Source organism: Eublepharis macularius, chromosome 1, assembly GCF_028583425.1.
Source record: "Eublepharis macularius isolate TG4126 chromosome 1, MPM_Emac_v1.0, whole genome shotgun sequence".
NCBI classification, from domain to species: Eukaryota; Metazoa; Chordata; class Lepidosauria; order Squamata; family Eublepharidae; genus Eublepharis; species Eublepharis macularius.
This window is the reverse complement of record NC_072790.1, coordinates 250,760,889-250,875,320: the sequence shown is the minus strand read 5'-3', so window position 1 is coordinate 250,875,320 and position 114,432 is coordinate 250,760,889. Positions and strand designations below refer to the sequence as shown.

General features: G+C 49.6%; 2 protein-coding genes across 3 annotated transcripts; both read left to right on the top strand.

Moving 5' to 3' along the window:
- The first annotated feature begins 6,019 nt into the window (after positions 1-6,019).
- SNX27 (sorting nexin 27) lies at positions 6,020-62,534 on the top strand. Of its 2 annotated transcripts, XM_054997718.1 has the most exons (13): positions 6,020-6,406; positions 28,431-28,662; positions 35,287-35,479; positions 36,603-36,667; positions 46,754-46,858; positions 47,757-47,835; positions 50,497-50,660; positions 52,621-52,710; positions 54,038-54,187; positions 55,743-55,871; positions 56,112-56,171; positions 57,994-58,056; positions 58,184-62,534. In XM_054997718.1, the coding sequence occupies exons 1-13, from the start codon at positions 6,063-6,065 to the stop codon at positions 58,229-58,231; spliced, it is 1,722 nt and encodes a 573-aa protein (XP_054853693.1). In that variant the 5' UTR covers positions 6,020-6,062; the 3' UTR covers positions 58,232-62,534. The 2 variants fall into 2 exon arrangements, with proteins under 2 accessions (XP_054853693.1, XP_054853702.1); XM_054997727.1 differs by lacking the exon at positions 57,994-58,056.
- Positions 62,535-73,632: 11,098 nt separating this feature from the next.
- Positions 73,633-98,117, top strand: LOC129325742 (neuronal acetylcholine receptor subunit alpha-7-like). Its single transcript, XM_054973610.1, has 10 exons — positions 73,633-73,696; positions 80,938-81,077; positions 85,108-85,152; positions 86,187-86,296; positions 89,015-89,094; positions 90,349-90,516; positions 91,730-91,924; positions 94,943-95,029; positions 95,819-95,928; positions 96,645-98,117. Exons 1-10 carry the CDS (start codon positions 73,633-73,635, stop codon positions 97,158-97,160), a joined length of 1,515 nt encoding a protein of 504 aa, XP_054829585.1. The 3' UTR covers positions 97,161-98,117.
- The last annotated feature ends 16,315 nt before the right edge of the window (positions 98,118-114,432 follow it).

Here is a 114,432-nt window from a genome sequence, read left to right as displayed (position 1 = left end):
TTTGCAAACATTGGCCCGGTTCTTCCGCATTAGCCCTGGTGTGTTGACAATAAACACACAAGCTGCCATCGCCCACTTCCTTGGGCCTCTGCAAGTCGGGGAACGAAGCCTCCCGAGTTGGTTTCCTGAGCACAGCGGCCTGGAGAGGAGAGGTAGTTCTCTCAGCGTAGGACTCCAGCATGGACCCCCTGCCACCTCTCTACAGGGCCCAAGCAGGTTTATGCATCTCGTACTGTCCATTCCTTGGCAGCTTTATGCCCTGGTGTGTACAGTAGCACTTATTCCTCAATCTAGTTGTTCAGCACTGCAGTCATTGGGTTAGATCCTAGAGATCTGTTTCTTCAATAATGTCCGCTTGGATCCCAGAGGAAGCTTGCTGTGACACTGAGAGATCTCTGTCTTTCGGTGCTACGCCTCTGAAGATGCCAGCCACAGCTGCTGGCGAAACGTCAGGAACTACAATGCCAAGACCACGGCAATACAGCCCGGAAAACCCACAACAACCATCAAGCTTGCTTAGCCTTGAATGTTAGTGGAACAGATCCACGGCATCCAACCCTTGCACTGGTTCAAGTGTAACGCACACATTCTACTTCACTTGGGTGTGTCCTTGGACTCTGTTGACAGCCTTGATCTGAGTGTTCCGGGTTTCCCAGCTCCTTCGGGCCCGATTCAGATCGGAAGCATGGCATTTGGGAACAAGGGTATGGTGGCCAGCCTCCCGGTGGAAGCTCCCAGAATTACAACTGATCTCCAGGCCAAAGAGATCAGTTCGCCTGGAGAAAATGGTGGTTCTGAAGGGTGAACTCTATGGCGTTATATCCCACTGAGGCCCCTCCCTTCCCCAACCCCCGCCCTCTCCAGGCTCCACCCCCCAAAATCTCCAGGAATTTCCCAACCTAGATCTGGCAAACCTAAACAAGGGCCTTAAGTGCCCCCCTCCTGACTTGAGATGGGCCCAGAGAACCGCTGTCTGCGCGGTTGAAGACACTTTGCATCATTGGTGAGAAGGAATATGGGAGGGGGTGCCCAGCGCTGTCTGTGAATGAGCTGGCAGATTCGGTGAAGGAATTTAGGAATTCTGTGCCACAGGGATGCTCTCGTAACATTTGAATTTTGCTGAACTGCCAAAACATGGCTACATATTTCTGCAAAAATTAAGTCCGTTTTACATACCTAAACTCTTTTATACTGCTGCTTGCCTGTGCTGGCCGTTATTTTTGGAGCTGATGGTAATGATTATGTTTAGAGTGTGTGTGTGTGATGAGCCATCAAGTCGCCCTATAGCAGCCTTATGAATGAAACACCTCCAACATATCCTATCGTTAACAGACTTGCTCAGATCTTACAAACTGGAGGATGTGGCTAACCCTGGTTAGTACTGTGCAGAAGAAGGCAATGGTAAACCACTTCGGATCTCTTACCTTGAAAGCCCTATGATGAGATGATGTATAGGCTAACACATATTCATCCTTTCAACCCCCAACATACAGGGGTAGGAAGGCTGCAATCCTTCCCTGAATTAGATCCAGAGGAGTTAGCAAGAGTCCAGTAGCACCTTTCAGACTAACCAACTTTACTGTAGCATAAGCTTTCGAGAACCACAGTTCTCTTTGTCAGATGCATCTGACGAAGAGAGCTGTGGTTCTCGAAAGCTTATGCTACAGTAAAGTTGGTTAGTCTGAAAGGTGCTACTGGACTCTTTTCTGTTTCCCTGAATTAGGTTACTTAATTAAGCAGGGCCATTTTCCTGTTTTGTGCTTGCCTTATTAGGCTTGTCAACTTTGGCCTGGGAAATTCCTGGAGATTTGGGGTGGAGGGGTGCCTGCAGAGTGGAGGATCTGGGGTGGGATTTCACCTAGATTCTATGGGTGTATATATATAAAGTCTGCCCTCTGATGTTGCCATCGCCTCCAGGGGAGCTGGTTTCTCTTTCAGCTGGAGAGCTGCAGTAATTCTGGGAGAACTCCTACTCCCACCGGGAAGTTGGCAAAACCCGCTTTCTGTAGCCACTGGCCCAACTTTTCCTTTGTATCCTTGCCCTCTGTGTATAGCGAGTAACCTCCTTAAACCTTTAGAGTCTTGCATTTTTATATTTTACTTAAAATACTTGTACCCCCAGATGGGAGCAACCTCCAGTTTTGGCGGTGGTGGGTGGTGGCAGCTGGCAGGCAGCTCACTACATATTGCAAGTTCTGGCCCTTGCTTAGAGGGACGACAGTCTTCCCCCTCCGCATTCAGGCCATATTGAGCTTCCAAGTTCCAGTTATATGCCCTGTGCCCTTTGCCTGCTGGGGCAGAATGGAAGTATCAAGCCAAACTTCAAGGGCCATTACAGACCTGGTGGAGGAGGTGGGTGAGGGAGAGATACACGAAGAAGAATCTCTCGGCTTGTTTTCAAATTGCTGCAAATATGCATTTTTATGCCCTATTACATTGTTTATTGCACGTTCCTGCTGTTGATTGATGTGTGCTATGTATCTGCCTTGAGTCACAGAAAAGCAGACTGTAAATAATGTAAATAAAATATAAATTTCTGGGTGCTGGTGTTGTGTGGTGTGGCAATTGTGGGGCATCTGTTTTGGTTAGATGATGCCCCTTGCTTCCCTTATGTTTGACATCCTGTTTACAACAATCCTATGAGGTAGGTTATATATATGCTGAGTGGTTGCCAGGTTCCAGGTGGTGGCTGGAGATCTCCGGGAATTACAACTGAAAATGTCATGATACGATGTCCCCCCCATGGGTCAGTAATGACTCGGTGCTTGCACAGGGGACTACCTTTACCTTTTACTCCAGGAGACAAATTATCAGTTCACCTTAGGGTTGCCAGCTCCAAGTTGGGAAATTCCTCCAGCCACTACCTGGAGGCTGGCAAGCCTAGTTCACCTGGAGAAATTGGCTGCTTTGGAGGGGTAGACTCGACTCTATGGCATTATATCATTCTGAGGCCCCGCCTCTCCCCAAACCCCGCCCTCTCCATGCTCCACCCCCCCAAATCTCCAGGAATTTCCCAGCCTGCACCTGGCAACCCTATTGGCCCCCATGGGGGACAACGGGATGACCTCTAGGGTACAGTGGAGATTTAAAACTGAGTCTAGTCCAAAATTCTGACCACCACCCCAAAAAGGTTCCATCTAGCCTCGTACTGGTTTAGGCCTCCTATCCTACTCTCGTTGCCCCTAGCAACCCTCTATGGAAACTACAGTCCCCATTACGCCTCGCGCAAAGCGAGAGCTCGTTTCCCATGATGCTGTGCGACTAAGCCGGCTTGAACTCCAAAGTTGCAAATATGAGGGCGGTGTAGACTGCGACCCTTGTTAATAACCGTGACAACAATTCCCATGAGGCCTTGTGGCGGAAGGCGCATGCCCCCTACGGCGGGGCGTCCACTTAACTCGGCACGAGATCTGCGGCTTCTGACTACACTTCCCATGAGGCTACGCGGCCCAGTAGCCTCTCGCTGGACTGCTATTCCCGTCGTGCTTTGCGATGAATTACTTATTTTATTCGTTTACATTATTTATAATTATAAACAAGGAGTAGGGTATACAAATGCAAATTTGCAGCAAACTGTAAATAAGCAGATTGTTCTAGTTTTACACTGATCTGTTTTATTCATTAATATCAGTTTTTCCGTTTGGGTACAATTGATAGAAAAATCAGAAAAACCTAAGTGATTCTATATTATTTTAATTTACGAAACGTTAATTAAATCTGTGAGGAACCTGAGCCCAGGGGGTTGCCAGCCTCCAAGTGGAGCCTAGAGAGCACCCAATATTCATCAGGCATCTGATGAAGAGAACTTGATTCTCGAAAGCTTATGCTATAATAATTAAAATTGGTTAGTCTTAAAGGTGCTACTGGACTCTTTTTGATTTTCCCAATATTACAATTGATCTTCAGACTACAGAGATCAGTTCCCCTGGAAGAAATGACTGCATTGGAGGGTGGACTGACCCTATGACATTATACCCCTATGAGGTCTCTCTCCTCCCTAAACCCCCACCCACCCTAGTCTCCGCTTCCAAATCTCCAGGAATTTCCTGACCATGCCATCCTGTTGAGGCTGTTAGAGGCAGAAGTGGGTGCCACAGGACGTGTCTCGAACTGGTTAAATCGTTTCTCAGAGAATGGGCTCCAAGGGTTGCAACTGGAGACCAGCTTTCTTCAGTGTGGGCAGGGGTCGTTTCTTAGAAAAAGAGCAGGAGGAACTCATTAGCATAACGTATTAACATAGCTCATTAGCATATGCCACGCCCCTTGCCATCACCAGAAATGTGTCATTAGCATAACTGAATTGCCTATGCCACACCCCTTGTCATCACCTATCCTGGCTGTTTTGGACCCAGTCCTGGCCATTCAGGGCTGAAATTGGGCTCAAAATGGCAAAAGGGGGCCTTAAATGACTGAAAGTGGCCATTTTGGGCCCTTTTGGGCCTGGATTGGGGCCAAAACTGCCCAGATTGGGTCAGTGCTGGGCAGGGGAGCGTTCCCCCGCCCAGCACTGATCTGATCCAGGCTGTTTCGGCCCCAATCCAGGCCGAAACTGGACCCAAATAGCTGAAAGTCAGGTGGGTGGGGCCACCTGACATATGACCTCTTTGGGGAACTGCCGGAACTGCGTTCCTGTGCGTTTCCCCTCGAAATGAGCCCTGAGTGTTGGAATTATCTTGTGGGGTTCCATAGGGCATAAACATATCCCCTATATTATTCAACCTTTATGGAAAGCCCTTAGGAGAAATTATTTGTTGTTATGGACTTAAAGGTAAAGGTAGTCCCCCTGTGCAAGCACCGAGTCATTACTGACCCATGGGGGGACGTCACATTCACGACAGCTCACTTTAGAAGTGGTATGTGAAGAACTGAGCTGTGACTCACGAAAGCTCATACCCTACCACCAATTTTGTTAGTCTTATAGGTGCTAGAGTTCAGTTGTAATTCCAGATTTCCAGAAATCTGGAGGTTGGCAAACCTAGCAAGAAAGGTAAGACTATAATTAAATAATAAAAGCTCCTTCTGAGCTACCTATACTCCAGTCTTAAGCCCATTGATTTCAATGGGCTTAGACTGGAGTAACTCTGTTTAGGATAGATCAAGATGGGTAGCTGTGTTAGTCTGTCAGTAGCCGTGGAAAAGAGCAGGAGTCCAGTAGCACCTCTAAAACTAACAAAATTAGTGGTAGGGCATGAGCTTTGAGCTCATACAAAAACTCCACTCAAGACCCAATCTCAGCCGCACAGAGAAGAATGCTATAAGCAGCCTGAGAAACAATCCTGACATTATAATAAAACAAGCTGACAGGAGAGGAGCCACTGTCATAATAGACAAGAGAGATTATGTAGATATCTGAAGTGAGCTGTGGCTCACGAAAGCTCCTACCTAGGGTTGCCAGCTTCAAGATGGAAAATTCCTGGAGATCGGGGTGGGGTGGGGGGGTAAACCTAGAGAAACCTGGAGAAAGTAGGGTTTGGGGAGGGAAAGGACCTTGGCATAGCTTAATTCCATAGAGTCCGCCCCCCAAAGTAGCCATTTTCTCCAGGTGAACTGATCTCTGTGGGCTGGAGACCACAGTTGTAATTCCGGGAGATCTCCAGCCACTACCTGGAGGCTGGCAACCCTATTCCTACCGTACCACCAATTCTATTAGTCTTATAGGTGCTACTGGACTCTTGCTCTGTTTAGGATTGCACTGGAAATCTAGTTAGTGTTTAAGTCGCCACTGAACCCCGATCTTGCCCTTCTGAGATTTCCTTAAGCTTTTTAAAGCAATAAAACTACATTTCCCATGAGCCACCGGCGCAGCGTCGAGGACGTACTCCAGTTCTCTCGAGCCGCCATGTTTCTTCCAACTACATGTCCCAGCAGCCTCTCCAGCGGATCAGGCGGTCGAGGAAAAGACCCGGCGAGCGTGCGCGCAGGCGCAGTGTGCGGAAGGGGGCGCGCGGCAGCGGCGGCGGCTACGGAAGCCGGGCTGGGCGGGAGGGGGCGTGGCCGGTCGCGTGACAGCTCGCCTGCCGTGTGTGAGGGGAAGCGGCGGAGCGGCGTCGGCTCTCGCCAAGATGGCGGACGAGGCGAGCGAGGGGCTGCCTCGCTCGGTCCTGCCGGGCCCCCTACGAGGCGGCGGAGGCGGAGGAGGCGGCGGGGGCTCGTCGTCCTCCTGCTCCTCCTCGGCGGCCGCCGCCTCCTCCTCCTCGGGGGCGGCTCCGGCGGGGCCGCGCGTGGTGCGCATCGTCAAGTCCGAGTCCGGCTACGGGTTCAACGTGCGCGGGCAAGTGAGCGAGGGCGGGCAGCTGCGCAGCATCAACGGGGAGCTCTACGCGCCGCTGCAGCACGTCAGCGCCGTGCTGGGCGGGGGGGCGGCCGAGCGCGCCGGCGTGCGCAAAGGGGACCGCATCCTCGAGGTGTGAGTACGGGGGGCGGGGCGGGGCGGGGGGCTGCCCTTCCCCCACCCTCCTTGGCCCCCCTGTCTCTTTTCTGCGTCTTCCTTGCGGGTTCGGGAAAAAAAGGTGCCCCAAAGGCTTGATTTTCTGTATATCACCTGGTTTTCTCCCAGGATGGTAGTTTAAGGAGTGGGGGGAGGCCCTTTGGGTCTGCAGCAGAAGAACAAGATCCCGGTCCAGTAGCACCTCAAAGATCAACTAGATTTCCAGGGTTTTTAAGGAGCTGGTTTATTGCAGTTAGTTTCAGGGGGGTAGCCGATTTGGTCTGCAGGACCAGATTTGGGTCCAGTGGCACCTTAAAGACCAATTGGATTTTCAAGACTTTTAGGGAGCTAGTTTATTGCAAATAGCTTCAGGAGGGCAGCCCCTTGGATCTGCAGCAGAAGAGCAAGATTCGGGTCCAGTGGCGCCTTAAAGATCAGTTGGATTTCTAAGGTTTTCAAGGAGCTCGTTTATTGTGGATAGTTCCAGGGGGATAGCTGTGTGGGTCTGCTGTAAGAGAGCGAGATTCGGATCCAGTAGCACCTTAAAGACCAACAAGATTGCCAAGGTATGAGGTTTGGCGAATCAGAGCTCCTTTGGTCAGATACCTGACTTACACCCTGGAAATCTTGCTCTTTAATGGGCCTTATAGCTCTAGTAGAGAGCCTAGTTGCCAAAGAGAGAGAATGTATTTTGGGCTACATATTCCATAGGGAGTCAGGCAGAAGTACTGAGGAATTGATCTGTCCTTTCTCCACCTACCTGCATCTGATCATGAGATCAGCAGGATTTGAATCTAGAGGTACCTTAGAGATCTATGAGATTTTCAGGGTATGAGCTTTTGAGAGTCAGAGCACCCTTCTTCAGATATGAGTAGGAATGGAGATCTCTAAGCCTTTATATCTCAGCCAAAAGGCTCAGGGATCTCTGTTCCTTCCCATATCTGAAAATCTAGCTGGTCTTTACGGGGCGACTAGGCTCAAATGTGGCTTTTTCCTGACACTCTACCAGCTTCAGAATAAGTTGGCTCTAGTCCCTGAAAAGCTTCAGAGAAATCTGAAGAAGGAAGCTTTGACACTCAAATGCTTCTACCCAGAAAATCTTGTTGGTCTCTAAGGTGCCACTGGACTCAAATCCTACTGCTCTACTGCAGATTAACGTAACTACCTACCTGAAACTGTCTTCTGCTAGAATAGCATCTTATTAGTCTTTAAAGCCCCCGCTGGACTCCTCTTGGTTTTTGTTGCAGCGCTCTGGCATGCCTGCTCCCTGTGGAATTTAAATAGTTTAAGAAAGGAACCCTTATTGAGGGGCTCCTGTTCATTGCAGCTCTGACATCCTTTTGGGATTGTGGCTAGCCTGAATGAACAGGCCTCTCTCTCTCTGGAGCCTTCTCCTTTGGCCTCTGTCAGTTACTGGTCATGTGTCCTCACTTTCTGCCTCACCCCAGTACACATTTCCCCACCCTATTGTATGTATTTTTACACGTGTCGCCTTTCCCAGTTCTCTTGTTTCTCTCCTCATAGAAGAAAGGTTTCAGAAGGATGCGATCCTCCTCCTGGCAGCGTCCCTCTCCTCCCATAGTTATATATCCATCCCTCTCACCTCTTTCCTTTGAGCTTCCCGTTCCCTCTTTTATTGGCAGTGTAATTGTTGAGTGGAGATCTGAGTGGGGGCAGGGTTGGAGGGTCGTTCCTCCCGAGGAAGACAGGCAGGGCTGGTGAGAAGGGAAGGATTCTTTCTCCTTGCCCTCAGTTATGATGGAGTTACTCCTTCTCCCATTGTTAACTGTGGCTTCTGCCGCTGAACTCCTCAAATCTTGCCTTGCAGTACATGGTTTATTGGGAATAATTAAGGCTTTATGAATTCTGTAGGAAGTGTGAGCCACCATGAGCGTTTGGAGAGGTACAAAATGAGATTTAAAAAGGGGTTTGAAAAAAGAAATGGATGAGAATCTATGTTTTCCTTGTAGTAATCTCTCTCTTACCGTGGATGATCTCTTATCACCCACCCTCCCCTGCCAATCTAGTAGGCTGACAGCCGCTTTCATTTAGATGTAACGCCCCTGTCAGGCAGCTTGTTCGTAAGATATCCTTTGGGGGGAATGAGGATGGGGGTTCAGGTTGGGAAAGGGCATTTGCCCCACAGTGGTGAACTGTTGGGCTGAAACTGATCCTGCTTCTTGAACTGGAACTACCCTTGTAGAGCGTTTCGAAGCTGCAGCTAGACCGCTGGGTGGGGCCAGATACCAGGAGCACGTGACCCCAATATTACAGCGATTACACTGGCTACCAGTCCACTCCCAAGCCCAATTCAAGATGTTGGTTTTGGCTTTTAAAGCCCTACATGGCCTGGGACCAGGGTATCTGAAGGGCTGTCCTGCAGGTTCCTTTGCAGGAATTAATATCACAGGGAGAGGCCCTCCTGATTGTCCTATCAGCTAAAGAAGCCCACCTGGTGGGTACGTGAGAGAGGGCCTTTTTAGTGGCTGTCCCACAGTTATGGAACGGCATTCCCAGGGAGATGCGCCCGGCCCCTTCGCTGTCAATCTTCGGGAGGCAGCTGAAGACGTTTTTTAATTAACTTTCTTATCATGTTGCTGGTAGTCCTAAACTGTTGTTCTTCCGTTTTGTTTTTATCTGTGATTTTATTTAGATTGTAATCCTCCTCGAGCGCCTGTGTGGTAGAAAGGCAACTAACAAATGTTCTGAATAAACTGCCCAGGAAACTTTTCTTGGTATCCTGTAGGGTTAGAGAACTACTTCCTCTGCAAGCCTGGCATGGCGGAAGCGTCGGGGCAGCGGAGGCTGGTGGAAGGGCTTTTGCTGCCTTCTCGCCTGCCAGGTCTCTCCCTGCTGCCTTCCGCTAAAAACGGTTAAGGAAAATATTTCTTTGTTTGCACGGTTCTGGTAACAATCTGTTGACAAGAGAGAAGCACCTCTTTTTGATATGGAAAAAGTCGATAAGGTTTGGATCCCTGTGGTCAGACAGGCATGCTCCATTAATAAAAGTAACTGCTTACATACTGTTCTTCTAGACACTAGTCGTCAGAGCTATGAACAAAGACAGTGTTTTTATTATCCCCAAAATACAGCTGGGGAGCTGGGCTGAGAGGAGTGGCTTCCCCCAAGGCCACCTGCAGACCTGATGGCAGGAGCGGAATTCGAACCAGCAGAGTGCTGGTTTGCAGCTCAACCGCTTAACCACCATGCTACAGCAGCTTTAGGATCCCTTTTTTTTTCTCCTCTGCCCATGCATCTTAAGCAATATTTGGGTGCGTTGGATGACTCGAACCGCACCTACGCAGCCAACATCTCTGTGAGGTCAGTTGTTCTCTGAGCTAAGCAGTGTTTGGAGTTCCTCGGTCCTGTTTGGGGCAGATGAGTGGAAAGAAAAAATGTGTTAAGAAATGTTTTAGTGAGCTGAAGAAAATAGCTGCGACTGGTGTTTTTCCATTTCATGAATTAAATCATAGGGGGTGGCCACCTGGTTTAGCCTGGTAGGGACGGGAGGGGCTGTATGCTTTTGCCTTCTGTGGGCTGATTATTTCATGCACTGTACGAAGGTGGACCATTGTAGTGCCTACTTGGAGTGATGTCAGTTCATTTCTTTTACAAAAGAGGACGAGTCTTTGCAACTGCAGAGGAAGCAACTCTTCTAATGTGTTGGAGCTACTGTGAGGTGCCTCAAGCAGTTCTCTAAATCAATCAATACGGCATAGGATCGCAGTCCAGAACCCCCGGACTCGCAGGAAACAGGAAAAATAATCTTGAGAACTCTAAGCCAAACATTTGGGGGGGGGGTGGCTCTTCTGGCGAGGCAAAACAGCCTGTATAAAGTTTCTCTCTGAGGGTTGGAAAAAGTGGATTGGGCAACTCTTCCATGGATGGAGGATCTCAAACTGGTTACACTTTTTTAGCATAGCGGCAGTTATTTTGGTTTTCGCCATTAGGAATTGTTCCTAGGTAGGCATTTTCAACCCCTGTTTTTTTTTTAAAAAAAAACAACAACTCATCCTTCTGAGCTCATGAAGCTGCTTTCTTTTGAATCGGATCTGTGGTCTACCAAGATCGATATTATCTGCTCTGACTGGCAGCATCTCTCCAGGGTTGCAAACAGAGGTCTTTTGCATCACGTGCTGCTTGATCCTTTCTTTATTTGGAGATGCCAGCTATTGAACCTGGGACCTTGAGTCCGTCTGGCTGAAGTGCATATATTGCTTTAAAGTAAGATATGTTTGCTTTCTCTTTGCTTGTTGTAACTCTAAGGCCTAAAGATAATAAGGTTTTTGGCCTCGCCTGGGTTCCCATCTTGAGTTGTGTCTCTTGAGCGAGTGCCCTTGGCAGTGCTTATCGCTGGGCTGAGAAAAACATGCCCAGCTTTTCAGTGTTGTATTTGTTAGGGATCCAGACACCTGAACCTTTTCCCAGCTACAGATGAGCAGCGAATACTGTGAGGGTTGGTGTAGCAGCACGATGAAGAAGAAGAGCCCTAGTAGAGCGTGTGTTTTGCATGTAAAAGGTCCCGAGTTCAGTTCTGGACATCTCCTGTCGAAGGATCTCTGGTGCTGGGAAAGACCTTTCTTTGCCTGAGACCCTGGAGAACAGCTTGAATAATACTTTGCTTGATGGAGCAGTAACAGCCTACGAGAAACACAGTTGGATCAGTCCATAGAGTCCCATGTCGCCATATCCCACAGTGGCCTCTGAATCTGGAGTTGCTGACTCAATATATGGCTTGGTATACGTTTTAAAAAAATACATACAATTATGAGTATAGGTTGTGGGATGGAAGCGTGCTGCAGAAATCACAGCTCAGCCCCGCTTCATTATCCCTCTGTAACACAGAAATAATAATACCTTTCTGCCTTGCTCAGTTTTGTGGGGGATTACTTGAAGTGCAGCGATCTCCGCAGTTGGAGAGAGGCGCTGTGTAAATAGTGTCGTTCTGCTCATCATTCCAGTACGTTCTGGAACTCGTGGATTCTTGCGAGACGCGGGCGTATTCCTTTTGGAGTTTGTGCAGCAAGGACTTGCGGGAAGGGAAGAGGCAATTTTTTTGAAAACCAGAGTAAGATTAGTGAATTGAAATTAGCATGTTTGGCCCTTAAAACGACTTAGATCAAATCCCTCCAGTGTATCAATGGTATCTGACGAAGGGAGCTCTACTCTCAATAGCTTATACCCTAGAAACTCTTGATGGTCTTTAAGGTGACACTGGACTGGACCTTTGCTCAAGCATTGCTGTTGAGATTCTCAGAACTGCTGGTAGAAGCTTTGATCCGTAACTCTTCATTATCAGAAATAAAACCTTCTGGGGCGCCTGGCTGTTGCGGTTTCGGCACGGGTCACCCCGAGATGTAGACCTGATTTTTTTTTAGCATTTGGTATGAGAGTCCATGTGAAGAGGGACTACTCTCGCTGTGCCGTACCGAGTTCCTTCAGTCTGCGTTGGCTCGGACTGTAGCCATTCATCTTAAGAGTAGCAGGTTTTTTAAACGTTTTGTTGTATATTTTGTTTTGTTTGATTTTTAGTTGGTAATTGGACATCACCTTGGGTGTAGCAGTTGGTGTAGCAGTTGGTGGCATGGCATTCACGAATTTTATAGATCTTTAAAAAAAAGAAAGAAAGAAACCAGGAAGAAATGCTCAAACACTCAAGTTGAAGGATCCTTTGATGGACCTGTGGATGCAACTCAGCATGTTGGCATTAACACCAATGGAACCAATTTTTGTTGTTGTTATCTTTTAGCTAGCTGGAAGGTATTGGCAGCCTATAAAAGGATGTTTATTTTTTTAAAAAACCCAATCACCTTGGGATACCCTGATTATGATAAGATTGACTGTGCCAAATGAAGTAAATAAACGAGTCAGGTATTCTTGGAGGAAAGAGCAGAGACCCCCCCCTCCCCCATTGTGACTTCTGCTGAGCATGTATCAGACCGTTCTTGAGTGATGCTTAGAGTTTGAATAAAATCTTTCTTCTTGATCAACGCCTCCAAAAGTGTACTTTTTAAAGAAAATTTATTTTGGTTGTTGTCGTTTCTTATATTTTAATCCCACCATTCCTCAAAGGATACGATGTCTTTGGTTTTCCCTTCCTTGTTCTATGCTTGCAACAGCCCTGTGAGGAAGGTGATGTCGAAAGAGAGTGACTGTCCCAAGGTGGCCCAGTGAACGGAGCGGAGCACTGATCTTGGGTCTCCCAGATCCTACTTGGTGATTTTAACATCCCTGTATCATGCCGGCAGCGGGGCTGGCGGTGTCTCTTTTGGGCCCCAAGCAGAGCAAGGACTTTCCCAAGAGGCAGTTCCCGGGACAGAACCTTGAACCTTTTGCATGCAAAACATTCTCTACCGTGGGCCGCGGTGGTGAAATACTGGGCAAACCACAATGAATTCCCAAGCCGAGCAAGCTGTAAAAACCACTTGTTGTGGTCATGCAATAGAAAATGCACCCGCAGTGTGTTTTGTATCAGTTGCTGCCTTGTCTCTGTTTCTTCGCAGTTTCATCCCCTGGCTGGTTCCTGTGCCCTCTTTGCCCTCAGGCCACGTGCCTGGTTTTCAAAACAAACTTTGCCTGAAGCTGAGGGTGCCCTTCCAGAAGTTCATCTTCAGGCCTTGGGGGCATGTTGGCTGTGAAATCCAGGGCTGCTCTTTTGTAGGCACTAAGCTGAAGTGCTGTGTAACTGGTGTCTGTCTGTGTGTGTGTGTGGAGGGGGGGATCAGCCTCTCTAGCCCTTTTGGAGACAAAGAGTGTTTCTGCCTATATTGTTGTGATGGATTGGTGCTGGGCCCCCTGTGTGGGTGTTCAGAGAACAGACATTCCTGAAGGAAAGAGATGCTGGTATATATCACAGTGCATGGGAGGTGGTAACTGGGCGTGTTTTGTGGAGAGGTGGCAGGGCGTGCGGGATGGTTGGAAGATTCAAGCATTTCAGGCGTCTCGGGCGACAGTGCCCGCCTCCCTTTCATACTTCCTGGAATGGGCCCGGTAGAGGGACGACAGGGGGGAAATCCCTTTCCCTATTGCTCAAAAGTACTTCTGTTTCTGTTACTTGGGGAGTCCGAAGGCAAGGTTTGGAGTTCTTGAAAAAAGCGGGGAGGGGAGCTGCTGTAGCACAGTGGTTAAATGGTTCAGCTGCGAATCAGCACGCGACTGGTTTGAATCCCACTGAGCCATGAGCGCAGTTGCATAAGCCACTCCTCTCAGCCCCAGCTCCCCAGCCGTATTGTGGGGGATAATAATAACACTAACTTGTTCACCGCTCTGGGTGAGACACTAATCTGTCTAGAAGAGCGGTATATAAGTACAGTTTTATTATTATTGTTGTTCGGAGAGAAGCCAGATGTCTTTGGATTGTGACTCCCTCATACTATATATGTTATGTGGCCTTCAGAGCTCCTAGCTTAAGGGTGGTACTTCCCATGTTTCTTTGAACCCTTTTATAAAGCAGAGGCGCCTGGAGTGTTATCTAGGGCAGCAGTCTCAAGTGGGTCACAGAGCTCCTATAGAGAGCATCCCCCCCCCCCGCTTCTCTGCGCACGTCTACTGAGAGGGGTGGTAGGGCAGCAAGGCAAAGTGTCTCAGTGGTGGAGAGGATTTCTGCCTGTCCGTAGCCCTTGGCTTGTTCCCCTCTAAGGAGCTCCACCTGGTACTCCGTTTGCAGCCTGGCCTTGGCACCCATGAGGTCATAATTCTGGCCCTCCACTTCCTGTCACATGGCTCGGACACCATGTGATTTCCTGGCACATGCTCGAGCTCAGTGAGTTCTGTGCTATAGCCGCTGGGTCATTGATGTGTCCTGGGAAGGGTTAAAGATCACTGGTCTTGGGTGCACAATTTGTTTGCGTGGGGCCTCTAGCGCTATGGTGCTTAGAGACAAAATGCACCCTAGATTCAGCCCTTCTCCACGCTGTGGGGCAAGATCAGTTCAGTCATTTTCCTGGGAAGTTTGCCTGCTGTTTCTGCTCTTCCCTTGGCAGGAGCCACTGATAAGCTGCAGAGGCAGTCAGAGATTCCTCAGTGCGGCCTGAAAATCCCTGCTCTAAAGCACCGCAGAGTGGCCGTGGCGGTCCAGGTGCCTCCCGCCCGTTTCCCATCCAGTAACTTCTGCAGCCTCCCTCTGCAGACTGTCCGTTTCTGAATGGCTCTTGCAGTTCCGGAGCGTGGAACCGGACTCCTTAAAGCCCTTGTTTCTTGTCCTGTCCTTGATAGATGTGGTGAATCACTGGCTCGTACGCCTGCCTGTGCTGTGGAACAATGGCCGAGCTCTTTATCCTGCAGTGCTGAGGCAGGGATCCTTAAAAGGGCGATTTTAAGTGCGCTTTCGCTGCAGGGAGCACGAAAAGCAAATTGATGTGAATTTCGAACGTCTTTGGATGACTCAAAACGGGTCTTTTACGTGCTGTGGAGGAAGAGCCCCATTATTACCTCTCTGCCCCCCCCCATCCAGGTTCATCCTGCCACCTACCCTGTGGCTTCCGTCTTCCTGGAGTGGTGGGAGAAGACGCCATGGTGTAAATGTAAATTGTCTCCTGTCCCCTTTCATCTTGCCTGTTCCATCTTGTTGGGAGGGGGGGGTTCCCTTGGGAAGCACAGGGCACCCGGAGGGTGAGTGTCAAAGCTTCAAGAAGGGGTAGCGTCCTGAAGCAAGGTGATGCAGCCGAGCTGTGGATGGGTTGAACGGTCCCTGGTAGAGGATCCTCAGTGGGACCTCCCTTGGATTTGTGGGGCGTGTGAGTGCGACCGCATTCTCACTGCCACACCCTCTCTCAGTGCAACTTAAGAAGAGCTTAAGAGCTACCACATTTACTCGAAAACAACCCTGAATGTGAGACTTTTAAAAAGTTACGTACACACACATTGTTATTGGACATAACTGTAATTTGTATGTGAATGTAAGACAAACAGCTGGGTTTTTTTGTTATGGTATGTGAGTGTGTTATGTGCCGTCAAGTCGCCTTCAACCTATGGCGACCCTATTAAGGAAAGCCCTCCAAAACATCCTATCGTTAACAGACTTGCTCAGATCCTGCAAACTGGAGGACGTGGCTTCCTTTATTGAGTCCAGCCATCTCGCTTTAGGTCTTCCTCTTTTCCTACTGCCTTCCACTTTTCCTAGCATTATTGACTTTTCCAGAGAATCTTGTCTTCTCATGATGTGACCGAAGTACGATAGCCTCAGTTTTGTCATTTTAACTTCTAGGGAGAATTCAGGCTTCGTTTGATCTAGAACCCAGTTATTTGTGTATTGTGTTTTTGGCTGTCCGTGGTATCCGCCAAAACTCTCCTCCAGCACCACATTTCAAATGAATCAATTTATACCTGGGGGGAAAAACCCCTAGTCTTGCATTCCTTCTAGTTCTGTACCCCATTCTGGCTTGGTGGGGAAGGACAGAGGGTAGATAGAGAAAGGTTTAAAGATTATTTTATGTATAGTCCGCCTTTCTTACTGACAGTGTAAGTCAATATGATTACCAGCTGGGATATTCAATAAACAATACAACAGGGTATGCATCACAGAAATATGTCCAGAAGCAGAAACTGAACTACAAGAATGCAAAAGCACAATTCGAATATAGGAATACAGAGATGAAACATTGTTGAAACAAACACAAGTACTTTAAACCTGAAATATTAAACAAGGCAGAAACTACCCAGTAAGAGCATATCTAATGTCTAATCTCAGGCCCAGAATTACTTATGTTCTGTTCCAGCATTTCTTCAACTCTGTATCGGATTCTTGCTAATGCAAGAATCCGATACAGTCTTTGTAAATTTGTGTTTATTTATCCTTCAAACTGACTATATTAATCTCATACTGTGTCTCAGTGAGAAAGGTGGACTATACATGACATAACTAAAACAAATAAATAAAACAAAATAAATTTTTGTCAATAGACAGTACACAGTATTATAGTCTACAGTCCCAGTCTCTTTACCAAAGCCTCTTTCCTGTAAGGACACCCTTTCCTTACAGCAAAGCCCTGTTGCCTGGGTAAAAAAGCCCTCCTGAGTAATTCAGTTTTGCATAGTTTGTGGAAAGCCAAGGGAGTGGGGAGCCTTTCCAAAATGTAGGGGCTGCAACAGAGAATGGAAAGTTGCTCATCTTGCCCCTTTACAGAAAGCCATTTACAGAAGGCCCTGCTGAGATGAGCGAAGCTATTGTGGTGGAACACATGGGGAGAGGCAGCCTTGGAGATATGAGGGACCCGGGTCATGAAGGGCTTTGTAGGTGATGGTCGGTACCCTGAACTGAACCCAGTAACTGATAGGCAACTGATGGAGCGACTGCAGAATGGAATAATATGCATTCTCCACCTAACTCCTGAAAAGCCCGTTTGGTGTAGTGGTTAAGAGCAGCAGGACTCTAATCTGGAGACCCGGGTTTGATTCCCCACTCCTCTGCTTGAAGCCAGCTGGGTGGCCTTGGGTCAGTCACAGCTCTCTCAGAGCACTCTCAGCCCCACCCACTGCACAGGTGATTGCTGTGGGGATAATAACACACTTTGTAAACTGCTCTGAGTGGGAGTTAAATTGTCCTGAAGGGTGGTATATAAATCGAATATTATTATTTATGTTATTAGAGTTCTTCCCCAAGTCAAGAAGCTTTGGTGAGGGGGAAAGGCCAGTACAGCTGGGAGAGTGACTCTGATCTCGCTCTTCCCCCCTTCCCTGGCTTCTAGTGTTCGCAGGATTAGGCCATGTCTCATTTCTCAACCCTGAGCCAAAGACACTCCTCTGCTTGAAGCCAGGTGGGTGACTTTAGGTCAGTCACAGCTTCTTGGAGCTCTCTCAGCCCCACCCACCTCACAGGGTGATTGTCATGAGGGTAATAATAACACTTTGTAAACCGTTCTGAGTGGGCATTAAGTTGTCCTGAAGGTCGATATATAAATTGAATGTTATATTATGATTATTACTGCTACTGCCACCACCACCACCACCGAACTGTGAAATTCTGCACCAACTGGAGTCTTTGAGTTGACTTTGAGGGGGAGACCTATATCGAATGCATTACAGTAGTCTAGTCTCAGTGTTACTGTGGTATGGATCTGGGTAGCCAGATTGGCTGTGTCAAGGTAGAGGGCCATCTTCCGAACTAGATTAAGTCGGAAGAAGGCCTTCTTTGCGGTTGCATTAACTTCTCTAGCAGCAGAGTCGGCTCCCCCAGTCTTTTAACCGAGTCAGGGTCAGCTGAACCTCATCCGAAGTGGGGAAGCACAGTGTCCTTCAAGATCTCCTCTTTCCCAACCAGCATCGCTTCTGTCTTGTCTGGGTTCAGTTTCAGTTTGTTTTGTAGCGCTGCTGGGCTGGGAAGAATGAGTGTAGGACAGCAGTTTATTATTAACATTGGAACTCAGAACCTTCCTGGTTTAAATTTCACTTCCTGATTAGGCTTGTGAGAAATACTAATAATGCTGTCAACCCTAAATTTTACGTTGCTACTGGAATGGCCCCTCCTCCTCGATCGGGGCGCTTTCAAATTACAATTAAACTTCGCAGCCTCGTCCTGACCAATTTAATTTACTTCCAAATAAGTTTACGGTTGGATTGCAGCCCTAGGTACCTGTTTTCTCCCCAGTCATAATGACTCACAGTGAGGAGACAGCTTTGCGAAATCACAGGCTCACTCCGAAACAACAGGGTGCTCTGTGTGTGTGTGAGAGAGAGGATTTTTCACACTGCTTGCACATGGGGGGAGGTTGCCAGAAAATAATTTACGAAGAAGTGGTCTGCAGTCTGAGTAAGACCAAAGTCTGTCTGCCTTTTTTTAAAATGCTGCTGTGAGATTCAGGTTTGGCGCATGGCGTTGGGCTTGTTTTATTGCCAGGTCTTGTGGGATATATATGTACCTGCTGGCTAGTGCTCTGCAGTGAGCAGAATTGGATTTGAAAAATCAATTTGGATTTGAAAGTGCTGCGAGGGGTTGTGCCAAGCTCTCTCCGTGGGGTCCAGAATTCTGTTTCCGTCAGTAGCCAGGCAAAGGAACTCTGGGAAGCTCATAAGCAGAGTCTGAAGGCAACAGACCTCGCCTGCTCTGCTCTTCCGGACATGGAAGTTCTGCTTATCTATACCCTTAGACCTACCATTCGGGATATTTTTGTCTGTACAGATATGGGGCCTGATCTTAGCCATAAAACTGCTTGGTGCAGCACTGGGGAAAACCAGCTCTGTCATGGCCTCCTTTCTCGATCTGTGAAATGGGCACGAGAGTCTTGTTCATATTGTTACAGGCTGTTCTGAGGGGGCTAGCATTTCATGATGCGGTCCTATGGAGAGTTATTCCAGCCTAAGCCTATCAATTGCCATGGACTTAGACTAGAATAACGGTGCATAGGACTGCGCTGTTAAAGTACTTGACAGTTAAAAGGGCATAAAGAACAACAGATGACAGATGCACACAGGCACAGTTGCTCATGTGGCCCATTTCTCAGAGCTCTTGGCCTGCAAAAACTGCTCTGTGGAAACTCAGGCTGCTCTTTGACTGATTTTGCATAATTCATTCCATCGGCATATATTTTTAGGATGTGGACAGAAGGCAGGAAGAAGGGTTTTTACTGCTCAGAAGAGTTTCACTATTACAGGGAAATAGATTTCAATAGGATGGCCTCGGGCGATGTGGCCAGCTTTCAGGCTGGCATATATTAACCCAAAGACATGCTTTTGAGCCTGTTTTATTTGCCCTGAGCTGATTTGTGTGTGTGCACGCGCATTGCAAACAGGTTCGCAGAGAAGAGGAGGGAAGGGGGCCCAAGGGTCAGTTGATGCAGGAGCTCAGAGTAGCTTGCAGTCCACGGAAGGTCTCTGAAGTTGCGAAAGATTAGTTTAGCTCCTTCCCCTTTATTCAGAGGCAGCTAGAGAGCTTCCCATTTCAGCTTGCTTCCATCAATTGGGGTTTTTAAGAAAAAAAAAATGACTGTAATTCTGCCGGCCAGAAAGTCAGTTGTTGATCTTTTGGTTTGTAAATCTCTACGCAAATGCTTTATTTTAAGGTTTATTTTTTTAAAAAATCTTTTGAAATAAGCCGCTTTGTAGAGGACTAGAAACTTGATAAAAGGGGGGGGGGAGCAAACTAACTGAAGCAGAGGTGATGAGTGAACCGTGTTCTATGTTCTACCACATAGCTGGTTATCCTACAGATTCTTGGAATCAGGGCTAGCAAAAATCCCACAAGGCCACAGTATTCTTCATGCTTGTTCAACTCTCTTCCCCCCCCCCCAAATAATCCAGATATTCCAAGGTCTGGAGTATGTTTTTAGACTTTTTTTTATTAAAAGCTGGAAGCGATGTTCCTGTGTCATCCAATCTTGAGTCAGGCAGAGAATGTCGGAACAGATGAGGCAGGCACTGAATTTTGAATGGAAGCGTCATCAAAAGTGAGAATCTCCCATGTTCTCCCACCCTCGCCCGAGCCGAGACCAGTGTTGAGTTACCAGCTTCCCTTGGGCTGTGGCTTTTATTTTCCTTGCTGCTGAGTGATGAATGTACGCTTCAGGCATCCTTGCTCCTTTGTGGGGTAGAGTTAGCTCAGCAGTTGGGGAGGGGAAGGGGGGGGTGTTGGGCAATGCCTCTGAGATGTCTGGCTAGCTGGCAACTGTTGGAAATGGTGCAGAGTTAGAAGAACTTTTGGTCTGATCTCGCCATAGGCAGCTTCCAAGGGCCTTCAGGTTCTAGGAACTTGAATGTTTCTCCAGACATGTTAAACACCAAAGTACAGTGGGTACGAACAGTTCACATTTGTGTTAAAATATCCTTGAGCTAGATTAATTAATTCCTAAGCCATGAACCTTGAAAGTTTTCAGTACAGAAATTTAGAAGTGCAAGAGTTTCTTCATCCGCCCTTCACCCTTAATCTTCGGTGCCGTTCCTTTCAGGTCCCGTGATCCTCACCGTAGCCACCTTGGGTGGTCAAAGGGGTTTTCCATATTTCATATTTCACCAACAGAAAAGCTGATTGGATCCAGCCCTACATTTTCAAGTTGCATTGTAATGAATTGCTCATTTCTTTTAATACCAATACATAAGTTAATACTGCGTTTGAACCAGTTTTGTATGCGTTTAAAATGCCAACCTCCCTCCTCCTTACCTTCGGTGATGACAGTTTTGGTGAGATCTAGAAACTTACGTTCAGCTACCATGAAAGGACGCAAGGGAATCTAACTTTGTACCCCAACGTAGGGCCTGCCAGGTGTCTGTTGTCTTCACTGGGCTGAAGCCCTTTTTAAAAATGGAGAGGCGCAGCCCGTAGAGAGGAAAGCGAGCCACCGGTTTCTTCCGGCGTTCTGCTGCATTGCTTGGACCTCTTTCAGGCCATAGTTGCAATTGAAGTAGCTGGCAGGATTCAGTCTGCTTTTGAAGAGGCCTTGCCAGAACCGAGTGTTGTTCTGAGGTTTGTTAAATTAAAAACCCCTTTGCGTAGAGAGTTCTGGCTCTGGCTATACCCATGTGAGCGGAGACCAATGGGTTGGGTTTTTGTTGTTGTTTTGTTCAGGAGCACTGTTCTCTCTCTCATTTTCTCTTTGATATAAATGGGATGCTGGCAAGCAAGTGTGCTGGGTAAATAAAAGGAAAGCAGGCACCAGCTGCCTTGGGGAATAAGCGCTTCTTCAGCACCCCGAGTGCATTACAGCTTTTAGCTCATTTTCCTTTCCAACATCCCTGTGGAGTAGGTTAAGGGAAAGAGAAGGATTTTCCTCAAAGGGATTCTCGTTGAGTAGTGGGACCGACTATTAGGGCTGGGCCTGTGGGTAGCCATGGCAAGAAACTGGACTGGGGACGGGGGGAGTCCTCCAACCTGGCACCAGGACTTAAGCCCTGTTGGTCTTAAGCTTGCCACCTTGGCAAACATAACCAAAGGAGAGAGTGGGAGACTAGGCCCAGTTGCCCAAGTGTAACGAGACGGTTGCCCGTGTCTAAAACCAAGTTTCAACTTGCCATGAGAAAGATGGATCTCTCTCTGGGGAAGCCGAAAGCAGTTAGTCTTTAGACCTGTCAAACGGATAAGTTCTTTGAACCAGCTGTTTATCAGTACATTTATTTATATAGGGTTCAATATTGCTTTGCAACTCCCCATCAAACACACAGACACCAATCTAGAGTTTATTTCACTTTATTGAAAATACACCCTAGTTTTTTAATGAAGCAAGTAATCAAAATATAAATGGCTATTAATATGAATCCTATAACAACAGAACATAGAAAGGCAATAAGAAATAAGTTCACTAACATTTCTTATTAAGTCCTAAGTTTAACATTGCTCAAAGTTTCTATGAAATACATAGGTAGAAATAATTTCTCACCTAGATTCTCCCAAGAGATCTCTTCCATCAGTACCCTGCTTATTCTTTCTGTGTTTGCAATTATATACCTAATCATATGCAAATATTTAGGGTCTATTCACATGATAGCACAAACAAATATTGATTGGTTTGACACTTCACTGAATATTCATAATTTCATAGTACAGCCTTCCAATTAGCTAAAAAATTATGTCATTGTCTGCTTTGCAAGAGAATACTATTAATCTCTGACAAGTGTCAGGAAAAGTTAAGTTGGACGATCACCATTGGTTGAATCTCTGATAGAGGAACATCAATCTCGATAGAGTCCACTATTTTAATTAATTGTCAAAGGATGAAAGCACACCTGCTGAATTACCTTACACATAGAAAAAATACACTGAAAGTTCATGCAAAGTTTAAAAGTTCATCTAGAGAGTATAGAAGCTAGGCCTAGTATTGTTCAGTATTGATTATTGGCATATGATTTTAATCTATATTGGCATAACACAAGAGTGGGTCAGGAGATACTCCCTGACCCATTTAAAACATTCCAGGTTGTACTTGCTGGGTCCAACTCCCAGGGCCCCTGCAGAGCTCTCTGAACTCGATGGGGCAGATGGCTGGCACCAAACCTCACCTGGCTAGTCTGGGGCTGCAGCCAAAGGCCCCCATTTCCTTTTGTGCATCAAAGGTGTTGTCCCAGGTAGCTCAGGTCTTGGGCAAAGCAGTTGACCTGCGAAGTCCCAGATCCTCTGACTGCCGTGTTCAGACCTTTCATTCCCACCACACTGGCCCGCTGTGTGCAGGTCCGTCCGTCCATTTTCTGAGCAAGCTTCCCCAGTGTAGCTGGGAACTCGTCTGGACCTGCTCCTGCCCCCAGGCCACCCTCTGGACAGGGCAGTCTGTGGAGGCAACATGGAGTTCATTGTGGGAAGTGACCAGCCTAAGTCTCAGGGCCAGAGGCAGGAAGGAGCATAGAGCTGATCCTTAAACAGTTGGTTCCTGCAGTAAATGCAACAGATTTAGTTAGGCCTCTGGTGATCTCCTCCTCTCTCAACAAGGAACTTCCCATTTTGGCCTCCCCGTAGTGCTGCCTGCGAGGCAGATTTGTTTCTCTGTTGGTTAGGGAAGGCCTGCTTTGAATGAACAGGTTTGCCCCTTTGTGCAGCTGAACAGGCAGCCTTGGGGAGCTGCGCTGGTTCATCCAGGTCTACTTTACAGGGTAGTTGTGAAGCCAAAATGCTGAGGAAAGCTGGGCCAAGATGCAGCAAGTAGGGAGAACTGAGGCACGAAGGGGAAGTCATTCCTTTGCTCTAAGATGCAGGGCTTTGGCCTGACTCACCCCCCCCCCCTCAACCAAAGTGAAATGGTAGCAACACGCACCTGTCTTTGTTCACGCTTATGTTCGTTCTCACATGGCTTTTATTAGTGTAGGTCTATGAACTGTAACCCAGGCAGGGCCCTAAAGGGAATGCCTCTAGAGAGCTGCTGTAGCACAGTGGTTATGTGGTTTGGCTGCGAATCAGCACTCTACTGGTTCGAATCCCACTGAGCCATGAGCTCAGTTGCGTAAACCACTCTGCTCAGCCCCAGCTCCCTAGCTGCATTGTGGGGATAATAATAACACTAACTTGTTCACCGCTCTGGATGAGGCACTAAACTGTCTAGAAGAGTGGTATATAAGCACAGTTGTTGTTGTTGTTGCCTGACGTGGCAGAAGGAGGACTCTGTTGATGGTTTTGGCATTCCAGGACTCAACTTAATAGTTTAAAAGGAGCAGGGACTCTTTGGTGATGGCACCCCCTATTGTGGGATTTTCTGCTTATGCTTTAATGAGCTGCTCGGTTTTTCGGAAATGAGTCGTCCCTCTTAATTTAATGGGGCGCTGGCTGGGTAGCTAAGCTGCTGCTCATATTTGCTGAATTTGGATTTTTAAGAGCTAAAGAATTTAATCTCAGGCATTTTTCTGGGTCTCATTAAGAGGAAGAGCACCGTACTGACTGAACAAATAAAATGGGGAAAGCTGCCGCAGCCCTTCAGAGGAGCCCGGGGGGGGGGGGGGCTTGGTTTGTTATCTTACTCCTTAGTAACGACAGCAGCACCACCCTCCTCCGATGGCTGTATAAACAAGTGGATGTTTCAGATTCCGGGCTCTGGCCTAGGCCCCCCCCCTCCACGATCCCGCTTGTTGAAGATGTGCAGCTAAATTTAGTTTGTATCGGGGAGGAGAGCTGCCGTTTTATCCCCTTGAGAACTGGAAGGGAGCTGTAAGCGGGAGAATGCCCCGTGGGTGTCTGATACTCTGGCATACTTAAGCCTCCGACAATGGACTTTCTGCTGTGGTCAGCGTTTCTGAGGCCACGGTGGGAGTGGGCAGCCCCCCTTTCTCCCAGTCCACCCTCTGGAGAAATGTCTCCTTTAAGGATCTCAGGTGTGGGGTTGTGTTGGCGAAACCAAAGGTCCGACACAAAGTTCAGGCAAGTGGGGGAGGCACCACCGATGTGCTCGTGTTGTCAAGTTATAATGGCTGTGTACGCTTCCTTGAAGATCCCCCCTCCCCCCCTTTTTTTTAATACGGCTATTGAGTCTGTTTTGAAAAACGGCTCCAGAGCTTGCAACACAACTTGCGGAGTTAGTAGCATTTGTTAAGGAGGACCTTAGCCTGTGTACTTCCTTTAAGTTTATAAAAACAGTTATATGACTTCCTTGATCTAAGGCCTTGCAGGGGGGGGGGAGGACTTTAATGACCAACTTGATGAATACCAGGATATTTTTTCTGTGCTTTCTTCCTCCCGGGGCAGAAGATTATTTAGAGGCTTTGTGGCGGTTGCACATTCTTGCCTGCCTTTTCCACGGTTAGGGCCCAGAGATTCCATATACGCCTGCTCAGGAGCTGCTCAGTTGCCTCCTTCCAGGGTCAGGAGCCCCCCTCCCTCCCCCAAGGCACAAGGGGCTGCTGCCGGAAGAGGAGAAACGGGCAGCCCCGTGTGCACATTACGCCTGGCCCTCTTTGGTGCATTATGTCTCAAGTGCTGCTGGACCAAGGAGACGTGTAAATCTTTCCCGTCATTGGCTTTGCCTTAATGCTTCCTGTCATTTTGCTGCTCTTATACCCGGAACGCCCCTCCCCTCGTGTCGGTCAGGCCACCTCCCTCCTTGAGACCATGCACAAAGCGTTTGCTGGCTTTCCCGTTGACCATAGTCTACATCCCTCCCCTGCCTCTGCTACTTCCTCCCCTGCCTCTGCTGCTTTTCAGGGGGGAGCCTTCTGGGGTAGGGGCAACTGCTGGGTTCTGTCCCACACACTCAGCAGAGCACCGATGCTCAATAAAAGCCATCCATGAGAGGATAATGATAGTTTCAGAATTTGCACCCGAGTACAGCAAAGGTCTTGTGAGGTGATGCTGGGGAAAGGTGGCGATGGGGGCTGCTTCTGGGCTGAGATGCTGGCAGGAGGACTCTGCCCCCTGGCTTCCATGCCGTGGTGATCTGCACCTTTGCCCTCCTTGGCTCCTTCCTCTTCCGGCTACTCACCTGGTAACCTGAGCGAGAAAGAAAGTGAGCAGTTCTAGGGCTGACTGCTGGTGGGGTCTGGAGAGCAGAGGCGGGAGAGAAGTCCGTCTAAGCCAGGCCTCCGTGCTTTGAGGCATTGTTCTGCCTGCTTTGAGAAGGAAATTCCTCTCCGGTGGTGGGGGAAGCGTTAGTGTCAGAAAGTGTTCTTTTCTTTTCCCCTGCAGTTGTTTACAAAGTGTTTCCTTTAAAGTCCTTCTGTGATGGATTGGGTGTGTTTTGTATGTGGGTTAAAACACCAGGGCATATGGCACATATTGTTTTTTTTGGGGGGGGGGGGACGTGTAGATTTGACCCAGTGGCTTCCAGTGGAGGATCCCTTCACAGTAGGTTTGTTTCTGGTGACTGATGTGTGGGGTCTTTTTCTTACTGTTTGCCTCTGGGCCAGGTCAGTGCTTTATTTTATTGATTGATTTTATGTCATTTATAGTCCTCCTTTCTCACTGAAACTCAAGGCGGATTACACAGTGTGAGATTAGTACAATCAGTGCCAAGGACAGTTCCATGAAAAATGCCGTAGGGTAAATAAACCCAAGCTTACAAAGACAGATAGCATTAGCAAGAATCCAATACAGAGTTGAAGAGATGCCGAACCAGAACATGAGCAATTCTGGGGCTGACGTTAGACCACATGAAGCACAGGTAGCTCATAGGAGCACATACTTAAAGCGACAGATAGTACGTGAGGCAACTACACTCCAGAGAGGCAGGTGAGGGTTGTGCGGAAGAGGAACTTGCCTAAGACCTGCCTCGTCCAGCAAGCTTTATTATTTATTTATTTATTTGATTCACAGCCTTGCCTCCCTGCAGGCCGGCTCAGGGCGGGTCACAGCAGAATATATAAAATACAGGAAATAAACAGCATTTAAAACACAATAAAATCAGATTATCTACAACGCAAGTTGCAGTTCTGTAGCCCATTCCATTCTCCCCTACCAACCATACACAAAGGGAAAAAACGGGATGCAAGTTGTTATAATCATAGTGTGACTTCACATGTGGGGGGGGGGGCAGATGGTTATATAACTCCTCCCCCCCCCGCCACGGGGACCAGTAAGGAGGCTTATTTGACGGATATAAGGCTGGCCTCAACCATGTGCCATGACTGAGCGCACTCTGTTTATGGTTTGCTTGGGCGAAGGGGCAGATTTTGCTCCAGGGAAGGCAGAATTCTGTAATTTCGCCTAAACGTTGAGGGTTGGCTCATCCATTCTTAGAGCATGTGCTGTTCTGCTACTCGTGGGGAGAGGAAAACGACTTTGCTCAGTAGGCCCTGCCTCAAGTCTTCTGAAACTCCCGAGAAGATTTCCCCTGTCCTTGCCCAGTTGCAAGCAGATGTTGTCTCGCAGTGTGAACACCGGGGCATTGTCAGATGACAGCGGCGGCAAAAGGCTTGTTTGCAAAGATCACACGAAGCACCGTGCTGGAGCTTGCGCTAAATCCAGCATCTTGTTTCCGAAAACGGCCAGCCTGGTGCCTTTGAGAAGCTGCTTCTCCCTGCTTCTTCTACGCCTCTGCTCCCCGAACTTGTCTAATTCTCTTTTAAAGTTCTCCCAGACAACCATCCTCCTTCCATCTGAGTGCAGAGTGTACAGCATTCCCTAGCTTCATAATGGAGAAATACTTTGTTTTTGTCTGTTCTTCATCTGCAGCTCATCGATTTCATTAGCCAGCCCTGAGTTCTAAGGTGTTGGGTTTTGCCCACTTCCTTCAAACTGCAAAGGTGTATAATCCTGTCATGCCTCCCCACCCCCTTTAGAAATCTTTTTTCTAAACAAAAAGGCCTCGCACTTAAGCTTTTCCTCATAGCAGAGGTTCCGCCACTCCTTAATATTTTTTCTGCATGTTTTTTCTAGCTCTCTGAAGTCATTTTAGAGACGTGGAAACCAGAACGGTAGTATCTGTTTATTTAGGATATTTCTCAACTACCTCTCAGTATAATGCTCGTGGTGGCTTACAATGATGTTTGAGTCAATAATTTGCACGAAAGCATGATGATACCAGCTGCTGTGTTTCTGTGATCTTTTCTTAATAATCTCTAACGTGGAAATAGTTTCTGGTAGGTAGCTGGGTTGGTCTGCAATAGAACAGCAGGATTTGAGTCCAGGGGCACCTGAGAGACCGACAAGATTTTCAGAGCGTAAGCTTTCGAGTCACAGCTCTCTGCTGCAGATTCTGAAGACGGGAGCTTTGGCTCTGGAAAGCTTGGAAAAAGCTCGTTGGGTGCCACTGGACTTGACCAGGAGATCTGTTGGATCCTGTAAAAAGGACTGTTGACAGGAGCTGGAGCTCTGACTCTCGAAAGCTTACACCCTGAAAATCTAGTTGGTCTCTAAGGTCCCACAGGACTCAAATTCTGCAGTTTTCATTGATGTATCCACTCTGACCTGAGGGTCTCTCTTTCTGGAACTTCTCAGCCTCCTTGATACGCTTGTGAGGTTGCCAGAAGCAGTGACAGGGTCCCACCTTCATTATGAACAACGAAATCATCACAACGGTAGTGAGTCTTGATGAAGTTGCTCCCTTCCTGCCATGTTTGGGTTTGGCTGTCTGCAATTACTATAAAGCTGGGCTGTTTCTGCACCAGTTTGGTTCATGTGAACCTTATTTACCTGTAATCTCATTTGTCGCATGGATACTGAACATGTGTGTGTGTGTTGGTGGGGAGGGCCTATTGTCACCAACAAGAATCCAGTGTCACTTAGTTTAAAGGGCTGGACAGGGATGTATCTCCTCGGTAGAAGAGGTGTGCTGGTGGGTCCCTTTTAGGAGACCGGTTGTAGAGGCCAAGTACGAATTTTGCTTAAGGAAGCAGGCAGGTTTAAAGAAGTCTGCACAGCTCGGCTGTTAGGGCTGGAGAATGCTGCTGCCTTGGAGAAAAGCACCAGTCAAGGCCTGCGAGACGGGCCTGTATGAAAATAGCCCCTTCTCCTAGCAACAGGGTTAGAGGAGACCTACCCCTTTCCCTTCCCCCCCCCCTTCCTTCCAAGTCGTTCAAAACCTTTGAAGATGTAAAAAGTTCCGGTGCTAGAACAATGAAAATGATTAAACCGCCACCAGTTTTCACTAACGCCAGCTGGATGGGTGGCGTCCTCTTGGCCCGCGTGGTCCTCGTTCACTGGAACAACTGTCTTCCCTCTCCCTGCCAGGAACGGCGTGAACGTTGAAGGCGCAACACACAAGCAGGTCGTGGACCTGATCCGAGCGGGAGAGAAGGAGCTGATTCTGACCGTCTTGTCGGTGCCGCCCCACGAGGCAGACAACCTTGACCCGAGTGACGACTCCCTGGGGCAGTCGTTCTACGACTACACTGAAAAGCAGGCGGTGCCCATCTCGATCCCCACCTACAAGCACGTGGAACAGAATGGTGAGAAGTTTGTGGTGAGTACCGGCCCAGGTGGGGTCCTTCTGAGAGCCTCAGCTCTTCCTGACAGGTAGCTCGAAAAAGGTTTAGCAGCTGTCCAAAGGTAGTCGTGACTGGCTGGCGATTGCAGATAAATACGAGAATTCCAGCCTTTGGGGCCTGTGCAGCTCCTGTCTCCACGCCCCTTTCCTCCCACCCCATTTTTAGTTCCCAGTTTGCCTCCCTCTGTTCTTTCCCCTTTTGCCTGTACGCCTCTGGACCCCTTCCCTGTTCCAGGCCCCCTGTAGCCCTTGCCTGTTTTCCCCGTGGGCTCTTTTGCCCCCTTGGCTTGTGGCAGAGAGAAGCAGCCAGTTACCAAAGGAGCCCCTCCCGAGACCCTTCTGGAATGCTGCTCCATTGCACCAGAGATCAGTGTTTTGACCCTTGCGTCACTTGCCGTGGCTTCAATGATTCTGCACAAGCAGTTTCTTTTCTTCCACCTGCTGGAAGCTCTTTTTGGCATTCAGATGGGTTGCGGTCCATCGAATTGTCCTCCTCTTAATTTTCTTTTCTTTCTGGGGGATCTGTTTGCTCCCTAAGCCAAGGACCAGCGTGAGATTTGCAAGCTGGTTCCTTAGTCTGCAGCTGCTGGATGAAGACTGACAAGCAGGTTGTGCCCCGACCTAGAGTGGGTCACATCACGGGCACTGCCCCCATGCGTTCCCTTCCCCCCCTTGGGTTTCTTAAAAAGGATAGCAGGATGCAGAGGGAGATGGGAGTTCCTCGATCTTTCGGAGGTGTGTGGAAGGAAGCAGGGATTGTGGTGTCGGTGGCTCTTTCAGCCTTGCATGAGTAGCCAGACGGGCAACAATTCCTTCTTTGACAGAACAGTTTAAAATCCAGGCACCTGGCCTTCCTCTGTATCTGGCCACCTTGCAGAGAGGAGGAGAAAAACTGGCCTGCGTTGCAAAAATGAACCCTGAGTCTTGTGTTGCAGTTTGGGTTTAAATATGGCTTGTGATTGAGCAGAGTGCGCTTGGCTAGGTATTGCCCTTTATTTGGAAGAGTGTGTTCGTTCCTTGAATTGGGGTGGTGGTGCAGCGCCACTCTGGTTGCGTTCGCAGGTACCTTTTTCAAAGCACAACGGTCGTCTCCTTCACAAAGTGCTATTCCCTGCATGGGAATTCAGTGTATGAAAACGTGTCAAACTTTAATAAAATCCTCACATGCGATGGAGTTTCATGTGCAGTAATAATAAAAACCGCACTTACATACTGCTCTTCTAGACAGATTAGTGCCCTGCTCAGAGCAATGAACAAAGTCAGTGTTGTTATTATCCCCACATTATGCTGGGGAGCGGGGCCTGAGAGGAGTGGCTTCCCCGAGGCCATCTTAGCAGTACTGGAAATCGAACCAGCAGAATGCTGATTCGAAATCCAACCACTTAACTACTATGCCACGTCAGGGAGCCACAGACTGGAATCTATGGTTCAGTTCTGCTAATGGCAGCCCCGTGTCTCAGCACAAAGTGTCGCCTTGTGAGGGGAAGGTTTCCTGCCCCTGGGGAAGATGCAAGATATTTGCAGGACCCGCCTTATAATCAGCCGTAGCTTCTCTACTGTAGATGTCTCGCGTGCAGAGATGACCAAGCAGAGGGAAAGAAAGGAACTGGATTTCTTTGTATCGGAGTCCAATGTGGTTACCTGAGATGTGAGCAGGCAGATCCATGCAGTGTTTTGAGGACTCAGGCCTCCCTTTGCCATGCTGCTGTTAGGAAACAGGGTAAAGTTTATTTATGTACGTTTGTGCCCTGCTTTTCTCCTCAAAGCAGCTGACAGCGGTCTCCTCTCCCCTTTTGTATCCTGTGAGGTAAGTCAGGCTGAGAGTGCAACTGGCCCAAGGCCGCCCAGTGAGATCCTCGCAAATCCAGGGCTTTTTTTTCAGCTGGAGCACGGCAGGACGGAGTTCCGGCACCTCTTGAAAATGGTCACATGGTTAATGGCCCCGCCCCCTGATCTCTAGACAGAGGGGAGTTTAGATTGCCCTCCGCGCTGCTGGAGCGGCACAGAGGGCAATCTAAACTCCCCTCTGTCTGAGGATCAGGGGGTGGGGCCACCAGCCATGTGACCATTTTCACCGAGGGCAATTTAAACTTTCAAAACTCCCCCCTTGTTCTGGCTGACCCAAAGTGACATCATTGTGCAGTCCTGTCAGTGTGCGCGCACTTTGCACACATGCATGTGGTGCCAGAGGCACTACCTCCTGCCAAGAGTTGCCCCCTGTGCTGGCAACACGTTGAGTTCCACCACCTCTTCTCCCAGAAAAAAAGCCCGGCTCAGAAAAAAGCCCTGTCTGACACTCCAAACCGCTACACCACACTGGCTCTCAAGATGTGTGGAGCGCTTTCTTTTCACCTTTTGTCGTTGATGCATGGCCAAGACAAGTACCAGTGAAACAACTGCACTGTTTGTGCCGCGTTTTCAGGGGAGGATTAAGCTCCTGCGTCTTCTCTTTCCTTTGCCCTCCCTGCTGAGAAAAGCAGCGGCTGTCCCATTTTTGCCATGCATGGAACAAGTGAGTATGAGGAAAGACTGTCTGTGGAAAAGGCACTCTGACCAACTGTTTCTTCTGCCCAGGAGGAATGCCAGCTCCCCTCCCAGACGGCTGCACACTGCCTCTTTCAAGCGTTCCCCGCAGTAAAAATTTTGCTGGATTTTCCAGTCGTAACGGAAAGCCAAGTTACTTCTGGTCTGGTGCCAGCCCTGCAGGAGGAAGGGCATGAGTCCAGTTGTGGCATGCCCAGTCCAGAAGCACCCACTGTTTGGGCACCCGGTGACAGTTTGAGTCCTGTGGGTTTGTGACTGGACTTCCTCCAGTTTGATAGTGTGTGAGAGTTATATATCACTAGGGGGAATGGGAGCACTCACATCTTGCCCCAGAGGAACAGTCTGCTCGCTGAGCTGTCAGCAGTCACATTGATTTCCTCCCCTCGGAGAAACGGGAACCACTGTCGTATGGGGAGTGTGACCAGGCCCACTGTTTTGGAAATAAAACGGTTTCGGCTGAACTTCCAAGAGCATGTAAGGCTTTAAACAAAGCTGCGGATACTGAAAAACAAACCGGCCGAATTGTGTGACGCTGAAAGGCCCCCACCATATCCCAGATCCACACTTGGGTTGTGGTTGTGAAAGCAGAGTTCATGTGTGCTTGTTGACTTCGCCTCATTCTCCTTCCAAAACTCCAAAGTGATGGGAAGGGGATTCGCTGTGATCCCCTAAATGGAATCTTCTTGTCAAATGGCAGTCCATCTCCATTGGGAGACTAAAATAGTAGAGTCCAATAGCACTTTTATTTATTTTTATTTATTTATTTACGCCATTTATAGTCCGCCTTTCTCACTGAGACTCAAGGCGGATTACACAATATGAGGTTAATACAATCAGTATCAAGTAAGTACATTTCAATACAATACCATAAGGCAAACACGTACAAGTTTAAAGACATAGCATTAGCAAGGATCCAAGATATAGTAGAGATACTGAAGCAAAACATAATCATTTCTAGGAACCAGCTTTATCGTAGCATAAGCTTTCAAGAGCCACAGCTCTCTTCGTCAGGTACATCATCAGACAATAAAGTTGGTTAGTCTGAAAGGTGGTACTGGACTCTTTACTATTTTGCAACTCCAGACTAACACGGCTAACTCCTCTGGGTCTATTGGGATACTAGGCACTGGGTTACAGAGAGCACCTTCGTGTATTGCTGGCTGCTGTTTGGGACAGAGGGGTGGATCCCTTTCCTCTGTTCTACTAACGGCACAACCTTCTCCCAGCACATGTTTTTAGCTGCCTTAAGGCAGGATATAAATTTTGTACTTAAATAAATAAAGGAGCTTTGCACCAGGAGATGGTGCCACCATTAGCGGAATGGAACTGTGGGAGGCTGTCCGTGGTTGTACCCTCCCTTTCCCACATACAGCTTCAGCAGCAAAGCTCTGTATGCTTAGTCTGGAGAGGAGACGAGTGAGAGGTGATATGATAACCATTTTCAAGTACTTGAAGGGCTGTCGCATAGAGGATGGTGTGGAGTTGTTTTCCATTGTCCCAGAGAGTCCGACCAGAACCAACAGGTTGAAATTAAGAGTTTAGGCTAGACATTAGGAAGAACTTCCTGACAGAATGGTCCCTCAGTGGAACAGGCTTCCTTGGGAGGTGGTGGGTTCTCCTTCTTGGGAGGTTTTTAAGCAGAGGTCAGATGGCCACCTGACAGCAGTGCTGATTCTGTGAACCTGGGCAGATCATGAGAGGGCGGGCAGGAACGGTTACACCAGCGCTTAGTCCTCGTGGCCCCTTCTTACATGTCCAGGGTAATGCTGAACACCATTTTGGGGTCATTAAGCAATTTTCCCCAGGCCAGTTTGGCCAGGGATCCTGGTGGTGTTTTGCCATCTTCTGGGCATGGAGCAGGGGGTCACTGGGGGTGTGTGGGGGAAGGGGAGGTAGTTGTGAATTTCCTGCATTGTGCAGGGGGTTGGACTAGATGACCTTGGAGGACCCTTCCAATCCTATGATACTATGACCCTTTACAAAGCCCTAATAATGTACACTCAAACCCCATACACACTACACAGTGGGTTGGGCTGGCCAAACATCAGCAGGGTCTACTGCCTTCCAGCCCCAGCAGACAGCTTCAGCGGGACTCCTACAAGCGAGGCACAAGGATTAGCTCAGCAGCCACGCTGGGTGTGTGTGGGGGGGTGGGGGTGGGTAGTTATGAATTTCCTGCCTTGTTCAGGGGGTTGGACTAGGTGATCCTGGAGGTCCCTTCCAACCCTATGGTTCTATGAGGATGCTGATCATGGGTGGAGGATACTGCCTTGGGGCTGCAGAGAGGGGGTGTCGCTGGAAGGCAGAAAGTGCTGCAAAACCCCTCCCCTTCTGAGCTGAGGCCACTGGGAAGGACTGGGTGGAGACTGTGACGGGGGGGGGGCATTATTTGGGGCCCTCTGCCTTCGACACTCAGCAAACTGTTCCTCGTTACAACTCACACGTGAGCGGTGCACACTGGAAACCGTGGCTCTTCACCAGCCTCGTCTATCCCCCGCCTTACTTTGCAGATGGGCCTTTTATTTTTAGTCTGCATTTGACACTTACAACTATTGTGTTCGTGAGCCAAAAGGTGATAGAAACAGGAGTTATAGTGGCAGTCTCCCTCCCTCCTTTTTTTTTTTTAAAGAAAGGCAACGGAGCGTGGCCGTAGCTGTTTTCCTGATGCTTGCAAGAAGCTTGTTTGGGTGGCGGGCCAGACCCGCTCGACCATTAAACACACGAAACGCAGCTTCCAGTGGAGTTTTCTCACGCTTGAGACTGCAGGGCGCCTTAATCTTCAAGGGAATCGTCAAACACAAAGCTGCCTCTGACGGTGTCCGGTCTCTGGCCTCTCTTTCCTGGCAGTGTCTCGCTGCGGTTCTTCAAGCCCACAGGCTGAAGTCTTTCCAAGTTGTGATTCCGAAGGCCCCTGAGTTACAGGTGCAGGGGAAAGGGGCCTGGGATCTTTTTTCATGCCAACTCTGCTCTGCCCCTGACCTGTGGCCCAGTTGGTAGCTGTATTTCCTTCCTTGCATGCCTGTCATTTCCGTTGTGGGACCCTCCAGCTCAGGAATTGGCTCCTTGCTTCCTGGTGACGTTGGGTTTCCCTGAAAAAATAAAAAGAAGAGAGCTTTGCCTCCACATTCATTTTGTATGGACTTTGAAGAATCCAGACTTACTTACAGGGTTCTTTAAATCTACTTGATGCTTAAATCTGTTGGATACTGACTGACTGATCTTTGGAACACTGTAACTGTATTTTGGTTATAGATTTGCTAATGGCTAGCTGTTTGGATTAAAAATTATTTTTGATAATCATTTAGATTAACCGTGTTTCTAATTTTCAGCCCTAAGGTGTTCTTTAAGTCTAGTGGGTCTTCTAGACCTTTTCTCAGTCGGTCTTTATCTTGCTAGCTGCCTATTACTATGCGGTGCCCTCCTTCATTATGCCTTTTTCCTGGAAGAGGGGTGTGTCAGATTCTTAGGATTACCCGCATCATCAGTTTTAGAAGTTAAATTTCTAGATATGCCCCGTGCGGGGCTAAAACCTGTTCCTTTTTAACAACAGCAAAAAAAAGTCCTTAGGCTTCAGAATAAAAAAATGGTAGCGGACTCTACGGTTCAAGTGCCTGGGATTTTCCCTCAGCCTCAAAGAAGAAAAGCATCTTGCATGCAACTTATAAAAGTTTTCTGAAAGAATTTTATGGAGAGTTTTTTCAGTCCCAGCTACGTTCAAGGGGGAGCTTTGGAAATGGTTTGGGTGCTCAGCCACGGAGCTCACAGCATAGCCCTGTTGAACAATTTACTGTCTCAGCTTGACCTGCCAAGATGGGCACTTGGCATGATAAGATGAGCTAAGAACAGTCAAACGTTTTGGGCAGTGAGGAAGGCCTTGTATGAAGATGAAGCTTGTTTTTAAAACGTTGAACTGTTGCACTGAAAGCCTTAAAAAGTCAAACCCTTTCGGAAAAGACCTTTTGGGGAAGCCCCCCCAAACCAACTCCAGCCTGCTGGCAGAATGCTTTGACGCTGCTTTCGTTTCCTTTCCCCTTGTGTTTTCCCCACCCCTTCTAGGTTTACAATGTTTACATGGCGGGCCGGCAGCTGTGTTCGAAGCGGTATCGTGAATTTGCCATCTTGCACCAGAACCTGAAGCGAGAGTTTGCCAACTTCACTTTTCCGCGCCTGCCGGGCAAATGGCCGTTCTCCTTATCGGAACAGCAGTTGGACGCCAGGCGGCGGGGGCTCGAGGAATACCTAGAAAAGGGTAGGCGGTTGAGCTTTGTAGTCCGAAGTCCTGGGGTTGTGGAAACGTCAGTGTGGCGTGTTGCTGTCTGCTGGCTGGCTTGTCCAATCGTGGCACACTTCTGACTACCTGAAAGCCAAAGCCGGATCTTGTTTGGAAGCTAGAAAGGAATTCACCTTCTTGGGAGCTGAGTCCAGTCCCCTGCTCAATGCAGGAAGCTGGAAGGGAGCATTCTCCACCGTTAACACACAGGTGTTCCAGTTGAAGCCACTTTATTAGAGATCCATACAGTTCAGGGTGTTCACACAAAGGTAGCAATTGGCAGAACTGACTATTCAAAACAGGGCACTACTAATTATAGGGAAACCTCCCGCCCTTTGCGTCCGTTGACATTCTGGCACAGAAACCCCCAAAGAGTTACAAGGGAACCGATTAGTTTAGGCTAGACAGAGTACAGAATGAAATCATCGTAGTCTCTGAGAAAAGATACCTCGCTCGCTGCCCGCGGCTTGCTTCCAAGGACACTTGCTACAGAAGTGAAAGTGTATACTTGCCACAGATAACAGACAGCCCCCACTGGCTCATTGCATTGTAAGTTAGCAGTTTACACACTCTCAGATGAGTTATACAGAATGCAGAATACAGCCTTAGCAAACAGTTATGATCAGCACAAGATACATAATACAATATTGGCAGGTTTGCTGGCAAACATGATAGGAGGGTCCACATTGCTTGCTGTCCTGCCGCTACTGCTCAGTCGTTTCTGAAAGAGCTACTGATCAGCTTTGCAAGTGCTGCATGCTCTTAAGCCAGTGAAACTGATCAGTGGCTCTTCGAGAAATGACTGGGCGGGAGGGGGGGGCGGGCAGGAACAGCAGGCAGCATGGAGGCGTATCAGTGTAGTGAGCACCTATGTGAAACGTTCTGGGCTGGTGCTTTGAGTGGTCACATTAGCTGCCGAGAGAAAAATAGCGGTGGGTTCGCAACTAGGAAGGTGGGACGAACCCTTTGCTGTCACCTCCAGGGACTGAGACCCGCCAGTCCTCCTGGAGTGTGTGCAACACCCTTCTCCCTCCCTGCCCCCTCCCTTTCCTGTGCCCAGCCCAGCCACACTGAGCGTGGCCGTTGTTCTTGGTGTCCGCAGTGTGTTCCATCCGAGTCATCGGGGAGAGCGACGTCATGCAAGAGTTCTTGTCAGAATCGGATGAGGTAAGAGGCCGGAGGTGGGTGCCCTGAGGGATGTGCCGGAGGGTCAGCTCTGACGCAGGAAGTGGTGGTTGTGGATCGTCTCCTGTTAAGACCTGAAGTGGCAGGTCTGGCAAATGCCTCTGCCGTGGATGCTCAGCCAAGTAGGCATCCTTTCTGGAGAGCTGCCTCCCGAGGGGAGAGGAATTCCCCAGGACTGCTCCACAGGAGCTTTTAGAGGCTCAGCATAGACTTTTCTCTTGTGCCTTGAGAGCTGCTCTGTAAAATCCAGAGGAGTTAGCCGTGTTAGTCTGTAGTAGCAAAATCAAAAAGAGTCCAGTAGCACCTTTAAGACTAACCAATTTTATTGTAGCATAAGCTTTCGAGAATCAAGTTCTCTTCGTCAGATGCATGATCCGAACTGGTCAAATACAGAAGAGGAGGGGAGAGAGGGGAGAAAGAAGGGGACATATATCACAAGGGGACAGAATGCAATTAGCGTGGAGGCAGTCAAAACATTCCTTTGCTTGGAAATGGAAACATCTCCTTCATCTTCGTTCTTCTGTGCCTCCACACATGGGGACTGCGCAGACGCAGGCCAGCCGCCGGAGAATTTTCTAGAGCTTCCATGGCTCCGAAGGGGCCGTTTGTCGCGCGCCTCAGCGACCGTTTTCCCGCCCAAACGGTCACGTGATCCTCCAGCGACCAACGGCCCCTTCCCTCAGTTCTCTTCTTGCCGCCGCTTGGAGAGAACGTGAGCTTCGTTGCTCTGTGCTTTTTTGTGCTTCGTGCTTTATTCTGACTGATTGCTTGGCTTTTGACTTCGGACTTCGTGACCTCGACTATTCTTCGGATCTCGTTTTGGACTTTGTTGTGGACTCGGTAATTTGACTCGGACTGTTTTTGACCTTCCTTTCGCGTGCCCCTGAAGATGGCCTCAAAGGCTCTCTTCAAGCATTGCCTCCAATGCCACACTAAAATGGCCAAGACCGATGGCCATGAACTGTGCCTGTTTTGTTTGGGGGAGACCCATAATGTGTCGGCCTGTAAGATTTGCCAGGGCTTCACCAGCAAGGCCCGGCAGGAGCGCAAGGCCCGACTGAACTCCTCCCTGTGGCAGAAGGTCATGTCCGGAGGCGCTCCGTTGCCCTCCCCCAAGGCCGGCCCTAGCCCCTCTGCCGAACGGCATTCAAGAGCTGGCTCAGTGGCCTCCGCGAGGTCGGGGTCGAAACCGCGTCCCCCGAGTACCTCGGCGTCGAGAGCGGCCTCTCCAGCGCAGGGACCGGTGCGGCCGCCCCGTAGCGCGTCATCTACCAGGTCGGATCCGAGACCTACGTCGGAACCGAGGATCCTGGTACCGAGTCCCCGGTCGGAACCGACGTCCGGATCGGTTCCGATGAAGCCTAAGAGGTCGAAGCCGGGGTCCCCTTCGAAGGCGAGGAGCGCGTCGGTTCCGAGGTCTTCTTCGGAACCGGCGAAGAAGAAGAAGAAGACCAAGCATCATCGGTCGCCGCGTCCCGCTCCTCAGGAGGAGGTCATCGTGCTTCCTCACACGCCTTCCCCTCATCTGGGCTCCCCTAAGCCAGAAGGCATCTCCGTGCCGGTGCCGGATCCGATGGCCTTCGAGACGGTGCCCGCAGAATTCTCGTCGGGGCCGGAGCCGAGCCCGCACCGTCGGAGCCGACCATCGCTTGCCCTTCGGTCGCCGAGGCTGGAACCGAGCCCGTCTCCTCGTCGGAGCCGTCCGTCGCCTGTCCGTCCGTCTCCACCTCCGGTCGGTCGTGAGCGGCATGGTTCCGGGGACAGTGTCCGATCAGTCCGGTCCACTGCGTCCCGGCATCGGCAGGCTTCCTACCTCCCCTCGCCATACCGTTGCCAATGGGAGGGGGCACCTGCGGGCTTCTCCGTGTCGGAACCGAGGCCTTCGACATCGAGGTCGGCGTGGGCTCCCCCTCCACTCCGGGCTCAGGAATCCGAGCTCGGTTCCGATGAGGAGGAAGTGGGGAGTTTTGGCTACCAGTCGGAGTCCTGGTCCGAACCATCGCCAGCTGAGGAGCTAGTGCCATCTGCGGACTCGCCATTCGAGGACCTCCGCATCTACGCCGACCAGATGGCAAGGATGGCCAAGGCTCTCGAGATGGATATCTCTTCAGCAGTCCCCCAGACCAAGGACAAGCTCCTCAAGCGTATCTATGGGGATAATCCGGCATACGTTGGCTTCCCCATGCTCGAGGGTATTGAGGAGATAGTGGAGAAGGTGTGGCAGGTGCCCTGTGATCAACCTCCAACATCCAAGCGCATCGAGCAGCTTTACAAGATCAAGCAGGGCACCTGGCCGGCGTTGGTGAAGCACCCTCCACCTTCCTCCTTGGTCACAGAGGAGTTCAACCCCCGACGATCGGGTCACTCCTCGGTGCCTGCCGATAAAGAGGGCAAGAAGCTTGATGCCATGGGCAGGCGCCAGTACATTGTCTCTTCACTGGGTCTGAGGATTGCCAACTACCAGACCATCATGGCAGGGTACCAACTGTACCTCTGGGAGAAGTTGGCATCCTATACCCGAGACCTCCCTCCTGAGCAGAAGGCTGTGGTGTCCCTGCTGCAAACAGAGGCTGTCCGGCTGTCTAAACAGCAAATGAACGCTGGGAGCCACGCTGCTGACACTGCTGCTAGAGGGATGGCGTCGGCGGTGGTCCTCAGGCGCCACTCTTGGTTGCGGTCGACGGCCCTGTCCCAAGAGGTGCGTTCCAGGGTGGAGAGCATGCCCTTTGAAGGGGACTCGCTGTTCTCCAAGTCCACCGACGAGACCCTGAAGAAGAAAAAGGAGGACAGGCAGACGGCGCGGTCTTTGGGTCTGGCTCCAGCGGACAAGCCCTCCTCCAGGTCACGGTACGCTCCCCGGTCTGGCCCTTACCATTACCAGGGCAGATACCAACAACAGCGGCCGGGCTACCAGCAGTATCCTGCCTACCAGCAGCGGCCTTACCCTCCCGCACAACAGCAGAGGAGGCGTCGGCCCTTCAAGCCTCGTCCGGCACAGCAACCGGCCCAGCAGAAAGATCAGCAGGGCGCCGGGAGGCAGTACTGACGGGTCACGCCAGCCGTATCCCCGGACTTTTCGGACAGACTGAGTCCACTCCTCTCTGAGTGGGAGTCAATAACATCTGACTCATGGGTCTTAACTATTGTTGAACTGGGATACGGGCTGGAGTTCGTTGAGCTGCCTAGATGCAGTTCACCCGACAGCTGTCAATAACACTATGGCCGAGCTGGATGCGGAGATCGTGTCGCTCTTGGCCAAGGGTGCTGTGGAAGAATTGCCCTATGAGGATTCTGTAAAGGGTTTCTTCTCTAGGTTCTTCCTGGTCCCCAAGAAGGATGGGGGCTTACGTCCCATTTTAGATCTGAGGGGCCTTAATGCCTACCTCAAGGTGACCAAATTCAAAATGGTTACGTTGGCGGCTGTGATCGCCTTGCTGAAACAGGGAGATTGGTTTGCGGTTCTTGACTTAAAGGACGCATACTTTCACGTGGGCATACGGAAGGAGCACAGGAAATACCTGAGCTTTGTTTACCGGCAAAGGGTTTTCCGGTATAAGGTGCTCCCCTTTGGCCTGTCCACTGCCCCACGAGTGTTCACTAAATGTGTGGCCCCTGTGGTTTCCTTCCTACGGGAAGAAGGCTGTACCATCTTTCCGTACCTCGATGACTGGCTCATCGTGGCTGAATCAGAGTCTAGGCTGGTGCAGGACATTGGCTTGGTACTTAGCACTTGCCAACGCCTGGGGCTCCTGGTGAACTTGGAGAAATCCAAGCTGGTGCCCAACTGCAAGGTGTCCTACATTGGTGCACTGTTAGACTCTGTGGAGGGTAAGGCCCTGCTCCCCTTGGAGAGGGCTCGGTCCCTAAGGGGTCTAGTGTCCATGTTTAAAAGGAACCGATTCCAGTCTGTGCGCACTATCCAGTGCTTACTAGGGCATATGGCAGCGGCCACCTCTGTGGTGCCTTTCGCTAGGCTGCGTATGCGCCCTCTCCAGAACTGGTTTGTGCGGAGGTACGATGCTCTGCTGCACCCTCCGTCCCTCAAATTCTCTATCCCGAGGGTCATCCTCTCCTCCTTGGACTGGTGGCTGTCTGATGACAACTTGTTTAAAGGGACCCCTTTTGGGTATCAACACCATGACATCACGGTTACCACTGATGCCTCTCTGTTGGGATGGGGGGCTTACTGTGGTGATGTGTCTGTACAAGATGTCTGGTCTGACAGGGAAAAGACCCTCCATATCAATGTGCTTGAACTAAGGGCCATTCGTTTCGCACTTGTGTCTCTTACAGCACTGCTGAGAAATCGTCAGGTGTTGGTGCAGACGGACAACACGACTGCCATGTACTACGTGAATCAGCAGGGGGGCACAGTGTCCATGGCCCTGTGCCGGGAAGCCACACTCACTTGGCAGTGGGCTATCAAGAACGGCGTGTCGCTCCGTGCTATACACGTGGCTGGGTCAGACAATGCCCGGGCAGATGCCCTCAGCAGGGTCCCTTTACTGGACCACGAGTGGGAACTGAACGTAGAGTGCGTTGGGCCGATCTTCCAGATGTGGGGTCATCCAGTGATAGACGTGTTCGCCACTGCGGCGACCACCAAGGCCCACACGTTCTGTTCCAGGGCAGGGAGCGACCCCCTCTCTATTGGGGATGCCTTCCAGTTTACGTGGACGCAGGGCTTGCACTACATGTTTCCTCCGTTCCCCTTGATTCCCAGGGTCCTGTGCAAGATAGAGGAGGACGGGACGGACTGCATCCTAGTGGCCCCCTTCTGGCCACGGCAGGTTTGGTTCCCGAAGCTCCTGCAAATGTCCCAACGGGCATATGTGAGTCTGCCCCCTCGGCAAGACCTTCTCCTAAACGGGAGCCTAGTCCACCACGATCCCAAGAAGCTGCACCTAACGGCTTGGCGGATCGTTCCTCCCCTGTAGGCTTTACTGACGAGGTACAGAGGGTCCTCCTGAATGCTCGTCGGCCATCCACTAGGCGCGCTTATGCGGCCAAGTGGCGCAGGTTTGAGCTCTGGGCACTTGCCAGAGGAGTGGTGCCTGACAGCAGTCCCTTGGGGGTTGTATTCGAGTATTTGTGCCACTTGCGTGGCCTGGGCTTGAAGGTGTCCTCCCTCAAGGTACACTTGGCAGCGATATCAGCTGCTCACGCCCGAGTTGAGGGTGCTACGGTGTTTTCTCACCCACAATCCCGCCAGTTCCTTAAGGGCATGTACAATCTTTACCCACCTGTGTCGGCGCCAGTGCCTCAGTGGTCGCTGTCCTTGGTGCTCTCACGTCTCATGTTGCCTCCATTTGAACCTATGGCTACATGCCCTTTGGATATGCTATCCTACAAGGTAGCATTCTTGGTGGCCGTCACATCGGCCAGGAGGGTCAGTGAGCTGTCTGCACTGCGGTCTGACCCTCCCTTTCTTGTGTTTCATCCCAACAAGGTGGTCCTGCGTCCCTGCCTCGGGTTCCTGCCCAAGGTGGTGTCCGCCTTCCACCTCTCGCAGGATATCTCACTGCCTGCATTCTTTCCTCAACCTTCCTCTAAGGGGGAAAAGGCCCTCCATTCCCTAGACTTGAAGAGGGCCCTAGCCTTTTACCTGGATAGGACGAAGGGATTCCGTTCCAGTCCTCACCTGTTTGTATGTTTTGGGGCCAAGGACAAGGGTAGCAGGGCTTCCTCACAGACCCTGTCTAGGTGGATTGTGACGGCCATTAGCAAGGCCTATTCCCTGGCAGGGGTGGCTTGCCCGCTTCATGTCAGAGCCCACTCCACGCGGTCCCAAGCATCCTCTTCGGCACTCCTCAGGGGGGTGCCCCTGGTTAACATTTGTAAAGCAGCCACATGGTCCTCTGCAGACACCTTTGTCAGGCATTACGCCGTTGATGTCAATGCGGAGCAGGATGTATCTGTGGCCAAGGCTGTCTTACACTCCCTTTTTTCCTGAGGGAGTTTTGGAATGACTTTCTTGGCGTACCTGTTGGGTACCCTTGAGTGAAAGTGTATATATGTACCTGGGGGTGTGTATATATGTAAATATTGAGTATTTATGTGTCCTTACACAGTATTTTTACATAGATGTATATATGCATATCTATTTATTGTTGTTCTTGTTTGCTTAATAAAATTGTGTTGGACTTCACCCCCGCCTTCCTTATTGTGTGAAGCTTGGTACACTCCCATGTGTGGAGGCACAGAAGAACGAAGATGAAAACAGGGTTAACATACCTGTAACTTATGTTCATCGAGTTCTTCTGTGCTGACACACAACCCTCCCTCCTACCCCGCTGTGAACTCCGATGCACGATATTGTGATGGCTGTAACGGAAATTGGTGTTTTTAAGGTGTTATGGCTGAAGTGTGTTGGTCAAGCGGCGGCAAGGGAGAACTGAGGGAAGGGGCCGTTGGTCGCTGGAGGATCACGTGACCGTTTGGGCGGGAAAACGGTCGCTGAGGCGCGCGACAAACGGCCCCTTCGGAGCCATGGAAGCTCTAGAAAATTCTCCGGCGGCTGGCCTGCGCCTGCGCAGTCCCCATGTGTGTCAGCACAGAAGAACTCGATGAACATAAGTTACAGGTATGTTAACCCTGTTTTTTGGTGTGCAGTCAGTTTGCCGTATTAGTTTGTAGCAGTGAAAGTATCCAGTTCCTATGTAGTATAAGCCTTCGATAACCACAGCTCTCCCTGCCAGCTGCATCTGACAAAGAGAACTGTGGTCCCCGAAAGCCCACACCAGGCGTCACTGGGCTCCCCCAGACCACGCCTCTGTAAAGGGAATCTGTTACCTGTGATAATGTGATAACCATTCATAGTCTCTATTCAGTCCCAGCTTGAATAGCTGAGCCCAGTGACGCCTGGTGTGGGCTTTCGGGGACCACAGTTCTCTTTGTCAGATGCAGCTGGCAGGGAGAGCTGTGGTTATCGAAGGCTTATACTACATAGGAACTGGATACTTTCACTGCTACAAACTAATACGGCAAACTGACTGCACACCAAAAGGAGATGTTTCCATTTCCAAGCAAAGGAATGTTTTGACTGCCTCCACGCTAATTGCATTCTGTCCCCTTGTGATATATGTCCCCTTCTTTCGCCCCTCTCTCCCCTCCTCTTCTGTATTTGACCAGTTCGGATCATGCATCTGACGAAGAGAACTTGATTCTCGAAAGCTTATGCTACAATAAAATTGGTTAGTCTTAAAGGTGCTACTGGACTCTTTTTGATTTTGCTCTGTAAAATGAGCCTTTTAGAGGCTCAGCATAGACTTTTCTCTTGTGCCTTGAGAGCTGCTCTTTAAAATGATTCTCCCTCTTGTCTCTATTGGCATGTGTCCAGCCATCTTTGCACAGAGAAGGCACATGGGAGTTTTCCTGCATTCCTTTCTGTTCCTGCAGCCTCTTTGACCCCCCCCCCCCAAGAAAGATGATTCCTGGGGTTGTGCGATCAGCCGTGGGGGTTGATGGGCTGAAGTGAGGGGGAACAAGAGAAGGAAAATCCCCCCCCTTCTCCTCAGTAGAGCTGCACTTGCGGAAAAGGGAGGAGCAGTTTTACCCCTGTGCCCTTCTGCAATCTTAGCCACCTTCCAACCCACACAGTTGTTTCTCTGTGCCGGTCCTGTGATCTCGGGAGTTATCTTCCCGGGGGTTGCAAGGGGGGGCTACAGAAGCAGCGAGCAATGCAAGAAATCTCACATATTCTGTGCACGGAGTGATGGGATACACGCCACAGTTCTGACTGCTTTATTGGCTTCCATTTTAATTTCTTTTTTACTGTTATCCTGGTGGCGTTTCAAACCAGTGTAAGGGGCACGAGCTGTGAAAGACGGACAGCCATGTTCAATACAAGGCACCTCCTATCTGACGTTTCTGAGCAGAGACCAAAAAGCTGTTTAGGATTCCAGGACTCAGGGCCACGTGCAGGCAGTCAGAAGCTGCCTAGCAAAACGGTGCCTCTAAGAGCCAAGCTACAAGTGACGCCTGACACGAGTCAGGCACTTGTCAGTTTTCCTCAAGTTTTGATGGGAAGTGCAGATGTCCTGTCTGACTTGCAGCTTGGCTCTCTGTGTAGCTCATTGAAATCAATTGAAGTTTGCAGAGTCGGTCTAACGTGGCTCTAATGTGGACCATTTGAAACGGGCAGCTGCGGCCCCGGCAGCATTCTCAGCAACTCTCGGCCCAGCAAGGCAAGGTGGCCACTGGGTGAGCTCACGCTGCCCCGGCTGGGCAAAGCCACCAGTAATCCAAGGCAGCTCCAGGCAGATCCCGGCTCCCCAGCTCAGGTGCTGGAGCGCGTGCAGAGCCCCTTGCTTGGCCGGCAGCACGAGCTGGGGCCCAGCTGGCAACACAAGCTTCCCCGGTGTCTGCCGGACTGAATGGAGCCAGGAGCGGGGCCCTGTCCCATTGCCGCACTTCGCAGGCGGCCACGGGCAGTCCCAGCTCCGCTCCTGGCTCCACTGAGCCTGGCAGAGCGAGGCAGATGTTGGGTGAGTTCGTGCTGCTGGCCGGGCCCCGTCCCACCGTCGCATCTCAGAGGTGGCTGCCAAGGGAGTGTGAGCAGCTGTGGCCTTAGCAGCACTCCCGACTCCTCTCAGCCTGGCCAGCAGCGCAATCCCACCTGGCGTCTGCCTTGCCCTGCCGTGCTGAAGTGCAGTGGCAGGATGCGGCCACAGCTGCAGGGAGTGGCAAGGGGCTCTGCCTGCGCTTCAGCACCTGGGCGCCTGAGCTGGGGAGCGGGCGTCTGCCCGGAGCTGCCTCGAGTTAGTGGTGGCCTTGCTCAGCCAGGGCAGCGTGAGCTCGCCCGGTGGCCACCTCGCCCTGCTGGGCCGAGAGGAGCAGGGAATGGTGCCGGGGCCGCAGCTGCCTGTTCCGATTGGTCCCCATTAGAGCCAAGCTCTAACGTGTTAGACTGACTTGCTCTGCAAACTTCAGTGGATTTCTGTGGGCTTTTACACGGAGAGCCAAGCTGCAAGTCAGACAGGACGCCTACGCTTCCCTTCAACACTTGAGGGAAACTGACACGTGTCCGACTCGTGTCAGGCGTCACTTGTAGCTTGGCTCTGAGTCTCATGCGGAGTGGCTTCTCCTCACTCTCGGGCAACCTCAGCAAGGTATTGAACATCACTGGACGTCGTCACCTGCAGAACTGATGGGCGCAACCCGTAGTTGGTTTGCAGAATTCAAGGCTGCAGAGATGGCTGCAGCCTTGAAGACCAACTGATGAAGGAGGAGAGGCCACTGGGGCTATCGGCCTATATTGCGTAATAGGAACTTCAAGTTCAGAATGCCAGGGACCAACTTCAGGGGTCAGAGCTGTCACGTGTCATCTTTGTCGTCTTCTCCTAAAGCATTGTACGGCCACTGAAGGAACCAGAATGCTGGACTGCGAGCTTCTGAGCACCCTCCAGCTTGGCTGCTCTTACATTATTGATCGGAGTAGAAAAGAACCAGAGTCCAGCAGCACCTGGTATGAGCTTTCGTGAGTCACAGCTCACTTCTTCAGGAATCTGAGTGTATTTTCAGGTATCTGAAGAAGTGAGCTGTGACTCACCAAAGCTCATACCCTACCGCAAATTTTGTTAGTCTTATAGGTGCTACTGGACTCTTGCTCTTTTCTGCTGCTACAGACAGACTAACACAGCTACCCATCTTGATCTATTATGGTCTGGGGTCACAGAAAAGGGAGGGTTAGATACTGAAGATCCATTCCACCGGGGGGGGGGGGGCATTTTTCCTGATGCAAGCAGCCTGGCCTTCTGTCAGGGAAATGGCCCTTGCACTGGGGGAAGCCCCCTCCCCAAATCAAATGAGCCCATGGGATCCAACCTGCAATTTCAGGCCAACTTGACCCCCCAGATTGCTCCTATTTTAGGGAAGAGAGAGGTCAAGTAAGGCAAACTTCAGGGCACTTGGTGAGGGATTGGTGCACCGAGAGCTGATTTTCTTTCCTTCCCTGGCATAGTTACACTACAAAATAATTTAAGGCCATGCTGTGGGCAAATCAGAATCTAATGCAAAGAGAATTTTAAGCAAAAAAATTCCTGGCATTTTGTGGTTCTTGCCTTCCAGAATTACAATGGCGTGTCAGATGTGGAACTCCGAGTGGCACTACCAGACATCACGACGGTGACTGTCCGAGTGAAGAAGAATAGCACCACAGACCAAGTATACCAGGTGAGGACAAGATTCCCCAGAGATGGGATAGAAATGTGGGACAGGGGAGGATGTGTCCTTCTAACACCCCAGAAGAAGATGAGGGCCTCTTGGAGAGCTTGTGACTAGGCACCAGGGTAAGGCATCAGCATAGTACAGGTGCTGTGGTTTTGAGGAACAACCTTACACCATGACTTTTTTTGTTTGGAATTATGTATACCTATTACCTTGGCTTGTTGGGTGCCTGCTGGCAGCGGGCAAATGCCCAGTGATTTGTTTCTCTGCCCAGTGGGAGGAGGCAGGTTGCCCGGAGATTGCCTGCCGTCAAAGTACCTCCAGCACTGTGACAGGAGGTAGTTTGGTGAGCCACTGTAGTGTAGTTGTTAAGAGCGCGGATATCTAATCTGGAGAGCCGGGTTTGATTCCCCACTCCTCCACGTGAAGCCAGTTGGGTGACCTTGGGCCAGTCACAGCTCTCTCAGAGCTCTCTCAGCCCCACCCACCTCACAGGGTAATTATTGTTGTGGGGATAATAATGACATACTTTGTAAACCACTTTGAGTGGGCATTAAGTTGTCCTGAAGGGCGGTATATAAATCAAATGTTGTTGTTGTTGTTGTTGTTGTTGTTGTGAATTTCCTGCATTGTGCAGGGGGTTGGATTAGATGACCCTGGAGGTCCCTTCCATGCTTCTGTGATCTCTTCTGGTTGGGGGCTGACACTTGATGAACCCAAGGAAAGATGACCTAATTGTGCCACTGTGGGAAATAAGCCATCTTGATTTCTGGGCTAGGGAACTGGAGTCAGGATTTGCAGCACGTGAAAAATAAGGAGTATATAGAGGCAAGATGGTCTTGCTCCACATTCTGTGCCCTGTAAAGTAAAAGAACCATTATATCTTCATCTTCTCCTGCTTCAGGCTGTGGCTGCCAAAGTTGGGATGGACAGCACCACCGCAAACTACTTCGCGTTGTTCGAGGTGATCAATCACTCCTTCGGTAAGAGCCAGGAATGGTTTGGATTGGGTTCATCCTTCTGCACGCTCAAAGTCTCCTTTATGATCTACCTAAAGGAGATCGAAACGCACCTGTTCTTGACATGAGTGTGCTCCCTTCCAACAGACTGGTTGTGGTTGGGGAGGCACACCCAGAGCTCAGAAATGTGATCACAGGGGGAAAGCACTGGCCCCAGTCACCATCCAGAGGAAAAACATTGTGCTGGGGGTGGGATCTCCCACGCAAGAATACCTGACGCTAGAGAAAGATCAGTCTGGCCCTGGATATCTGACTGGAGCTTATGCCCCCCTCTCTCCCAGGAAGGAGCTCTTCAGCTACCTTGTAGTCATAGAAGTTCAAGGAAAGGGTGCTGCGCACCCCCAAGTGCACCAGAAATACCAGGATTTCTCCAGTCAGCCAGTAAGCTGTTTTGAAGGTGGTGTTCAAATATTTACAAAACGTTTTCGAGTACAATGGGCTAAAAACCCGGAACAAATGAATGCCCGTTCTCCCCTTGCTTGCTTTCAGTTGTGTTCCGCCTCTCTTGCCTGAGCACGTGTGCAGCCCCTGCTCCCAGAGGTACGGCATGAGTTTTCTTCCTCCACAGACAGGCAAAAGTGAAGCAGGAGAAAGGCTTTGTCTAGCTTCTCCCTCCTCTCTGGGCTGCTTTAGTGCTGTTGGCAAAATAGCTCCCGTCTCTGGGCAGAAGCTTCTGAGCAGTTTCTGGCACGCAAACGCTAAAAGGCTTTGCTGCTCTTGTGAAATGGTCTAGAGCTCCTGTCTGGTGCCATCAGGGTCTCTTATCCCAGATACAAACTTTTAGGGGCAGAAATTCCTTTGAGTTCGTGCTCTATGACTTCGGCAGTGTCGCGGATTCTTAGGATCCTGCCCTTACCAAAGATTTTAGCAAGTCACGGCCCACTGTCGTCTGTGCAAAAAATAACCTTTCTGCCTTGGGACTGAGATAATCTGCAGAATTCACGTAGGATCTGGGAGGCTTCGAACTACAAGATCCCAGTGTTGAGCTCCAGGGAAAAGATCTTGGGTCTCAGTTGTGGAGGAAAGACCTTCCTTGTCTGAGGCCTCGGAGATCCACTGCCAGTCCGAGTAGGCAAGGCTGATTTCGGTTGACCAAGGACTTGAGCTGATGTCCATTTATTATCCCCACGCCGATGTGGGGATACAAGGAACAGCACTACAGTGGCTTGTCTCCTTTCTCCATGGTTGGGGACAGGGGGTGGCGCTAGGGGAGAAGTTGTCATCCCGCCATCCACTAGTGTGTGGCGTGCCACAGGAGGCAACACTCTCCCTGTTATTGTTTAACATCTGCATGTGCTCCCTCGCCCAGTTGATGTGAAGTTTCGGGCTTGGGTGTCATCTGTACACTGATGACACCCAACTATATCTGTAAATGGACGGACAGCCTGGATCAGCCCCGGATGTCCTAGAGCATGCTTTTGAAGCCGTGGCCGGATGGTTGAGGCAGAGTCGGCTGAAGTTAAACCCTCAAAGACAGAGAACCTGCACTTGAATCGCGGGAGCATGGATTCGGGGCCCCAGCTTCCGACACTTGAAGGGGTGGTGCTTACACTGACTCTGAAGGTTAGGAGCCTGGAGGTAATCATGGATGCTTCCTTGAAAATGGAGGCCCAGGTCACAGCAGTTGCCAGGTCGTTGTTCTTCCATCTCCGACAGACCAAACAGCTCGCCCCCTATCTTTCAACCTGCGACTTAATTACAGTGGTCCAGGCAATGGTCACCTCTAGGCTAGACTACTGTAATGCACTCTACATGGGACTCCCCTTGAACTTGATCCAGTGGTTACAATTGGTCCAAAATGCAGCAGCGCGTGTCATCACTGGAGTGCCTTCTAATGCACGCATAACACTGGTACTGCGCCAGCTGCACTGGTTACCAGTGGAGTACTGGATCAGGTTCAGGGTCTTGGTATTAATCTACAAATCCCTATGCTGACTGGGACCGGAATGTCTGGGGACTGCCTCTCCCTATATGAGCCCCAGAGGATGCTTCGATCCAGCGACAAACAGCTGTTAATGGTTCCTGGCCCCAGGGAGGCCCGCCTAGCGTCAACCAGGGCCAGGGCCTTTTCCATCCTGGCTCCAACCTGGTGGAACGCTCTGTCTGATGAGACCAGGGCCTGGCCGGATTTGCTATCTTTCTGCCGGGCCTGCAAGACGGACCTGTTCCGCTAGGCGTGCGGCTGACGCAGGCTGGGCCTCCCCGCCAGCTGACTAGAGGATGACCGTGCCCCTCTGCTGGAAGCATTTCCCGCCCAGCCTTGTTAAATACTTTTGGAGATGGTTGGGTGGTGGTCTTTGGAGAAGTCTGCTGCTGTATGTTTTTTTAAAAAAATATTTATATGATTTTATTGGTTTTAAAGCTATTTGCATTTTAAATTATTATACTGGTTGTAATCCGCCCTGAGCCTGCTGATGCGGGGAGGGCAGAATATAAATTGAATTAAATAAATAAATAAATCTGTCAAGTAGCGACCGCAAGCAGAGGCCGTTCCGTGGATTCAGCTTCTTTGGACTGGGGAGGCTAAACGGAGCCTGCGTGGAAATGCAGAGAGCGCATCCGTCAGACTGTCCGCGGGCGGTGACGCTTCTTTGCCCTTTCCCTCCTGGCCCTTCTGTTGTGTAGTGCGGAAGCTGGCGCCCAACGAGTTCCCCCACAAGCTCTACGTGCAGAACTACACCTCGGCCGTGCCGGGCACCTGCCTGACCATCCGGAAGTGGCTCTTCACCACCGAAGAGGAAGTCCTCCTGAACGACAATGATCTGGCCGTGACCTATTTCTTCCATCAGGTGGGTGCCGCAGGGTGATTTCCGCTCATTGCCGGTGAGTGTGATGGGACCGCAGGAGCGAGCAGCACACGGGCCCCTGGGGTCCAGCACACGGGCCCCTGGGTCCATCGGTAGGCGGCTCTTGTTAAAACTCTTCTGAGCCAGGGATCTCCCTCACTTAAGAACATAATAATAAAAATAGAAAAGAGCAAGAGTCCAGTAGCATCTATAAGAACTAACAAAATTTGTGGTAGGATATGAGCTTTCGTGAGTCACAGCTCACTTTTTCTGATACGTCTGAAATCCCTCCACTCTCCAAGATACAATGACCGATGGAATCCCATTCTAGCCGTATCGGAAGAAGCGAGCTGTGACTCACGAAAGCTCACACCCCACCACAAATTTTGTTAGTTCTTATAGATGCTACTGGACTCTTGCTCTTTCCTACTGCTACAGACAGACCAACACGGCTACCCATCTTGATCTATCTCCATAATAATAACTGCACTTACATACTGCTCCTCTGGACAGATGAGAGCCACACTCAGAGTGGCAAACAAAGTCAGTGTTGTTGTTATCCCCACAACCCCAGCTGGGGCTGAGAGGAGTGGCCGACCCAAGGCCGTCTGTTGAGTTCATAGCAGTTGTGGGAGTCGAACCCGCAGCCTTCTGATTCACAACCCAGCCACTTAGCCACTTGACTACGGCAGCCCTGAAGAAGAGCCCAGCTGCATCCGACCAGTGGTCCATCCGTTCCAGCATCCTCTCTCACGCAGTGGCCAAGCAGGTACATACTGTGGAGCACAGAGGATAAGGACTTCCCCGGCAGTGGCCTTGTGGCACTGGAATTCAGAGTTAGACTGCCTCTGGATGTGGAGGATCCCTTTAGTCACCATGGCTAGTAGCCCCTGGTAGACCTCTCCTCCACGTATCTGTCTAATCTCCTTTTAAAGCTGCGTATGCCTGTGGCCATCACTGCGTCCTCTGGCAGCTCGTTGAGTAAAGAAGTGCTTCCTTTTTTTCTGTCCTGAATCGGTTGCCTGTCAATCGTATTGGATGCCTCCGAGTTCTAAAGATCAGTCTGGCCCAAATAACCATCTCCCTGGGCCCTGTTTTCCCCTCCCTTCCAAGAAAGGGGTGGGGGTGGCAGGTTGGATCCTTCCACGCAGTCTCTTCAGATTCCCTTCCTCGCTGTAGCCACCATTGCACATGGCTTTCGTCCTCCCGGGTCCCATGGACCCTGGTACAGCCTTTTCAGTAGCAAGACGGGCCCCCCTCCTCCTTTTTTCTCTGGTAGGGAGGCTGGTAGGATACAGCCCAACATCGATGACTGGGGGGGGGGCGGAAGCTACATAGTTCGACAAGATTTGGGTTCAGTAGCACCTTAAAGACCAACTAAGGTGCTGCTGCACCCAGAGACCCACATGGCTGTTCCCCTGGAACTATTTTCATAGTTCGATGAGTTACAAGGAAGCAGGAGGAGGAAAATGCAGATTTATGTATTTATTTAAAACATTTTATGCTTTTAAAACATTCAGGTGGCAAGTTTTTGGGAGAAGTGAGAGAGAAGAGGTTCAGGGGAGATCGTGAAATACAAGTAGACTTCAGACATAAATCGGGGGGTGGAGGAGACGATGGAACCAAAGTCTGGACATTGTAATGTTAAGCAACTAGGAGACAGTCCCAGAACATGGGGAAAGAGAGCTCGGCAGTCACAGATATTGTTACAGGCGTTCAGAGTCCAAGGAAAGGGAAGCCACTTAGTTTACAAATAGAGGAGTTAGCCATGTTAGTCCGTAGTTGCAAAACAGTAGAGTCCAGCATTGATGCATCTGATGAAGAGAGCTGTGGTTCTCGAAAGCTTATGCTACAATAAAGTTGGTTAGTCTTAAAGGTGCTACTGGACTCTTTTATTCATTTAGAAAGCTTCCTGCAGCCCCCAAAACAGGCCTGTCTCTGAACGTTGTCGTTGTCATTCCAGGCTGTTGATGATGTGAAGAAAGGGTACATCAAAGCGGAGGAGAAGTCCTACCAGCTGCAGAAGCTCTGCGAGCAGAGGAAGATGGTCATGGTAAGACGGTCCTCCTGGCTGGTGGAAGCAAGGTTGTTCGGGATGTTGGGGTTGCATTTCTGGCCTGCTGGGGCAGTGCCAGGTGCAGTGAAGGCTCTGAGTTCGGGTCAGAGAAAACCGGCATCCCGAGAGTTCCCGTCTTCTTTGACAATAAATGAAACAAGCAGGCTTGTAGCTGCTGTAGTGACAGAGGGAAACTTGAGACTGTGGCAGGTTGCTGCACAGGAGAGCCAGTGCAGGATGCTGGGGTTGTGTTTCTGGCCTGCTGGGGCAGTACCAAGAGCCCTGGGCGTAAGAGCGTCTAGGAGGGGATCCGCCTTGCCGTATGCCAGACATGCCTGTTTGGGTAAAGGCAGATGGATTTATTTATTACTAGAGATGTGCCCGTTTGCTCTGCTTGTGATATTTGACGGTTGCTTGAATGCAGAATAAGCAGCTCTGTCAAGAGTTGCCAGCCTCCAGGCGGGGTCTGGAGATCTCCTGGAATTGTTTGCGTGGAGAAAATGGCTCCTTTGGAGGGTGGACCCCAGGGCATTACGCTCCACCCCAAACCTCCAGGAATTTCCTCACCTGGAGTCGTCAGCCCTAGCTCTGTCTCCTGACCAAAGCTATACTGGTTAAAGTAATGGCTACAGAGACCACCCTTTCCGGGCAAACCGTAGGCAAAATATTTATAATACTTACGTGATTTTATTTCTGTTTTAAAGTGTATATATATTCATGTTTTATATTGTATATAATCTGCCCTGAGCCTGCTATTGCGGGGAGGGCGGAATATAAATCAAATCAATCAATCGAATCAGGTTGACAGCCAAGCTCAAACCTGCCTTTCTCCCCAGCGAGGGCCCAGAGTGGCTCCTGAATGCGTGTCTGACCCAAGGTCAGCCAGCAACTTTTAGCAACTCGATCCTAATCAAACACTGTACCCACTAGGTGACACTGTCTCTGGTAAGTCAGGGACATTCTTCAGTCCTGCCTCTGTTTTGTAAAGGAGGGGATATTTTCCTCCCTCCCTGCCTGTGCTGCCTTTCTTTCCAGCGAGGACACTGCACTCGGTGGGAACGAACCTTCCCTCTCCAGTGTCAGACTCTCTGAGTCTGTGGCGCAGACAAAATAAATTAAATTAAAAGCACAGTCAAGTGGCAGCTGGCTTGACTCATTTGTGCTGGAGGCCAGGAGGACTGGTTCAGGGACCTTATGCGAGTTCTCTCTTGTGTTCATCATTTCCTTTTGCACCCCTGACGCGGGCCCGAGCACTGAAGAAATACCGCCAGCGTGTCCTCCACCCACCCATCTTTCTTTCTCCCCCGTCTCTCTCCCCTTGCAGTACCTGAACATGCTGAGGACCTGCGAAGGTTACAACGAGATCATCTTCCCGCACTGCTCCTGCGACTCTCGTCGGAAGGGTCACGTAATCACAGCCATCAGCATCAAGCACTTTAAACTCCACGCCTGCACCGAGGAGGGCCAGCTAGAGGTCAGCAGCCCCCCACGCCGGGCATGGGGGGGCCGGTCAGTTTGTTCCTCCGTTGGGCCCGTGCATGAGAAGGGGCCGTAGCCCAGTGGAGGAGGCAGCAGTTTGCAAGGAGAATGCCCAAATGCATTGTTGGCTGAGATGGACCAATGACTGATATTTAATAGGAAGTTGCCTGATTTGGAGTCAGCTGTTCAGTCTCTCCAACCCAGGACTGCGTCCTCTGATTTTCCTAAGGTCTAAGGAAAGTGTCTTTCCTAGTCCTGTCTCTAAGGCCTTCTTAAACTGGAGATGTGAAAGACCAAGCTGGAATCTTCTGCAGGCAAAGAATGGTCTCTTTCACTGAGCTCTGCCCATTTTCCCTTTCTTGGGCCATGGAAAATTCCTGGGGAGCGACAGGGAAGAGATCAGGAGCGTCAGAATTTCTAGAACTGAGTTGCTTTTTCTTAAAGTTTAAGTATGTGAAGCTGCAAGTTTTATAGTGCAGTCCTAAGCAAAGAATCGCCCTTCTGGGCCCTTGACTTCAGTGGATTTAGAAAGGTGTAAATTGTCTTAGAATGAATAAAATCTGAGTTCAGTTGCACCTTAAAGATGACCAAGGTTTTTCCAGAGGAGTCAGCCATGTTAGTCTGTAGTTGCAAAATAGTAAAGAGCCCAGTAGCACCTTTAAGACTAACCAACTTTATTGCAGCATAAGCTTTTGAGAACCACAGCTCTCTTCGTCAGATGCAAAGTTTTCCAGTTCATCAGGTTTTTGCTCACCCTGATTTGGATGTCCCAGGTTAACCTGGTCTTTTCTGATCTCAGAAGCTAGGAAGAGTCTGCCCCGGTTAGTATTTTGATGGGAGACCGCCAAGAAAAAGTGCAGGGTCTCTACACAAAGGCAAACCACCTCTGAATGTCTCTTGCCTTGAAAACCCCATGGATTTGCCATAAGTTGGCTGCAACTTGACGGCACTCTGACAAAGTGAGCTTTGACTCACAAAACTATATTCCCTGGAAAATTGTGTTGTTCTTTTAAGGTGCTACTGGACCTGAATTTTGTGCTGCTGTTACAGACGAACACGGCTGCTCACCTGTGGGGTTGCACTGTTAATCGAGTCAGTTGTTAGATCACTCATTGAGAGCTTCAGGTGGGTAGCCGTGTTGGTCAGCAGCAGAAGAGCAAGATCCCAGTCCCACAGCATCTTAAAAGACCAGTGAGACTTCCAGGGTAGGAGCGTGCCAGAGTCAAAGCTTCCTTCCTCAGATACCTGGAGAAAACAGCAGTTTTGGAGGGCAGACTCTATGGCATTACATTCCCTCTGTGCTGCCTCCTCTCGCTACATTCTGAGAAAGGCGGACTATGAATAAAGAGTAAAAACTCTCTCTGATCTATCTGACAAAGGGGAACCCAACTCGGGGGTGTGGTTTTACATTTTCTGCAGCCATTTTTGGTTTGGGTCAGATGCGTTTCCCAGACAGGGAGCAAAACGAAAAATAGTGTGCATGGCCTCTCCAGACAACGTGAGAGAACTTTTTTATTTCGCTCCTGACCTCTGTTAACCTGTTCTTCCAGAACCAGGTAATAGCCTTTGAATGGGACGAGATGCAACGATGGGATACAGATGAAGAAGGCATGGCGTTCTGCTTTGAATACGCACGAGGGGAGAAGAAGCCGCGATGGGTTAAAATCTTCACTCCTTACGTAAGTGCGCATCAGGGAACGAGTGTTGGGGTCCATGTTCAACTTAGATGTGATAGCTCTGAACGGCCACTGGGGGGCAGCAGAGGCCCAGCGATTTGGGTCTTGGTCCTTTCTCATATTTGGCCTTTGGGTGCCGGTTTAGAGGTGGGCTGAGTGGGGGGCGGGGGTTGCAACTGAGGATTAGCAGGAATGAGGGAAGGGCCTCTGTCCTGAGAGCTGGCTGTTCTTTCTCCCGCACAGTTCAACTACATGCACGAGTGTTTCGAGCGGGTTTTCTGTGAGCTCAAGTGGCGGAAAGAGGTAAGAGAGCTTCTCAGGGCTTGCTCAGGAAAATGAGAATCATCCTTCTGTGGCTCGTCTTGGTCCTGTCCAAAATACGTGCAGCTTGGGCCAACTGGAACCAGTGCAGCTGTTCTGGTCTTCTGCTGACTCAGACATTTGGCCTGTCAAGCCCAGTCTCGGCTGCACTGAGTGGCAGCGGCTCTCTGGGGGCCTCCGGTGGAGGTTTCCCACTTTACCTACTACCTGATCTGCCACTGGAAATGCTGAGGCTTAGAACTGGGACCCATCTACCTTTGAGGCTGATGCCCTGCCACCAAGTCACAGCTCTTCTGAACACTCCCCCCTCCCCGGCTTCAGGATATCTTTCCCACCCTGATCTCTCTCCCTTGTGCATTGCAAAGGATTCAAGGGCGATTGGTTCAGGCAGGACATCAGCCTGGCCTGTTGCACCTCACCGTTGCCTTGGGTGAACCGAAGGTGCTCCAAAACACACAAATACACATCAATATGCACCCCCCCATTGGCATTTGAATGCCCAGACTTTGAAAACTGGCACCCTCAGGAATGACTGGAGGCACCAGTGGGTGGGAGGGAGGTTCTCTGCTAGAGGTGATGTTTTACCACCCCTTGATCTGACTGGTGCAGCTGGGAGTCAATGCGAGACCTGATCCCAGGTTGGTGCCTGGAATGGGGGGGGGGGGGACACAGAGAGAGTTGGTGCTTCTGCTCCTGGTCTTTGGGTGTGCCCAGTGCACAGACAGTTTCAAACCTTGAGGCTGGACTACTGTAACATCCTCTGTGTGGGGCTGCCCTTATAGACAACATAGAGATTTCAGTGTGTTCTAAAGGCAGTGGCGAGGTTGCTGTCAGAAATTGGCCTGGGCTCTGCGTACTTGAAGGAGCTCCTCTCTCTGTATGAACCTGTGGAGTGCTTCTGTGCCCTCCTCCTGGCAGGCGCGGATGGCCACAATCTGTTCCTGTTCTTTTAGGGTGGCATCTCCCCACCTGCCTCCTCCCATTTTATGGAATAAGCTTCCTGAAGGTGGGAGGAAATCTCCATTACTTTGGCTTTTCAAATAATGCTGCAAAATGGAGCTTTTAAAAAGAGTCCCATGGCACTGCTCAATTTGCTAGGACACAGAATATAGTGGAACGGTCATTACCGTTGGTTGTTGTGGATTTTCCGGGCTGTATAGCCGTGGTCTTGGCATTGTAGCTCCTCACGTTTTGCCGGCAGCTGTGACTGGCATCTTCAGAAGTGTAGCACCATGGATGACTCAGCCCAAACCCACCTTCCTGAGTAGATATAAATGACCTGCCAACATCTTCTCCACACTGTGACACTGAGAGATCTCTGTCTTTTGATGCTACACCGCTGAAGATGCCAGTCACAGCTGCTGGTGAAACGTCAGGAACTACAATGCCAAGACCACGGCTATACAGCCCGGAAAATCCACAACAACCATCGTTCTCCGGCCGTGAAAGCCTTCGACAATATATCGGTCATTACCGTGTTTTTTAATGCGGTAGTATTCATTATAGCTTGATGCTTTTGGTTTTAGGCGAGGGGCCGGTGGCTCAGTGGAAGAGTATCTGCTTGGCATGCAGAAAGCCCCAAGTTCAGTCCCCGGCATTTCCAGTTAAAAGGATCATATTGCTAGATGATGTGAAAGACCTCTCCTGGGAGGCTGCCAGCCTGAGTAGACGATACTGATTTTAATGGACCACGGCAGTTTCATGTGTGTACAGTTAACTGTCTTGTGTCCCTCCCTATCTTAGTGAGAAAAGTAGACATGTAACTGTCTTGGATGAACCAGTGATGGTTCTGTCGTTTCTGTAGGTGGAAGAGGAAGCCACAGACAAGGATAACAAAAACTGTAGTAAAGACAACATGTGCAGCAAGGTGAGGGGGGGAGATTGGCCCACTGAGGCCCCCCAGCCTCTCTACCCCCTCTCCCCCTGGCTCTCTCTGTGCAGCGCAATAGTGCTCCGGGCAGCGCGTTGATTTTCTTCTCCTTGTCTCTTTACAGAATATCTTTCAGATGATGCGGACACACCACAGAGACATTACAACTTAGCCTCATTTCGCCATGGACAAAACGTATTATCCCTTCCCTGCCCCCCCCCTTCTGAAGATTAACACTTTAAAAAAATTTAAAAACAGAAAAAGAAAAGAGAGGGAAAAAGTGGATTTATGGGTTGGATCCCGCGGATCCGTTCCGCTAACAGCGGTGCTTTCCCCTGATGCAAGGCGCTTCCCCGCAACGCTAAAGGCCATTTGTTAGCCGAGTGGATCCAAGGGAGCCAGCCCACCGTATTAAAGCCCTTAAACTAAATATTAATACCATTTGTGAATTTCATGTTAAGCAATGCCGGGGGAGTGGGGGTGGGGGGGAAACCAGCAGAGCCATCAAAAACAAGGGTGTGTGGAGGGGGCCGGGGGTTAGTTTCTCGCCAGCAAAAATTTGTGATTTAGTTGTTCCCCTTTCTGGAATCCCTGTTGTTGAAAGATGGACTATTCTGAGTTTGTTTGTTTTTTTAAAAAAACACAACTGGATATAGAAACTTACATCCATTTTTGCACTGTTTGGACATATATATGTATGTATGTAAAAAAAAAAGTTATATATACAAACGATCACCCGCGTATATACATATATATAATTTTCATATTGACGGCCGTTACCTTTCGATTGCTTGCATTTCTAGATGGAGTTTCCCTTCCTTCTGCATTTTGTCGTGTTGTTATTTTGTAAAGAATGCCTGGGGTGGGGAAGAAGGTCGCGTTTACAAGAAATGCTGCTGTTGGTGTAGAAAGAAGTTACAGCTGAAACACATCTTTGGAGCTCCATAAAAATCTGAATCCAGAATCTGAAATCTTCAATGTTTTGAATTTTAAAGTTTTTATTTAAAAAAAAAAACATTTTGGGAAGAATTTTTCCCACTGGGTTTCGGATAGAATTTCAGATGTGCGGGTTGGCAACGAAAGCGGACTTTGGATTCTATCACTCCAATTTGAAAGTATCTTTTTTGTTCCAGTGGAACTAAATTTTTAAAATCTGGGGACTTTCAATGTAGGTTTTAAGCTTTTATTTTTTTTAGGAAAAGATAATGTGAGATTTCATTCTCGCTCTGGCCTTGTCCTATCCTCCGTTCTTTCTGGGATTAGAAATCATTGGCTGGTTTCATTTTTTCAGGTTTGCAGGCTTGGGGCGGGAGACGACTGTAAAGAGTATCTGAGTTTTCTCCCTTAATGGGATTTGAGTCCAGTGGCACCTTAAGAGACGAAAACGATTTTTAGGTTATAAGCTTTAGGGTGTTTTTAGTGTATGAGGTTTGACTCTTGAAAGCTTATATCCTTAAAAATCTTGTTGGTCTGTAAGGTGCCACTGGACTCCTGCTGTTCTACTTCAGACCAGCACAGCTACCTGCTGTCTCCCTAGAAGTAGGCCCGCATTATGCCAGACTTGCACTTGCTGTGGTGATCCTAGAGCGTTGCCCTACTCTCCAGGACTGCTCCTGAACCCACCTGTGGGTGGGAGGCTGTTTTAATTAGGCCTCTTTATAATACACCTACGCACCCCCAGAGCCCTCTTGGGTCAGTCTGAAGGGTCTGTTTCCAGCAAGGACTGGCCGGATACCTCTAAGAAGCTCAATGGTTTGTCCCGCCTCGTGCTTCTGGTACTCATAGGCATGGTGATGAGTGCTTTCAAGTCCACGGCAACCCCTGGCCCAGGTTTTCATAGCAAGAGACTAACAGAGGTGGTTCGCCATGGCCTGCCTCCTTTGGAGGTCTCCCCTCCAATTACTAATCAAGGCCCGACCCTGCTTAGCTTCCGAGATCTGACAAGATCAGACTCTCCTGGGCCATCCAGGTCAGGGCACTCATAGGTGTAGTACACTAATATTTCCACATTTTATTCATTTGTTCAGTCTTGGATTTTTTAGACCAGTTAAGCTAGCCAGCCATTCTGATTGCAGCTTGTTGCCTTAGTGTCGTGCAGGCAGGTCCAGTCAATGCGGAAAACTTTTGTTCCTCAGTGGTACTTTGAAGTGTATCTGGAATGCGCCGTTATTATCGTGCCAGAAATCCCTGGTCCAGCACACTTCTTCTAGTGTGGTTGACTGTTTTTAGAGCCAGTGCTTTCAGCAGCTGCCAGCAACTGACTAGGGGAAGACTGGAGGTAGCGCCGGGGAGCAGGCTGAATAAATTGAGCCTCTTTTCTGGGCAGAGAAGCTGTGGAGGTCTGTGGAGCAGTTTCCCCACTGACTGGGGTGTGTGGATTCTGTTGGGCTTGGTCTGGAGCCTGAAGACATCGGCAACAGCACGTGAGGAGCCCAAGAGGAAGGGATGAACTGCGAGGCGGGGAAGGATTCAGTGAACGAATGCCCAGAGTGAGGCAGGGAAGGATTCAGTGAACGAATGCCCAGAGTGAGGCAGGGAAGGATTCGGTGAACAAATGCCCGGAGTTGTTGGCTGTGGGAAAGGGTGGGGAGAATTTGCAAACAGTACTTTCTGATTTCACAGTCCAGAGGTGGTCGTGCCACCAGGTGCTTTTGAATGTAGCAGATTGGGTGTGAGCTATCAGGGCAAAGTTGTACCTGTGCCTCTTTCTCTTGGGATGAATGGTGCAAGCCCTTTTCCAGCGGGCTCCTTGTTTCTCAGCCCTGCTTGCTCTGGGAAGGGACAGATCGGGTGGGCTGCTCAATTTTCAGCACAGCCCTGGGGTAATAAGATATCCATGTTTCCACCCATTGCCTCTCAGTTGTTCAGTGTTTTAAGGGTTGGATCTTGGTACAAGAAATCTTTGCCTGATGAAAGAGGCTCTGAGCCTCTTGTATCTTGGGGAAGACCAGGGCTTTTTTTTTCAGCCGGAACGCAGTGGAACAGAGTTCTGGCACCTCTTGGAAGTAATCATATGTCTGCTGGCCCCCACTGATCAGCCCAAGTGTTGCTACTTTCAGAGCCAGTAGTTTTTTTTCCACTGACAGGAGGGGGATTCCCCTCCCATCAGCTGAAAAAAAAGCTGTTTTAAAATGCCAGCAGCTTTTTCAGCGGAAGGGAGAGGGAGGAGGGATCCCCTCCTCCTCCTCCCCTCAGCTGAAAAAAACAGCAGGGCATTTAAAAGAAGCAATACTTTTCTTGAAAGAAAAGTGTTGCTGCTTTCAAAGTTGGCAGCTTTTTCCAGCTGACAGGAGGGAGATTTCCCTCCCATCAGCTGAAAATTGGCTGGCTTTTGAAAGCAACATTTCTGTTGCCATTTGCAAATGGCAAGAAAAGTGCTGCTTTGAGCTTCGGTGTGCTCCATAAAGATTCCCGAATCATTAAGGAGCATACCAAAGCATTTAAATTCCCGAATCCTGAAGCGGCTTGCTACTTGCCGCTTAAGAGTTCTACCACCTTTTCCCAGAAAAAAAGCCCTGGAAGACCGTTTGCAGTGAAGGAAAGTGCCACCATTATTGGGCTGGAACCCTGGGAAATCTGGGTAGCCAGCTAGGGGAACATGGCTATCATGAGCAAGATTTGAGTTCAGTAGCACGTTAAAGACCAACAAGATTTCCAGGGTATGAGTTTTCGAGACTCAAGATTCCTTAGATAACCTCTGTCAGAAGGGAGCTTGACTCTGGACACCTTATGCCCTTGGAACTCTAGCCGGTCTTTAAGGTGCTACTGAACTCAAATCTTGTTTTCATATGAGCTTTCAAGATCTGCAGCTCATTTATTTATTATTTACTTCATTTATACCCAAAGGGGTGTACGTTATTCTTTCTCCCCGAAGGGGACCCAAAGCGGCTTACGGTGTTTTCCTCTCCCCCGTTTTATTCTCGCCACAACTCTGCCCGGGTAGGTCAGGCTGAGCGGTTGTGACGGGGCCAAGGTGACCCAGCACGTTCCTATGGTAGAGTGAGGAGGGTTTGAATCTGTCTCTCTCTTAGATGCTAGTTCAGCACTCTAGCCACTGCACCGCACTGCCTCTCATAGATGCGATCCGAAGGCAGGCTGTGACTCGTACTTAAATGTTGTCGGTCTTCAAGGTGCTGCTGGACTTCTGTCTTGAACTGGGTCCTTGACAGGAGCTGGAAGGCAGAGCCTGGGGAGGGGGGGAGAGGAGAAGAGCAGGCAGGATGGGGCGGTCACAGCCTTAGGAAATACGCCTCGCTTCCTTGCCCTGCCCTAAGAGGAGTGTGAGTGAGACAGCACATTTGCGTCCTCTCTGGTTGGGTGCTGGGGAGCTGCCCGCAGGGCCTTGGCGGGCTCTCCCACATAAAGCCGGAAGGGTTGGGGGCATGAGCTGTGGCCTGGAGGTGCTGTCCTGCAAACTTTGCAAGAACCTTGGCCATTGCGGGGTTGGGGGAGAAGCCTACAGAACGTCTTTGAGCATCTTGAGCATCTTGTGAAACGGCAGGGCCATGCGTCAAAAACAATACAGTTTTTGACTCTCTCCCCCTTTCGTACAGCAGGATGCGACGTGCACATCTAGGTTATTTACTCAACCGGCAGAGGTTATGCTGCATCAACCTGACTTTGCTCAGTTCAGAGAACAGCGGCCGGGGGGCGGAGGGGGGGGAGACAGCATGGGGAAGGAAGAACGATGCTCACAAAGCCCCGCATCTAATTCATTGCCGAGATGGAACATCCCAGAGGGCCTGTTGGAAATCGTCAGCATCAAGGGCTTAAGCGTTTTCTCTTTGGGGGTGGGGGGGAGACCATCTGGCCCAGTGCTTCTCCTTGTATATACGTCAGGAAAATGTGCTGCACACGTTAGCTATGGGGGGAGAGTTTCCCTCTGTGTTATTTTTGTACCACAAATGGCCCCCGAGTCCAGCTTCTCGGCCAAGGCAAGAGCCACCGCCCCCCCCCCCCCAGTTCAGATGAAATCCATCCACTCTTCAGGAATATGGATCTCTTTTGCGTTGGTTGCCCTTGGCTCGGTGCCCTGCTTTATATCCCGGGCTGCTCCTCTCGGCTTTGAAGGTGGGCATGTGGGGAGTGGAGAAGGCGCCCTCTTGAGCTGCTCGTGTAACCTTCCCTGCCAGCCATGAGACATGCCGTATAAGCAAAGCAGTGCTCTGTTCTGTGACCACATGCCTCCGTTGGGCTCCAGATCTCTGTATTCATTAGCTGCCATTGATGCAGAGGCTGTACTTAATAGCAGCCTGAATGGGGTGCGCCTCCTAAAGAGTCATGCGCCTGTGTCTGGGCAAACTCCACGGTGTAAAGATCAGCCGCTTGAAGCTTGAGGGCCTCCCCCTCCTTGAGGTAGTCCCCAGCTGCTCATGCTGAAGGCGAGAGGGGTTTGTGGAAGAAGCAGCAGTTTGTGCAAAGCAGAGAGCATTGACAAGGCAAAAGAAACCTTGCCCGTGGGCCTCTGCGCTCGCTAAATTGAGCTGCCACTTGAGCGGAGCAACAGTGTGGGGCACGTAGTTGCTTTGCCTGGCAGGCAGCCCAGTTTAAAGTCCCACGGACGAGGGGGTTTCGTTTGTTTGCCTTGCAACGTACCTGTTTAAACGAGGCCCAAGACACGACCGTTCGGAAGGCCACAAAGTGCTCCCTCGTGAGAAAGTTCCAAGCGCCTGGCTGTTCCGCTCCGATCACCTCAACCTGTCCCTTCCCACATGCAAGATGTTCCACTCGAACTTCCAACTCCTCATCCAACTCCTGCGCCTTCAGGACTAGTTACTTGCTTACTGGAGAAACAAACAAGCTGAGACGGTCAGGATACTGAATTCTGCAGCCATGCCAAATCCAGTTGTGTTTCATTAGTGACACCCCCCCCCCGCCCCCGGCACGTGCGCACCCCCATTTCCGCTCTAAATCCATCTGTCCACATTGCCCGCTAGTGGGCAACCCCACAGAGTAGTGCCCAGCCTTAAGAGCCCTTCTTGATCTACAACCTGGCCGTGTGCTTGAATGGCTGCGTGTCTCGAAGCTGCAGTTGCACGGGCAATTTTGTGTGAGCCCTGGACCCTGCCCCCCCCCCCACAAGCACACAGAGGAATATGGTGTTAAAATTGAAAGTGATTTTGACATAAAAAGGAACCGGAGACAAACCATCTGTGGGAGAAATGTTGTGCCTCGCTCTGTTTTTATCCTTCCTGGGGAGGAAAAAGAGAACTTTCAGCAACTGTCTGTCACCAAAAATTAAATGAAGAGACCCCCCCCCCCTTTGCCTCTTTTTTTTTTGTTTAAAAATTATTTTATTGGCTCAGGCTTGTAATTTGGATAACGTCCACCCCTCCCATTTCCTGTCTCTCCCAACACCCCGTGCATCTCTTTTTAATTTATTTGAGAGAATTCTTTTGTCATTTTCATTGCAGTATCTTGTATTTTTATTTGCAATTTTTGAGAAATGTGAAGAAAAACAAAACTAGGGAGATTAAAAGGGGTGGGGGGGAGACAATTTCCAACAGTGTTACATTCTTCATTTTTTCTCTAGAGCTAACCACTCTAAAATTTGTTTGGTAAAAGTCAATTAGTGTAACTAATTGTAACATATTCTTTTAAATAAATTGATTTATTGATGAAATTATTAAGGTTTTTGCCTCCTTTTGTCTTTCTGGGCAGGGAGGGAATACTCTCCAAGCTACTTCATCTAGAAAGTATCTTGAGCCAGACAAAAAGATAATTTTTAAAATTACGTTTGTCTCCTGGTGCTGTGTGTACTGGGTGGGAGGGGTTTGTGTTCAGCATCTCAGTAATCTCAGTTGCAGCTTCCTTTAAAAGCAAGTTTCTAGTCCTCATGACTACAGATAGGGCTGAAAGTGTGGGGGCAATATCTCTGAACCCAGAATGAGTCTCAGGACTAGAACTTCTTTTTGCATTCCCTGCAGTCTTGCCAGAAATCGCTCATGTACTTCCAAACCTATCATAAAGGCTAGAAATTTCATTTTTAATGAGAATTTTAAAATGAAAAAGCTGAGAATTTCAAGATTTATACGTTCAAGGTATTTTCAACCCGTACTTTGTAGTCTTTAGGTTCTTGGGGCAGTTAATGAGCATAAAGTTCCTTCCCAACAATAAAACCCCAAAAGCAATAAAACGCCCAGCATTACCCCACAGCAATAAAAGTGGATTTCGATTTAATGTGCTTACAATTTATTCTTCTCCCTAATATAGGGCTCCAAGGTAGGTAACACATGTTAAGAACAAAACTGAACAACATAGACTAAAAAGCATAAAGCCTGTGATGAGAAATATCCCGATTTAAAAACCACTTTTAAAAAAATCCCGTATGCCCTTTAAAATGCTAGTTTTTTGCAGTCCCATCTCAATGCTGCCCTCCCCAGAAAGCTTCCTGAAGTGCGATTGCCTCTGGAGAAAAGCATTGCCCAGGGGCTGGCCTTATTCACCTCTGCTTACGCGAAAGGGGTGGGAACCATGCACTGTGGAGAAGAGAATTGCCGCACTGATACATGGACGGCTTCAGGCGTATGGGTTTTGGCGCATGAAGTGATGCAGCGGCACCTTGAACAAATGGGCCGCCAGGGCCCAGATCCGAACGCACTCCTGATGCCTGTCCCCTGTTGCGTCTGAATCTGGGTTATCTTCAAGGGCAGCCCCACACAGAGCGCATTGCATTCATGAAGCTGTGCAGTTATTGAAGTGCGGCTGCATGAGATGAGTCAGAGGGGAAATGGTTTGTGAAGTAAGAGCAGCTACAGGGGAGAGCACGTTCGCTACTACGCTGACCTGTTTTTTCAAGCAAAGGACAGAGCCCAAAAGGGCCCCCAAACTCTTAACAGGATCTGCCAAAGAAGTCCAAACCCAAGTAGCGTCGTCTCTGTCTTCCCTGGGTTCAATTTCAGGTTCCCCTTGACCCCCCCCATCCCCACCCCAAACCTCTTTGCTTGGTAATAAATGATCAGTCACCAGAGCTGGAGTGGGGTAGTAGTTAAATAAAGCTCATATATAAAAAGCCTCCCTTCGGCACTACTCTGCAGCCTCTAGAAATCGAGCAACAAAGTAAGTACGTTTAGTATCAGGATCGTCTAAGAGGAATTGAACCTTTTGCCCCAACGTCGTTCGAGGAAGCATAGTCCATTTATCAAGGCACGGCATAATCTGTTTTAGCCTAAACTGAAGGCAAGTGGGGAACATGTCCTCCGAGCATCAAAATGGGTATAGCTCTTATCTCTGGCTTAAATCAGTTTGGCCACGTGTTTTTTGCATTGATTTGCAGAGGAAGAAGAAAGATCCCGTACCTTAAGATTTATAAAAGATAGCTTCTGTTCAAAAAAAGCTTACGCCAGGGAATCTTACAAGAGTCTCTGAAGGTTAAGCTTACCAAGCTACCCTCAAGAACCTCAAAAACTAGATGAAACCAAAATTTACCCAGGCACAGGTTTCTATAGAACTAAGACCAAATTCATAGGGAAGGGCCAATGATGAAAGGCGCCAAGGTAGCGCTCCAATTGCCCGAAGGAACAAGGACTTTACAGCAGAGATCCCTATCGGGACACCATAAAAAAGTTGTGAGATCACCGCTGAGTGGGTGGGAGAACTCATAAGGTGAATTGAAATAGAGAAGAAACTTTGTTCCTGCCTGTCAGCCAATCAAATCATATTTAAGGAATGATATTGGCCGTTGAAGAAGCTTAGTTGATTGCGAAACGGGATAATTTAGCCTGCCAAACCCGTTGCCATTTTCCCGTCGGGAGCAGCTGATCAATAGGCTGCCCCCCCTTTTTTCTTTTTCTTCAATTTGTGCGGCTTGTTTGTTGGTAAACACAAATAAAACAATTGGATCAACACTGTGGATGGAGTAGCCTATTTTCAGTTCTATAGAACTAAGACCAAATTCATAGGGAAGGGCCAATGATGAAAGGCGCCGAGGTAGCGCTCCAATTGCCCGAAGGAACAAGGACTTTACAGCAGAGATCCCTATCGGGACACCATAAAAAAGTTGTGAGATCACCGCTGAGTTAAAAACTCTAATAGCAGCTGGAATATAATGTGCCCCATTAGAAAAAAAGAAATGCAAAATTTCCATCATGGTAGCCAAAGATTTCTGAGTGACCAATTGGTTATGACATCTCCAGGACAAGGTAAGAGGGACGCCTTCCAGTGGTGCCTCGCAGAAAAGCTGTAGCCCGGGCACAGAAGCTCTGCCAGGGCGTGGAGTTTGTCACATAGGAGGGAGGAGAGGGAGAGAGCCGTTCACTGCCCTTCTTTGCCATCGGACGGGCATATCTTCAGGCAGGCATCTAATCAACCGGCAGCATAAAATTTTTACAACCCATTAACGTTATAAGCCCGTATAAAAGCAGCATAAAAATTGTATAAGCCGTGAAGATTTAAAGATTTAAAAGCAGCATGATGGCTTTTGACAAATGAGTTTACAGCATAAAACCACTGAAGCAGAAGCTCAAAACAGCACCGTAGAGTCCGCCCTCCAAAGCAGCCATTTTCTCCAAGGGAACTGATCTCTGTAGTCTGGAGATCAGTTAATAATAATAATAACTGTGCTTATAGACCGTTCTTTTAGACAGATTAGTACCCCAATTCAGAGCAGCAAACAAAGTCAGTGTTGTTATAATCCCCACAATACAGCTGAGGAACTGGGCTGAGCAGAGAGACTGACCCACGGCCACCTGCAGAGGTCATGGCAGGAGTGGGAGTCGAACCAGCAGAGTGCTGATTCACAGCCCAACCACATAACCACTATGCTACAGCAGCTCCCTCAGAGCACTGAACACAGTGTTGTTGTTATCCCCACAATACAGCTGAGGAGCTGGGCTGAGAAGAGTGGCTTCCCCAAGGCCACAGCTATAGCTCACGGCAGGAGTGGAAGTCGAACCAGCAGAGCGCTGAGTCACACTTAACCACTATGCAACTGCAGCTCTTGCAATTCTGGGAGATTTCCAGACCCTACCTAGAGGTTGGCAACCTTATGGAGTTCAGCTTCTTCCTTGGCTTTGAAACATCATTAGCACTGCTGACCAGCTTTCCAACTAGGGTTGCCAGCCTCCAGGTAGTGGCTGGAGATCTCCCAGAATTACAACTGGTCTCCAGGCCACAGAGATCAGTTTACCTGGAGGACATGGCTACCTTGGGGGGTGGACTCTATGGAATTATGCCATGCCAAGGTCTTTTCCCTCCCCAAACCCCACTTTCTCCAGGTTTTACCCCCCAGACCTCTGAGTTTCCCAACTTGGAGCTGGCAACCCTATTTCCGACAAATCTCTGTGGCCCTGAGGACTGGAACCTTGTTCACGAAAGCTGGTGTTTTTGGCAGCTGCTGCCACATGCTTTGAAGCAGGTCACTGAGGGTCAACAGGGCTAGATGCTTGCTTTTAAAAAAACAAAGCCGAGTTCTTGGGCAGCCGAGTTCTCTTTTCAGCATCACGATTCTTTGCTTCCAGGGAATTGCAACATGCCCGCCCGCCTGCATAACATCAGCAGTGCCTCCTTCGTAAGCAGGCTGCTAAGTGGGAAAAGATGAAACCCAGACCAAAGCTGGCAGCTCGAGTAAATGTGTGTGTGTTGGCGGGGGGGGGGGGGCTTGCAAGCATCAGGTTCATATGCAGCTCCCGAGAGCTCTGGAAATTCTGATGCTCTGCCTAGATTGCAAGGTGGAGAGACATGAGGGGAAACAGGATTTTAAAAAACTGGGCGAGGGGAGGCGTCACAGCTGCCCAGAAATAGATTTCCTTTCCCTCTCAAGCTCGGCTGCGACTGACAGCTCTGAATGCTTTGGCTATTACTATGTGGGTCAAATCAATTTGGATTCTTGGTGGAGCAGGCAGAGGGGGTGGAATCTATTTAGCCTGGAGTGGAAGGCAGTGGATGAGAGGGAAAGCCATTTCGAATTACTACAAGGAGGCTGAGGGGAACCTTTGAGCCTCCAAAGAGTTGTTTGGACTTGGGCGAAGATGCAGATTTCCACATCCTAAAAGGCGGCCAGGATTTGTGAATAAGTCCCCAACGAAACTGCAGAAATTGCTGACCCACCGCAGCTTGGCAAGGGTGCTTGAATTTGAAGCGTGGTTGCAAACTGGCAGCCCGAGAGCTCAGCTGGTCCTAGAGGTGCTTTCCGTGTGGCCCCTGATCCTTTCCTTGACACTATATGGCTCTCTTCCCAAGAGCTTAACCCCTGCTTCCTCTCCCCCTTCAGGCCTGCCCAACTGCTCACACCTTTCTGCCTAGATTTGGCAATGGGGGGGGGGCAGCGAGACTCACGACAGTGGAGGCCAAAAATCTCTAGGGGCAGGGGAGCAGCCCTCTAACAGTGATGGTGAGCTATCGGGCAGAGACAGCCATCGACTTCTGGCCTTGCAACATAAAAATTGTGGCTCCCCAGCTGATTGCTGGCTTGGAATTCAAAGCAGGAGACATTTTGGTGGTCTGAGACAAAGTGTGAGTCTCTCGGTTCCTCCAGAGTGGAAATGGAGAGGTTTCGATCGAGCGCTTTCGGCACCTTGATTTAGAAAAGGAAACCTTATCCCCGTTTCTTATCCAATGCTCTTCTCCTACCACCTCAGAGTGTAGACTGTTTCACATGGATAGCCGTGTTGGTCTGTAATAGAACAGCAAGATTCGAGTCCAGCGGCACCTTAAAGGCCAACAAGATTTCCAGGTTTTCAAGAGTCAAAGTTCCCTTTGTGACTGGGAATGCTGGTTCAGTCCCCGGCGTCTCCCTTTAAAGGATTTCAGATAGCAGGCATTGCAAACCCATCTCCGCCAGAGCTCCGTTGCCAGACCGAGGAGACTGAGCTGAACAGACCAAGGGTCTGACGCAGGAGAAGAGAGCACTGTACATTCCAGGGCAGTGTCACAGCTCAGTGGAAGAGTTGCTGCCTTGCATGCAGAAGATCTGACATTCAGTCCTGGCAGCATCTCCAGTTCAAAGGCTCTTAAGTTGTAGAGGTCGGGGAAAGACCCTTTTCCTACTTCTCAGCTGCAGGAGAATGAGGCATCAAAATGCTGAGGTGGCTGAATGGTCAGCACAGTATTTCAGACTGCGGGGGGCATCTTCCTAGTGGAAAAGACTCCACGCAGGCGGAAAGCTAGGTCCTCTTTGCTGACCGTGCCGATTTTGCATTTGCAGGGAGAGGGCGTTGTTTAACGTGGCCTGTTCCCAGGAGTCTGAAGCAGTTCAGCGCATGCTGGCACTGCCTCGTCCACGGGTGGGCCAGGCTGGAGATCCAGAAGTCTTCCTGCAAGCCACGGTAGCCAATATTGAGATAGATGGACCAAGGAAGGGCCTGGGACTGTATGGGGCAGCCAATCCTGGAAGACAACAGGGGGACGAGCCACCATTTATGGGCTTGGGGGAGGACGGAGTCTGGCTGGCCGCTGTTGCTAGCAAGATGATGGACAAGACGGAGTCCTGGGTGTATCCCGCAAGGATCCCCGCTTGTGCTTTTGTGTCTCCTCCCCATCCCATAGGGCGAGCACCCAGGCCGGGATCCGTCGTCCAGCCCTCCGTTCAGGCTGGGGAAATACAGACTCTGCGGACATTTCTAGGCCTGGGCTGGGACATTTGCCCGCTGCGGAATAATCCGTTTTTGATGGTGAAATAAACCTCTCCCTCTCTCTTTAATTCCCAGCTTGGGGAAGAGGCTTTTGCCTTCTAGAATTGATGGCCCCCCTCCTGTGCCAAGAACGCTATTTCAATTAGAGCTTTGCGCCCTGCGGGAATCCCGGATGGTTGCCGTAGCAGGTACAATTTACGGCTCTGCCTGCATCACCAAGCGTAGAGGAGGCTGCTGCAGAGCAAAGAGGGAACGGAGAGCCCAGCTTGTCTCGTGGCAGATCGCTGCAGTGGCTGTGGGAGGCAGGTTGAGGGGTGGTGTTGCCAACTTCGACGTGACATATTCCTGGAGATTTGGGGGTGGAGCCTAGGGAGGGCGGGGTTTGGGCAAAGAGAGGGAACTCTGGGGTATAATGCCATGGAGTTCACCCTTCAAAGCCGGCTTTTTCTCCAGGGCAGCTGATCTCTGGAAATCAGTTGTAATTCCAGGAGACTGCCAGGTTCCACCTGGAGGTTGGCAACCCTAGTGTATATATAAGGCTCATGGCCTACACTGCCTCACTGTGACTGGTGCTGAAGGCTGGCCTGCGGGAATAAGAGCCTGTAGTCCCACAGAGGAAGACGGTCCTGACGGAAGGTTCCCATGTCTCCACAGTCTCTGTATGCCTTTCGGACCCACCTCTTGACGGTCCCTTACTTGGCACTTGAGGCCCCAAGGCGAGAAGGAGAGTTCCTTTCTTGAGCACAAGCACATGCAAGAATGCATGTGCACATGCAAGAATGCACATGCAAGAAAGTGGGGTGGGAGAGACCAGGCTAAATGGCTTAAGTAAAGGAGAGGGTGGCTAAGGAGGAAGGGGTGCCGCTAATGGGGGCACAGAAAAACCTGGAGCCAGCCTTGCTCCGAATCTCCATCTTTAATGGGAGCAGGAGCAATATCAAAGTTAGGAAAGTGAAACAAACAAGCACCCCCAATCCAGGTTTGCCAACCTCCAGGTAGGGCCTGGAGATCTCCTGGAATTACAACTAATCTCCAAACTACAGAGAGTTGTTCCCTGGAGAAAAGGGCTACGTCGGAGGGCAGTTTCTATGGGGTTCCCTTTTGGGAAGAATAGAGTGGTATAAATGCAGTAAATAAAAAAATACCTGATCCAACTGTCAGGGCTGCTCCTAGAGACTTCTGGGAATTGTAGTCTTCAAGCATATCAAAAACTTGGTTGCAGGTTGATGTGGCTGGATAGGGGTCGGCTGCTGCTTCTGGGTATATAATGCAGAAGGTGGGGTGGGGGGCAGAGGCAAGCTGCCCTGCAGTAGGAAGGATCACAGACAAGCCATTAATAAAAATAGTTATAGGTGGGTATTTCTGTTGGGCTTTATTAGAAGAGCAAGATTCGGGTCCAGTCGCACCTTAAAGACCTTTTCTTCGAGGCCTGACATCCTAAAAGGAGAAGCAGCAGCAAATAGGGTTGCCAACCTCCAGGTGGGGCCTGCAGTTGTCCCAGAATTACAAGTGATCTCTAGGCTACAGAGATCAGTTCCCCAGAGGAAGAAGCTCCCTTGGAGGGGGGGATCTATTATTATTATTTGTTATTATTTTTACATCATTTATAGTCCGCCTTTCTCAATGAGACTCATGGTGGATTACATAGTGTGAGATTAGTACAATTAATATCAAGGCAATTTCCATAAACAATGGCATAGGTTGAATAAATACAAGTTTACAAAGACATAGCATTAGCAAGGATCCAGAGGATTTAGGTGTGTTAATCTGTAACTGCAAAATAGTAAAGAGCCCAGTTCTCGAAAGCGTATGCTACAGTAAAGTTGGCTAGACTTAAAGGTGCTACTGGGCAATTTTACTCTTTTCATCTGACAAAGAGAGCTGTGGTTCTTGAAAGCTTATGCTACAGTAAAGTTGGTTAGACTTAAAGGTGCTACTGGGCTCTTTACTATCCTTCATCTGACGAGAGCTGTGGTTCTTGAAAGCTTATGCTACAATAAAGTTGGTTAGTCTTTTCTTTTTCATGTTTAGGATGTCTTCTTTTAAGTTGGTTAGCCTTAAAGGTGCTACTGGACTCTTTACTATCCTTCATCTGACGAAGAGAGCTGACGTTCTTGAAAGTGTATGCTTTGATAAAGTTGGTTAGTCTTAAAGGTGCTACTGGACTCTTTACTGTCCTTCATCTGACAAAGAGAGCTGTGGTTCTTGAAAGCTTATGCTACAATAAAGTTGGTTAATCTTAAAGGTGCTACTGGGCTCTTTGCATCTGATGAAGAGAGCTGTGGTTCTTGAAAGCTTATGCTACAATAGTTGGTTAGTCTTAAACGTGCTATTAGGCTCTTTCCTATGATGCATCTGACAAAGAGAGCTGTGGTTCTCGAAAGCTTATGCTACAATAAAGTTGGTTAGTTTTAAACAGGGCTTTTTTTCAGGGGGAACGCGGGGAACTGGAACCTCTTGTAAATGGGCACATGGCTGGTGGCCCCGCCCCCTGATCTCCAGACAGAGGGGAGTTGAGATTGCAAGCAGTGCAGAGGGCAATCTAAACTCCCCTCTGTCTGGAGATCAGGGGGCGGGGCCACCAGCCATGTGACCATTTTCTCTGAGGGCAACCCACTGAGTTCCACCACCTCTTTTCCCAGAAAAAAAGCCCTGGTCTTAAAGGTGCTACTGGGCTCTTTCCCATTATGCATCTGACGAAGAGAGCTGTGGCTCTCGAAAGCTTCTGGATATCAATTTAAAGTTGCTACCGGACTCGTTCCCATATCGCAATAGCAAGCAACGGTGGCGTTCTACCCTTCCCCAGGCTCCGCCCCCCAAATCTCCAGGAACCTCCCTCCCCCGAGTTGGCAAGCGCCCTCCCCACCTGGTCTGGCGGGCGGGCGCTCCGCCTCCTTCGGGGAGAGGCCAGCGGCGGGCGCCTGCCTCCGTGTCGCCTCCCCGCCGAGCCGCGCGAGCCTCGTCCGCCTGTCCCGGCGCAGCGGCGCGTCCTCCGGGGCGCGGGATGGGGCCGGCCGCTCGCCTGCTGGCCCTGCGCGCCTGCCTCGGCCTCGGCCTCTGCCTGCCAGGTAAGGCGCCCGCCGGCGGGGCTGCGGCTCCCCGGGCTGCTTCGGGCGCAGGGGGTGGCCGGTGGGGGGCGAGGCGGGCCGCGGAGCCGAAATCCGGAGGGATCCCGCCCGCATCGCGTGTTTGCTGGAAGGGAAGGCGACCCCCGTAAAAGACCCCCCTCCCCTGGTCTTACTTTTGGCTGCCTGGTCGCATTTATCGGCTGCCCTCTGGATATCCATTTATTGTACGGAATGTTTGAAAGTTTTTAGGTGTTTTACCGTTTTTATAATTGCGTGCATTTGTATATGTTTTACAATTGTTGCAATCCGCCCTGAGCCCGTTTACGGGGGAGGGCTGAATAAAAATCCAAAATAAAACAAAATGAATTTTAAAAATGGTTTTTTTAAACAACTGGGCATAACTTGTACGTGAATCGGAGACGACCTCCCCTCTTTTTTTTCCTGATGGCGTCCGGGGGTGGGGGGAGTAGTTCTTGCGCTGGAGTAAATGCCGTCTAATCCGGAGAAATCTAGCCCCCCCCCCTAACGTGTTTACTCAAAAGGAAGGCGACCCCCTCCCTTAAAAAGCAATATATACCACTTTTTCTGACAGCACATAACTGTAACTTGTATGCGAATGTGAGACAACCTCCCCTCTTTTTTCTTTTGATGGCATTGGCGGGGGGGGGGGGCTGTTCTTGCTTTGGAGTAAATACCGTCTACTCCAGAGAAATCTAGCTCCCATTTACTCGAAAGGAAGCCGACCCCTCCTAAAAATGATACTACTTTTTTAAAAAGGACATAACTGCGACTTGTATGCAAATTTGAGACGAACTCCTCTTTTTTGACGGGGGGGGGGCCTGTTCTCCAGTTCTTGCCTTGTAAATACCGTCTAATTTGCATCAAAGAGCCCCCCGGGCTTTGGCATCCGAGTGTTTCTCCGTCTGCTCTGGAGGCAAGGAAGCAGGAAATTTTGAGTGTGGAAGGTATGGAGAGCGGGAGTCGGGGAGGGGAGGGACCTCAACACAGCATAAAGCTATAGAGTCCGTCCCCCGCCAGCAGCCCCTTTCTCCAGGGGAACTGATTTCTATGCTCTAGATACCAGTTGGAATCCCAAGAGTTCTCCAGGCCCCACCTGGAGGTTGGCAACCCTAGCAGGCCAGCTTGTCACATGTCACTCCAGGGCTAGGGTTTGGAGGGGCCACTTTGGCCCGGCTCCCTCCAGGACATTCAGGGACTGAGCTGGCCAGGAAGAGAGCAGCCCCCTGCCCCCCCCATGCTGGCTATTTTACATTAACGTAGGCAGTCCCGTTGGAGGGGGGGGTCTGCAACATCCCAGCTTCTGCCACCCCCTTCTCAGAGGGTCTCTGTGTCAAAAGTCCTGCCCCAGTACTGTGAAGTTGGCTTGCCTGGATCTAAGCGAAGGTTAGCTAGTCCGGCATCCCACCGCTGACTGCAGACAGCGATATTCAGCCTCTGCAAAGGAGAGAACATGCAAGGCAACAGCTCTCCCCGGCACCTGTCCCCAGAGGTAGACTGCCTCTGTACATGGGAGTTCTATTTTGCTGTTGTGGCTAATAGCTGCAGACAGAACTTTGCTGTCTCCTGTGGATGCCATTATTTTCCTGGAGGAGAGGTCCCTCAATGGCTGCTAGCCATGATGACTGAAGAGAGCCTCCATATCCAGAGGCAGCAAAGCTCTGAATGCCGGTGCTGGGAGGCAGCACCAGGGGAAGGCCTCGGTCTCTACACCCTGGTGCTTTGGCCCTCCAGGGAAACTATCCGGCTGCTTTATGAAACAGGATGCTGAACTAGAGGGGCTGCTGGTCTAATCCGGCAATTCTTTTCGCCCCCTTTAAAGTCACATAGGCCAGTGGCTGTGCCCGATCTTGTGGCGGTGAATTCCACAGGTTAGCTTCCCGGCTTTTGCAAAAAAACATTTTTCCCCCTTGGGGGGCTGCCCTGACTGGGTACAGCCAACCTGCGGCCTCAGTCCCTGCAGAGTCCAAGCCTTGCAAAGGAGACAGAGGGCGGCTGGGTTCATCAGCCTTCGACTGCTGGCTGCCACAAGGGAAGCATCTATTTTCTGGGCACAGCCCTGAGAATTGATAAACAGGCCTGGGATGTGGTTAGACACAGTGGGACAAAGCAGGGGGACGACCAGAGGGTATATTGTCGAAGGCTTTCACGGCCGGAGAACGATGGTTGTTGTGGGTTTTCCGGGCTGTATTGCCGTGGTCTTGGCATTGTAGTTCCTGACGTTTCGCCAGCAGCTGTGGCTGGCACCTTCAGAGGTGTAGCACCAAAAGACAGAGATCTCTCAGTGTCACTCAGAGGGTGAATGCGAGTGATCCACCTACGGAGAGACCGTGAAGGCAAACCAGGAGTGGGTAATTTCTCTGATCCAGAGCGGTTGTCGAGGCACAACCACTCTACCAGCATAACAAGAGGATGTTTTTGTGCAACTGTGGTGTGCAGCTGCAGCTGAACTCGCAATGATTTTATGAGTTCTATTCTTTTCTCTCCCTGCTCAAAAAAAAAATCCGGAGCTATTTATCCAGTACCAAAGAGCGGGAGGTATTATTTCCCCAGCTACCCCGTGGACTAGAACATTCCTTGGCAAATCTACGATTTGACTCATGTGTGTGTTTCTCTGTTTGTGGAAGTGACGCGGAGACTAAAGGGACCCTCCGCATTCAGAGACAAAGTAAACCTCTGAATAAATACCTGCGCCAGGTGGCCACACCGGAAAAAGGCCTCAGCCACTAAGCCCTGCTGTTGGCTCACTGGAGTAACTGTTTGGCCGCTGTGTGAGACGGGACGCTGGACTGGATCGACCGCTGGTCTGGTCTCTTGTGTTTTAACCCCTGCCCATGAGAACTAGAAGGCTCTTTTTGGCTAGGAAATTAACACTGGGTGTTCTCTGCCTCCGTGGTGAGGGTCGTTCTGCTTGAATGGATTGGGGAGGGTGCTGAAGCACAGAGGATGAGGTAGTGTGATGTAGTGGTTAGTTAGAGCAGGGGTTCCCAACCTCCAGGCCGCGGACTGGTACCGGTCCGTGGCCTGTTAGCAACTGGGCCGCACAGGAGGTGAGCAGGGCCGGATCAAGGGGGGGCAGAGGGGTGGTCTGCCCCCGGCACCGCCAGGAAGGGGGCACCAGGAGCAGCTGCCAGCTGCCGGGAGCATGTAGGCGGCAGTGCGGGCAGCCTCTTAGCCCCCCTGCACTGCCTTTCGCCTGCCCCACAGGACAGGGGGCGGCCGGCTAGCCGCACACCCCCTGTCCTGCAGGGCAGGCAAAAGGCAGCGCAGCCGCCCACACCATTTGCCCCTGTTCTGCGGGGCAGGCGAATGGCGCGGGTGGCCTCGCAGCCCCCTGCGCTACCTTTTGCCTGCCCTGCAGGACAGGCGACACGCGGCAAGCCGGCCGCCCCCTGTCCTGTGGGGCAGGCGAAAGGCAGCGCGGGGGGCTGCGAGGCTGCCTGTGCTATTCGCCTGCGGGGAGGCGAATGGTGCGGGCAGCTTCCCAGCCCCACACGCTGCCTCCGCTGCTCCACCCTGCGTGATGACATCACCGAAATGGCGAGGGGTTGGACTAGGGTTGCCCTGGGCACCGGCAACCCTAGATTCGGCCCTAGAGGTGAGTGGCGGGCGAGCACAGAGCCAGCTCCAGGGAGCAGGGGAGGTAGGGACCGTCCAGTTGCAGGAAAACAAGCTCAGGCCTCCCACTGATTCTGCATTGTGGTGAGTTGTATAATTATTTAATTATATCTTATAATGTAACAATAGAAATAAAGTGCACAATTGTATCATCCCAAAACCATTCCCCCCACCCTGGGTCCGTGGGAAAATTGTCTTCCATGAAACCAGTCCCTGGTGCCAAAAAGGTTGGGAACCGCTGAGTTAGTGTGTCAGACTAGGATCTGAGAGACCCGGTTCAGGTCCTTCCGGGCCGTGAAGCTTCTTTGCTATGTCCTTGGGCCACTTGCCGCCACCCTCATCTTCCTCACAGGGTGCTTGTGGGGATAAAATGGGGCACGGCTGGCCACATTCGCCATGCTGAGCTCCTTGGAGGAAAGACGGAATTTCAGAAATGGGATAGCTAATGACAAAAGTTTGGAAACGAGGGTGTTGTGGGGTTGATACTTGAGAACTGATCCAGTCAGCAGAGACAAGGGGCGATCTCCTTCCTGGACCGGGTGGAGAGGGAGTTCGAGTGCTTTCTCATCTCCGGCACGTACAAAAACAATAAAAAAGCAGGTCAGATCCTGGCTTCCTGGCTTGTTAGTTTTCTACAGGCAAGCATTTGGGGATAAGAGGTAGGGTTTGTTTATGTCTATCTTTGTAGCATTTAAACAGGCCACATGCTCCCAGACCTCTTTCGCACTCCTGATCCAGTCCCCCCCCCCAAAAAAACCTTATTCATTTCCCCCTAAGTCTCTCTCACCTTGCCCTAACCCAATTTTCTCCATTGCCATGATGGAGAAAGCTGCACCTGTTGGATCTCTGGCTTGCACAGCCTTACTAGGAAAAGGCAGCATCTGGCTTCCCTCTTCTGCCCAGCTGGCTTCCTGTTGGTAAATTGTTAGCAGAGTAAATAAAGCACAGTGGAAGAAGCAACTATGACATGCGGGTGTTTAGCTTCTAATAGCAGCAGAAAAGAGCAAGAGTCCAGTAGCACCTATAAGGCTAACAAAATTTGTGATCGGGTAAGAGCTTTTGTGAGTCACAGCTCACCCTACCACAAATTTTATTAGTCTTACAGGTGCTACTGGACTCTTGCTCTTTTCTACGACTACAAACAGACTAAAACGGCTACCCATCTTGGTCTAGCTTCTAATAAAAAGTTTACTTCTAGAATAAAGGGGAAGGGTTACGTGGAAAAGAAAACGACAGCCTAACTAAACTCTGTCTTGTTTCTTCGTCTTATTACTTTTGTCTCTTTTTCATCTCTGTAAACGTGGCTTCTTTTATTGAGTCCAGCCATCCCGTTTTGGGTCTTCCTCTTTTCCTCTTTTCCTACTGCCTTCCACTTTTCCTAGCATTATTGACTTTTCCAGAGAATCTTGTCTTCTCGTGATGTGACCGAAGTACGATAGCCTCAATTTTGTCATTTTAGCTTCTAAGGAGAATTCAGACTTGATTTGATCCAGTACCCACTTATTAGTCTTTTTGGCTGTCCATGGTATCCGCAAAACTCTCCTGGCCCTATGCTAAACTTGCTGTCATTGGCTTACAGAAACTTAACATTTGCAAAATCCAGCACTTCCCCATGGAATCTCCTGTACCCCATTTCTGGCTCATTCAAGAGGATTGTACAGGTGGGATTAGAGTGCATGTGGGGGTGGAGCAGTTGCTACTGGGAGTCATTGAATGTGTCCTGAGGTCCAATGCACCTCTCAATCTTCCCCTCAAAGTTCACTAGGGTTGCCTATCTCCCTGTGGGGCCTGGCTTTCCTGTGTGGCGTGCAGGCTGCTGCCTGCTTGCACTCCTCTCTCTCTGACTGGTTGGCTGTGGAACTCTGTTCTGAGGTAAAAATCAGGTCAAGGAAACTGCAGACAGTTGAAGAAAGATGGTACAAGACTCCTGAATAGGGATAACGCGTTTCGCTTTATTCTAACACCGTTGTGAATCTCAGGTGCTTTGCTATTATACTACAAAACCAACTTAAAAAAAATACCCTCACAAACCAAAAAATGTTACATTACATAAGAATGATAACTGGATTTAAAGTAGTTAAATACCATAGCGAAGCACGGGAATTAAGCTAGCATTTGCATATGAGAAGACAAGATTCTCTGGGAAAGTCATTAATGCTAGGAAAAGTGGAAGGCAGTAGGAAAAGAGGAAGACCTAAAAGGAGATAGCTGGACTCAATAAAAGAAGCCACGTCCTCCAGTTTGCAGGATCTGAGCAAGTCTGTTAATGATAGGACGTTTTGGAGGTCTTTCATTCATAGGGTCGCCATAGATTGGAGGCGACTTGACACCACCTCACTCACTCACTCACTCACTCACTCACTCACTCACTCACTCACTCACTCACTCACTCACTCACTCACACACACACACACACACACACACACACACACACACACACACAAATAAATGACTTGCAGTGCATGGCCTTCCTTTTCATGCTCTGTGGTTCCTCTAGAACTGTTAACACATTTTAGGACAATTCTGGAGTTTGTTTTTTCTCTTGGCTGCAAACATTCACTGCCCTCTCACAGACAGGCTGTGAGAAGTGAATGAATGCACGGTCAGCCCAGCTGATAGATGATGACCATCAATGACATGCCCTGGGAAAGTGGCACACAGATCCTTCCAAAAAGAGGCATGATGCAGTGCCAAGCCCCAGAATGGGCCTTGTTCTGTGGGTGGTGATTCTTTGATGGTTGTCCTCTGGACCCGTCTGCAGGAAATCCTCCTCAATCAGGGGAAATGACAAGGGAACAGGCTGTTTTGGCTTCCAAGTTACAGAAACCAAGGTTTGGAAAGCTCAGCAGTAATGTTGTTGTTGCCTAGAAACCTCCTAAATGGCCAATGAGAGCTCAGTGGGCATTCTTTTATTAAATCTACAGGGGTTGTTTCTTTTGTTTAGGAGAGCTTTAATCCTCCAATGTATTTTTAAAAAAGATTTCAGAGGTTTTTTCCTGCAACCCTAGCACTTCCTTCAGTTTTTAGAGAGATTCTCCCTATCTATATCCTTTACAGCGCAGTAAGAAAAGAGAAAAGATGGCATATAATGGCATAAATGAAAAATAATATGGCAGCTATGGGAGGGGTCAGGGTTGCTAGGTCCTCCCAAGTCAAAAGAGGGGGTCCGGGGGGGGGCACAGGTAATCATCCGTGCGCGCGCCCTCATCCCCTGGTGATTATATCATTCCCGAAGCCATGAGTCGCACTGGGGCATTCTTTAAAAATCCGCCTAAAATGCTATGTTGATGTGACCCGTTTCTTCTGGGTCGCGCCAGGAATCACAGGGGGATGCAGGCACACAGTTTGTGCATGGCGGTCGGGATGCTTCCCCCTGCTGGCCTGGATGCCTTCTCCCGCCACTGGTCAGGTGAGCATCAGCGGGATGCAGGGGCTTCCATGCCATAGCAGGGGACCTGGCAACCAGGGGAGGGGTTGGGGTGGCATTGCTGGGTGAGAGGTTTTATTATTCCTCTCTCCTCACATCTTTCTGGGGACAGTGCAGTGTGCAGTGGGTCTCCATGCGCCAGAGAGGTAACTGGGCTTTGCGCACTTCTGACTTCCAGGCGCCTGGGGAGGGATCTACCAGCGCCAGCTGCTGAAGGATTTGATGGAGGATTACACCCCGTTGGAAAGGCCGGTGGGTGATGACGCACAGCCCCTGACAGTCCACTTCACCCTGAGCCTCATGCAGATTATGGACGTGGTAAGCAGCAGAGCTGGGAGGCGCATTTGGGAAGGGTGGAATGTCAAGGCAGATTTCGCCAGGCTGATGTCTGCTTGCGAAGGTCTGGTTTGGGGATTCAGGTTGTTTGTTTGTTTGTTTGTTTTGCTGGAGGTGAGTCACCCACATGGTTTGAGAGCTTTAGAAGAACACAGTAATGAAATTAACTGTTAAACTTTAATAGTAAAGAGTCCAGTAGCACCTTTAAGACTAACCAACTTTATTGCAGCATAAGCTTTCGAGAGCCACAGCTCTCTTCGTCAGATGAAGGATAGTAAAGAGTCCAGTAGCACCTTTAGGACTAACATGAAACACAGGTAGCTCATAGGAGCACATGTTTAAGACCACAAGTAACGTAAGGCAACACAGTGGTGAAGTCTATGGTCCTTAACTCATTAGCGAAGCATCTGAGAGCCCCTCCCTACATTACTGGGATATGATAGCCCTCTTCAAGCATTCGAAGGACTGTCGCATAGAGGACAGAGCAGAGTTGTTTTCTGTTCCCCCAGCAAGTTGGACCAGAAACAACGGGTTAAAATTAAAGCAAAAGAGTTTTTGGCTAAACATTAGGAAGAACGTCCTGACAGAGCAGTTCCTCAGTGGAACAGGCTTCCTCGGGAGGTAGTGGCTCTCCTTCCTCGGAGGTATTTAATAAGAAGCTAGATGGTCATCTGATAGCTAGAATGATTCTCTGACTTAATATGAATGTACACAGACCAAGAGAGAGGGAGGGCATGAAGGGATGAGCTGATGCTTGGCACTCGTAGCCCTTTCTCAAATGCCCAGGGCAGGGCTAATTTCGAGGGGGAACGTGCAGGAACACTGTTCTGGCAGTTCTCCAAAGAGGTCACATGTCAGGTGGCCCCGCCCACCTGACTTTCAGCCATTTTGGGCCCGTTTCAGCCTGGATTGGGGCTGAAACAGCCTGGATTGGACCGCTGCCAGGAGGGAACCCTCCCCTGCCCAGCACTGACCCGATCTGGGCTGTTTCGCCCCCAAACGGCCCAAAAGAGCCCAAAATGACCACTTTCAGTCATTTAGGTCCCCTTTTTGCCATTTTGAGCCCCATTTTGGCCCTGAACAGCCAGGATTGGGTCCAAAACAGCCAGGAAAGGTGATGTCAGGGGGTGTGGCATATGCAAATCAGTTACACTAATGACACATTTCTGGTGATGTCAAGGGGGCATGGCATATGATAATATGTTATGCTAATGAGTTCCTCCAGCTCTTTTTCTACGAAATGACCCCTGGCCCAGGGTAATGCCAATTGCCAATCTGTAGTCAGGAAGGAATTTTCCTCCAGGCCAGATTGGCCGGGGGTGGGTGGGTGGGTGGTGTCCTAGAGGTTTCTTGCCTTTCTCTGGACATGGAGCTGGGGTCCCTGGAGGGAGGTGAAGGGGAAAAATTAACTGTGAATTTCCTGCATTGTGCAGAAGGTTGGTCTAGATGGCCCTGAGGGGATCCCTTCCAGCTCCATGTTTCTATGGACTGTCTGTTGCTGTAAATATGCTCCTACTAGATAGTTCCATGCTGTTTTATGTTTGTTTCAGCATTTCTACCCCCCCCCCCCCAGCTCTGTATTGGATTTCTGCTAGTTTTTTCACATTTATACTTTCCTCCTCTGTGATTTATTTATTGAATGTCTTAGCCAAAGTTCATATTGACTTATACTATGTAATCCGCTTGGAGTCTCAGTGAGAAAGGCAGACTATAAATAACATAAATAAAATAAATAGATCAGCTCCAGTGCCTTCTAAATTGTGACTCTCCCTACCGCCAGGAGTTCATGTCTAAAATGGAGGACGGATGCTGAGAGACTGTAAATAGAATTTGATTGTCATCGTTGAATTGTTTTATGCTATTAATAACTGCCTGGATGAAGAATATCGTTTGAAACGGGTTTAATTTGCTGGCTTCATATCACAGTTATTTTCAGCACCTATTTATATCCTTCTTGGAATCTTACAGAAGAATTTCAGAAGAATTTCTGCTATAATATCTGAGAAGGACCTTGTGTGAAGTATATTACCTGTGGATTGGACCTTTTGCACCGTCTCTTTAAATAAATCATTTGATTATTGGAGTGGTGTCTAACTTTATTGTTATCTTATGTACAACTCAGGTTCTTATAAACAGGAACTAGCACTTTGTATACAAATATAGGAATGATTTTGAAAACTGTTTACATAGCACTCCTGCACTTTAACTTAGTGTAGTGAAAGCAGTGTATAGAATTCCTTAGATGCTTGCCTTAAGTTGTAACCTGTTTAAATTGTAACCTGATTAGCAGGGGTCATTTCGTAGAAAAAGAGCTGGAGGAACTCATTAGCATAACTCATTAGCATAGGCCACACCCCTTGCCATCACTGGAAGTGTGTCATTAGCAGGACCGATTTGCATATACCACACCCCCTGACATCACCTTTCCTGGCTGTTTTGGACCCAATCCTGGCCATTCAGGGCCGAAATTGAGCCCAAAATGGCAAAAAGGGGTTGAAAATGGCCGAAAAGGGGCCCAAAATGGTCAGGATCAGGCCACTGCTGAGTGGAAGCGTGATCCACACCCGTCAGAGGCCCGATCCAGGCTGTTTCGGCCCCAATCTAGGCTGAAACTGGCCCAAAACAGCCGAGAGTCAAGTGGGTGGGGCCACCTGACATGTGACCTCTTTGGGGAACTGCCGGAACTGCGTTCCTGCGCGTTCCCCCTCAAAATGAGCCCTGCTGATTTGTATGGTTGTATATTCCACTCCAGCTTTACATGTAAAAACTCCTGTACAAGAAAAAATTGTTATAAATATTGATATAAATAATTCTACCATTTTGTTTTTGATTTATAACTTTGGAAATTATCCAGTTAGCTTGTCACGGCTGATTTTTGTGCTTTTGGTGCAGAAGCACAGCTATTACTATTAACTGATCTCCAGACTACAGAAATCAGTTTCCTTGGAGAAATTGGCTTCTTTGGAAGAGTGGTATATAAGTACACTCTTGTTGTTATGTTATTATTTGCTAATTGTTGCATGCATGCCTGTTTAATGCCTCTCTCCTGGAGGTCAGGAGATTTGAGAGGGACAAAATGAAAGTATTTCTAATGTACTTCATTTGGGCAATTCACTGGCACTAGTTGTGGAGACGGCCGCTGGCTTCAGATAGCTTTAAGTCCATGGAGGAGAATTCAGTCAATGGCTATTTGTCAGTCCTGGGGCGGCAGTCCCTGGCAGTTAGATCCCCAAGCCCCTCACAGCAAGCACTCAGGTGCATTGGTTGAAGAAACCTTATTTAGAGATCCATACAGTTCAGGTATACACTCCAAGGTAGCAGTTGGCAGAAGCGATTATTCAAACAATTGGACTACTAATTATAGGGGACAATCTCCCGCCCTTTGGGCCGTTTGCATTCAGGCGCGAAAACACAAAAAGTTACATGGGAACAGATTAGTTTAGTCTAGACAAAGTACAGAGTGGAATCATTCCCTCCAGTGAGAAAGGTACATTTCAGTACACAGCTGCAGCTCCGGTACAAGGACACTCAGAAGTGAAAGGTCATATTTCTTAGCGATAACAAAGGACACTGGCTCCTCTGGAAATTAGTATTAGCAGTCTAGGCACCCTCAGGTGACTTATATAAAATGCACAAGATACAGTATATAACGTTGACATTGCATCACTCTCAGTATAAGATGCAGAACACAATAATGGCATGGATGCTTGCATACATGACACTGTTAGCCGTGATGGCTAAATGAAACCTCCATGTTTAGAGGTACTATGCCTGCAAATAACAGTTACTTGGGGAAGAGCTGAGGCCTCCATGCCCTCCTTTTGGGCTTCCCTGGGGCATCCGTTTGGCTACCATAGCATCCTAGACTAGATGGATTTGGGAGGCTAGTCCAAGCTGAGTTTAAGCTTGGAGTTTTTAGACGGGCCAGATGCTTTAAAGGTAGACTTCACTTCCCTCCCCATCAGTCGCCTTTTTAATTCACACAAGTCTCTGTTTCATTTCCACTTTGTAGGATGAGAAGAACCAAGTTCTGACCACCAACGTCTGGCTCCAGATGGTAAGAAACTGTGATTTAGGGGTGGACAATCTATGGCAGGGGCATCTATGATTCTGCTTCTGCTGGGAAGGGTTTGAACCCTTATTAACGATAACTCCGAATGTTCTTGCCAAGCTGTACTTCCTAGAATATTTGAGACTGATGCCATGACACTTAAACTCAATAGCACACTGACCATGGTTTGTAGACAAGCCCCTCCGTCCCAGGTATGGGGTTGGCAGGTCTGTTCTGCCGATAGCAATGCTTCCCCCCTGGCACAAGGAGCATCCCCCCTGCATTTACAGCTGTCTGGAGCTGGTGGATTGGGTCCTGGTGGGAGGCACTGTTCCCCCCACCCCCATTCTTACAACTGCATAGTACCTTTTGCCAAAGCAATTGCAGTAGAAGTTACAGTAATGAAAGCTTTCTCAGATCCAAGCTACAAGAGACAAATTACACGAGGAGGAGCACGTGAAGGGAGTCGCCATGTTAGCCGAGAAGCTGGGCTTTAAAAGAGATCAGAAGGCTTTGTCGATTTCCACACTCTCTGCAGAGCCAGGAAAGATGGCTTGTCAGAGGGTTTGTTAATTTCCTCTTTGCCTCTGAAAGCTCTGTCAGTTTCACCCCTCCTAGGAGGAAAAGAGGAAAATAACAAACTCTCTGAGCAGCCATCTCCCTAGCTCTGTAGAGATGGGAAATGGACAAAGCCTTCCGATCTCTTTTAAAACTCAGCTTCCCTGCTAACATTGCGACTCCCTTCACGTGCGCCTCCTCCTCGTGTAATTCATGTCTTGTAGCTTAGCTCTCAGAGACCCAAAGAGCAAGATCTGGGTCCGATAGCACCTTGGACCTGTATCTTCCTTGATCAACTGCGGAGCAACCAGCTCCCCCCCCCGACCCAGAAACTATCTTCTAAGACCTGAGTGCATTATCCGAAGGAAACAGCATATCCAGTCCTGTGAATTTATTCTACATCTGCTCTTCTTGGGGCAGGGGAGGAAGAGGTTGGGAAGCCCTCTCAAGCCCCCTCATGCCCCCGCTCTCTCTCCCTCCAGTACTGGTATGATCATTACCTGCGATGGAACGAATCCGAATATCCCGGCGTGAAGACGCTCCGCTTCTCTGCTGACAGCGTCTGGACACCCGACATCCTCCTGTACAACAGGTGGGAGCAGCTTCTTTCTGGGATGCGTTGAGCCTTTTCCGGATCTTCTTGGGTCGTGAGACGGTGGCAGCCAGCCTGCAGGTTTTCGGGGTGGATGCAGAGCAAACGGTCCTGCTGCGAGGAACTGGGAAGGGATGTGAGGAGTGGAGTGGTGCAGAGCTCTGGGAGCTGGTCTGGAACACGGTCTGCTTCTCAGCTGTAGGTTTAGATGCGACCAGATTTCATCCTTCCTTGCGCAGGTGGTCTTGAGGTGCCAAACGGGACCTTCTCCTGACTTGGTGTGTTGGTGGTAACGTTCTGAGAAACTGGGGGGAGGTGATCTTATTTGGGGGGGGGGTCCTACTGGGGAGGTGAAATGCTGCGTGCTGTGGAACTGGGGCTGGTTCCTGTGCGACCCAGACATGGTCTTTTTGAGTTCCTTCCGTTTCTCCCTACTGGCTCAAGGGGTTGTGGAATGCCTTTTGTCCTCCAAGATGTCTGAGTTCCAGCTGAAGCGGAGACCTGGGACATCAAGGACTCTAAGAAATGGGGGAGACCCACTCCCTGGGGCATCTCAGGAACCAGTCCTTTAGACAAAGGGGAGGAAGAACCCTGAGGGAACCCCGAGGGCAGTGGTGGACCTACGTTTTTGGGACCCGGAAGCTTGAACTGTTACGGGGGCCCCTTCTCAATCAGCCACAATAAGGCAACCTCCAACAAGTTCCAAAGGACCTTGACTGCCCTTGCAAGGACCTCGAGGCCCAAATGGCGGAGAACGGGGTGGTGGGGTGGAGTCCTTGAAAATGGGCCATACCGTGAGCCCCTTAGAACTATTTAGCTGAGCACCAACGAAGGGTTCGAGGACCCACCGGGCACAATGTAGGCTATGGATAGAATCAAAATTTTGGAATTTGACCAATTACAGGGACATTTTGAGGCCGTACGAGACGGGTATTAGAGCATATTCTAAGGCCAATATTAAGCACTTCAACCCATTGGCTTATGATTCTGTCACTAAAATAGTCTTATTTTAATAACAAACACTTAAAAAAAAACTCCATCCGTTTTGTTGGAAAATTCACTCATTAAAAAAAAAGTTGCTTCAGGGGCCCTCCAGGATTATGGCAGCCCTGAAGCTTAAGCTTCCTTAGTTTGATGTATTGTCGAAGGCTTTCACGGCTGGAGAACAATGGTTGTTGTGGGTTTTCCGGGCTGTATTGCCGTGGTCTTGGCATTGTAGTTCCTGACGTTTCGCCAGCAGCTGTGGCTGGCATCTTCAGGGGTGTAGCACTGAAAGACAGAGATCTCTCAGTGTCACAGTGTGGAAAAGATGTTGGCAGGTCATTTGTATCTACTCAGGAGGGGTGGGGTTGAGCTGAGTCCTCCTGTAAGAGTTTCCCAGGGTGTGGAATGCTAATGGCGGGAGGCTTCACTGTATCCTGAGGAGGTTCTTTTGCATATGGATTGGTGCTTGATGTGCTAAAGACTGCACAGGGAAGCCATTGAAATTCACAAGCATAAGCAAAACTTCAACAGGAAAGAAGAAACCTTAAGATTGAACAGAGCATGGTTTCCAGTTCTGTAAAACACTAGGCTAACAAAACACTCTATACCCAACAATAGCCCTGCAGAGAAGATTAGCACATCAAGCACCAATCCATATGCAAAAGAACCTCCTCAGGATACAGTGAAGTCTCCCGCCATTAGCATTCCACACCCTGGGAAACTCTTACAGGATGACTCAGCTCAACCCCACCCCTCCTGAGCAGATATAAATGACCTGCCAACATCTTTCCCACACTGTGACACTGAGAGATCTCTGTCTTTCGGTGCTACACCCCTGAAGATGCCAGCCACAGCTGCTGGCGAAACGTCAGGAACTACAATGCCAAGACCACGGCAATACAGCCCAAAAAACCCACAACAACCTTCCTTAGTTTCATAGTGGATCTGCCCCTGCTCGAATCCTCAGATACGGAAGACACTTTCCTGAAAAGGCTGTCCCCTCGGGCATCCCCATTCGCCTTGGATGCCTGCGGTGAGGGCATTTCTGAGGAGGTGTCCTCTGTATCTGAGGATATTTGCCAAGGAAACCTTCTCAAGAAGACAGTCCCACAGGGTGCTTCCTTCTTGCCTATGGCGGTGGAGTTTACACTCCAGAATCTTCTTTCCCCTGCTGTAACATTTGGACTAGACAGCGAGGAAGATACCTTACCATCATGCACCCTATGGAGTTTCACCTCATTCTGCATTGGGTTTGTGGATTCTTCAACTTTGACTCAGTGGAGACCAGACAATTGGTGGACTTCACCTGTTGGACTGCAAATAACGCAGCTTTTCTCGAGCGGCTTGCCTGCGCGTAATGCTTGTGTATGAACTTGGTTTGAATGTTTTTCTTTTATGCATGTTGACCAATTATTGGATATAACCTGACTATTATTGTTTCATTGGATGTAACTTGATTACTATTGTTCTGAATATGGGGTTTATTTTGGTAATTGTTTGTGGATAATTTTTCCTCCCGCTGCGATTATTCGCCCCCTTTTTTCCTATGGCTGCTGAAGCAGCCGGAGAGGGGCCAGACTGCTGAAACGGAACGCCTCCTTTTCTTTGCTATCCTTGTAAAGTTGGATATCATTGGCCACATCAGGATTAGATGCTGTTTCGTTCCTTAGGATCTTTGGCCAAAAGAGATCCGGCACTGGCTAAACGATGCCTTGATTTCTTCTCTCCTCCCAGTGCCAATGAAGACTTCGATTCCACTTTCCACACCAACGTCTTGGTCAACTCTAGCGGTTATTGTCAGTGGCTGCCACCAGGTGAGGCCCAAATGGATCCGAGACATTTCTTGTGGGTGATAAATGGACTGGCCAGTGGCCAGAGATGCTTGCGTGGAGCCAGGTGTGATGTAGCAGTTCCCATCCATTAAAAAAAAAATAGGAATCTTGAACTACGGCTTCAGTTGCAGGGCCCAGGCGCCTTGCTCCGAAACTGCTGGCTGCCTTGGGAGTGAGAGCAATGGTTTAAACAAATCTTTGCTGCTCTGTACTGCCTCCTTTGCTGATGGCCAAAGGGCAGTACTGCAAGCTACCAACTCAGGTGATTCAAAAGAACCAATAGCGTTCCACCTGGCCCTAAAAGCTGCCCTGGCCAGGCATGGACAGAGCTGCTTGTAGGACATGCCCAACCCCTGCCTTGATGCGCTCGCTAGCTTCCTGGCCTAACCAATTCTTGCCTCTGCTACAAGCTTGGTAGGTAGCCTTAGCCGAGCTGGGCTTCGCTCACCCTTAGCCTCACCATCAGTCTGCAGTATGGGAAGGGAGAGAATAGCGCCAACCTACTTTACGGGGTTTTTTGCAAAGGTAATGCCAAGAATACGCAAAATTGATGCTACGTGTCATGAAGTATTAATAGGAATTAAGTAAGATGGTAGCTCCCCCTGCTGACGTTTTAAAGGAATGACTGTCTTTGCTCAGAACAGACTTGGAATCTCTTTTTCAGAATTCCAGAAGAGTTAGCTGTGTTAGTCTATAGTTGCAAAATAGTAAAGAGTCCAGTAGCACTTTTAACCAATGGTTGTTGTGGGTTTTCTGGGCTGTATTGCCGTGGTCTTGGCATTGTAGTTCCTGACGTTTCGCCAGCAGCTGTGGCTGGCATCTTCAGAGGTGTAGCACCAAAAGACAGAGATCTCTCAGTGTCACTTTTAACCAACTTTATTGTAGCATAAGCTTTTGAGAACCACAGCTCTGTCAGATGCATCGTCAGATTTCGAGAACCACAACTCTCTTCACCAGATGCATCGGCAGCTTTCAAGAACCACAGCTCTTTTTGTCAGATGCATCATCAGCTTTCGAGAACCACAGCTCTCTTCAACAGATGTATCTGACAAGGAGAGCTGTGGTTCTCGAAAGCTTATGCTACAATAAAACTGGTTAGTCTTAGAGGTGCTACTGGACTCTTTACTATTTTTCAGAGTTGGCGTTTTTGACAAGCAGTTGGCATTTTTGACAATTGCTGTTGCTCACTGTGACTCTGTGGCCCCCTCTCCCCCCGACCCAATTCTGTTTTCCCAGGCATCTTGAAGAGCACGTGCAGAATTGATGTGCGCTGGTTCCCCTTTGACACCCAGAAGTGTGATCTCAAATTCGGCTCTTGGACCTATGATGGCTGGCTGCTTGACTTGCGCCTGATGGAGATGGACACCTCTGGCTATGTAGCCAATGGCGAGTGGGACCTCGTGGGTAAGAGGGCACTTGGAGTAATCGCTGGCTCAAGTTGCTAGAACTCATGGTGCTCCTTGGATCCCTCTCTATCACCGCTCCACTTCTGGGGCCAAAGTGCCGGGTTATTTGAAAACACAGAAACAGAATAAACTATCCTGAACTATGGAAACAGATGCGTACATGCTTTTGCTAATTGGTTTGCTCTGAAAGGCCTCAAAGTTCTTAGTACTTCTGCAGCTGACAGAGCTAAAATCTGGTGCATGCAAAACTCAAGGCACCCTGATTACTAGGACTGTCTTGAAAGTGGAAATTTGTATGGCTGACAAACTTAATGCTTTCAGGTAAGTAGCTGTGTTGGTTTGCAGTAGAACAGCAGAACTGAAGTCCAGGGCCACCTTAGAGACCAAGAGGGCTTTTTTTCAGCTGGAACGTGGTGGAACAGAGTTCCGGCACCTCTTGAAAATGGTCACATGGCCAGTGGCCCCGCCCCCTGATCTCCAGACAGAGGGGAGTTTGGATTGCCCTCCGCGCCGCTTCCCCCTTGTTCCAGTTGACCCAAAGTGACATCACTGTGTGGTCCTGAGTTCCACCACCTCTTTTCCCAGAAAAAAAGCCCTGGAGACCAACAAGATTTCCAGGGTATACATTTTCAAGAGTAAACGTTCCCTTCTTCAGATTCAAATTTGATGCCGATTCTGTCTTAGAATCATAGAGCTAGAAGTTACCACAAGGGTCATCTAGTCCAACCCATTGCACAGTGCAGGAGATTCACAGCTATCCCTCCACTCTTCCAGTGACCCAGAGATTGGCGTTACTGTGGGCACATCAAGAAAGATCCCCGAGAGCCAAGCACTGCGTTACCCCTTTCTGCCCTCCCTCGCACAATCTGCCTAAGTCCATACTGAGTAAGAGTGTTCCATATTTCAGTGGAAAGCCAGACAGTGAAGTGCAGTGGAATGGAGGGATATGGAAGCAAAACAAATTGTGGAACCAGCGAGGGGATTTAGGGTGGCAGCCAGGAAAGTATGTCTGCAGAAGGCCACATTTCTTGCCCTTGAGCTGAATTCCAATTAGTTTTCTATGGTGGGGGGGAATATACAGCCGCTGCTGGGAAAGTATCTGTACTTGCTAGACGTAATCCGCATTTCTGCTTAAATTTTCACTTTGGATTTTGGGGGGCACACCATACCCCCCCATCTATGCTGACCGAAGCTTCTCCCCCTCCCCACAGGTGTGCCTGGCAGCCAGAACAAAGTTTTCTACGAATGTTGCCGGGAGCCGTACGTGGATGTCACCTTCGCGATCACGATGCGCCGCCGGACCTTGTACTATGCCCTCAACATGCTGGTGCCGTGCCTGCTGCTCTCCGCCATGACATTTCTGGTCTTCATGCTGCCGGCTGACTCCGGGGAGAAGATTTCTCTGGGTAAAGCTCCTGCTGGCTAGAGGCAGGATGTGGGGCAGCAGGGGGAGTGGGCGGAGGAGAAGCTGAACAGTAGATGGGCCCAGCTCATGGAAGGACAACGGTTGGAGGGAGTCAACGTTTTACTGGGGAGATAAATGCCCACTCGGTGGGCGAAGGGGCGAGCACAAGAAATGTGAAACGTCAAGATTGCCAGCTCTGAGGAGGGAAATTCCTGGAGATTTGGGGGGTGGAGCCTGAGGAGGGTGGAGTTTGGGGAGGGGAGGTGCCTCAGCAGGGTATAATGCCACAGAATCCACCTTCCGAAGCAGCCATTCTGTCACGTATGCCATGCGTCCATGCTGTTGTTGTGTTATATGCCATCACCGTGTTTTATACTGAGAATGATGTGGACAATTCTACCATTGTGGTTTACTGCATTTTATATTATAATACTGTATCTTACGTATTTTATAAGAAGACTCCTGAAGGTGTCCAAACTGCTAATATTCATTGCCAAAGGAGCTGGCAAGCGCTCCCTTATCTCTAAGAAATACACGCTTTCATTTTTGCATGGCCTAGGCTAAGAGCTTGCAGCTGGGTAGTAACGTGTATCTGTTTCACAGGAGAGAAGATTCCACTGTGTACCTTTTCTCAGACTAAACTGCTTTTTATTCCCATGTAACTTTTTAGGCTTTCGCACCTAAATGCAAAGGGGTGGGAGAACGTCCCTCTATATCAGTAGTCCTATTGTTTATAATAATAATAATAATACTCGATTTATATACCGCCCTTCAGGTCAACTTAACGCCCACTCAGAGCAGTTTACAAAATATGTCATTATTATCCCCACAACAAAACACCCTGTGAGGTAGATGGGGCTGAGAGAGCTCTGAGAGAGCTGTGACTGACCCAAGGTCACCCAGCTGGCTTCAAGTGGAGGAGTGGGGAATCAAACCCGGCGGCTCTCCAGATTAGAGTCCCGCGCTCTTAACCACTACACCAAACTGGCTCTCTGGTTTGCCTAATTACTTCTGCCAACTTTTCGCTATGAGTGAATACCTGAACTGAATGGATCTCTGAATAAAGTTTTTCACCCAATGCATTTGTTTGTTTGCTGTGGGGGACTTGGGGATCTTGCTGCCAGGGACTGACACTCTAGGGCTGACACATTTTCTCCAGGGGAACTGCTCCGTGTAGTAGGCTTGTCAACCTCCAGGTGGCGGCTGGAGATCTCCCTGATGTACAACTGATCCCCAGATGACAGAGATCAGTTCCCCAGGAAAAAAATGGCTGCTTTGGAGGGTGGATTCTGTGGCATTATACCCTGCTGAGGTCCCTCCCTTCCCCCAAACTCCACCCCCCCCCCCAAATCTCCAGGAATTTCCCAACCCAGAGCTGGCAACCCGACTGTGTAGTCTGGCAATAAGGAGCAATTCTAGGGGATCTTTGGGCCCCATCTGGAGGTTGGCAACTCTGGGAACACCAAGGAACTAAATACAAACATCCTAATCTTTTAAGAGAGTATTTTACTATGGTGTCATTTTAATCAAAATAAAAAGTCAAGAAAAGCTGTTGGCCCAAAGATCTTTTCAGTGGTCCCAGTTCTGTTGAGTTTCATGGCCATCTGGACGGTGAAAGCAAATTGACTTCTTACGGAGGGAAACTATACAATTTTGCCCCCGCTGTGTCCTGATAGCCCAACAGATCAGTGGGTCTGAAATTCAGGACTCGGAAGTGGGTCCCGCCTCTCTCAGGTTGGTTGTGCGGCCGGGAGGGTGGAGGCAGAAGTGCTTGGAGAGGCGGTTCTGAGAGGCTTGATGGCTGATTTGCGTTTGCCTCTTTCTGTGTAACGTGTGAAACGGCCATGAAACGCAGCCCGGCGCTCAGTCATGCTCTCCAGGGGTCATTTCGTAGGAAAAGAGCTGGAGGAACTCATTAGCATAACTCATTAGCATCTCATATGCCACACCCCTTGCCATCACCAGAAGTGTGTCATTAGCATAGCTGATTTGCATATGCCACTCCCTTTGACATCACCTATCCTGGCTGTTTTGGACCCAATCCTGGCCATTCAGGGCCAAAATTGGGCCCAAAATGGTAAAAAGGGGCCCAAAATGGTCAGGATCGGGCCACTGCTGAGCGGGAGAGTGATCCACCACCCGTCAGAAGTCCAATCTGGGCCATTTCGGTCCCAGTCCAGGCTGAAACAGGCCCAAAATGGCTGAGAGTCTGGTGGGCGGGGCCACCTGTCATGTGACCTGTTTGGGGAACTGCCGGAACTGCACTCCTGTGCGTTCTCCCTCAAAATGATCCCTGATGCTCTCTATTAATAAATGCTGATCATGAAGAATAAAATACAAACGTGTTCATACTAACTAATGTGAGATTCTTATGTTTGAAAAATGTAATATGGAACAACTTTGCATGCAGTCCCAGATGGGGTTGCTAACTCTGAGTTGGAAATTCCTGGAGATTTAGGGGGTGGAGCCTGGGAGGGTGGGGTTTGGGGAGGGGCTTCAAACAGTCTAGGAGAGAGCCAGTTTGGCGTAGTGGTTAAGAGCACGGGACTCTAATCTAGAGAACCGGGTTTGATTCCCCACTCCTCCGTGTGAAGCCAGCTGGGTGACCTTGGGTCAGTCACAGCTTCTCGGAGCTCTCTCAACCCCACCCACGTCACAGGGGGATTGTCGTGAGGATAATAACAACACACTTTGTAAACTGCTCTGAGTGTCCTGAAGGGCGGAATATAAATCGAATGCTGCTGCTGTTGTTACTACACCATAGAGTTCCCCCTTTAAAGCAGCCATTTCCTCCTGAGGAACTGAACTCTGTGTAGATCTGTTGTATTTCTGGGAGATCTCCACTTCCTACTTGAAGGTTGGCAGCCATAGTCCCAAAAAGGAAAGCAACTTTTGAAGCAGGCCCAAAGGTACACTGTGTAATCCGCCTTAAGTCTCAGTGAGAAAGGCGGACAATGAATGAATGAATGAATGAATGAATGAATGAATGAATGAACAGGGTTCTTTTCTCCCTGTGCAGGCATCACCGTCCTGCTGTCGCTCACAGTCTTCATGCTACTGGTGGCAGAGGTGATGCCAGCCACATCGGACTCCATCCCTCTCATTGGTATGTGAAATACGGTGGGGTGCAGACGGGTTTGGGGGCAGGGTTGCCCTGTTTGAGGGCCGTGCTCCATTTTGAGAGGTGCCAGGGCACAAACTGGCTGTGAAGGTGAGCCCTCTGCTCTGGGAAGATTTACTTTCTGTGCCCAGAATGTGGGGGGTAGGCTGTGGGTGGGGTCTCTTCTGCCAACCACAGAGCCTTCCCTGAGTTGCAAGAGGGGCTGGAGGGGGTCCCCCCGGCCCCTCTCTGCTATGCCAAAGAGTTAATTTGGATGGCAATTCCCAACCTCTTCTGGCAAAAAGGATCCACACACTATTCTTTTAGTGGTTATATCAGCGATGGCTTTGAAAACTTCCCATTTGGGAGTGTGAATTGATTATCAGTTTCTTCTTGGAAAAGGCTCCTTGTCTTGTGGACTGCTTACTTTTGGGTAAGAGAAAGACAGTATGGAGTAGTGGTCAGAATAGGAGTCTCAGGTTCGAATTCCTGCTCTGCCATCGAAGCTGGCTGGTTGCTCTTGCGCCAGTTATACCCTTTCAGCCTAGCCTACTACAGGGTTGCGAGGATAAAATGACAGCATGTAATCCTTTTTTGGGGAGAAAGGCGGGGTATTAAATCAAGTAAGTAAATAAATACTTAATTTCTTTAATGTTATAAGCCGTGCCAAGTACGCCATAGAAGGGTGGGATTGTAGCTGTGCAGCCCTCTAGCGATGCCCACGGGGTGAGTCTTCCAGAATTTTCATCTGCGGATTCCTCTGCTCAGGCCCCTTTTTTTCTGCTTCTTCTCCAGGACAGTATTTTGCCAGTACCATGGGGATGGTAGGCCTGTCTGTGGTCGCCACGGTCTTCGTGCTACAGTACCATCACCACGACCCCGACAGCGGCTGCATGCCCAAATGGGTGAGTGTCCTTCTCTTGGAGAGGATTCTTGCGCTACTTATTCTTGCTCCGCCACTTCTCCAGGCCTGAGCCCAATGCCTCAGCCTGCACCTCCATGGGCTACCACCTCCCCTTCCTCTTCCTTCCAGGCCTTCCTCAAAAGCCACCCCTTGGTCTTTATCCCCCAGTGTCATGAAGAACTCACCGGCCGCCATGCATCCCTTCTTACCTTGCTTTCTCCTCCCCTGTCCTTCCAAATTGTAAATTCTCTGCTTCTCACTGCAGGATGTGTCCCTGTTGCTTATGTTAGTACTTCTGCTGAGTGAGTGCCTGGTACATTGCAAGCCCAACAGAAGTTATAATGGTTACTCAAAAACAGGGCTTTTTTTCAGCTGGAACACGATGGGATGGAGTTCCGGAACCTCTTGAAAATGCTGAGGACGGTTTAAACTTTTAAAAACTCCCCCCTTGTTCCATCTGACCCAAAGTGACATCCTTGGCCTTGGGAGCATGCGTGCACTTTGCACACACACATGTGGTAGCAGGGGCACCACCTCCTGCCAAGAATTGCCCTCTTTGCTGGCAACCCACTGAGTTCCACCACCTCTTTTCCCAGAAAAAAAGCCCTGCTCAAAAGTAACTAGATTTCCAGGGCATGAGCTTTCTTGTTTGCCTGTAGAAAACCCACGCCATCTTCTTCGGTTTGGTCCGCCCAATATCTTTCTTTCCCCACACAGGTTCAGGTGGTGGTGTTGCGTTGGGGTGCCTGGCTGCTGCGCATGCGTCAACCCGGGGAGGAGCCCATGGGGCGGCCCCACTGCGCTCCCAGCCTCCTGAGCTGCAGTTCCGACAACAGCGAAGGCAGCCCCGTGCCGACCCAGCAGGCTGCGCCGGTGGTTGCCATCGCCAACGGCAACCTTCCTTACGCGGGCATCCCGGCGGCACCCCTGCCCACCAAGCCTCCTGAGGTGCCACGGCCTTTTCTCCCATCGCCAGAGCCCCAGCCCTCCACCCCTGAGGAGATACTTAGCATCCCCGAATTGGGCCGCATCTTGGAGGAACTGCGTTATGTGGCTCAGTGCTTCCGGGGACGAGACGCCGCTAAAGCCTCCTGCAGCCAGTGGAAGTTTGCCGCCGCGGTTATCGACCGCCTCTGCCTGGTCACTTTTGCCCTCGTCCACATCGTCTGCTTGATCGGCATCCTCATGTCAGCCCCGAACTTCGCTGAGGCCGTCACAAAGGACTTCCTTTGAAGCCCTGGTGACAGAATTCCCCTGAAGGGAATGAGGCAGGCACAGCTGTGGCCTCCCTTCTTGGACACCCGGACAGGTATTACTCGAGACTTTCTGCCAGGCTTCATTGAGGACAACAGGCCTTGCATGCAATGGTGTTGCCAACCCTATGGAGACCCACCTATGAAGGCAATGCACCGAGCATCGCACCCTGTCCAGCATGCTGAAAGTCATCCTGCCACCTCCCCCAGTCCATCTGCTCTTTTTCTCCCACCGGCCAGTATGGTTGCCAACTCTAGGTTGGAAAATGCCTGAATATTTGAGGGTGGAACCTAGGGAGAGGGACCTCAGTGGGGTAAAATGCCATAGAGTCCCCCCTCCAAAGCTGCCATTTCTCCAGGGGAACTGATCTCTGTTATCTGGAGATCAGTTGTAATAGCAGGGGATCTCCAGGCCGCACCTGAGGGTTGGCAACCCCGCTGCCACAAACTCAAGACTTACCCCTAGAATTCCATACCTGGTTCCTTTTTACCACCTCGGTGGAACACTTTTTAAAGTATCAGAGCTCAAAAACTAAGAGTCCTGATCCAGAGGAGTTAGCCGTGTTAGTCTGTAGTAGCAAAATCAAAAAGAGTCCAGTAGCACCTTTAAGACTAACCAACTTTATTGTAGCATCTGACGAAGAGAACTGTGATTCTCGAAAGCTTATGCTACAATAAAGTTGGTTAGTCTGCTGGACTCTTTTTAAGAGACCTGAGATTTTTTAAAAACATGGGGCAGGACTGGAGGCAAGTTTAAGTGAAGAAAACTCAGATAGGCCCTGCACTTCCCCTTCTGGAGCATGGCCGCCTCGGCCTCCTCTCATCTGTGAGGTGGAAATCAGGTTTGGAGGGACCTTGTGCAGTTGCTGTGAGGGGAAAAACGCAATAAAGTTTCTGAAGCACTTTGCAAATGAAGTGTGGTCATCTAGCTGTTGTGGAACTGGAGAGAATTAAAGAAAAACTATTTTGGATGCTGCAAGTCCGGGTGATATTTTCCCCCCGAGTCTCATAGTCTCCCCACACCAACCATCCCCCCCCCGCCTCTATGAAGCTTATAATTCTGGATACACAAAGATTCGTTCCATGTGTCATAGAATGTGAGAAAGAGATTCACGCTCAATTGGGATGTAAGCATCCCTCTTTCCACCGAAATCCATCTCCATAGGGGCAGCCAACATTTGCCTAGCCATGAAGGCAACCTCAACAACTGTATGGGGGTGATACAATGAAATCTTTTCTGACCCCCACATCCACCCAGAAGGATGAGGAGAAGGCAGGCAGAAAGAAGTTTTTTAGCCCCCTCTCTGAACAAGTCTTTTAATGCTAGGATGTTTTGGAGGGCTCTCATTCATAGGGTCACCTTAGGTTGGAGGCGACTTGACGGCACATAACACACACACACACACACGTAATACCAAAATTGAGGAATTTACATAACAATAGCAGCAGCAACAATAGTGTGCTTATATACTAGGGGTGGCCAAACTGCGGCTCGGGAGCCACATGTCCCGAGCCGCAGTTTGTAGTGGCTCATCTAGACATATTGTGCGGCTCCCGAAGGTTTCTGAGTATTGCCGTGGCCATACATTTTATTTTAGTCTAGTTTATTTCCCTCCGTCCCTTTCTTTCCATGTCCCTCCCTCCCTCCCTCCCTCCCTTTCTTTCTTTCTTTCTTTCTTTCTTTCTTTCTTTCTTTCTTTCTTTCTTTCTTTCTTTCTTTCTTTCTTTCTTTCTTTCTTTCTTTCTTTCTTTCTATTTTCAGTTAAAATGTTGAGGTTACCAGGTCTGACTCAGAAAATATCTGGGGACTGGGGTGATATAATATATACCACCCTTCTGGACAGATTAGTATTCACACTCAGAGCCAAGAACAAAGTCTGTGATATTCTCCCCACAATCCAGCTGGGGAGCTGGGCTGAGAGGAGTAACTTGCCAAAGGCCACCTACTGAACTTGAGGCAGCAGTGGGATTTGAACCAGCAGAGTGCTGACTCGCAACCCAACCACTTAAGCTCAATGCCACAGCAGTTCACTTCCATGTTTGCGAAGGGCCTTGGTCTCTGTCATGATCCTAGAGAAGAAGATTATCACCCACCTGGTCTCTATCCGGCCCTTTTTGGGCAAGGGGCCCAGGCCCAAGGCTGAGGAGGGGAGCGGCCTGCAGTAGGCCCAAGCCAGCCTTTCCCTGGAGTTGCCAGGTCCAGGTAGAGAAAGACTTGGAGATTTGGGGGGTGGAGCTTGGGGGCAGGTGGGGTTTGTGGAGGGGCTGGAGCTCAGCAGGTTATAATCCTATAGAGTACACTGTCCAAAGCAGCCATTTCTTCCAGGGGAATTGATTTCTGTCACCTGGAGATCAGTCATAATTCGCAGAGATCTCCTGCCACCACCTGGAGGTTGGCAAGCCTACCTCAGGCTCAGGCCTGACTGCCCATTTCCTTACAGGCCTCTGTTTCCCAGGCAACCGGCAAGTCTCTGGATTGGGCCTAGTGGCAAAGGAGGGAACTGCAGGAGCCAATGGCTGTTGAGGAGGCGGGGCTTGGAGAGAGCTTATAAAAGGCCCTGCCCCAGGAGGGAGACTGGTCAGTCCTGGAGGCTGAGCTTTGTGGGAGGGGAAGATTCAGACCCAAAGGGGTTCAAGGGTCAAAGGAGAGAGGAACCAACTAAGAGTTACAGTAGGGGACATTGTTGCTGCCTACTGTCTTCTTTCTTAGGGTTGCCAACTCCAGGTTAGGACATGCCTGGAGATTTGTGGGTGGAGCCTAGGGAGGGGGAGTTCCTCCTCCAAAGCTGCCATTTCCTCCAATGGAGATCAATGGACCCCCCGCCCCCAGCCCCACTTTGAGGATGGCACTCTGTGAAGGAAAGGCCCAATCCTAGAGAAGGAGGATGTGGCTGTTTATCATCCACCTGGCCTTTCATGGGCCCTTTCTGGGCAAGGGGGCTGCCAGGAGCCCAGGCCTGAGACTGAGGAGGGGAGCAGCCTGCGGTAGGCCCCAAGCCAGCCTTTCCCTGAGGCTAAGGTTGCCAGGTCCCTATACCCTCCCCGGGGGGGGGGCACTTACCTCGTGCTTCCGTCTTCTCTGCCTCCAGCACTTGCACATTGACATCTGGGAAGTGACATCATCACACCAGCCATATAATTAATTGTGAGAATAATGGCCCATCTCCTTGATTAAAGTTTTGGCATAGAGGGAGCATGAGCGCATGCATGCACACACTATGGGCAGAGGCATTACCCGTACCTACATTTTAAATCCTCTCCATTCTCCAAGCAGCTCAAGGCGGCATAGATTAGTGCCCCATTCAGGGCAGAGAACAAGGTCGGTGTTGTTATCACCACAATATGACGGGAGGTCTGGGCTAAGATGAGTGGCTTCCCCAAGAGTTCACAGCAGTAATGGGTTGCAAACTAGCAACGTGCTGATTCGCAACCTGACCACTTAACCGCCACGCTACAGCACCTTCAGGACAGATAAAAGGAATTCTTCCTTCAGGTAGTGCATAATTAACTTATGGAACTTACTGCCACATGATGTAGTGACTGCCATTTGCTTAGATGGCTTTCAAAGACAAATTCATGGGGGATGGATAGGTCCACTGATGGCTATTTGACCAGGATGGCTAAATTTATTTATTTAGAGGACCCAAAGCAGCTTACATTGTTCTGTATTTTATCCTCCCAACAACCTTGTGAGGTAGGTTAAGCTGACAGTGCGTGACTGGCCCAAAGTCAGCTAGCGAGCTTTTGTGGCCAGGGGGAAATTTGAACCCAGGTCTTCCAACACTAACCACTACACCATTCTGGAACCTCTTGTGTCCAGAGGCAACCACTTTTGTGTTCTTGTGGACTTCCTAAAGGGACATAGGATGCAGGGCTTGATGGAACTGTAGTCTGCCCAGACAGGACTCTTGTATCTCAAGAAAGCAAAGTGGGTCCCCAACTGTTATGCCGAGACCCAGAAGAATTGGCAAAATGACGGTTTGGTTTTGCTTTTTCACTTTTGTTTTATTTAGACAGAAAAAAAATTAAATTATTAAAAGTAAACAGCAATAAATAATCAATAACTTAAGCAATATCATCTGAAACATATAATCCAACTCTTGATTTTTATTCCCCATCGCTAAAAGTTCATCTCTCTTTTTCTTTTTAGTCCTTCTAAATAAAATGACTGAGTAATAAACCCACCTCCCACCCCAGAAGGAAAAATCAAAGGAAAAAAGGGGAGATAGAGAAAGACAGACATTAAAGAAAGCATCAAAATCCTCTAAAATCAGAAAAGGTAAAATGGCAATGGATCAAAACCCTTTTTTAAAATTTAATTGCAACTAATCTCCTGGAATTATTTACAATTACTGAATCAGCAAAAGAGACTGTAAACATATTATTTTCTTCTTCTTCTCCTCTTTCAGTATGGTATAACCTTGATTTCAGAGCTGTGGTGGACATGAGAGGTTTCTGAGCATAGACAGAGAGCATGTTAGGATTGGGAGAACTTTTTGTGGATGTTTTTTTTTTTTTTTACAATTGCCTTTATGGAGATTCAGATAAACAGAAACACAGTTTTAAAGGCTGGAGATGGGAAAGGACGCAGGTGGTGAAACTCTTCTTTGTGGTGGGGGCAGGATAAAAATTCACACCTACATTTGGGCTGCACCTATAGCTCTGGGTTTGAAGGATTTACTGTAACACGCGCCAAGCTAACCAAGAAGGGCGTGGTGTGGCGTGGGTGAGGGGTGGCCGTTGAACAAGTGAAGGTTTTGGGAGGGGCACTCCCGCTGTGGCTCAGAGAGGAGAGGGCTAAGAACCCAGTTCGTGGGGGCAGAGGAGGATTTCGCAAGTATAGGTCATCTTCAGCGTTGGTTCTGTTCCTAAAGTGACTGCATCCCTTTTTGCCCCCCAGTTCAGTGAGGGTAGAGTCCATTTTGAATTCTGTTGCCATCCATCCAAATTGCAGCATAGTATGAATATTAAGGAGTTATAAAACCGCTCAGGCATCGATGTAGGGTCGTCCGGTTCTGGCCCATTTTGCTCTTGCCAACGAAGGTTCGCCCCTGGAATTAAGAGCACTGACTTCTCCCTTTCCCCCTCCTCTTTGATTTTGCTTCTGGTGGGGGGGGGCACATGTTCTTTCACACACACAAAAGAGAATGATTTAGAAGTTCCAGAAATGGGACCACGAGCCACAGCGGAGAGCGTGGCTCCGTCTTTGGAGTCTGTTACAGCAGGGGAAAGACACAGGCTCCAAAAAAATCCAGCAGGCATCCAGGTGAGGCCAGGAGGGTTGAAATCGTCACTTGAGAAGCTTAGAAAGGGAATGGCAAGCGGAGAGAATTTCCAAGTCAGCTCTCCTGCTGGGGGCGGGGGGGGGGGGTGTTGAGGTGAGCGACTGAGCAATAAATATAAGGTCCTGGATCGAAGCCAAGGGCCATACAGGTTTGGGAACGCTCAGCATCAACTTCTGTGGGATTTATGATGGAGTTTGTTAGCCTGCAGGTGCGGGGAGAGAGGTGTAGGACAGGTGACTAAATCCGGGTTCTTTCTGTAGGCCGATCAGTCCAATGTGGATCCTGGGGTGGCCGGATACCTTCATTCCCATTTCTCTGTCCTTTGGGGAGGAAAGAGGAAGATATGCTCAAAGGACGTGGGTCAAGAGGAGGTGGGGGGAGCAGGGAGTTTCCACAAGTCCCTGACCCACGCTGCCTTGAACCCCAACCTGGTGCCTGGTCCACAGGCCTGCCCATTGTGGTGGTGGGTAGTAAATTTATCCTGCCGCCTCCAGGTTCGAATGCCAAAAGGGACCCAGGGAGAAAGTGAGCGGGCAAAGAAATCCACATTGCGTGTTGGATTTGCGCCAAGCTCTTCTTCAAAAGAGGCCCAGTCCATTGTCCCGGGTAACTTCTTAGCCAGGTCCCCTTCAGAGGTGTCTTCAGTCCATTCTCAGATCTCAAGAAGGTCCTTGTGTGTTCCTAAACCCCGTCTCGGTTCTGCATCCTTAGAACCCAACAGGCCACGTGGGAAGCTGAGACTGCCCTTCGGCTTCATTCGCAGGTTTGCATCGGAGCTGCGTTTCTTCTCCCCCTGCCCCCCTCCCCACACGCCCCGCTTCCATGTCAGTGGCCCTGCCAACGGCATTGCTTGCCCTTGAGTGGCCACGAGGAGGTGGAGGGAAGCCCCATTAACAAGAAGCCCCCGGTAGAAAAGAGCCGGGAGGGGGAATCCGAGTGGAGGAGATTTCACTTCCTGCTTGTCTAAAGCATTACAGGAATGAGATCAAGAGAGTTTGCAGGGAGTGTTTGCAGAAAGGTTGCCCCTCCTCTGCCTTCAACAGCTGTATGGCTGTCTGCCAATGAGTGATGCTTCATTGCTGCGTCTTGGGGCGGAGGGGAGGGGACGGTCGGGAGCTTAACCTTTTGCATTTATTTCTGTTGACTGGGTCTTTCAATTGATCCCATTGCCAGAGAAGACCTGCCCCTGGGGGAGGCTGCCTGGTGTGTCTCTGAGCTGGCTGCAGAGTCCCAGGAAGAAAGGTCTTCTGTTGGTGGGTGGGCTCTTACACTTCCAGGCACTCAGTGTTTTCTGGTTGTGAAGCACACTGCAGATCTGACCCTTTCACTGAATAATAATAACAACAACATCCGATTTATATACCACCCTTCAGGACAACTTAACATCCACTCAGAGCGGTTTACAAAGTGTGTTATTATTATCTCCACAACAATCACCCTGTGAGGTGGGTGGGGCTGAGAGAGCTCCGAGAGAGCTGTGATTGACCCAAGGTCACCCAGCTGGCTTCAAGCGGAGGAGTGGGGAATCAAACCCGGCTCTCCAGGTTAGAGTCCCGCAGCTCTTAAGGTCTACACCAAACTGGCTCTCTGAGTGATGAAGGAGAGAGCCCTTCCCTTCCGCCCTCTCCCTGGGGCAGCCCAAGGGAGGTTTGGCAGGCTCCAGGGATCTGGCCGGGCTAGTGTGTGAAACTGATGGGAGGGAGGGATTTTTTGCAAACCTTCTGCTGTCCCTGAGCTCATCAAATGGCTACAGGGCTTGCTCGGCTATCTCTTTCTACGCACAAAGGAAAGGGGTCAGGATGAGAACCCCGAAGACAATTTGGGTTTCGGGTCAAGCCCCTGCCAGCGAGTTGGATCCCACAGATCTGTCTTGCTAATGGTGTGCGTGTGTGCTTCCCCCGTGCCTGGTACAAGCAGCCTTCCCAGGACAGAACCGGCGCTAAGACTCGTGTCGGGGGAAGGCTCATGTCACCCATTAGCGGAATGGCTCAATGGGAACCAACCCGTTGACCTTGGGACTCCAGCTTCCTTCGCAAAAGCGTTCTCCTGGTTTGGACACCTCAGCTGGTTCACTCCTGAGCCTTTGGGTGCAGTGGTTTTTGCCCACAGTGTTGGCTGTGGCTAGAGGAGGACGGCACGAAAGTGGATTTGGACAGAAGGATGTAGCAGGCTGGTTTGGTCAGCTCCAATCTCCAAGAGGAGTCGATTAGTACAGCGGAGGGTTGTTCCAGTTAGAGCCAGGGAGGAATGCAACATCCCGCAAGCTCTGTGATCTGAAAGGAAGGGACAGAGGGACGTGGGGGGAGGAATCCAGGGTAGGGGGCTTTGCTCCCTTCAGTGAGCTCCAGACCTAGAGAGGAACAAAAAGAAGACAGAGAGAGAGAGAGAGAGAAAAGGGTGCAGGGGGAAGAAGAAAAAACAGAAGGGACATATTAATCCAAACTCTTTTCCAGATTTTGGGGGGAGGATTTTCTGCTGGCTAACAGAAACCAGGAGCTGGCTGGTAGCCTAAGACATGCAGAGAAGGGGGGCTGGCCGGCCTGGAATCCTGGGACCCACACGCAATTCACCCCGAGTCAATTCCATCCCGCCCACAGATCCCTGCCCTCCAAAATAGTTGGCTCACGCCTGCCGGCTTCTGAGGATGCAAAAAAGCTCCCCCGCCCCCACAAAAGGCAGGTTAATTAACAGGGCTGCCTTTTTAAGAAAAAAATTGAGGGAGCGGGGCAAGAGGGCTTCCCCCCTTTCTGACAAACCCAGTTCCGTTTTTAAGGAGTAAGGAAAGACTGGTGATGGAGGGTGGCCTATTGGCTAATGCCCATGCTAGGTGTTTTATTCATTGTGAGTAACTTAGAATAAGCTCGTCTCAACCTGAGCTGCTCGAAACAAAACCCTTTGCAAGACTTCATCTTCTTCTGCATGTTTTGCAGTTGGCAGGTGTGCACAGAAGTGTGTTTTGTAGGAAGCAGGAGGGTCAAAAGATCTGGGGGGGAGCTGCAGCTGGACTGTGAATCTTTTCGAATTTTTTTTTTCTTTTTGCTGACCTCCCAGGATTCCAACAGCCGCCCCCCCCCAAATGCAATGCAAACGGCACAGAATCATCCATATAGCTCCTTCTGCCATTCCACCATTTCTCCAAGGGCAACACAAAGCGCCAAGATGATAGTGGGGAACCCAGCCAAGTTTGGGGACTTACCCGTCTCTCCCCTCTATAGCGGGGTGAGGAAGCGGGGGGAAAGCAGTTCTTCTGTCTGGAGTGTACATTTCACCCCAGAAGGGAGGATGGAGGATATTGGTCATTTCTCTAATTCATAAAATCTTCTCTAAATCATGGCGGGAAAAGAGAATCCTGACCTGTGCCCCTGACTTCTCTTTTGCCTTTGGGTGCGTCCAGGGCTTTTTTTCAGGGGAACGCGGGGGAACGGAGTTCCGGAACCTCTTGAAAATGGTCACATGTCCGGTGGCCCCGCCCCCTGATCTCCAGACAGAGGGGAGTTTAGATTGCCCTCCACGCCGTGGAGGGCAATCTAAACTCCCCTCTGTCTGGAGATCAGGGGGCGGGGCCACCAGCCATGTGACCATTTTCTCCGAGGGCAACCCACAAAGTTCCACCACCTCTTTTCCCAGAAAAAAAGCGCTGGGTGCGTCCCTGTACTGGTAGAAGCTGGCCCTCCCTAGACTACTTAAAGGGCTGCTAGGATCATCCATTAGGCCTCCAAGAGTAATTCCACAGTCAGTGATGGGGGTGGGCATGGTGGATCTTCTGTACCTCCTTTGGGAATTGGGCCCTTCCTCCCCCACCTCTGCCGACTGCCCTGTGGAGCCAGCGGACCTGGGCATCTGGTCTCCACAGAGTGTCAGCCGCAGCCCCGCGATGCTTTTCAGCGACTGAAAGTACACACGCACACACACACTGACGACAACGACATCAAAAAAGAAAAGCAAAACACAGGAGAAACCCACAACGACAATGACGACAGGAAAAAAAAAACGACAACCAAAGGACAAAGGCCCTCAGAAGCTTGGATTCCCAGTGACGGCACAGCACTCTTGCCAGGCAACGACACAGCTGCACATGAGGTTCCAGAGGCATGAAGGGTTGCTATGGAACAGCCAATCAGGGAGCACCGGAAGGGGGCGGTGGCGGGGGACCACCCGGGCTCAGAGAAGGTGAGGTGCAGAGAGGAAGGATGCTTTCGTGCCGGGAGGAGGGAGGGGAAGCTGGTTAGGTGGGAGGGGGACAGGCAAGCATGCAGTCGGGGTGAACGGAAGAGGGGAAGATGGCGGAGGGGTTTGCAAAAGGAGGCAGGTGGGTTATGGGTCACAATCAAGGGATCCCCTTTGCCACACGACGGGAAGAAGGACCCTTTGCCTTGGCTTTGTCTCAGTCGTTCTTGTGTTTTTGACAGCCCTGGGATAGAATAGGGGATGAAGATTATCGTACCGGGAGTAGAAAAGTGTGGCAACGACGTGTGAGGAGTGACATTTTAAGGAGGTGGTTTTTTGGAATGATAGGGCTTGAAAAAGAATGAATTACTTTCTTTTCGGAGAACTGAAAACATCTGGAGAGAAAGGAACGGGGGGAGGCATAGGTACCTTACACTGAATCAGTATTGACTACTCAGGTTATCCACAACTGCCCGGGTGTCAGGGAGTCTTCCATATCACCTACTACTCGATATTTTTCTCTGGAGACTCCGGCGTCTGAACCTCGGACCTTCTGCATGCAAAACAGTTGCTCTACTACTGAGCAAACGGCTCTCTGGACCTCCTCCTTTTAAAGTGTCCACCATGGATGCGGATTAGAAAACCCACTCTAGGCCAACAGTCACAAGGTGTAGAAGGCCACTCTTGTATGCACTCGGAGTAATCTAGTGTTGGTATTGCTCCCCTGGAAGTTGGCTGTGGTAGCAAATGCAGTGCAAAGCCGTCATCAGTTTGGCCCGACCTCATGGCTGATCTACTCTTCCGCACACAAGAGAGATTGCAAAGTGCCTTTAAGACAGGGCTCAGAATAAAATCCAGTCAGACTTAGAGCCAAGCTACAAGTGATGCCTGACACAGGTTGGACACTTGTCAGCTTCCCTCAAGTTTTGATGGGAAATGTAGGCGTCTTGGTCTTGCCGCTTGGCTCTCCATTTAATTGAAGTTTACAGAAACCCCCCATACACACCCAGCGGAGGGGAAGGGTGGAGCCCAGCGAGAGCCTGACGCCTGTACTCCCCTCCCAACTGCATGCTCTGCCTCCCATAGACTGCCTCTCTGTAAACTTCAATTAAATGGAGAGCCAAGCTGCAAGACCGGATGCCTACATTTCCCATCAAAACTTGAGGGAAGCTGACAAGTGTCCAACCTGTGTCAGGTGTCACTTGTAGCTTGGCTCTGAGGCTCAAGCTAAACGGTGACATCTTACACGAGTTGGGAATTGAGTGCCTATCTCGACTTGTTGCTGTACGGAATAACGGAGTATCTTACTTTAACGGCTCTTTATTGCTCCATTTGGTTCTGGAGCACTGTCGAGGGGAAAGAAGAGCTTCCAGCTTCCCTCCCATGCCATTTTTGCCAACAGAAACAGACCGGGGGGGCCCTCTTTCCCCCTTTATTTGGGTCCATATCCCTTTCATAGTTTGACCGTTATGACCTCTATGATCAACCAAGGGCAATCTCTTGCTGCTGACCTCTCGGCCTAATGTTTGAATTGTGATCGCAGGCAGAGAGATTCTTGGTGGTGGTTCCGTACAATCAGAACTCAGTTCTGCCACAATCTCATGAAAAGCCCGATCTTAGGCATCTCCTGGGAACAATTTTAAAAAATTTTTTAGCCAGGCATGTGATGTTACAGCTCGTGATACGCACGGCTTGGAGGGGGAAGTCAAGCAGCACAAAGTTTTATAAAGAGAACTGTTTTGATGACGCATTTCTTAATTTTCAGCTACCCCTCATCCTACGCAGCATAAATGCGCATCTCAGGAAAGAAAACTATGGTATGCAGGTAGCGCAGCCTCCACAATGCATGTCAGGGACTCGTGTGGCAAAGGTGGAAGGGGGGCGGGTGGGATGGGGTGGAGAAGCCATGGTGAGAAGTCTGATGTTTGCCCACAGAACAAAAAGCACAAACCAACCAGATGGTGCCACCAGCCAACACATCTGAGAAATCAAACCACACAGACAAGCAACCATGACACAGGCAAGGAATCTTTTTTTTTTTGGTAAAAAGTCCCACAGCAGTACAGTGACAACAGTGGTTGAAAGGTGATCGAACAAATGCAGGCGTAGGGGATAGTGGGAGGTAGGGAAAGAAAGGATCAAAAGAAATGGAGGCAACGGGGGGGGTGTCACACACAGTTAGAAATTGAATTGAGGTTCTCTTTTTGCACTTGGGTGTGCGAGTGTGCGGGCATGGGTGCGAGTGTTCGTGGGCGAGCATGTTGGGCAAGGGGAGGGGGGAGGCACTTCACCAAACAAAAACTACGTTCCAGAAACTCACGGCACATCCAGTAATGCTAATTCACGCAGACGTCATGCAAAACAGTGCAACTCGGATCACATGACGTTTTGTTTTGTCTTTCCAAATAATAAGAAGAATAAAAATACAACCACTTTTTTTGTTCATTCCATTGGATGCAACTTACAAGGGGGCGGAGCTAGGTCTCCCGCGACAGCGAAGAGTGGCTTAGCAACAGAGTCGTCTCAAGATATGATTGGTACCCTGCCGAGGGAGGTGGGGAGGTAGGTGGGGTTTCAAGCGGCAAAGAAAGAAAAGGGGAGTTTGGTTTCTTTTCTGTTTTCTTTTTTTAAATATATAATTTCTTCTCTTTTAATATTTCCGTAAGAAAAGGTGGGGTGGGGGGGAATGACATTAATTCAAAAGAAAAACTATCTACTTACACATGAGAAGAGACAAGATAAGAACTTGATTATTGGACCGTTATAAAACCCCAAGCTTTCAGGTCACAACTTTAAAAAAGAAATAGATAATATGGGATATGCTGAATTTGCAGTGTCTTTAAACTGTTTTGGGCTCACTCAAAAAGATCACAGTGCATCCCCGTGCTCGTACTGGTTTCGATCTCGTGACTCGGTTCCACGAAGGAGGAAGGATACTTTCCTCCACACAAGGAGCCTTCTTTGGACACAGGAGGCCTCTCGCATGTCTTTGAAATCTTTCCACTACTCGGTGGTTTAGCAGACTGCATCCAGTTCTGCCCATGAAACTGAGCCCACCTAGAAGTAATACTCAATGTGAGGGAATATCCACAGAAACGGCTGTGCCCCTTCTGGTGATGTGTTAGCCCTGCGTTGAAGTAGGAGGCTGAACAGAAAAATGGGCAACGGTGGGACTTCAGGCTGCCACGAGAACGTTCTACAGAGAAAGGCGCTAGCAGCAGGGCTGCCATTTTCAGCGGCAGCCTCACCGTTTGCATCACGTATCGTTCCAGCCCTCGTTTAGGGTGTCTTCCACACTGCATGTTGTAGTTTTCCCGCTGCTGGTGCAGCTGCACGTAAAATGCAATAAGCAACAGGACTTCCACATTTCAGGTTTCCACAGGTTCAATTCCCCAGTCTACAGAAGCGGCTCCCACCTCTAGGTCACCATGGCTTTTGTATTTTTCTAAAACAAAAAATCAACACTAGAAAATTGTTATACTGATATACCCAGTGCTTTTTTTCAGCTGGAACACAATGGAACGGAGTTCCGGCACCTCTTGAAAATGGTCACATGGCTGGTGGCCCCGCCCCCTGATCTCCAGACAGAGGGGAGTTTAGATTGCCCTCTGCGCTGCTGAGCGGCGGAGGGCAATCTAAAGTCCCCTCCGTCTGGAGATCAGGGGGGCGGGGCCACCAGCCATGTGACCATTTTCGCCAAGGGCAACCCACCTCTTTTCCCAGAAAAAAAGCCCTGGATATACCGTTGTACTGATAGGTGTAGCAGGTTCTCTGATTTTCCCAGCTTTCATTTAAAAAAGAAGTTGACTAACTAGTCCTTTCCCTTGTGGACATACGCTCTTTTCCTTATATCTCTGCAACAGAAGGGGCTAGAGACATTTTTTAAAAAATAGAAGCTGGGACTTCAGAGAAACTGAAGCATCTACCAGTACAACGGTATATCAACACAACAATAATCTAGTGTTGATTTTTTAAAAAAAGAATTAAAAGCACTCCCCCCTCCTCTGTAGCAGGGGAAGAAAACGGCTGCCACAGGGACAATGGCTGCCGCATGAGCGAGAAAATCCAAATTTTCCCACCCACACAGCCATTCAAGCTTTGCTGCAATCTGTCCCCAAACTTTGGAGACAAGCAGGTTTGAGAAAGGCTGGATAAAAGCCAGGGAAACACCCAGAGGTGAATGAACGCACCACAGTGCTGTGGGAGAACAAGAAAAATCCCCTTTTTCAAACGCACTGAACTCTGGATAGGTCACCAGTGCGGATGGCACCCTAGTTCTCAGGAAGTGGTTTAGTACAAGCTACATATGGGTGAAAGGGCTCACCCGTTTCAGGTAATGACTGGGGAGCGAAAGGGAACCACTCAGTTTTGAGGATGGGTCCTATGTCTGTAGTGGCACATGTTTGGGGGCACGTGATCTACTGCTCTCAGATTTTTATCCCATGCTTCCTCTGATAAGCTCGGGACAGCCTACGCCGCTCCCCTCTCCTCCATTTTATCCTTTCAACACCTCTATGAGTTGTTTAAGCCAAGAGGTTGTGACTGGCCCATGCGCGGCCAGTTTCATAGCTGAGTGGAGATCTGAAGTCTTGCCTCTCCAGTCTTAGTCTCTAACCGCTCCATCGTGATTCCTTTAGTTACATTGCCTATACCAAATGGAGCAAATAACAGGAAGCCCAGCTGAGAATGAGCAGACTAAAGTCTGTGCCAGATTGTTGCTGAGGTTATTAATCCCACTCCCCACAACTTTATTCTTTTGTATTTTACTAGCCTCCTGAATTTTTTATTATCCAGATCAGTCTGCTATCCTTTTGAAACTCAATCTTGGCCTTTTCCATACGCCGTTAAAGGGACAGCCCACTCACGGAATGCTGGCGACGTCTCCGTTTGCAAAACGTTTGCGGGTCGTTTGGCTTCCATTTTTTCAGTGCCTTTTCTGTGACCGCAGAAAGCGCGCTCCCAGAAAAGGCGCCGAAGAAACAGAAGCCAAACGGCCCAAAAACATTTTGCAAATGGAGATGTCTGGATTCCTGGAGGAACGCCGCCAGCGTTCGGTGAGTGGGCCGTCGTTTAAAGGCCCCTATTAGTTTAAAACGGAATAAAATACACCAGCCTAGTTTCTTGACATCTTTCCCAAGGGGTCGCCTACAGCTGAGTATCATCCCAGCCATATGGCTATTTAGAGGGGCCTGTTTTTAAAAACTCGCCTTGTCTATTTAAACAAGTTAAGTTCTCCGGGGCAGAAACTTTTAGTAGGTGATCCTATAATACACTCAATTAAAAATGTCACCATTACTGGGAGTGCATCAGCCCTCCTAGAAAGCAGGAAAATGCCTGGAAACCCAATCTCTTCAATGTGCAAAACATTTCCTTGAGGAATTAAAAAGGGACTGTCTAGGTTGTCCCCCCCCCCCCAAAGTACAGTACCACCACCAAAAACGACGAAAAGAAACTTAAAAAAAATGGGTCACGCCAAGAGAAATTTGCTTCAAACTATATATATATATCTATATAAATATGTATATATATGAGAAACACGCACACAAGAGAACAAGACGGTTAATCAGAACAAAGGCATGGGACACGTCACGCCACGGACGGACACTTACAAATCCCCACAAACCCTCGTTTTGTTTAGAGTTTCTGCCCTAAAACTGACACGAGTCTGGGGACAATCTTAAAATCTAGGTGAAGTTGCAGGTGTTGGGAACAATACTGAAATATCTGGCTTTACAAGTACAAGGTTGATTGAGCGATGATGATGTAGATTGGGGACAGCAATGGGGTACCGCTTGTACCCCTCCATAGCCAACAGAGAAGGATTTGGGGGACACTTTTCTCAGCAGCCTGCTTTGCAGGAATATTGGCCGACCATCTTCCTCATCTAGACCTTTTTTAGGTTTGCTGTGCACTGGGAAATTCCTGGAGATTGGGGAGTGCAATCTGGGGAAGACAGGGTTTGAGGAGGAAAGGGACTTCTATGGGGCATAATGCCCTAGAGCTCACCATCCAAAGCAGCCATTTTCTCCAGGGGAACTCAGCTCTGCGGTCTGGAGTTGTAATTCCAAGAGATTGCCAGGCCTCACCTGGAGGTTGGCATCCCTACCTCTGGAGTACACCAGCCCTTTTTTTTTTTTTTTTTTTTGCAGTTCGAAGCACTCTACCCTGCACGGGCTCAGCCGTGTTCCTGTCTTTCCTTCCACCCACAAGGGTGTCCCCATTCATTTCTACAGAAGGGTCAATCTCTGTCCTGCCCTGCTGTTAAATTCATGGGAAAAGGCTTTGTGCAATTATTCAGTGCCATGAAGAGCTCTTGATTGTTGCTCTGTTTTTTGTGTCTGAAAATGTTTATTAAGAACAAGGGCTGACTGGAGCATCAAAACAGCCCTGGCACGAGCTGAGCCAACTGGTCCGTGCAGTATGGGCAATGTCATTTAAATTAGACTTGAGCCCGCTGGGCAAGCTGTTAGCATTGGTATCCCAATGCTTTGGCGGCGCCGGCTCAGCAGAGGCCACCTGGCCGCATTTCCTCCTGGCAAAGGAGAAAACAAAAGGGCCACGTGGGTCACATAGATAAGAATTGCCTGCTTATCTCACCTTCCCCTGGGCCACTAGTGAACCTTTCCAGGTAATTAGGAGATTGGGAGAACAGGAAGCTTCCCTGCACAGAAATGCCTATATACTAAACTTGTATAATGAGTTACAAATTATACTCGGAACGGATGCGTTTTCTGAATAACTTGCTTGCTGCACTGAATGCTCGCAATGATCTCTTTTTCTTCAAGTCTTCTACCCTTCCTTCACAATTTGGGCCTACCCACGGAGTCCGTAAGGATGAATCACGATATAACTGCTGTTCTTTTGTCAGGCTGATTGGCCTCGAATGATGACGCTAACACGGAAATGCTTCGTTCCAATTTTACTTCTTGGTTTTAAAGGACATTAAAGGAAGAAGCTGGGGACCTTAAAATGCTATTGGGGACCTTGCACCTTTTATGATTCATCATGCCAATTACATATGTCATTTCCAAAACTTGTGTCCCCATGCTAAACAAACATTATGAAATAATTGAAACCTCTTGTGAGCCCAAACAACTCATCCACTGGGGAGGTTGCCTGCTGGGTCTCTGCATGATTCATTCACTGCTCTGGCTTCCTCTCCTTCCATCCAGTCTCTGTTTGAGGGCAGCTAGTTCTCCAACCGATGTGCACAAGGTCTGCTTGGATGATTTAATCACTTTAATCCCCATAAAGATGCACACTAGATTTACCTGCTTCCGAGGAGGCTTTCAGCCCAATCTCTGTGTGAGTCACTGCTGTTGGCTTGCCTAAATAAGCTCACTCATGACAGTGGCTTGCCCAGGAACACAAAGGGATGGGCTCCTCTGAAAGCAGGTAAACGTTTACTCCAACGTGGTCTAAAAGGACGTCTTGTTGGGCTTAAAGAGTAAACTTAGGTGCCTGCAATTTGAATCAGCAAGTGTGCCTGAGCTTTTGGGAGCGGGATAGAGGTTGGGCTGGCTTGAGAACTGATTTTATTCCACAGATGTAGCCCATCTTCCGAGCTGTCGTAACAAGAATCAGGAGCAGGCAGTTCACGTATTTCCTGTGCCTTTTAATAATTAATTTTTGAAAGAATTCAGCGGGGGGTGGGGGTGGGGGATCTGTCCAGAATCCTATTTCTCTCCTGCATCTGGGAGGGCATGATAGGGCAGAGGCTGTTTTCCCTGCCAGGTTGGTGGAGAATTTTCTCTGCTCTAGAAGGTGGGAGAGGAAGAGGGCACGTTTGCTTACTCTCCT

What these genes read in the sequence shown, in the direction of transcription:
- SNX27 (XM_054997718.1), top strand. Translation starts at nt 6,063, where the DNA reads ATGGCGGACGAGGCGAGCGAGGGGCTGCCTCGCTCGGTCCTGCCGGGC. An exon ending in AGAATGGTGAGAAGTTTGTG is followed by an intron (nt 28,663 to 35,286) that starts GTGAGTACCGGC and finishes CACCCCTTCTAG; the next exon opens with GTTTACAATGTTTACATGGC. An exon ending in CCGAGGAGGGCCAGCTAGAG is followed by an intron (nt 54,188 to 55,742) that starts GTCAGCAGCCCC and finishes CTGTTCTTCCAG; the next exon opens with AACCAGGTAATAGCCTTTGA.
- LOC129325742 (XM_054973610.1), top strand. Translation starts at nt 73,633, where the DNA reads ATGGGGCCGGCCGCTCGCCTGCTGGCCCTGCGCGCCTGCCTCGGCCTC. An exon ending in CCAACGTCTGGCTCCAGATG is followed by an intron (nt 85,153 to 86,186) that starts GTAAGAAACTGT and finishes CTCTCCCTCCAG; the next exon opens with TACTGGTATGATCATTACCT. An exon ending in GACATCCTCCTGTACAACAG is followed by an intron (nt 86,297 to 89,014) that starts GTGGGAGCAGCT and finishes CTCTCCTCCCAG; the next exon opens with TGCCAATGAAGACTTCGATT.